A 144,179-nucleotide genomic window follows, 5' to 3' on the forward strand; every position below is an offset into this window, starting at 1 on the left:
TAGATAATTTCCATGTGTTGAATTTTTATCAAAATAAAACTGTTTGCTATCGCGGAATTCATAGCAATCTGACGTAGTCAGATTTGCGTGGTACAACGCAATCAACATTTGTGATACGTTGGCGTACATTATTTATATCCAAAGATATGGTTTTTCTCCAACCTCTTCCCTTTACTCGGGCATAATGAATTTATTGACCCGAGGAAGGTGATTGTAACAATTTAGGACAAATCTCCCAATGTCTAACATTGTAATGAAACATCCCGAATAGAAGTTATTCTTGATTAGAGTTTCGTTCCAAATAAAATTCATATTTCGTATAGGTGCCTATTGTAGATGAGATGGTAGCGTAATAGTCCATAATAGTCGAGTTTCATTAACTGCAACTATACAATTGTACCTCTATACTTTTGAACCCACAGATTTTTCAATTGCATACAGATCGAACCCGCAAACACATGGATGGATGTTAATTTGCACCCTCGGACATCTACACCTATGAATATTCTGGCGCTCGGGAAGTATTCATACCAAGATGACGCACAACCTCAACAACCCCAACCTGGTACACATACTATTTTCAGTCTGTGTGCTATTCTGGTACGAATACTTCGGTAGCGCCTGTGCTATTTTATTTCAATCCGTGTTTTCTTTTTCCTTAATCAAGCGTAACCGACAGGGCTGTTCTTCGCTCTCGTTTCGAGAACCCATGGCTCAGCCAAATTTCATTGTAAGTATTATAATGTGACGAGATTGGAACTTGCTCTTTTTTATTGTTTTATTTGTTTATATGGTCTTGGTGACTTATACAGGATTGTGCGAAGTCTAAGCCATGGTTTCGACTAATATATTTCCCAATGAGGCGTATTTGAATATTTTTGGTGACTCCGAGAACCACTGTCCACTCCGCCGTTTCAGCATGTCGTTCTCTCTTCTTCTTACTTTGAGATCGGACGCATTTTGGAATAGGCTACCACAGTTGGACATTCGCGTCCCTATATTTGAACTCTTTTGTGTATAACTAGTAATGAATATAAACTTGTGCTCGATTTATCTGGACTGGATGGCGGACGACGACTGTACCAAGTTCTACAAGCTTTCTAACAAATATTTGAAAGAAGTTGAAATACCGTTCTTAACACACGATCTTTGAATATAATGTACACCAATTTATCACAAATTTTGATTGCGTTGTAAACTTCAAAACTGACGACGTCAGATCGTTTTGAATTTCGCAATAAAAAAAGTTGATTTTGATAAAAATTCAACATACGGAAATTATCCTGCACTTTTTGAATATTGGAGAATTTAAACTAAACCGCAGGCTTGCTTTAAGTGTGAATTACCTTTTCGATAAAATCGCACTTATTGAAGAAAATTATAGCATGATTCTACGTACTAAACAGCTCTCAGAACGCAAAACAACTGGAGGAAAAGACACGCAAATCTAAAAAGTTTCAATTCAATAAGTGAGGAGGAAAGTTCTATGGTTCTGGAAAACCCACCTAAAGATTCATAACTACGTAGACGCGTACATATATTTTCATCGAGAGCAGAAAATCTCCCCAATAACAGAAGTTAAGCAACCTTGCGTGGTAGATAGGGATGTTTAATTTAGCAAGGTAAAAGTAGCACATTTTCAAGCTCCCAATTATGGTGTTTGTTCACCGTTTGAGTTTCATACAATAACCCTACATTAAAAGGCTTGCCAAGTCATGTGAAAAAGTCGCTATTCCAAGATTTCGAAAATTTTTGTTATCTTCACACTCATAATAATAATACCCACACTAACATCTTACAAATACAAACATTATCGACGTGCTTCCTAAACGTTCGTTTTGATAATCTGATTGGCATACTTGAACCGTATAAAGCCTGAAAGTTTGCGTAACCGCAAGCAAAGAGAGTAGAATTTGGTTACCGGTTATAGGATAGGCTGGCGGGATGTGGTCAAAGATGGGAGAGTAAGAGAGCGAAGGGGGCAAAGGGCGGCGGTTTAGGGAGATCGGGCTGTGGGGCGAGAATAGGATAGCTTGCGGAGGTTGGACAGTGGGCCGAGGATAGGAAGGATGATTGGGTAGGGCAGTCGGTCTAGAATAGGGGGAGATAGAGCAATAAATCGAAGCAGAAAGACTGAGGGGGTGGAGCATTGGGGCGGGTCCAATAAGTTTTCGTACGGAATGTTAAGTTAAAAAACACAGATACTATTATGTCCTCTTACCCCCGCCCGAATGCTTCATCCCCCGGGCTCTCTATCTTCGAATTGCTATATCTCCCGCCTAATCTCGACCGACTGCACCATCCTATCCTCGACCGACTGCCTGACCTCCCTGAGCTTTTCTATTCTCACCCGACAGCTTCACCACCCCCGCCCATGCCTCTTCGCTCCTAATATCCTCGACCCATTGTTCTATGCCTCACTATCCTTGACACCGCCCTGCGCCCATTCCCTCAGCCTATCCTATATTCAGTGATTAAAGATTTCGCTACAGGGCTACAACTTTTTATTTATTCCAAAATTTTCCATAAATCCTATAAGATCAGATATTTCATCTAAAATTTTGCTGTAATATTTTTTACTAATGGTAACACGGTTTTAAAAACTGAATCATGTAGCATAGATCAGCTTCACAGGACACGGGAAAGCGGAGACAATCCGCGTACCGTTACTGGTACCTTGCTGATATAGGTACTTGTAAGTTACTGTGGCTGTTCAGGTTCATTCAGGAAGCCATATGGTTTTCGGGGAATTGATGGTAAAACATTTCCTTAAAGATTTCGTGGCCATATATATGAACATAGCTCTCTTGTTTCGACTTATACTGGCGCAATCAAAGTCCAGCAACGACCAAGCCTCTTGCTCGATATTGTGCCAGAGTTGGCAAAAAAAACAAACAGTTGGCGACTGTTCGCAAGCTGCACAAAATGTGCACGCGAGATTTATTTGTACAACGCGTCAGGTTTTGGACTTATATATGTATATATATATAAACTTTGTATTACAAATATATCGTCAAGTCCTGCAAAAGCAATGATATATATATCAAGATCACATGTAACACGGTGACTTTTAAAAATAGTTATCACTTAATTCGTATTATAAAACAAGAAAATGTATTCCTAAACTTTTTAGGTGATTAAGTTGAACTTTTGAAATATTCCTTTTTTGCGATACAAATATTCTATAGTACAAAACTCTATTTGAAGTCCTTCCAATCGCTCCTAGTCTCACCCAAACAACGTTCAAATATATTTTATATTCGTAGGACGGTTCAACGTTTATTTTGATTTTTATGTCCATCTTTCTTTCCAACTTCTTTTACCAAATTCTTCAGAATTACGAGATGTTTCATCGCCCTTAAACACAAAATTGAATAACACAAGTGATATTGAGTAAGACAATTAAAAAGAACTATCATTCATTTAGAAGGGTTATTAGCTTGAGGTGAACGTAGCATTTCGACCTTCACTGAAAGTATGGTATGCGCTTATCTCCCTCTGAGGAAATTTACATAATTGACTGGTTGTATATTTCTAGAGATATTGCACGGTATGCTTCGTGTCCCAAATTTAAGATATTTTAATCTTCAAAAATACGCATTCTATTACTTACTTCTCTAGCGATTCGTATCCAGGAGCATCACTGTCTTCCTCTGAACTTTTTGCCTTGTTTTCTGAATATATAAAATGTAAATTTTTAACCATACACGGTGAGAAATCAAAATATAACTGTCTGCATTTATGATGTAATTGCCATTCATGCCTGGAATTTATGTATGCCTCTTGATACACATCTTTATGTTACGTTTTGGTTGTTAGTTTAATGAATGACGTAGTTTTTTAGTAAGATACAGGAAAATATTGTTTTACCTAATTCGTTTTTAGCTTCCTGCAAAGAGAACAGCATATTCTTAAGTGACTCTACAGTTCTCTGTCCTGCGTTTGAGTCCTCGCTCTGAGAAGGGTTCTGAAAACAAAAAAATTCTTAATCATTTATTGAACCTTTACTGACTGCTGATAGAAAATTTACAGATTCTTCTAAACATAATCTTAAAATTGTCGGTTAGGGCTATACTTCAGTTGTTCAAGAGTCGACACCCCGAAATATTCATTCTGTATGCTTTTTGTAGCCCAACACAATTGAATAATAAATCGGTCACCCCAGGAAAACACTCCCCCATAAATTCTCGAACACTTGCTGGTTTTCCTTCTAGCTGTAAAGATACTGTAATATGGCCTTCATCGTTTTCTTCCCTGAAAAATATATAAAATGCGAAAACTTTCATGATTATTATAATCCATGGGTGTGATCACTAAACACCATTGTGAACGCCTATTGAAAATATTGACGAGTATTAAAAATATTTCAATCGTTGTAGTGGCTAAACATTCTGGCCAATTTATCAACTCATCAATAATTTTTCGATGGTATTCTCAACATAATCTACGTGTTAATGAAGTGTGGCTTTGATGGTTTTAATCAAACAAGACTAAAAAGTAGGAATCTCCTCACCCATCACGTTGATATCGACAAATTTCTTCATCGGTAACATTTTCATCGACATGAAATTTTGGGTGATGCTCACCTTGAACATTAAGGAAAATCGTTTTCAAAAATACCAATAATATAACTATAGAGTATTACAAACCAAAAGGCAATTCCAAACATAATCCGAAAATCAATTGCAAAGGTAGTTTTTTTATAGTATTGGTTGAATTGTTCGACATGAAACAATTCAACGTTGTTCATTTTTTATTGCAGGATTCGATTTTCGTCCGAATTCGACTCGAACACTCAGGGGACCCAAGTTTTGAATAGGCACATTTATATTCGAAACTTTGGATGGGATTACTTCTTTATGAGAAGTCCTTACACATTCACTCCAAAATAACAAGAAGCCACTGATTCGCAAACTTCTTTATTTTTGGAAATACCGGAATCCTTTTAGTTAGACATTTGTCCTGCAATTCATTACAGTCCCATGTGAGGACACGGTCATGGTTTAAACTGAAATTTTTAACGTGCGACACCATCGCAGTTAATAGTAATACCACTAGGCCCACTTAAGTGGATATTCAATGCAAAGTTGCTCACAATTATTACCAGAATTTATCATGCTTAATTTTTTTTTCGGAAGATAATTCATTGAAACTGTTAGTTCTCCCTGAATGTCGTCTGAAGATATTCGAGACCTGTTAAAATATGTGAAATATCTGTCTTTAGGTGCTTTGCAGCAAATAGGTGCGTACATTTGTCTTACTGGCTTATACTAGTGAATTGTTCAATTTATGGAATTTTATAGCTTTGTATATATAAGTACTAATTAATGTTCATTGATTGTATTGTTTCATAATGTACTTCATGACTTTTAAACCTGAAATTTGTCATCTCTAGTGCTGTTGATATTTTACCTTGAATATTTTGTATTGTGAACGTTATTTGTTGACCAGTGTTGGTTGTCTGACTTTTCTTCGCGCTTTAGAAATTTTTGCAGGCCTTTCAGGTTTTGTTTAGAAACATCGCTTGCTGCCGGAGAAGACCCAGACCTGAAACGAAAAAATCATAAAATATTTAAAACATTCTTAAACTATCTGCAACAAACAACAATGACGCGAATACACCAGTATTAACATGATTGATCTAAGCTTAGCTATTTTTTGAGAATTTCAATTTCAATTTACCTCCTGTTGACTTGATGAAAAGACTTTTCGCGAGGTTCTTTATATTCGTTATGTAAATCAGAATATCTTAGATGTCCTGAATGATCAGCTTTCTACAAAAATAAAAACGTTCATTATTAATTTTAATTAAATATTATCTAGACAGGTAAGTGTTTCAAACTAGGGGTGGACTCGTCTAGTGGCGTTCTAATAAAGCATATTAGGAGAACTGAAGTTATGAGATATTTTTGCACGATCCGGTACCAATTGGAATCCCGATATAACAGCAACCAGTATAAGTTTTTCCCAATATAGGTTACTCATAGTAATTTTAGGTCTTTATTTAGTCACCGATTTCGGAAGACACTTGCAAAATTAGACTTAGAGCGTTATTTTTTTCGTTCGCATAATATTCTTCGGGGGTCGCCTTGCATTTGCCAATCTTACATAACGATAGTGCACAGAAGAAGTTCAGTTTCGAATCATTTACCTTAGGTGAAGATGTCCGAAAGCTTCGATTAAAAGAATGTTCCATCAATAATTCTTCTGTTGTTAGACTTACGTCATCAATGCTGAGATTTACAGATTCGCCTCCAAACAACTTTTTTGCTAAAGCGATTTCTTCGTCAAGAGCCGATAAGTCTTAAAAAAAAACAAGATTTGTTTTAAAATCTTTCTTCACTAAGTGCGCGAGTGCTAAGCTATTATTGCCCTGCTAAGCTATTACTGCCCTGATCACGCTGATATTGTCGGTTAAAGATTTCATCACCACGAAAAGAAAGAAACTGATACATTGAATAAGAATTACCTCGTGACTATTCCTCCGATTCTACGACTATAATACAAATTGTGATGTATAATCACCCTGGTTATACTACAGGGGATGCAGTAGCAAATATTATCGCAACTGACTGGCATCCAAGTGGCGTGCCATCGAGAAATTTTGCTATGGCTAATATAAATTAAAAAAATCGACAATTAGAATTCGACAATCAAATTCGCGGCATAATTATTGTAACATTGGTGGATTAAATATACTGAGCCTGCTGAACTGAAGAGAAAGTAAATATTTCTGAGTACAGATAACAACAACTGCACATCAGTAAATAGAGCAAAGTTATTTCAACCAGACTTCTTACCTTTCGTGAGTGACTCTGCATGCCTACTCATGTTAAGCCATGGTTTGCTACGTTCATAGGTCAACGATTTTGCCATTTCTCGTGTTCGCCTCATCTCATGATTACGAATATAGTTATCTAATGTTTCAGAAGCTGATCTACATAATCTGTCGTCCAGTTCAGTTTCAAAATAATAATCATCCATTTTGCTGTCCTTTAAAAAAGATAAAAAAAAAATCGATGATCTTTAAAATACTGCAATCATCTTAGGAAATAGAATATCTATAGATGGGATATATCGTCAATTTTGCGCCGTAATCCATAACTTAGAGCATAGGTTCTCAAAGTGCTCCGTACGGAGCCCCAGGGCTCCGCGAGAGAAGCCTAGGGGCTCCGCGAGCTATTTGATTACTTTTCAAAGAACTGACTTGGCTAATTTTGTGACTTTTCAAAGAAGCAATAACAGCTTTGATAAAATTTGACAACAGTATAGCCTCGAAATATGGCAAAGAGGCGGAATTCAAAAATGACAATATTTATAAGCAGGTGCGCAGCCAGGATTCTTAAGAGGGAGGGGGGATCAAAGTTGGAATCGGAATTGTTCGCGCAACATTCTTCGCGATTAAGAAAAAAACTTTTTCAGTTGATAACGAGATTTCTGTTGCGTAAAATATTCAATCCATGACTGATGCGAGCATTTAAAATGTCCTGTCATAATAATTTAATTGTGTTCATCGTTACTCACGGCATATTTAAAATGACTTGTTTATTGGGTTAATTGTGTTCAATGTAACTTGCGGTTTTGTGGACTCACAATAAATATCATTACTTCTCAAATTACCATGGCAATCCGCGGATATGAAATGAGAAACAATGAAACAAAGTTAAGTGAACGAAGTTCTTGTGGACTACGGTATATCCTGAACAACGCTGTTATAATGAGATATTAGAAACAAAGTCATATTGCCCACAAAAGAACATATATATCTATAGCGATTCTGTTACGATTTCTGTTACCACGATGAATAACCAAAGAAAACCTAACATAACACCAAATATTGCCATTTACAATGTCTAAAAAAGCGTTTTAAATCTGTCGTGAGTCTGCTGAAACAAAACTTATAGTGTTATCTTCCGTTTTGAGTTTTAGTTTTAATATTTCATAATGCCGCTTTTCAATCAAGAAATTTGAGTTGCGGATTCACCGCCGATTCTTTATTAATTATTTTTAGCATCTCGTCGCCGATGATTATATTTTTAATTAACTTGTTTTTTACATTGAACTCATAATTCCCCACGAGAACAAAAAAGCAATTATTGTCGTCATTGTGGAACAATACATGTATATGCCGAAGGAAATTTTTGATTTAGGGAGAATAAACACCGACGTAAAGATGTTTAAGGTTTGACGCTTCTCGCTGACGAAAACAGTCGGCGATTGTAACAAAATGCAACCCCGCAGCGACCTTTTAAGTCTTACAAAAATACCAAAAGGAAAAAGATTCGACCCCTAATTTATTAATATGTTTGGCAAGTGTCAAATTTACAGTCTTAATATATATGATTAATCTCTGAAATTTAGATTTATTTATGACTTGTATTAACCATATTAAAAAAGGGTAGCATTTAAATTAAGTAAAGTACTTTTAACTTACTCAGGAATATTAATCGGCAAGTAACAATTTTAAAATTTATTTTAGGGCTCCGTGAATAATAGTCAATTTCTTCACGGGCTCCGCAACACCAAAAGTTTGAGAACCCCTGACTTAGAGGACATCACTATCATTGCCATGTAAACGTCTGTCTTGGTGTATACATAGATTAGTCTGTATTGCTGACGCGAGAACGCTGTTTTCTGCATTGGAACATAATTTTTGGAGTGTACATTCACTTCTTGTCTATTTGTTCAGTGCGTAAGAATATGTGTACCCAATTTCCCCCAAATGTGCCTGCTTTGGCAGTATGCTTATGTCACTGCTGTTAGTATTTTTATACCAATCTTCGTAAAATAATATTAAAACTATATTACTACCTGAAGAAAAATTCCGATTGCTTTGTTAATCTATGCAGTCTCCACTGTGCTTTCTTCATTCCCACAAATCCCAAACTAAGTGTGGACAATCCCAAACTCATCTCGGTTTTGATTTGGTTACCAAAAGATAAACAGATTATCCTAATCACAACCAATATTCAAACATATACAATTTGTCGTCTGTAGCGCAGTATATCAGCAATCCAGCGTTCATAGTATCTTCTGTGCTTTTGTAGTTTATGTTGACATGCAAACAAGGCGGCCCTTTGTTTTAGCATTACGAGGTGGCGTACGACGAATGGGAAAATCTCGGCTCGACCGAATCGACAATCGTCTTCTAAATCTTCGCGGATATAATCATCATGTGGGCACTTTAGATCCATTGCTCATTGAAAGTTTATCAGAGCCACATATATTTAAGGCGCATTGAAATTAAAAACGTAAGACACCCAATAAATGGCTCGCGCAGAGGATTTTACTTGAGAAGATAAAAATAGGATTTTCTGGCTTTACATCATTTTCTTGTTATCTTTAAGTTATTTGTTATTATTTAATGAAATAATGTACCGGATAATTTTTGTCCCACTGAATCGCACTATAATATTGAGAGAGGATATCAATATCCGCTCCCCACGTGGCTATAACTGAGATTAAAAATGAGGCTAGCCATTTGGATTTTAGGAAAGACCAGAGTCTTGGTTATAATCTGATTACACCCTGGATGAAGAAGTAACTTAGACCTGTGGTTAGATCGAATATCCACAATCAGTTCGCAACTTCAAACTTCACAATTAAACTTTTTTTCGAATTTTGCTAACCATCGCCCAGAAAAAATAGAGCGCATTTGTTCTACATGCAGTAATTAAGGAAATGCACTGCATAAACCAGTATTGAGTTACTGGCAAAGTGTCGAGCAATAGTATAATAGCGGCTTGTAACCATTTTTCCATTTCAACCAACTCAAACTTGACTTATTTATTGACTTGCCGATCAGCCAATAAGTTGTCAAAAACGATTGTTGTCAAGAATGTTAAATGATAATTGACTCCAAATTATTGGTTTTAATTTATTCAAATGTCTTCAAAATCATTTTCCATATGGGTGTTAAAGCCAAGATACTTGGTAACATAGGACATGTTAAAGATAATTCAGGTTTGATCCACAATAACACGGCGTGTATCGCTGGTACCAACGTCACGAAAAATGGCTGCGGTTTCAAACTCGGTTTCATCGATTATGGATCGAGGCAGACTCGCTCTCGACGCGCCGAACACAGCTATTGACAAAGTTTTCATTTGTTCGCCGAATGTTGCTATTAGCAACAAGTGACGCTAATGTTCACTTTCTTTTTATCGACCGAAAAGAAAATATTACCGCATCGCTCAATTGTAGTGCGTTCGTGTATTTATAACCAATGGCCAAATAAGGCTAGATAATAAAGTGAAATTCCGAGGCTCGGAATATTACAGGCCATGCTCACTCGGAGAACGCGTTCTACCGGCGGGTTTTTACATTCATAACAGTGTGGAATTGCAGGTTAAATATCGAATACGGACAATATGGTATCAAGCAAGGCACAATTTTGAGGCGATAATATTTTATTCCCTGTATTACATTCTGTATAATATTATCCAAAGTGTTATAGTCACTTTGGTGGTAGCCTGAGTATGGTAGTCTTCGCGGCATCAGTCTCAACAGTTTGATGTATCACGGCCTTAAATGTGATTGTATTTACCGACATTACACAGACTACTCATGGAAAGGCAGTGGGGCGGTCATAAGAGACATGAAATTTTTAGAAATATGACGCTGTGTAAGACAAGAAGTTTGGTATTCAGGATTTGTTTATGGTTTATTCTTATGTGATAAATTACATGAAGTATATACTAATATGGCATGGGAAAATATGTATTGGTACACATAAAGCATTGTCCAGTTTGTAGGTGGAAAACAACTCTTTTTATAAGGAGTATTTCAGTGTTGAAGCAAATAGCCTTCGTGAAGGTTCGTAATAGGATTGAAATATTAATATGTGATATAGGTCTCGTAGCGCTTGAATAGGTTGTTGTTGCAGTATAAAATTTGTGCAATGTTAACCCTACGTAAAATTTAAGGTTTTTGTTATATTGGTTGTTTTATCGTATCTTCTACCGCTCTGGCTATAAGACGAAACATAAGCTCGAATATGAGGCGACAACAAAGCCACCAGACTCGATTGGTGACTTATGTTTACATTAGATCACTTATATCAGGAGTTAAGGGTCTTCTCAAACAAGTAACTCTTTGTGTTAGAATTGTTGAGTGTTAACCTTTGTAGCGAACAATTGGTAAGATAGATTTTAAGACAGGCAATGGACTGCGTAAAGTGCGTATATATATGATTGGTAGAGGAATTGAAAACGAATGTACCTCAACTAATGAACAAATAATTCCGAACTCTCAGTTTCGTTTTCACTTTAATTTTGAGACTGAATTTGAAGACGTCCATAGAAGGCTATTACTTAAATTCATTTCCATACTTTCTATGATTCCTGTGGGACCCGATTTTTTACCACAAATTTTGCTGCTTTTTATAATACATGAACATGCCTTTATATAGTTTTCATATATATACCAACACTTTTCTCACATCTTGTTGAACTTCCATTGACATTGCGGTGTTTATAATAGTCATTTAATTAATCTTTTCATATCAACATTTCAGCCACGGTTGTATTACTTGACAGTCAAGTCGTTAATTTAAAAATATTTATCAGCAAAATTATTTAAATTTACATTTGGTGAAAATTAATCAATTTGAACATGCTTGCAGCTTTTTCGAGTCCAGAGTTTTCTCGTCCCGTTTCTCTAAAAGAGAGAGAAAGACTTTTTGACGATCCCCGAGTACATTTCACCGCATTCTCTCCTCGTCCAGAAAGCAGCCTTGCCGTTCAGAAGCCTCCTCCGATGACTGATTCGAAAATCCAATTACGACACAAAGTACGAACGCCCGTGGAAGACACAACGATAATCTACCCTTTGCCAACTTACCAAACTTGGGTCGACGCAAGTGATTTAGAACCAATACCGGTTACAAAACCGGATCCAGAATACAATTCCAACATTTGGAGAAACTTTAGTAAAGATCATGGATTTAGTTGCAATGCAAACGGAAGAGCAACATCCGCATTAGTTGCTTCTATGTATCCAGTTCCTATTCCCCCTCCATCAAGGATGGGAAATTTTTCGTATGGACGTTTTATTCAATATGGGGATATTATGAAAAGTAAGGAAGCCAAAGCGAAGAAAATAGAAACGACTGAACGAGAATTAAATGAAATGAAACGATTGAAAGTAATGACGACCGCGCGTGTCCCACCAATCGACAACAGAGGAAGAATAATTGCACCTATGACACTGCGGCGACTACAGTCTCAGGGGCGTATTAAACACAGGCCATTGACAACAGACCCGTAAGTTTCAGTGCTCCGAACTTTGGCGATTCCCTTTATATTTTGCACCATCAACGAGTAGAGTTGCGTTCCGTTAGTATGATCGCCTTTTAAATCTAAAACTAAAACAAAATTTATTTCAGAGTCCCGGAAGATCGTCGAACGGGTTTACTTTTTGATCCCCAAGTTTCTGGTCCAGCATCGGTTGTATCAAGAACAAGTACAGTTATTCGTCAAAAAGGATTACTTTGGAAGTTTTCTTATAAAATGAATAATCCAGCATATGACAAGGTAAGTCAAACAGCGGCTTGCGGCTTACGACGGTCATCACATCGTCTGAGTTCGCGTTTTCGAATTGCGTAGATAATCATAGAGGCCATAATTTTAGGTACAGGTACTGCGGGAGTGACTTGACTAATCCTCGAACTCGTGATAGAACTAAAATAAGGAAATCGGAATAAAATAATGGCTTAACCCTGACCAGGTACAAATAATACATTCCGGTATCCGCCATCTTGGTATAAGCATACTTCAAATTTTGTTCAGAAGTACTTCGCTAAATTTGCTTCGCTACTATTAATATAGAAGAATTTGAATATTCTTTTATGGGGTGATTTTCTGCGTCACTGTCACTAAAATTGCTCCAGGTGAGGCTCGAACTCACAACCTCCGCATCACTCCGATACTGTCATATAAGTACGGCGCGCTAACCGATTGCGCCACTGGAGCGGGTGTTCTAATGAATTAGCGAATACTGATTAAACAATTTTATTTATTGATTAACATCACCCTGCAGTCAGATTTGCCTCGGGGCTTACTCCATTAAATGAATTTGCCTGTTGCTTTTTTTCGCTCAATTTGTACATTTCTAGGAAACAATTTTTCTTTGCAGATTTTGAATGAACAACGAGACATTCAAAGATGGAAAGATAATCATATCAAGATGAGAAAAATTAGAAGATCAAACATGACTCAACAATTTATCACATATTATTGAAGATACGAGCATTGCTTGCAATTCTAACTTATGAAAATTTTTCATTGCAGCGAGAGGTCGGTTGCGTCTTCGATCAAACTTATTTCGGACGATACATAGAAGAATTCTTTCACTTTTTGACCATTATGGAGATATTTTCTTTAACCGACAACCGCATATTTATTTTTCCATACTTTTTTGCAGTAGACTTTTTAGAAACATAGCTGTGTTTACCTACCTCTGTCCATACCAAATTTCAATCAAATGGTTTGTTTTTGTCATCCACACGGTTATACCATATCGGAGGATTAGTTTTTAATTCAGCTCAATGTACTAATTGTATGTTGAAACGAGCTCAAGTAGCATACTGATGTACTGTGAATCAAAACTATTTTAATAAAAAGGTTTATTAACATATTGGCACTTTTTATTAACATTTTTCTAGTTTCAATAGATATTAATAGTAAATTCACAGGTGTTTTCAACGCGATATAACCACACAAATGAATACCATTGATAGAAATGTTTGAAACGGGAAAATCGTAGAACAACGCAGTTCGGTTAAAATGTAGGGACAAAATGAATAGGAGTGATTTACCTTTGGTCATTGCGCTAAAAACCATAAATGAGGGCATCACTATTTCGTTCATCTCAGTTCCAGTCCGTTAGAAAATTTGGAAATATCATTAAATCCTTATCATTGGAATTGAGACAAAGACAGAAATTACAGAAGTAAGATTTAGGGAAACAGCGCAACTTTTCGGGCCATTTCATAATTCAATGCCGATCTTATTTCTAGCCCTGATTGTCCAATTTCATAGCTTATTTGTGATGTTTACTGCATAAAGTTGTGTTAGTTTTTCAGTGAAAATGCCAGCTTTTATTGTCGGTTCTATTTCATATATATATTGGCATGAATGTTTAGTTTTATCTTCAATGTTGATAAGGCAGTGGAATGAGTTGTAACGGGAAGCACTGCACGCTCAGTCAACATTTCTAAACGGAGAGGGTATTAGAGTATATTGCAAGACTTAAACCAAGCAGTACAATGAGCAATAATATTTATTAAATCATGATAATTTGTATCACAACTCCAAATATTGAATAAATCATGAATGTGAGGCGGAAAACAAAAGAATCTGGCGACATCGATGTTTTAGGACAGGGGTGTGCACTTGTGCAGCCCGCGGAAAAGTGCCAATTTTGAATGGTGTGCGGCCATCGAAATCGTGTAATTCCGTTTATAATCTGGCTCCCTTTGCGTTGCAAAGCTTGTATCCGAGTCCAATTTATTGTTTATTCCTATGATGTTACAGTGTCCTATATCTCCTAATATTATGAGATACAAATAGGCCGCGAGTCGAGGCCCTGAAAAACGCCTAGAAAGTGAGTTTCGTAGCGCACATCAGGTAACTACCTGAAAATGATTTTAAAATGTTCCTTAAAAATTTAGTAACAAATATTGCCTGGTTCCCACTTCCAAAAGTTGCACGTTTTACGGAAAAGCGTTTTACGGAAAAGACGCTTTTACTACAAGGAATATGTGCTACGATCTGTCCTATATTCTCTACATTTTCGGCAATGAACAACGACTTTTGCATGACGTAACAATCGAATCGTACCAGCTGTTAGCGAGCGGATGAATATTAGTTATTACTGCTCGACCTTGCGTTGAGTCGGGCAGCCTTTCCATAGCCCTGTTTAGGTATTATTAGTTAGGTTATGCTAAGACGTTGTTGAAAAATGTGAGTTATTAAACACTTGTAGATCCTTACCACGGATTTGGGCTGTGAGACGAAGCCTTGAAAACGCCCAGAAAATGAGTTTCGTAGAGCACATCTGGTAACTAAATAAATTCTTCAGTTTTGTGTGAAACTGAACATACTGAACGCATTACAACTTGTTCCCCAATCCTGATGCGAAATTGAATATAAGAGGTTCCCGGAAATTCAATTACCATAAGTTTACAACACATACATAAGAACTATGCAATTCGAGAGCCCTACAGCACACTAACACAAATGTATTTCTGTAATGTTTTGCCTGACCAAAATCGGACTTCCTCAGTCAATCATAATTTATAAGGTAGATTACAAAAAATATGGCATACATGTAACCAACAACAAAAAATACTTTAATTGTGTGACAGGAGACGCGAGTGACCTCGGAAGCAGCGACACCAACAACGCTAATTCACATTAGCGAATACATTTTATGTAATAATCACAAGCAGTTTACAACAAGAACAGCATAAAAAGCTACATCCATTTTATAGAAGCTATCAAACGTATTAATTTTTAAGCAATGAAGTCACAAATTAACATCGTGAGCACGAAAACACAAATAAATCAGTTATTTCTCCCTTAGAAATTTACCGGAAAAGTCAAGAAAATTAAATGAATGTACATAACATAGTGAACAGAAATATTACAATTAGTCTTTTTTTAATTTATGTGGTTATGAATTTGAACAAAGGCAATATTATTTCTAGAAACAGGACTACGACACTAACGAATGTCCGAAAACAAAACAAATAAATGATACTTATTAAATCAACTGCGATATCTAATTCACTTTCTTCTGAATTGTTTTCGAAATCCACTACCTCGAAAATCGACTTTTCCTCTATAAGTGTACTGTGATTTTTGCAGTCAATACAAAAACAAAAATCTGTGCAATTTAAGTTGATTTTAGCACACTTGCATAAATTATTTTGACTATTTTTCCTACACTTGCAGTTTGCCAAATCAAGAACTGATTGGAGGGCCACATGCTTCTTCAGTGAATCATTGTTGGGTGGAGAGTATAATCCTTATGTTTGTCAGTGTTAAATAGACGTGCCCTGGTATCATTTACATTCTTTATATCCTCTTCATACAGTGAACAAACAAATGCCCCAGATTTATTTAGTAATGCCTCGTTAACCTCAAAAGATCTTCATAGTTGAGAAAAAATGAATTGACAACCTCAATGAAGTCTACAACATGAGTTTGATGGGCAGTTCCAATTGCAGCAAAGTGCTAAAGTATTTCAATATGAATAGCCCATCTAAGCTGTTGATTTTAGGTACAGGTACTGCGGGAGTGACTTGGCTAATCCTCGGACTCGTGATAGAACTAAAATAAGGAAATCGGAATAAAATAATGGCTAACCATGACCAGGTACAAATAATACATTCCGGTATCCGCCATCTTGGTAAGCATTCTTCAAATTTTGTTCAGAAGTACTTCGCTAAATTTGCTTCGCTATTATTAATATAGAAGAATTTGAATATTCATTTTATGGGGTGATTTTTTGCGTCACTGTCTTTAAAATTGCACTAGATGAGGCTCGAACACACAACCTCCGCATCACTCCGTTACTGTCATATAAGTACGGCGCGCTAACCGATTGCGCCACTGGAGCGAACTAATTAAACAATTTTATTTATTGATTGACATCACCCTGCAGTCAGATTTGCCTCGGGGCTTACTCCATTAAATGAATTTGCCGACCGCATTTTTTCGCTCAATTTATACATTTCTAGGTAGCATATTTTTTTTGAGGGTTTTTAATAGAACAGCGGAAGGACGGTTGTGTATCTTAGATTTGAGTATGCTCATTTGGGTTTTCCTTCAATCGGCAACGCATATTGCGAAGATCAAATGAGATATTTATCTTTCCATGTTTCCATAAAAAATATAAAGTATATAAATATTTAAACAACTAACATGAAGGCATTACTATTCAAATCATTTCAGTGTCAGTGCGATAGATAATTTCGCATAATTATTAAACCGGTCGAAGTAAATATGAAATGAAATTAACACCTCGAAACAATGCAAAATTAAATGCCAATTTATTGAAAATAGCGTGAGACTTAACGCTCACAAAATTTTTTTTTTGCGATACACTTATTACGGAGTACATTAATTCAAATTTAGGTCAAAGCAGTAGGAATATAGTAAGGACGTTCTCGCGGAATTGATAAAACCCCCCCTCCCTAATTGTCAGAAGAGATAAATCAGGGGCGGTAAAGGGCAATTGTGAATTTTCGGAAAGTCAGAATTATTGCAAAACTTGTTTTGTTTGTTCATATGCAAACATAACATTCATCTCCCTGGCACTTCTGCTGGAAGAGGAGCATGGCGGCAGAGGTCGATTTCGCGATGATATGCTGTTTGTGTTACACGTTTTATATCAGCCGCGGACCGACTGACTGATCGTAGCAACTATTCATGTGAGTAATTAGAATAATTTACCGGAATTCAAGTTTGACGACGTGACAGAATATGCCTGAAGATTTGTTAGAAATGGAAGGGATTTACAACTTTTTCTGTGGATCGTTTATCCATAATTACAGGGGGCAAGTCACCGATAAAAGTCAGTAGGATTTGAGACGAATGCGATAATAATATAGGAAATGCTGTAGGAGGGCGTCGATACAAAAAGTTGAAGAACCAATGGTCAAGTCTAGTGTACGTGGACAATCTGATTTCGACCGCGATCGCCTAAAATCTTCAAAATAGCTCGCGATCGACAACTCGTTAAAAAGGTCGAAAACACACGAGTTCTGAATAGGCAGATAAACTGCATACACGCAAATAAAAATAAGCTCAGTTGTTTGGGCGCATTTCTAAAGAAGTTGGAATTTGTATTTTTTATATTCAATTTAATTTGTTAATTTGATTATGTGATTGTACCCGAAGTAAAGGTTTCAACATATATTTAAGATTCATCCAAATCGTACAATTCAAATCTCAGGCCTGAATAATTTTTTGTCGCAAGCTGGGCCGCAGCCTGGATTTTCAAAAGGGGGTTTCAAATTCAGAATAATGATCTTTTTTGCGCACGGTAAATTATACATACGGACTCATTTCAATTGTCTTCCTTATTAATTTAGTTGTGCCAATTTAACCCGCTGTTGTTTCGACAAAATAATAGCATTATTACTCTGGAATACTACTGCAATATGTGGACATAAAAGTGTGTCGTAAAGTGTCCGATCACGCTACTCTCGGAGTGAGACAATAACTTCAGCATACTGAAGAACTTTCTGTAGAATCGTTCGTCAGACAAGGCAAGCGGTATTCGGCACCTTCATTTATAAACCTTGACATCAGCAAATCTCGCATTTGTTACGTAACTCTGTCAGGATCTATCAAATACTGTATGAGTATGACGTATTTTGCGCATGTAGAGTACTATATTCTTTCTGTTTCGAAACACACAACAAGCGCTGCATGAGACTGATCCAAGGTGATTTTTTGGGGTATGTTATTAAATTTACCCGACATCAGACTAGATCGCCCAGATTGACTATTCGATAGGGTTCCATTACATTTGAACCCATGACAATTGCACCTGTATGCTATTGCACCTATGGAACTTTTTTTGTTTCACGGATAGTTAAACCCATACTAACCCTAACCCATGGGTTTTAGCACCCGCATATAGATTGAACCCGTGGATATACGCATGGGTTCAAATGTACGGTCACCATTCGATAGCGATCGACTGGCTGAACACCCCTGGTCTAGTCACCTAGTACAATGGTTCCCGACCAAGCGCCCGTGAGTGGAAGGGTTGCGAAAGTCCACGAATGCACTAGTAACGGGCGCAGCTACAACAGTAGGTTTCCGAGCAACAGAGATTAACAGACTTGTCCATAGCCATAGGACATATTTTTCTGACCCATTCCCATCCCATAACAACTAGGCCTGTCCTATCCCACGGGATTCCCATTGGAATAAAATTAAATAAAAGTTGCTAAATTTAGGTTTGGCGTCTATTAAATAGGACTACATATACGAAGAGACATGCAAAGCAACAAAATTTACGGACTTGGTCAACTTTATATTCATACTATTATATATACATGTGCCCATCAGCCCCTTCACGAAGTATATTGTTAATGCTGAGTATATTTTGCTCTTTATAATCAACAAGAGAGCTATGCTCAAATATATTGACACGAAATCCATAATGAAATGTTTTTTTTTGCGCTAAAGATTTGGTTTCTGCGAGACTAACTACTTATACTAATGTTTTACCATCATTTCCCCGAAAATCATACAATTTTCGTGTCCCACGTATCTCATGGGAAATACGGTGACCGTCCATCTGAACCCACGTACATTTGAACCCATGTGTATATCTGCGGGTGTAATCTATATGTGGGTGCTAAAACCCATGGGTTAGGGTTAGTAGGGGTTCAAATATCCACAAAACCCAAAAAAATTCCATAGTTGCAATAGTGAGCAGGTGCAATTGTCGTGGGTTCAAATGTACGGGAACCGGGAAATACAAATTTTGGGATCCCCCAAAACAGAAACTGCAGTTTCGATTCATCCGCTCTTGTAACTTGCGCACTGCGCATCGCACACACACACTCGGCGGGTCTCAAAATTCTCTCGCTTTACAAAAATCTAGATCACAATATCAATAATTGATTGATAACTCGCTAATTATACGACATAATTCGCCCAAAATCAATAGGATTCTGGTCCGAGATAAGATGAATGCACATGCAAAATCTGGAGCAGATTCAATCTTGCTTTCGCGTGCATCTAACAAACATACAGACAAATACCTATCAACATATTTACCGATTAAAAGCGATAAGTAATAATACACACAATTAGTCACCGACATTCGAAAATACTACACAATATATGAAAATCAATATTAAATCTTTTTCATGTCACATTTTTGTTTACGATGTTGATTTCATTGCAAGTCTAGTCAAAGTCAATCTGGCATAAAACACCAAATTTTTTTGTCACCGGGTCCTGATTGTTCATTCCGTTAGAATTTGATCCAGGTTGATAGACCGCGATGGCAACACCGGTATAATATCCGCCACTTCTAGGGTAGTTTTTCGCCCATTTCACGTAAGGTGCTTGTTCGGATCCGTTTGAGAGATAGACAATTCCACTCTGAATATATTATAAAAACAAGATTGTAGTGTATACAAAAACTAAGATTTTATTAAAACCCATCACAGCCGGATGGCATATATTTAGAAATTATAATTAGTAATTTATTTATTATCTTGAGAAAAAAAACATAATTAAAAAAAAAACAAATAGTATTATATCTGCGTGGATTATTTCCGCGTGGGAATTGGCCAGTTATATAAATAGGACGGGATTGAACTCGAGCGAGTCATATCGATTCATGCGTCATAATAGGAAAATGTGATGTCTTACATTTCATATACGGAAGCCCTACATGTATGAATGTCTACTCTGCTACATGTTTAAGAAGCATAAAATCGATGCGAATCGGATATGACGTGTTAATGTATCACTGATCCAAGACAGATCCTACTCTGATCCGTAAAAAAAAAAAAAAAAATAGGAAAATCTACCTTAATACAACCAAATACACAAAGAATATATACTATCACATTACGAAATGTGCTATGCAGTAGTAGGAAGATATACTATCACATTACGTCTCGTCAGCAGTCGCAGTTATTCGTTAGAGAGTGTCCTTTGGCAAATAGAGAACAAAAAATTTGTTCCTAGCCATTCAGATGCAAATGATTTAGTGGAATCGGACATTTCTTATGTCGCACAACCTGACGCGAAGACACGACCTACCCAAACATAACACGTCTTCACTATGCGACGGCGTAAGCTATAAGTCCTCTTACGGTCTCATTCTGTTGCTATAACAAATAGGAAATCAACCATACCAAACATGCGAGACTGCTATTATGATAAAAAATGACGCGATCGGCAGGAATTGAAAAAGGTTGATTGTTTATTTACAAACTGATGCTTACTCTCGCATAAGCGTGACGTCGTACGAATAATGGTCCAGGAGCGCCATCTAGCGTGTAGAAAACAAAACAAAGCTTCCAACGAGCCCTGACTGATGTATCAGGCGTTATTGGTTAACGAGAAATTATAAATTGAAAAAAAAATTGGGCTTAGATGTGTCGGCAGCGTTGGGTTAATGTCTACCTTTTGGTTTCTAGTTATTCCAGTCCAAACTTCGATAACCGTAGATGAGTCTCCTTTACTTGCAATCCAAGGTCGAAAATAATTTAATAAATTGTCCAAGTGAGATGCTTACTAAGAAGTGCTTAGTAACATGGACATTATTGACACTGTTATCGAATTTGTTTTGTCTACGGCAGAAATGTTTATGTTTAGAAATAATTACTTATTGTAATTGATTCAATTGTATAATTATATATTCGTAAATAGTGAAATATATCATAGTATAGTATTTTTAAATTTGAATTGATCAAAGGCGCAAAAGACCACTGAAGTTATAAGCGCCATAAAACATATAACAACAACAACATGTCTTAAAGATTTTCTTTTTCTTTAGAAAAGTTTCAGTTAATTTGCATACGGTAAAAATACGGCAATAAAATTAGCTGTTATCAATTTTACGTGGTGGTTGCTAAAGTAACAATCTCAAATTATTCATAAAATTTTTACATAGTTTCAGTGAAACACTAATTTAACCTTATGCATTGAAATTAACAAATGTACTTTATGGCCAATACGGAAAAGAATATTTGTATAGTAAACCCCTGCTGGAAACTACAAAGTCTGGCGATATGTTTGAAATCGTAAATTACATTTTTGAAAGCATAAGAAAAAACGTGGCTGGATCAGGATGGATGCTTTAAAACAATTCCGGGTTTGCTGCTCTCCGTCACGAACTTAGATCGGATCATGAGGGTTTATGTGTTATAATTTGATGCATTTTACATTTTGGTAATCAAACACTAGACTAGTGTCAAGTACTGTAAGCGTAACAAAACAACATTTTGAGGGTATCGGCCAGTTTTAACTAAATTATGGGTATGGAAATTTCTCCGAAGTAAATAATCACCGATTTGGTTTTGTAATGTGGTCGTGTAATGGAAGTTTCCCCGACCTTTGACTTTCATTGTTTTGATTTTGGTCGCTCTGACAAACATTGCAAATATTCAGACTTGTGTAGGGCGATAGACTGGTACGTTGCTCGTTTCAAAGGCCTTCGAATGGCATTTCACTGGTGATGGTGGTATTTTAGTGCTTCTAAAGTTATACCATATTGTCAAGTGATCTATTATTAACGTTATTCCGCCTTCACATTGCCGTTACCATACCTAACTTAGTCCCAAAAGCCTATTTAACATACAAAAATGGAATCACTCAGAGATGCTTTTTTATGACTTGGTTCTCCAAGAACTTTTCTTTCCACCAGCTGGAGAAGGATGCAAAACATTTCATTGAAAGGTGATATTTAAACATATATGGTTGAAGAATGTCAGGGGACTGGGAGACCTGCGTGACTACCCGTACCGTATCCCATGGTTCAAAGACTAATAGATAGCGACTAAGTTAAGACTAAAGTGGTGCGTTTAGTATAGAAACAAATGAAATGCAGGGGCAGTTTAAAAAGTCTTTTAAATACATTCTTGGAAACATTGCACAAACTACAGCAATCTGTGATTATGAACAGATAAATATTTTTTTCAGATACATTCATGATGGTTCAGTCGTCAATCTTGGTTCAACGCTAGATTTCAAAGCCAAGTGCTATAGATAAGTTCAGGAGTCTCTGCCACCACATCATCTACAAATAGTGGTGTCACTGGATAGCCACCAAGTCTCTGATACAATTTGTAAATTACATAAAATTACAAGACCAATGATGCTATAGTGATAAACATGGTCTAAAAATTGTTACATATTCATCAGAAATACTGGTATTTGTTGCCATATCGTTGGACTAACCAAGTCTATCCATCAGGGAAATAAAAGATTTGAGGGAGAGAGAAAAGATGAGAGGGAATAAAAGATTTTCCGCTGAGCCAAGCATGTACAAGCCTTCCCCAGCATTGGTAACAATCTATATGGAGGGAACAAAATGGATCAAACAGTTTTGTCGTCTGTAGTTGGTGCTAAGCCCACAAAGTTAGATCGAGCCAGAGTTCCAATCATACCGGTTCAACCGAAAACTGTCGGGTATCTGATAGGTTTTACAATATAGTTTATTCATTCAGTGTAGAAATAGAATATAACAGAATATAAAAAAATATATGATGAAGGAACAAGCAAGTAAATCCAAGAAAATTACTACAAATTATACAGTTTTCCAGATATTGTGTTGTATAGGATAAAAATACACACCAGATATATGCTTTTAGGCACAACAAACAAGAACCATGAAAGCAATGAAACGTCGAAATAATAGAATTAAATTCATTTCACAATTCCATTCACAGACATAATGTATCACAATGATTTTACTGTTGAGTTATTTTATTAAAGCTGCCTGGTTTCATCTCCTGATAATATGGAAGAATTGCGCTCACTGAGCACTACCTCATTGTTATATAGTCGGATGGGCAAACACCCACCACTTGGTTCGGTTCTAAGTTATCAGGTGATTATGAACAAGTTGTAATTTATATGACAGTGATAAATGCAAAACAACCTAACAAAATAAGGATATTTATCACACAAGACAGTTACTACCAAGTAAAGGGTCAACTTCTGGTATCAGGAGCAGCTTAGTTAGCAAATATGACACCAATGCTGGAAGAAGTATGTGTTTTCTCATTTTGAATTACGTTCAAAGTGTTGCCCGATTCTAAATCTCGTTAATTTTCTCGTGCCCTTATATTATTATTATTTCTTTTTCTAGTAGGTAGCCGCGTACTTTTTGAAATCTATTTTAAGTTATGCTCGACTTCCAGTTTTCTCTGCATTTTGTTTGTATGTTGACTTTTTGTGTTGTTTTATGAACCATAATAAAATGATGATGATGCTTGCTTACATTTTTCTGCTGTCTGACAAAGCGCTGTCATTTTCATCAGAAGCACTTAAGGTAGTTTCAACTAAAGAGTCTGGGGTCAGATCTGGTTGGATCCCTGATAATCCTTTCTCACTCCGCATGTCTCTGTATCAAAGGAAGTATCTGGTGACAGATTCTGTTAAATTAGGATTTAAAGTTAAATTATGGCACATAAGTAATCCTTACCTAACAATTTGACGGTGCTTTTTTGTTGGGCGACAAGAATGTGATATAGAGTCAAGGTATTCATCAGTTGGTCCATCGCCTCCATGAAAATGCATGATGGAACGCATTGCTTGTATGGAAATTTATTTCATATGAGAATTAACATATTGAATATATCATAGGTTTGAAAACAATATTTATGTTGGCCTACCTCGGTACACACATAGGTATTTCCGGTGATTTTTCCTAGATTGAATTGACTGTGAGGCCTGTTGCATTCCTTTATCCACCTTATTGCTTTTTGGCGGTCAATATGTGGCTTCGGAAAAGGTACAAAGCTTCCTCCATTTGAACGGTTGCGGTACCGTACAGGTTGTCAGACAGGCAAATACCATACCGGTAGGCGATATGCGCAGCGTTTTACACATAGTTAGCCTACCAAAAAGATTCACTAATAGATTCTGTTTGAAAAAGACAAAGATCTGCCTAAAACGCCAGCAACCTGTGCGAAACGCGTCTAAAGTTGTCTGAGCGACTCTTCAGCGAATAATGTTTGTTTACATCTGCTCGCTTGTGATTGGTTGAAAATACGGATGTTTTGATGTCGGGGAAAGGTCCTACAATGCTCTTTCCAAATTTCTGTTTTCACTATTCATGCCAGTTTTAAAATATTCGTGCAATTTTATAAACTCAAAGGCTTTGTATTTGATTGGATGCACTGATTTCCTGTCTAAAACTAAAAAAAGATATAGGTGATGATTCGAATATATATTTTCAATTTTTTCATTCACTAGCCCCAAACATACTTTGAATTTGAATGAACTAGTACTTGCCTGTTTATGCCTAGCCTCAATCTGGCAACATTAAATTTTTTAGCACGTCGCTCTCTTTTTTTGGCGGATGTAGGGGAAGGACGCCAGTGACATAGTTCTGGACTTTTCGATTCGTAAGTGATTATATTTCTATGTTTTATTTAGCCTTTATTTGGAGTGATAGTCATACAAATAGATCAAACTGTGAGTAACTGCAGAATAAACTGACCTTCTGATATCCATTACTAGAATAATAAGGTCTCGACAACAAGGGTTGAATTGGTCTGTTTAGAATCGGACTTTCCAAGTGTTTTTTGGCATTCCATGCACATCGAATCATACTATATCTCTCCATATTCGGTAGTTGGGTACATCGACAGCCTGGGTCCGTGACCTGAAAGAGTTGGGACCGCTGAACTAAGGCTGACTCGCGTTAGCGTTACACTGTTTCCCTATTATAAATCGCCATCGGCGTGCTCGCTCAATTATAGAAATTATAAACGACTTTTGATTTGAATATAAGGAAGATACACATGTAATATGTGCATATCGATACATTCAGATTCGTTCGCAATTCATGAATACGTACAGTAAGTACTGTACCTACGTGCAGGTTATAACCAATCTATGGTGGACCTTTTGGCCCACACGGCTCTGAAGTCTCATTTATTTTCGAAGTTGGAATATATCTCAAACGACTTCATGTAGTTGCAGATTGCGGTATGACAAATTTTGTATTGCTCCTGCAATCATAATATATATCGTTATTTTAGTTTTTGTGACAATAATAAAGGCATCTGAATATACAGAGAAAGATAATATAAGTTATATTTGAGTTTTTGCATTAAACAACCTATGTAAAAGTTTCAACACAGTTGTGTAAATTGATTCTTATATAAACTTTTCTGAAATCCACCAAGAAATATCATTTAGAAGAATTTACCAATGTCTGAACCATTCCTTGTCTACAATCACGCAAATCTTTTACTGCTCGGAAAACATCAACTTTATTCGCGTGGTTCAATCCTTCTATCATATTTGCGATTGCGCAAAATGCTCCAGTGCGTCCAGCTCCGTCTCTATAATAATAAAAAGCAAAAAATATATGTCTAATACAAATTTTTGAAATTTGTTTTTATCACGTGATAGTTATTACGATGGAAAATTACACAAATTAACTTACGTGCAGTGAATAAGACAAGCTGATCCCTGCACACTTCTTGTATTTCCATGCATCTCCCCTGTGATATCCAAAATAATGCTTCTATCTTCAGGGCATTGTTCATTGCTCCAGTCGGAATATTGTATTTGAGTAACATGAATATGAATTTAAAACTTGTTACTCATAAATATTGGTAGATTTGAACTGTCCTTTAAACTTCAACAAAAATTTTATAAAATATAACCACGAAGCATCTATTTGTATGTTTTTATAATATCGAATTCGATTTTCGTCATAAACAGATATCAGAATCGTATTTATATAACATAGAATAAAAAACTTAAATGTACAATTTGTGTGTAGTTCAACCTCCTGACTTTCTCTGAACACTTTAAAAATTCGATGAGATATCGATTCATTCATATTTTCTTTCATCAAAGTAACAGAAATGTTTTCCTTTAACGTAGCGCGGACATCATGTGGCCAATACTGAATACACTAGTGTGTAAGGAAGTAGTGCATCATCTTTTTTAGTATTAAAACCGTGTAGTAATAAGTATTAATCAGTTACATATGCATTATATGATGAAATGACGAAAAGGTTACTCGCTGACATCATTTGAACTGCCGCAATGTAGGCCATCATTATGAACCACAGGTCAAAGGTCACGGTTTTACGAAAAATAATAATAGGCAAGAAGTTGTATTTTGTTACACCGAGTCCGGGGTGGAAACTGATTAAAAGCCTATAACGTCTCATGTGCTCATGTTTTTTACTGAATATTTAGAAATCATATACTAACTCCTTCAAACTAGGTTTGTTGAAAAATATATTTACGAAAATTTACCTCCCTACATGCAAGCATGATAATAGTATTAACTCTGTTATCTAATACAGATCGCCAAAAGAATGGAATTCCTTCATTCAATGGTGCTTGTGCTGCAATCATACTTGTGATTTCGTCGTAAGTCTGAAATGAATATATATTTCATCAAAGATGTGAGTTATTACATAATTTAACATTGAATTATTTCAAACATGTGTATTCCATCTCAGTCCAAAAATTGTTTTAACAGCAATTAATTATTTGTCTTACCTCTATCCACGATGCATTTACATATGGCACACTTGCTTCATTGTTGCACATTGTCAAAACGACTGCATTATGATCGTCTGATAAAAATGCAGGAAGGACATATTTAATATAGCGCAATAAAATTATTGAATATATATAGTTCAACTCACATGGGATCACATCGTCTGATATATTGCATCTTCTATTTTCGTAACGTTTTCCCGTCAGTTTTGAACATTTCAAAGGTTCTAATATTGACAATTTCCCAAATTCAGCACAAAACTCTCTTCGTTTTTCATGGTTAAATTGAAATACATTTTATTGATATAAATACTAGTTTTACCTAGTTTTATAGATCTTTTACTCAGTTTGTTTTTGCTGTTATGAAAAAATCGCTTTTCTCGTTGCAAATGGGACCAGTTGCATTGTAATTTTCAGTAAAAAAAGATTGTACATTTCGCCAGATGGCTATTGCTTTATCTATTTCAAATTTTTCTGCGGGGTGTATGTGATTCGTTTTTGTTTTGTTTTCTGACGTCATCAAAATTAAAATTGCGCACCCTGTTCGCTTCGCGTTCGTTGCTATCTGAATGTTAGGTGAAGTCCTCGGTACGACCAGTAGTCTATTTTGTGTCCATATATATGAACTCTTATTTAAAATTCAATACCAGCTTTTTCTTATAGTTAATCTTATCTTGATATTTCTTGAAATTTGTATCTAATATCTTGTGCAATGTAATCAGTATTTTCGAACAATTAGTTTTCCAGAATCAACTCGTGTAGAAATATGTATTGGTCCTAAAGATACAAAGATTGCTCAAGTCCTAAAATCTTTTCCAAATGGCAATATCATCTCCGACTCAAATTACTGTAAACAACTGACAGTTGATGTTGGTAATCTGTTTCTTTTTATTGATTTTAATATTAGCTGAACGCTCACACAATTTTGTATCATGCCGACACGTTGGGATCTCATCTTCAACACGCATTGCAATACATCAACATTTCCTGTATCTCTTCCTTCTTCGAGCAAATAGTCGTATCCTATAAATGTTACCGTCCTACCAGCACCAGCACTAAAATAAATATTAATTTCACCCAATATTCGAAAATATTCTCTAATTTATGTTATCTTTCAATCAATCACTATCATTCTACTGCGTTAAATAATTCTCTTTAGTTTAACAGAAGAAAATATGGCAGTTACCTGTAATGCACGATCATCGGCGTATTATACCCAAACTCTTCTAGGCATTGAATCACAACTTTATGCATTCTCACAAGATTTGATGTTGTCAATGGTATACCATGGTCTGGCTAGTTAACATATTGGTATTGCAACACTTCCATTGCTATTTTCTGAAAGAGAGTTGTTTGAATCCCATTGCCATATTTACTTCCACATAACATATTTAAATATAAATTAGACTTTTATCAACCAGAAGGACTTAATAAACTCTTTGCCTGCTTATGAAATAAAATTATACATACCCCATCATTTGTTTCCACTTGAAATGTTCTTCGTACGAAGCCGGAATATTTTACTTCCTCTGAGTTGAAAACTTCAACCACTCCAAAACTTGAAATAATTCCATAATCTGGCCAGTACTTTTGACATTTTTTCTACAAATACAGAATAAAAAGTAGGCTTAATTAATTAAATCAAACAATATACAATATATATGTATGTGCTCATGCAGCAGGTTATTTATTCATTTATTCGCAGTCTTTATATATAAACATATATTATCTTTATATCAATTTTCTGTATTGCTAACGATTTTGCTTACTTTTCCCGCTTCAAAACATTTTGCCAGCAATTCAATGACTTTACATTCCTGATCAACTACCATCAGCCAAAAATCATTAACAGTTGTTGGTATAGGACCTTGAGTTGCGATGTATTTACGTGATTTAGCAGAACCCTGTTGGTGGATAAAATGTCAAATATGGAAAATTAGAAGAATGGTGTATTTAAGTAGATTATTGTATTTTAATATATAGTATTAAATAATATTTATTAAAAGTATGAATTCAGGAGTGTGAATGATAAGTTTTAAATCATAGCTGTCTTGCAAACACCACTTACATTAACGTAGCATGCAAAAATATATCTAGTGTCATTAGCTTTGATCCAAACACGAGTTTCGCCATCTGTGAGAAAGACCACAAACTTTGAGTGTTAATATCTGGATATTCCGATTTTATTTGACCCTCGTAATGTTATTTTGGAGACTTTTTTGGTATAATAATTCTTTTAAATATATTTATATCTGCAACAGTGTGGGGCGCGGTAGCTGAGTGACTGAAATTGTGATGGTATCGCAGGTGAAAACCATTGGTTCAAGTCACAGAACCTTCACACTTAGGGTGGGTAATAGCTAGAGTTACCATATTTTTTTGACTTCAAAGCGGGACGCCTCCTGTAACTTTACATTTTCCGATTTACTACATAGGCCTACATTTAAGCCATCCCGGCTGTCTTCATTGACCATATTGTCATCGAGAGTTCATGCGCATATTCTCTGTCTAAATATCGGGTTGAGGTTGAGATCGAAAAATATAAAGGAATTAAACGCTAACGATACAAATGATCCGAATTTAGATTTTTTTTATGAACAGCAAAAGGAATAAAGAATAATGAAATAGGGGGCCATTTTTAAGCATTGCGGATTTACTTATTCGCCCAAGCATGCTTTTCTGTAGACAACACCTTAAAAGAAACGTTGTTCAATGTTACATTCACGTGAACGTCCGAACAGGACCAATTAGAATTAATTTCACATGTGATACGTTCGCTAACAATGTTAGCGGGAAACAACGAATCAAACAAAATACCGCATTCACCTTCAGTAAGTACGCTAGCGGTGCGCTACACAGCAACAACAGTAACGCGAATATATATGTTCGTGTATTATGCTGGATGGCTGAACGCAAAAGCGGGACTTTGGGCTGACGTGTCGGGACGGCGGGACAAGACGCTAAAAAGCGGGACCGCCTAAAGCGGGACGTATGGTAAGCCTAGTAATAGCTAACCAGAAAGCACCTATAACTACTAGGGGTCGCTTGTGCAGACCCTTAGACAGTGTGTCATTAATAATCTTATTTAAAAATGAAAGTAACAGTATTACGTTTGTCACTAACATGGTAATATTCTTTTATAAATATTCTTCTTTTTTAATTCAGTCGCAGATGCGAAGGTGTTTGCAGACTGTATACATTATTGTAATTATTTCGTGTAAAAATGTTTACTTTTTACAAAGAAAGGTAAATTTGTTTAATCACCTGCAAAAGGTTTCTCAATCAGGAGCCCTTCACTAGCACCGAAAGAAACACTTTCTTTAGTTGGTGTAGGAATCTCAAGAAATACTCTGCAACATACAGCGATGACATGTAGGCATGCCATTTTTTAAATCACAATTCATACTGTTTATATTCAACTTTTTAAAAATAGTGTCAAAATTTTTTTTATCTTCAGCTGATATTCAGATATATATATATCCATTATCTAAATAACATACTTATGTATTTAATTAAATAATCTTGCAATGTAGAGGCGTTGTCTCCACTTGTTCCATTTATATTTAAAATACATTTAGTATAACGAACGGGGAACGTAGGACAAGAAAAGAGTACGTGGGACACGGCATTTAAGAAAACCCATACAAAAGCAATGAAGTTTACTATTGGAGAAACGAAAACTTTATTATCGTAACTGTAAGTTTCAGCGAGTGACAATCTCTTGTTATATATATGCAACATACGTATTTTTTGAATTATTCCCATTACCACTGTTGTTTTTAGCGCTAATGTCACACTTTGTTTTTACTTGATCTCCAAGAATCAGATCAATTTTCGATATATTCCGTGTACTGAAAATTTATTTTTAATAGTCGGTGTTCTACAGAATTTATTTAGTCAAATATATTTGATTAAATTGTATATAAAACAAATCCTCCAGAAGGATTGTGTTCAGTGTTTTGCAGGATATAATATCAAACTGCCATGTGTATTTGTTATGTTACGCCTACTCAAACATAATTTACTAAATTGAGGAGATTCTATGTTTTGGCAACAGAAGACATCCAACACAATAATTGCGCATAATTTTGACATAATATGATATCATGTTGCGAACGTTCAGGTATGAATCTTGCCTAGTTCTGTTCAAAACTATTGCAATATATTCATTCTCAATTTCCGAATTATTCAGTTTACCATACGCCCATTGTTGAAATCAGGCGAAGTCTTGCTCGTCTCGTTGACTTGAACGACGATAAAGTAACAACTAACAGTGTATAAGAACATGTTGATTAATAAACTAGTAGTATATGTGCATTTGTTTCATATCGTGTTACAACAAAGAAGCACGTTTAATATTATTTGTTGTATCACATTTCTTTGGGCCTGGACATGTGATATATATATCACGGATTGGGGTTACCCAAATCTCACAACTTTAATTTAAATTCTTGCATGACAGCATTATTTGTCAGTAGGCAAACTTAGGCCTCGCCAGATATTAAATTCAACTTATTTTATGTGTGCATCTCTATCCGGACCACTGAATGCATTTTACTATAGCGAAAAATATCAATTAGATAACCAAATCACCTTACAGGACCATTGGTTTCATCTGGAACGTTAATTGAAAATTCCAATATTCCAGAATTCGGTATTTCACCTCTAATGTTGCTTCACCTTTAATGTTGGATCGTGCTGTGAATTACAAACAAAAGTACAATTTTTATTCATTCTTTATAGGAGAGTGAGCAATCCGTTATTCGTTCGAATAAATCTATAATGTACTGGGCTACTTAAGTGTGGTATTTTAATTAATAAAGTAATCTACAATCTACATTTTTATAAAATCGAACCTGGCCCGCAATTGCAAGTTATTTCTTAGAGGAATGTATTAAACATTTATATTTAACTAAATAAGTTTCAAAAGAATAATTCATCAGTACAAGATTTTATATCATGTATATCGTTCATAATCGGAAATAATTTTACTTCATTGTGATATCAAATTACAAAAGCCTAAGACGGATTCGTAGAATAACTAAAGGAAAATCTGAATTAACACAAGTATCGGTGACACATTCTCCCATCGCCTCAGACTCTGGTCCAAACCCTGCACAAGTTTTAGCTTGAATAGAGACATTGTATTTTCTATTGAAAACGTTTGGAAGAACATAGGAGGTTTTCTCGGGTAGTAGAAATATTTCATTTTTTTCAAAGTCACCTTTGTAGTACGACGACACTATGGCTTTTGTTGATTTGATAACTGCTGAAATTGAATAATTTATAGTTATAGGTAATATATATATATATAATTTTTAGGTATAATTTTCATGTCACATGATGATATCCACGTTCAAATAGAAATTAATAAAAATCGCCTTGTCAAATACGCTAACTCATCCTCACCGTCCTCATCTCACCTTAACATTGGATATCTATTTCGGGTTCATTAATATAGACCAAAATACATTGTAAGACCCATCATAAGTCATCTCCAGACTTGGTTTTGTAACAGGGCCGGGTAGACCTCCAGTAGTTGCATTTCTGGTTGTGGCACTGAAGCAAGTTAACGGAGTAGTTAAGCATGGCCCAATCTAAAATAGAAGTTGAGAGTCGAGTTTTTTTAATTTTCATATATCTACAAACGTTTGCCGCAGATAGATTTTTGGGTGCTCCCGATGTATGCGAACCAAGATGGCGGACATCGGAACGTAACATGGGTAACAGGTTAGGGTTAGGCGATAATTTCTTTCCAATTTTCCTCATTTTAGTCCTATTATCAGTTCGAAGACTAGCCAAGAGCCTCCCGTAGTATTTATACCTAAAATTATGGCCTAACCCTAACCTAGTACACATATTACATTCCGATGTCCGCCATCTTGGTTCGCATACTTCGGGAGTCCCGATTTTTGTTTATTGAAAATTGCTGAATAATATATTCTGTCCAAGAGATCAGTAGTAATGCTTGTCAGTACAATATGTGGTTTTTGATTTGTAATCTTTCAATGATAGAGAGGGGCAATTAGAACTTGTTTTATTTAACCAGAGATTGTCAACTTTGCTGTAATGGCTTAAAGTCATGAACAGTTTAGTATATTTAAAAATAAACAGATTTAGTTTTATTTAGGCCAACATTCATTTTCGTTATTTACTTACTCAGAAGAATTTAAATGAGTCTTGATCAGAGCTATAGTGGTCGATGTCAATTTCTTAATCCGAGATTGAATATTTGCGATTTCTGTACGGGCTGTTTCATAAGGATGAAGTCCTAAACTTGCAGTCAGTCTGTATATTCCCGAGGAAATTGTAAAGGGAATCGCTATAACAAAATAAATTCTATAAAAAAAAGATTGTTGGTTGCTGTTTTGGTTTACAAAACTCCATCTATTTTCTAAACTTGTAATTTTCTTAAAGCGTTTACACGCCTCCAAAACCAGGGTGTCAAATTAAATTTACCCAAAATTGAGACAAACATTTTGCTACAGTGTAATATATTAAAAATGTGAATGTGGCGAAGAGTGGAAATTACTTGATAAGCTTTTAATAACACATATACATACGATTGAATTGCTGACCTTTCATGCATATAACTCCGTTACGGCATTTTGAACCAATGGCTGAGAAATGTGCGACATTGTCTGATCTAATGCATACTTGCCACATATTCCAATTAACAATACAAAAACGAATAAAAGTAATAAATTCCAATACCTGCGCTAGCTGTTGCAAGAAATGCAAACGAAACAAACCAGCAATTGCAACCAAGCATCTCAGTTGCCCCAAATTGTCATCATCAGGAAATATACGCTTCTATATAACAAAAAAGAACTGAAACTAAAATCGATCTATATAATTTAGTTGCTATGTAATAGGCTATTTACAAAAGAACCTTATATTAACATTGCAAAACTCGACTAGATTATAGTCATATGCTGCCACAATTATAGTACCAAACTCCAAACAATACACATTATAAGTATATGTTTCACACCCCACGCACTACGGATTTGACATCATTGAGAGGTTCCTGGTGATATATATACACATGACTTAGGACTAAGTAGATTAGCTCAATAATTAGCAATATGTTCGATGCTAAAAGGTCTATGCGAGTATTCCAATATGCTAGATAAGTGAAATATGAATATCGACATTAACCAACTATCAGTAAGAAATATGAGTAATCAATCTTAGTATGATTGATATGGGAAATTTGTATGATCAAATAGCGGAGATTTATTTTAAAATATCTATGCTTCAATACTTTGACTGGTGTTGAACCATAATTTATTTTCGTTCTAATAAGATTGTTTGACGCTGAACGTTATATTTTCTATCAGTCGCATAAGCTTGTCAAAAATAAGTAAAAAAAAAGTGTAAAATATATAAATAACAGTACAACCAAATGACCGTGGTATCGTCGTTAACATTGCCAGCTCACGTAAACAGGAGAAAAAATTACTCAGTTAACCAAACAGAGTTCTCTGAAAACTACAACAAACGATCATTAATGTGATAATTGTGGTTCCATATGAACATTTATCAACTCTATATTGATGTTAGGGAAAGACTATAGCAGCCTTCGAATCTTACATTCCCGAAACTAAGCAATAATAAATTACATGGAATGACTTTCTTCGATGGATCAAAAACATTCTAGACTACCTGAAGGTAAAGCATTAGGATATGACAATATTCATACCCAATTTTTGGAGGCGCCGATATAGCGGAACCTATACTCATATAAGTTATTTAAATGTTATTCCCCAATTGTTCAAAACACGCTAAAAGTTCACTTGTGTTCCAAACCTATACTCCCCACGATCTTCACATTTCAGTTCTTTTTATCATGACCATACTATTCGAAAAACTTTCACACACAAATAGGACATTCCTAACTCAATTCGTAGATCAATGCGAAATCCCGCAAGTCTCAAAACTCGGGCCAATTATTTTCATATTATTTTGTCTACGAATTTTCATCACGCCATTAAATTATTGGTCAAACTCTATGTGAATAGATTATTACGTATCGATCTTAGGATCGGTAAGTATGTTGATAGGTATTTGTCTGTTTGTCTGTCTGTCTGTTAGATGCACGCGATATCTCACGGAAGCGAGGTTAAATCTGCTCGCAATTGCATGTGCATTCATCATTGCTCGGACCAGAAGCCTATTGATTTTAGATGAATTATGTCGTGTAATTAGCGAGTTATTGATTAATTAGTGATGGGACACGCGGTGTCACTATAGGGTCAGAGTAAATGAATGGGGGCTCCCCTAACTTTCGATCGATAAGTCTTCGGTCTCCGACCGATATTCTCGTTTTTCTTTTGCCCAGTTATTTAGCCTAGGCAGCATGATATTGTAGCAAGCAGTTGCGCATACTCCACCCTCCTTCGTAGGCGGATAATGCATTCTTGCAATACAGAAATGATTAGGGCTGGGAGATTCAGGGAGAACACTTTAACCGCAGCGTGACGTTTTACGCAATAATTTATAATTTCAGCTTGTTACGTCAAAATGATTCCAAAGTATTTTCGCGTGATGTTATTCAGGTATCACTCAAAATTATTCACGAATCGAGGTAGTTTCATGATCGCTCTGCTATTAACCGTTTTGTATTGTGGAACTGAAATAATTAAACTTTACTATTTTCATAAATTTGAGATAGTGAAAGTTATGCGCCAGTATTTCGACGACAAACTGCCAAAGACATTTGCTAGGCAAACTAATGTCATTTCGTATTGCACACGATCTGCTACAAAAGGCAGATTTCCATGTCTCAAGAAACTCGTAATGTAAAACGCAAATATGCATTAAATCCATGGATGTAAATTTGTGAAATAATTTGCCAAGATTCATAAGATCACTGTCAAATCATGGTTTAAAACAGTGGTTCCCAAATTTTTTTTTTCGCGACTTCAATTTTCCTAAAATTAAAGCCTACAGATACTCGGGACCCCACAACTATAAACATTAGGCAACTTTAAAAATTAGTATATAAGTTCACTTCGATATGCCTGTATATCGACTGCAAGTGGACGTTGACGGTGAACATTGGCCCAAAAATATATATGAACGAGTCAGACAATGCGCAGGGAAAACAGGGAAACCTTAGAAGAGTTGATAACACATGGCTTCGTATGAAAACCGCGGTGCAAAAATCTCTCAAATCAGAATTATAACGGTTCTTTGAAGAAACATGGACGGAATTGATAAAATGTGGTAGATTGTAAGGAAGCGTACGATGATTCGGAAATAGTAAGATTGCCTCTAAATATACATAAATTCAAAATCTTATTTAGTATATTTTAAAAGTGTTTTTTTTATTTTCATTGCAATATACAATATGAGCATGAAAGGAAAATAGGAAAAAAGTGTACGGAATCACATCTTTTATGTGTCTTTTATTACGCTAGAACAGGGGTGGCTAACCAGTCAGAGACCAAGAGTTGCATTTCGTACTTTGATACCGCGAAGAGCCACATTATAAACAAGAACAAACATGAACATCAGATATACCTTTATTCAACTGTGCTAGAAGCTAGTTTGATGTAAATATCACTAACCAACATGATTATGACAGAAATTTACAGCCATTTATTATCATGTTTGCTACTCAGTGGTGGGAGTCGTTGTAGCCAATCGAAGCAGTTCGTTCACATGGGTGTCAGTCAGATCAGATCAATGCTTTGATTTCACGTCTTTTAGGGTAGAAAACACAGATTCGCGGACGTATGTTGACTCAAACATTGACAATACCCTGTGCGCAGGCGCCGCAGCTCATTTGACATTGGTGTATTTTTCGCATTTCAGTTGGTCTTTCTTATAGAGATCAGTTGCAGCCTCATCTGAGACTAGAGGAGATTTTAAGCTATCCGTTAAATCATAATAAATTATAAAGTATTGAAACTAAATCCAGAAAACATGTCTTCAATCTTATCGCATGCATGAAAAGTTTGTAATTGTAAATATATTTGTACTTCCAGTATATTTTAATTTTGCGAATTTTCACATGAACACGCAATGCTTGAATGGCTATATTAAACAGTATCATTCAAATAGGATTTTGCTTGTTTTTGTCTTCCAACAGAACATGAGCTCACTCACATCATAAATATTCATTATGAAATAGTTTCTACACAGTACTCTAAATTGTCGGGTTATAATATGATTCAACAAGAATGTAGAAATAAAAAAAAATAGTTATTCCCAGAATTGATATATTGCATTACATTGACTATTATAAAACAGTCTCATATTGGCCAACTGCTATTTCGTATGGATTCCATTCTGGAGGATCAGTGATGTCCTCGTAACCATGTGATGCTTCAGCAATCGTCTCATAAGTGTTGATTGACGTATTCAGATGATGTTGTGTATCTGTAGTACCTGTTTCAATATTTATTTGCATGAAGTTATCGGATACTCAAATATATACATATGTTATATCCTATTAATATTTTCCATTCTAATGCTATATCTATAAAAAAGAGTCCACAAGAAATTTTAAACAAATAAAGTAATAAACTTATCGCAACAACATCAATTTTCAACCACTGAAAATTCCAAAGCCATCGGTCCAGTGGTTAATGATAAAAAGATATTTTGAATACAACTCAAAATGACAAAACGATTCATAGGTACATCCCGTGTATTTAATATATGTCCTATATTGTGGGTGTCTACACAATAATAAAATTAAATTTAACAGAATAAAGTGTTGAGAAACAAGTTATGGAATTGAGCAATTTTCCTAACATATGGGTAAGAGTTATTCTTCATCAAAAGTCCTGTCGTACATGTGAACCAAATTGGGAGTTGTGATTTGAAACCATGCGATGTTCTTTCAAATAAATTACTCATTTTTTCTTTTATTCATATCAAATTTGTAAATACCTGGGGCCCCATTCACAAAGCTTCGTTACCGCTTAACGTGTTAGTTAAGCACCGACTTTCTCGTGAAAAGCAAAAATGGTATTCACAGAGCTTCATAAATATTCGAGAGAAATCATTCGAGAGAATTTTTTTGGCGCCAAATGAGACGTCTCGTAAAGTACCTTCTTCTCACATTTTACCAAGAATCGGTATTTACGAAAGTTCTTTAACGCGCTGAAGAGCTCGCTAGCTAACGAGGACAATCTTCGCCTCGTTAACAGTTCGGATTGCTCTCAGCAGTGATTCAAATTGAAATAGGCTCGTTGAGACGTTAGCATGCTTTGTAAAAATTGGCATAGTAGCAAACGTCCTTACCCGGGTAAGCGTGTATGTAGTCTAGTGCCGTTAACTTAACTGTGGGATATCTGCCGCATTTACAGATTAAACTAGGGTTGAGATTCAAAGATTGTTCAGTTGTTGAAGTCATTGTTTTTTTGTCTATTCTAGCATTGGCCTACAGTATTATAAACACAGATTCACAAATGGCTGCCGGTACCTATAGTGAATCTTGCAGAAGAAAAGCCCCAACAATCTTCCCATGTCGTATCCGAAAGAAAAAAATCCGTTAGATGTAAGTGAAAGGACCTTAATAGAGGACTGTAGACTCAATTAAAAATTAAAAATATGAAATCTTCACAAGCTTTGGCAACTCACTGATTTTATTGTCTGTTACACAAGTAGTTCACAATATGTAGTCTAAATTGTTTTGTGCCAATAAATCTCTCTCTCTGTAACTTCAGCATTTATTCCATGTAGCCTATCCGTCAGTCTATAGATTACGCCACTGCTATATGAACGAAATTTCAAAACGCAGGCTGCAAATGTGAAGCAGACTTCAGACAGACCGATTTTATTCGCTATTTGATTAAGGCAACCCTTCACTGGGTTAGGCCCTCGATAGCGAAGAAGCAAGAAGAGAAGAAAAGAAACGAAGATGAACTACTCCGCCGCCGCCGCATCGACTCCTGTGAACGAAGAAACTTCCGCTGCAAAAATGCGACCGAGAACCCTCTTCCTGGAGACGAACGAAGATCTCGACTTCCAAAGACTTATGAACATCTTGAGGAGCGACCCAAGTACGGAGGAATATTGCGGGGACATTCGAGGCCTATTCGAAGGGCAGAAAGGTACGTGAATTCTAACATTCGCTGCTTTGGACAGTCCTGAGGCAAGTTGTCGCGAGAGGTTCCTGAGATCAACTCGTGGGCAGATGCAAACATCCGGTACAACCATCACGGTATCTTTACCAAGCGACGCCCCGACCCGTATTTCCGTAAGAGACATCCCAGAGGAAACTACTTTCACGAATACAGTTTCAAAAATCAACCAACTTGGTTGTGGAGAGGTAAAGAATGCATCCAAGAACTGGTACCGCGGAGCAAACATATACAACGGTTATGTCTCTTCTCTAATAGAGAACTTCAAGAAGGAACGACTGCCAGATTACTTGACAATTGCGGGACAAAGATGCAAGACATATCTGCCTCGTGAGCTATACACTCCTACCTGCGGGAAATGCCTGCAAACGGGCCACACCTTCAAAGACTGTGTCAACGACCCTGTTTGCAGATACTGTAAAGAATCTGGACATCTTCAAAGACAATGTCCTCTAAAGCGAAGATAATTTCCAAGACTCTCTTGGAATACCCAAGAGGAAAACATGAAGGTAACATCGAAAAATGTCTTACAACCACCTTATCAAAGAGCGTCGCGATCAAAAGAACAACAACCAGCAGATCCAGTGGTACAGCTGAGGCAAGACGACGCACAAAGTGGAGAAGAAAATCTACCCGAAGGACAACTGACAAGCAACCAAAATGACTCACAACCTCCGAAAGATTCAAGAAACAACACATTCGACCTCACAGTCAAAAATAAGCAACCGGAAATAGAAAAGAACAAATTCGACTTCGATGTACACGAATTCTCCACCTCCAGCTTGGATTCAACAGATATCAAGGAAATAAGTGATTGGTCAGAATGCATAGATGAAAGTCTTGTTAGTCCACTGACTCCTCCATCGAACCAACTACAACTAAAAACGGCCAGACCACTGAAAGAGTCGTCGACGATTGGGAATACGTCATTTCGCCCTCCTGCAAAAGGTGGTGCATATGTGAAAGTATTAGTCCCCAACATTGAAGCTCGCGACACGGAAACACCCTCCGTATTTGACAGAACACCTGACGAAACTACATCCGCTCCAGTCAATTTGGAACAAAACAATGCTCAACAATTGCCAATGGATATACTCACATCAAAAGGAAACCTGGAAAATAAACGCAGCAGACAGGAAACTACTTCATCTGAATCGTCAACATCATTTGGAACTACCAAACCCACCAGAGGTAGAGGAAAGAAAAAAAATAATTTGAAAAATAACCTAAACTCCACAAGTACTAGCATAGTTTCCCGGGCTACAACAAGACAATAACTGGAGTAACAGGTATCCTCGCGCAAGTATCGCCCTATTGAAGGCGGAAAACTCAATACGATAATACCATCACAAAAGTAGCAGAAGTGATGAAAGGAAGTAAACCACAGTGAGTGGCAAGGTGATCTCTATTTTTGGAGAATGAACCATAGAACTTCCGTCGACACATGCTGGGCATGAAGGCCCAAAGGGCTGGATTCCATCTATGTCGTCCTGATCCGTGAAGCTAAAAAAAAAAAAAAAAAAATGAAGCAGAGAAAGCCGATAGGTTACCGCGAAGGCGAAACACACTCGACCGTAAGCGGCGACAACTGATACGGATGAGTGATCAGTCAGTGCATTTTGTTCAACTGCGACCGTGCGTAAGATTTCGAGAGAACTCTAGTGACCGTGCGTCAAGTGCTTACGAGGTCTTTGGTGAATCGCATTTAACAAGATTTCGCTATCACGATTCTGAGAGACACAGTTACGAGATCGTAAACCCGGCTTTTTACGAAGTTTAGCGGATGTCGCCCCTGATCTATGTACACAGAAACGACATCGTCATAAGTAAAGTCGGGATTCTTACCTGCTGGTACAGGTTCTATCTTTTCTTTTTTCGAAACGTTCAATGAAATGCTTGAAATAGTTCCATGGACGTCGTCTTTCCTTTTATTATTGCGATGTCTCACATAACACAGGCACACAAAAGCAGACAAAACAGCAAGCATTCCTCCAGCTACCACTGCCCAGGTGATATCTGTGTGAAAAGTAAAATATAGACGTTAAGTAGTCACATGAAATTTAGAGAATTGAGAGAAAATTTTAAAATAAATCCTCCATCTGTAACAAACTTCTATGTATTTTGTATATTACAATACCACACATTATATATTTAAACAAACTTTAACAATCATACCATAACCTCAAGTGGTCAAACCTTAATTACGTTTATTACGCTTATGCATAGAAACAGTTTTCATGATCAATCTATTGTGTCACAATTTGTGTTGCAATCTAATTAAGCTGAGTGTGTTAGTGTTAATAAGGAATGTATAAAACATTCAAATTGCAAATTTAATTTGATTGTTATCTGGAACAATCTTCCTGATTGAAAGCTTATTTAAAAACGCTCAGCTCACTAAAACGTTGAATAAATAAAATTTTGCATTTAAAGAATTATTTGGTTCGTTGTGTACATTGAAAAATTTGTTTTGTGCTTTTAAGGTTTGTGTGTCTGTGTCTAGATGTCTGAGGTTAGTCACATGGCTCGCCAGCAGGAATTATTTTTGTGGTGTTCGCAAGATATTCATTCTAATGTGAATTTTTAATTTCGGCGTAAAATTTTTCACTGTTGACAAAGAAACCGAAAGTAAAACTTTTTTTTTTTTTCAATCACCTGTAGGAGATTTGCCAATCAGAAGCCCTTCACTAGCACCAAATGAAACGCTTTCTCTCGTAGGTGTAGAAGTCACAAGAAATATTCTGCAACATACAACGGTGTCATGTAATTAGTTCAATAATAAAAGAATATATTGTTTATACTTAACTTTTTTATAGTTTTACTTTTTTTTTTATCTATAGCTGATATGCAAATAAATATCCGATAACTAATATAATCTATATATTCTTTTCATAATTGAATAGCACTAAAGTATTGCAAAAAAGAGCCGGTGTTTCAAAAAATGGTGCTTCCAACTCATTGTTCTATTATATATAATATATGTAAAACTAAAAGAACGAGGGGTAAGTAGGGCAAGTGAGACTCGGCATTTTTGTACATCCATACAGAAGCAATGAAGTGTAATATTTGTGAAACGAAAACTTTATTCTCGTACCTGTAACTGTCAGAGAGTGACAATCTATTGTTATATGCAACATACGTATTTTTTGAACTATACCCTTCACCACTGTTGTTATTTCCGCTAATGTCACACCTTGTTTTTTTTTGATCTCCAAGAATCAGACTTATTTTCAAACGGTTTTGCCCAACGCTTTAAAAGGAAAACGTTTATTACACAATGTTTTGGTAATGACGTAGCATGTTGTACAGCTATATATATATATATATATATATATATATATATATATGATTCTGTTTACTAAAAATATTTATAATAGTTTTAGACTTAATAAATGTAATTATTAAAAAAAATTATTTATTCTAATATATTTGATCAAGTTGCATAAAAAACAAACCCACTAGAAGGGTTGTGTTCAGAGTTTTGCAGGATATAATATCAAACTGGCATTATTTGTAATTGTTATGATACGCCTACATACACCTAATTTACACAAAATTCGAAACTGCAAATCAGGAAGAATATATGTTTTGGCAACATCCCACAAAATAATATAGCATAATCCTAACATGATGTTCTATCTTGCTCGAAACGTTCATACGTGAATCATACCTGGTTCTGTTCAAAGCTATTGCAATATATTCATATTCAATTTCTGATTTATTCAGTTTACTCATTCGTGCATAGTTAAAATCAGGCCGAGTGTTGCTTGTTTTGTTGACTTGTACGATGATAAAGTAACAACTAATAGTGTATAATAACATTGGTGATAAAAAAAAATTAGTAGCGTTCATGGATATTTATTACTATCTTTGAAATGTATTACATTGAAGAAGTATACCGTGATCTCATAACCAATGTTTCAAATCCCGTATGGCAGCGTAATTCGCCAAAGGCAAACTTGAAAAGCATCGTCAGACGTTTCATTTGACCTATTGCAAGCATCAATTTTCATCTCTTTTCGGGCCACTAAAACAACTTTTTACTTTGGCGAGAAACATCAATTAGATAACCAAATCACCTTATAGGACCATTAGTTTCATCTGGAACGTGAATTGAAAATTCCAATATTCCAGAAGTAGTTACTTCACCTCTGGTTGAAGGTGCTTGAATGTTGGATGGTGCTGAAAATTAAAAACAAAGTAAAATTTTTAATAATTTATCATAATAAAGTCAACCAATCCGTTATGCGTTCAAATAAAGCTATAATGTACTGGGCCACTTGAGTGTGGTATTTGTAGAACGTAATCTAAATTTTTATAAAATCGAACCTGACCCGCAATTGCAAGCAAAATCTTAGCGGTATTTTAATAAATATTTAAAAAAAAATTACAAGAGTCTAAAACAAATTGGAAGAGACTTAAAATTAATTCTGAATTACCATTGGTATCGGTAGCACATTCTCCAACAGCCTTTGACTCTGCTCCAAACCCTGCACAAGTTCTAGCTTGAATAGAGACATTGTATCTTCTATTGAAATTTTTTGGAAGAACATATGAGGTTATATGAGATGGTAGCAGCATTTCTTTCATTTTCACATCGTCTTTATAGTATGAGGACACTATGGCTTTTGTTGAGCTGATAACGAGCTGAAATGGAATGAATAGTTTCCGGGTATAAATATTTTTACAATTTTCGAAATATTATTATCTATTTTTAGCGTCTAATTCTAATATATAGTTTTCAAGATGGAGTTGAATTTTGAAGAGGTTTATCGATTAAACCAACTTGAACCACATCAAATTCTGAATCGACTGAAACAACTAACGTTTTTATATCACATGATAGTATCAAAACAGAAAGTGATTAAAATCGTCTTGTCATACACGCTAACTCATTCACGCATTAGTATTCTTATATTAAACTATACAATTCGTCCTGTCATATAATGAGCTTCAAGCCAAATTAAACAGTAAAAAGAATACAAACCTTGTAATCGGATACATATTCCGGATTCATTACTGTTGACCAAGATACATTGCAAGAACCGTCGTAAGTCATGTTCAGACTTGGTTTCGAAACAGGACCGGGGAGACCTCCAGTGGTTGCAAGTGTGGTTGTTGCATAATGACTGAAGCAAGTTGACGGGGTTGCTAAGCAGGGCTCAATCTAAAATAGAATTTTTTCCAATTTTCACTTTATATACGGCTATAGACGTTTGCACAAGAGAGATTTGTGCTCATTGAAATTTTATAATTTATATATTTCTCCATATAAATTACCTTAATATTATAGGATGTTGACGATTGAAGATCTGTCACATTGGATCTGATAGAGACATTATTCGGCGTTGTAAATGAATCTCTATAATTGCTGCTGTTAAGAGTATCCACAATTCGAAATCTATGATATATATTTTTAAATTGTTTATGAAATAAGAATGAGGAAGGAAAATAATGGAAAAAAAAACTAAACCTAGCGAACACTAGGATACCAAATTAATGGTATGGAATTTTAAAGCAAACCGATTAGTTGAATTTAATATTTTAATTATTAGTAGGTAACGAGTACTTAGTAATTATCGCTGTAGTAATTATTTAAGGTATGGTAAATTAGTTTAGCCGCAAACTTTGTATATAGTATGCCACGTTAATTGAAGTATCATCAGCTTCAGTCAGATTCATTTTTTTTCATTCCTTTATTGTAAGTTTACTTCTGGGTAATTTCATTGGGCCGTAATTTGTGACAAGATATTAACATCGGAATGCAGGTGATCAGTCAAATGCAGCTAGATACCTGTGTTTAATTCCAACTCCAAGAACATGTGGTTTCCAAGTGATCAATAAATTGGAATTACAAGGTGACGATGTAATGTTGATGATTGATGGTTGACTTGGAACTGAAAATATATTCAAACTTGTTTGTATATATATATTTACCAGAACTGTTATATATATGATTGTATATTCTTTGTCACATATCAACATTAAATATTACGCTGTGAAAAGATATTCGAGCAATAATCAATTTTGTAGTTATTAATCTTGCTCAATGAAGCCAATTTATTTTTTGTTATAAAATTGTGTTTATATATGTATGCATTTTATGTGAAACTTCATTGCTAACCTCACCTCGTATATTAAGGATACCTGAAACCGAATGAAGAATTTGTCCAACTGTATTTGATGCGAAACATTTGTATTGTCCTTCGTCTGCAATTGTCAATTGTTTTAGATCCAAAACTAATTTTTGCCCGTTTTTGATCTGATTATTTAATTTTGTTGAAGTAGGTACAATGTTTCCTTTCATCCATTTAACAGTCGGTGATGGATACCCAGATACCATGCACGTTATTTCTTTTTTGCCAGTATAGGAAGTTACAATGAAGTTAGTTTTTGATAACTGCATATCGTGCGGTCCAGCTGAAAATTTATATAGATGATACATTTATATATTTCAAATATTTAAACAAGACTCCGTGAAAAGGTAGGCTACAAGATGGAGTAAACTGCTAATTTAATGTAACGAATGTCATCTGCAATAAACCTTGATTGAAGTTTCAATAATTTGTTCTATTTTACCTTGTTCGCAAATGTAGTAATGCTTGTCAGTACAATATGTGGTTCTTGATGTGTAATCACTCAATGAAAATGAATAGCAAGTAGAACCTGTGTTTTCTAACCAAAGTTTATCAGCAGGTCTGAAATGACTAAAAATCGTGAATTTACAAAATTAAATATGTTTGTTTTCATTTAGCCCAATATTCATTTTCGATATTTACTTACTCGGAATTTAAATGGCCCTTGATGAGAGATCTCGTGGCCGATGTCAATTTCAAAATTCGAGATTGGAGTTTATAGCATTCTGTTCGAGCTGTTTCATAAGTAACTTTAGGGTGAGGACTTCCAATTGCAGTCAGTCTGTATATTCCCGAAGAAATTGTAAAGGGCATCGCTAGATCGAAACAGTATGAAAATGTAGGCACAAATGGTTGTTGGTTCATGTTTCGGTTTATAAAAAAAAAAAACACGTTCAAAATACTTTGGGCTCATTATTTTGTCCAAACGTTCATTATTTTGTTTATGTTTTGGTTTATAAAAAAACACAAAACGTTTAATAGTGTTTACTTCAGACTCAATATTTTTTTCGAACGCGTGAGTTTATTATAAATACATCTCGATAACTACTGTGCCAAAGTGAATTTAGGTAAAAATAAGCCGAACCTTTTGCTCCCATAAATCATTTTGATTTAATAAAAATTTATGGGCGTGAGGTGATTATATGATAATATATTATATAAAAGATCATGTAATCATTTAATAACAAATATTGTTATAAGCAATATATTCTACAAAGATATGTAAGTTCAATTTACCCCTGCCATTCTTTATATCAAGCTTCAATATAAAATCAAAATACATTCTTACCAATACTAATGCTGATATCCATACAATGAAGGCAATGGGAATGCCAGGCAACATAATAATAGTTATAAACTATTCATAAGTTGTAGAATTTTTCATTTGGCAACAATGTCATAGAAACATTAATATTTAAAGAGTTTCATTCAAATATTGCTCTTATGGCTGGATGATATTAAGTATTTTGATGAAAATAATAAGATTGTGAAAACCAATCGACCATTGACTGAGGAAAATCATATATATCAAATAAATTTTGTTTTATATATATATCGTGATAATTTTTGTTTAACGTTACAAACATTTATATATATGATTGGTTTGCTGACCTTCCATACATTTAACTCCTGATTGGTAGTTTGATCCAAAATCATAAAATTTTCCGTTCCTGTCAATGACGAGATAATTTTCATTCCTTCTTCCGTTTGGTTCTGCTGAATTCCTACAAAGTATCAAAACGTGCAATAACAAATTAAAGATTTTTTATGTTAAATTTTATATGGAACTTGCGCAAATATGAATATTCCTGCGTGAATGCCCTTTACCAATATGTGCAAATATGACCTTCATTATTTGAAAATATTTTATCTACAAATAAAATCTTGTACATTATCGTCAGGCTGATAACCAAATCACGTAAGTCACTCTTTGGCGGTTTTGAGTTTTATTTTTATACAAGAGTTATTTATGTAATGCTGCTCACCAGTCAGTGGATTCAAATTTTATACCAAGGATTCCCAAACGCATAAAAATGGAGATTAAGATGGCATGCACATTGTTGGCATTGTTATGGTTTACCACGAGACTATTGTGACGCCACAAAGACAAAACGAGAATATCAGTCAGAGACCGAAGACTTATCGAGTGAAATTTGGGGGATCCCCCAAAACAGCGCTCTTACTCCATAGTGACACCTTGTGTCCCATCACTAATTAAATATTAACTCGCTAGTTATACGACATAATTCGCCCAAAATCAATAGTAATAATAATAGCTTTTGTTTCGACAGACAGACAGACAAATACCTATCAACATACTTTACCGATTAAAATCGATAAGTAATAACATCGGTGGAGTATTTTTTGAGTTTTTGCATCGTAGATCCCAGCTTGTAAATTTGATTTCTAGTTTATAAATTCAAATTTACACTACAGCAGGCCTGTCCAACCTTTTTCATCTCGCGGGCCACTTTCACATGACGAAATTCGTTGCGGGCCGCAAACGTTTGTACCAAATTTTAATACCAGCCAAGTCATGATCTCGTTAGAATTTACTTAATATATATAAGGCAAGATTATTAACATAAAATCAAACAAGTTAATAATTATTTACTGGTTACTGATTAGTGCTGGCGAAATTTTAGAATATGAAGTCTAATATTAGAATAGCAGTTTAATATTCGAATATCTGGTAACCCAAGGCGTGGACATGACACTCGCGGGTCGCTGATTTGAAAAATCAATCATCAAACAACGCACTTGTGAATATCTGACGACCACACGAGAATTTGCAGAGTTTTCACTAACAAACAAAGACGTCAAAATTGAGTCTTATATTTGAGTCATAGTGTTTTTTATTTATTTATTTTCAGTGGCTATGACATTGTCTCAATGAGCTTAATGTGCACCAATGTCGCGGAAACATCAAGTTTTAGTGGGCCGTTTTGTAAAATTTGAAACATCAATACAAGTTTTTAATGAAAAAAAAAACATTACAATAACTTCTGGACGAATATATATACTAATTTGATATGTGGAATTGCCATTAAGTATATTTTATCAGAATTATTGATGAATACGCAGTGACGATATTCCCGACATTTTATTTGACGCAATTCTTATAATTGCGCTCTTCGTTCGTCGCCTGTGATTGCATAATATCTTTAGAGTTCGTCGAACAGAACGCACAGTTCTACGGGAAAGAAAAAAAAACATATACGTAAAACGTAAAACACATACGTAGAAGTAAGAATTGGCATCCGGAAGTAGATAGATAGCGGGAATAATCACACCAAAATCACGAAACATATTTAAGCCTATATATAACATAGTACAAATTTTTAAAAGTCTGCTTACAAAATTTATTGGGCGGGCCGCGGGTTCGGCACCCTTGCACTACAGCATAAAAAAGTGGGCACCTGTTATATACACTTTCTGAGTCAAATTCATGTTGTTGTATTTTATTTGAGATGCGTCGCTATTTCATTCTTTATATTTAATATTTATGTAAAGCTATTTTCGGTGGGTGTGCAGAGCCCGTTATATTGATCATAAATATCGTATAGTGTTATATTAAAAATATTGTTATTAAACAGATACGCTGTTTTGGGATTAGACATTGTAGATACTATAAATTACATACGTTTTTCTAATGTTTGGTTTTCAGGAACGATGGTGCGTATGTCCCCAATTCATAGACACATTTATGCGTAAGTCACAGTGCTCTATTATGACGTCACATTCCTGCGTCATACAAATTAATTTAAATCCGGCTACGACTAAAAAATTAAACCATGGGAAATTATTACCTCTCAATGGCGTAACAATATCATTAGGAAGTTATTTACGTTTTTCTAAAAACTGCTAAAAATGACTTACGCAATTTGGTTATTAGCGTGACGATATATTTGTAATAGTGAGTATTCAAAAAGTCATTACCAAGAAGTAATCGATGCTGAAGATCCATCTATCCATCTCCAATGTCCTTCGCTGGCTTCATCTGTTGCTCCAATCCAATAAGAAGTTAGTCCAGAACTACAACACATTTATTTCCTTACGATATGTATGTCATTGAAACCCATTGATAATAAAACGCCGAATGTAATAAAAGTTATATATATATTATAACGAATATTTAAAAAAAATGACTCTAAAATTATTTTCTATTAATTTCAAAGGATTTGAGACGAAAATATCCTTCACATATTGATGACAATAATTTAAAGTCATTTTTTTAAAATATTCGTTATAATATATATATAACTTTTATTACATTCGGCGTTTTATTATCAATGGGTTTCAATGACATACATATCGTAAGGTAATTAAATGTGTTGTAGTTCTGGACTAAAAGACTGGACTCTAAATATTCGTTATAGTATATATATAACTTTTATTGTGCATTTTTATTTAAGTGTCTCTAGTACATTCCCATTCTTGCTAAGCTTACAACTAAACATTTTCAATAAAGCATTAACAATTTTACCTATTCATTTTATTAGACACAACATAATTATTCTAATTATTGGACACGGAGTGGACATACAAATCGTTTTGTTATTATGCTGTTGTTGTTCTTGTTGTAATTAGTGTTTTTGTACTATTGGATCAATTGCTTTGAATGTTTAACTGATTAAAGATTGTATTTTCGCTAGAAGGCCATTACTTTTGTTTATTTCCGTACTACTCCATTTCCATGTATTTGAGCATCGCTCTCTTGATTATTGTATTATAGACTTATTTAAATCACCACAGAACACTGTCATAATTTAATCTCTATCTTGTCGGGAAGTTAGTTACGTGAACATTAATATAGGACTCTAATTTGAATGGACAACAAGAGATAATATATCATACGTCAACGTCTTATCTGTAAACATCTGTAGTAAAGATCCACAATAAATCGCTTTAGTATTGTCGGAAACTGTCAGAAGTATAAATAGCATCGATTTAAAAATGTTTAGTTAAATTTTGCGAAGAATTAATTACAACCAAACGTAAAATTAACGTAAAATTAATCGTAAATTTCATTGTAACGCCCCTCTTTGACTTGCTTACGATTTTTACGCATATTATCGCTGACAAAACTAACACTTGTTGCATTAGAACGCCTCCGTGCAGTGATAATTGGGTAATAATTAGGGTGTGACGTCATTAACTTGTCAAGTTTAGTGTTGAATTTGTAAATTACGTAAATACATTTATAATTTCTTCGTAACGATTTTAGCTAGAATAATGATTGTGGTGTTGTTTTGAAGGAAAATAACACAAGAAAACAATGGAACTAAAAATAATTAATTATATTCAACTACTCAACACAATAACAGTCAAGTTCAAGGTTATTTTCTACAAATGTTGAGGCATTAGGGCGCATATCCAAAGTAATATTTGGAGAAGCGCGTTCTAGCGACATCTCGCGTGCTAGAGCTCTGGCGTACGCATTTAAAAGACATGAGTCACGCTTTTGGGTCTAATGGTTAATGAGAAAAAGCTTTGAAAGTGGCCCTACAAAATGACCTCAGAAAGGTCGATTGGAATACTGCCAAACTTTACTAACGCTGTTGAAGCGACCAAAGGTAAAAGTAAACATTAAATAAATCATCACCCTCTGATTGTGCTAAGAACGTCATTTTTTATAGAGTTAACATCAAGTTGAACAAGACTTGATCCGCTTCCACACAAGGATTTTGCTCCTGACCAGGAATACTTAGTGTTGTAAAAAGTTAGTTTATAGAAAGGTCGGGTTACTGTCTTCCAAAGTCCTAAAAAATAACAATCATTCATCACAAATATTATCTGTGAATCACGGGAATTTATACGTTTTCGGAAATGATAAAGGTAACATTAGACGCTACATATTTCAGGTGAGATGATACCGAAAATAGTTACTACATAAAGCAATTTGCAAAAAATGGCTATGTCACTACCTAAAGCAAAACTACAAATACAAAAATATAACATGTCAGTTGTATTTGAACATAATTTACTGAATACTTAGTAAAATGTGACATTGCATAACGCATACAACTTATTGTTAAATATTATACCTATAAATATAAAAAAAAAAGATAAATTCATAATTTTAATACCTGCACTAGATGTTGCAAGAAATGTTAACAGAACCAACCAGCAATTGCACCCAAGCATTTTAGTTTCGTCAAATTGCCATCATTGAGAACAATACGTCATATCTGTAATGAATTTTCAAAATGGAAGTCACTCTATATAATTTAAATTTGCTATTTACATTAGAACCTTCTATCTGCATTATCAAAACTTGACCACAATATAGTTTTACGCTGCGACTATAAAAAATAAACTTTAAATATCCCTCTTCATACGTATATATATGTTTCATGCCCCACGCAACGGATTTGACAACACTGAGGTATTCCTTGCTAAGTTACACATTACTGCGTGAGTGTGCGTAGATTTACTTCAATAATATTTACTTCAATCATAACATTATTATGATTAATATAACAAGTTTGATATATGATATTTGATTGACCAAATGGTGGAGCATCGTGTTGTAATATTCACGTTGCACTAGTAATTACACTTATTAGGAAATTTCAGTCAATATAAAATAATATCATTTTTCAACATTCAACATTCATGTTTGAACAAGCATGTAAAGAAATTATTGTTGGCAGTAGGTCCAGCATAGGGTGCATAGCACATGATTACATTTACATTTACAGTTGTTATTTGTGGTTTTTCATAAACGTAGTCAAACATATTAAGGATAGAATGCATTAATAACTGCGAATTTAAAATTAAGTGATCGTGTTGTAATATTTACGTTGCACTAGTGATTACACTTATTAGGTAATTTCAGTCAACATAAAATAATATCATTTTCGACATTTAACATTCATGTTTGAACAAGCATGTAAAGAAATTATCGTTTGGTAGACTTCAAAAGCAGGAGGTCTAGCATAGGTAGCATACTACATGAATACATTTATTGAAATCGTTGTTTTTTTGTGTGTTTTTTTCATAAACATAGTCAAACATATTAGTGATAGAATTCATTAATAACTTTAAATTTCAAATGAAGTGAAATTTCAGAAATAATATTTAAATACACCACAATGAAACTGCTCTTATCACAACTGGTGGAATTGATAAAAGAACTGTAAAGTTATTCTATTGAACTTTTGTAATTGTCCAAGCCGGAAAATAGCAAACATGGAAAATATTCAGGTTTTGAGTGGTATAGAATATTATTTCAACTTCTTTATCTTGAGTGAGTCGGTGATGATATACAGGTGCATATGAAAGTAATGCGTACAAAACTCTTACAAATCCGGGAAAAAGCACACACTATAATTGTTCCAAATGATATTTAAAAAAACAATTTTTATTTCAATGCAAAAGTATTGATTTTGCTAAAATAATATAAACATTTCCTACAGATAGGGGGCTGCGCTTTAATGGCGCTGCATGGATATTGCTTTATTTTGGAAGTACCACAAGGTGTCGAGAAAAGTTTATAAATTCATCGTTACAGTTCCGACAATCTTGAAAGATATTATTGGATTGGTAAAGCTGACAACGCTATCAACGCATGCGGCCCGTGGACACATTCCGTGCGGCCCGCAGAACAATTTTAACGTATATTCGTATTCGAGTTTTTTTCAGCTATTCCAACTGGGGTTTAGATTCCGAGATTTGAACCTCATTTTTCTAATGCCGATGTCGGGAAGGATGTTTGTTAAATTACGGAATTTCAATGTTGTATCTACAAGCGTCATGGCGGTGCCAATATGGGGATGATGTCCGGTGATCGATACAAGGAGAATGAATTGTCTCGTGCAGAGAGGACCCAGCCGATGAGATGAATCGCACTTTTCATCTCAACTTCGCGTCTTAAGCTCGCGTCAGGCAACTCCTTATTTGGAGAGACGTTTTGTGCTGTTATTTTAGTGCAAACGCTGCTCTGTTATCGAGCGTGGGCCATGTGACAGCAGTGACAAAATGCAGGGATGACATAACGGCGCAGAAAATGCAGACTCGACATTTTTTTTAGCTAGGTCCCAAAATCCCAACTCAGATGGACTTGGTTGTTCCTTGGCTGCTCACGCTGCAAGTCATAATATTAGTTAAATATAGCAATTCATCATGAAATGAGTGTCATTGTAATGTGTAATATATTAATTGTGATGAGTGTCTGTTACTAAAAAATATAGTTTGAAACGACATTATATAACCATACACAAAAAAGATATGGAAAATACCAGAGTACTTCTCGGGAAGCAATTTTTAAAATAACTCTTATAACTTATGCTAACAGTGCTTTATAATTTTCTCGCAAATACGCCACCCACGCAACATAATAATAGGCTGATTAAAACGGTAAACTCTCATTCGCAGGTTCGAATCACATGCGGAGATAGTTATTTGCAAGAGAATTGCTGAACCCCACGCCGCCGTAGGTTGGTTCACGTAACCGCCGAGCGGTTACGGCTTTTTCCACCATCAAGTTCTTGTTTCCGAAAACAAATGTAACTGGCTAACTAATCCCATATCCGACATGGACTGGTAACCGGACAGGAAACCGTGATTCGCCATATGATCAAGCCGTCGTATCGGCTTTCCTCTCCCCAGAGAAAAATATGTGAATCCTATCCCATCCTTTAATATATTTGAGTAAACTCGCTGTATTTTGATCACTTTTGGGTTTACTCCAACTGCAGTCTGCGAGATCTCCTCAAAGTATTCTGCGACCTTTCAGCCTCGCAACCTTAGTACTATAGAATTGGCCGACTTATTTTTAAAATACATCTGCACTAGTATAAATATTGTTCCAAAAAGTCAATTTGTATATGTAAAAGACTTTGAAATTTCGAGTTCATACTATGTCCTTTCAAAGACATTAAAGCAAGATTGAATCTGCTCCAGAATTTGCATGTGCATTCATCATATGTCGGACCAGAAGCCTATTGATTTTGGATAAAATATGTCGTATAATTAGCGTGTAATTGATTAATTAGTGACGGGACACAAGGTGTCACTATAGAGTAAGAGCGCTGTTTTGGGGGGATCACCTAACTTTCGATCGATAAGTCTTCGGTCCCTGACCGATATTTTCGTATTTTTTTTTATTCCGAATAATTTTGTAACTTTATTATTAATAGATAACAGGAGCGACATTGTTACGAGTTATTTCGGCATTCTTACATGCTGATACATGTTCTATAGTTTATTTTATTTTTGTTATTGTTCCATTTTCTTTAATTTTTTTTCCATTATTGCGATGCCTCAAATAATATAATGACCCAACAATAGATGCTCCAACTAACGCCCCCAAGATTACAACTGTATAAAAAAGTGAAAAGTAGAAGTTTAATGTCAAAATAAAAATTTAAAAATATTTCTGAAGTCTGGTCTGGTATGCATATTAACATTAAAAAAACTAACTAACATACTAAAAAATAAATATTTAAAAAGACCCCACCAAAAATATCATAACCTCAATTGGCCTAATAGTAATTTATCGGTCACATAGTCATGCGGAAAAATATTCGCCATTGTCAATATATTGCGTCACATTTTGTGCTGTAATCTAATTACACCGAGTATGACGATGTGCGGAATAGATAAAACATTATACATTTCAAATTCACTTTTATTGGTATCTGCAACAATTTTCTCGATTGAAAGCTCATTGCTGACTTTGAACAGAATTGTATCTTTACTCGGAGTTGACGCTACAAGAAAAATCCAGCGAAATAGAATAAAGTTGAATATACAGGATGTCTCAAAAATAAGCATACACTTTCAAGTTTGCATAACAATCTATTGGTTTATTCAAATTTAATAAAAGTTTACAAAAATATTCTATAAACTACTAAGGAACAGATTATCATCTGAGTATCTCGTTGAATTTATTTATTGACAGGATATTAGATCTCAACGTGGGAACTTCAATTTTCAGACATTTTAGCCACCTTTTGATGATTCTTTTCCAACACTTTGCAATAAATCTTATGTAACTATTCCACATGTTGCTCTAATTTTTTTTTCAACTCTTCAAATTTTTTGAGGTCGTGTGGAGTAAACTTAACTTCCAAGCCCCCCCCCCCCCTCAAATGCATGGAGTTGTTCCTGTGACAATTGTGGTTCTTCTGGCATCATCACAAAAAATAACGTCCCATAATGTCTTTAGCGGAACTTGCGCACCACACAACAAGCTTCGGTGAATCACGCTCTTTCTTCTCGATACTTTAGGATTTTCTGTTACCCATATTTGAGTGTTGTGTCGGTTTACTCTTCTGGACAGATAAAAAACAGCTTCATCACTGAGCCAAATGTTGTCAAGAATGGATGGATAGTTTCTGTAGTGATGGAGCAACGTTTCACACATTTTGACCCTACGGTCATTATCGTCTTTCTAAAGTTTGTGTACAGTTTGCAAATATGTAGGGGAACGCTTCAATATCTTTGCGTAACATTCGTTGAATAGATAGTTGATCGGCTGATCTCCAGTTCGACTGCTGCACGACGTATGGATTTTCCTTGAATCAATGCATTCGCCTCTACTGAAATCTGAATGTTTTTCTCTGAGCGTCCGCTCCTTGGTCTTCCTGATCTTTGTGCATTAACTACAGATCCAGTTTCCCTAAATTTACGATGAATTGTATAAATTGTTCGTCGTGTAGGAGCCGCATTAATTCCAAATTCTCTGTTAATGAGGCGCTGAGTTTGCCTTACTGATTTATATGCTTCTTGCCAAACAGCAGTTTTACACCTCATTTCTTGGGTTAATCTCCTTGTCATTCTGTGGGTTGATAGAAATGTAACAATACCTAAACTTTACTTTTATCCATACTATGTTTTCTGAAGAAATGAACGCTCTATGATGAGTACATGGAAAGCAAATCAAAATTAAAAGTTTATACTTACTTTTGAGACACTCTGTATATTCATATGCACTGCTGACTGACTGCAAAATGAGTTGCGAAATTTTGTTCTAATGCTTATAAATGTCAAAACGAGAATATCGGGCAGAGACCGAAGACATATCGATCGAAAATTAGGGGATCCCCCAAAACAGCGCTCTTACTCCATAGTGACACCTTGTGTCTTATCACTAATTAAATAATAACTCGTTAATTATCAAAATCAATAGGCTTCTGGTCCGAGATATGATGAATGCACATGCAAAATCTGGAGCAGATTCATTCTCGCTTGCGTGAGATATCGTCTGCATTTAACGGCAGTCTCTGATCGCTATCTCGTTATTATTACCATTATGTTGTTGTTCTTATTGCTGTTGGTGTTCATTCCTTCTTTTTCCTATGAATAGATCGCCTTTGTCTTTAATTAATGCACTAATTGCTTTGAAACTCTCAGTGTTTGAAGGCCAATCTATTTAATTATTTCAAAAATTTCTGTAGGCCATATATGGAGTTCGTTTTTCGTGTTGCGTGACGTATTAAAAAAATTAGCGACTTGTGGCGGTTCTGGGTTGGTGTGGGTTAGTCACGAGGATTGCCTTACCGGTAGTCTACTGCGACAGATTGCATACCCGTACTACTTCGCTTTGACTTTTGTGTCCATATACTTGAGCATCGCTCTCTTGTTTTACAAACATTGAATACCGTCTTATTATAGCTTTCGGATTATGGATCTTATCAACAGTAGCAATTATAAAGTTTACTTCACAACACCAAAAAATGCCTCCATCAGGTTCAATGTCATAGGTCTTCAACCGTCAACATCTTATATTAATAAGGTAATTTCTAGGGCACGATATGTGGCTTTGTTAATTTCATTAGACACCAATCACTCTGCTGCGGACACCTGTTGCAATAAATTAGGTAATAACTTGAAAAATGTCAATTTGTCCCTTCAACTTGCTTCAGCAATTATGCAACAACCACAAATGCAACCACTGGAGGTCTATCTGGCACTGTTACAAAACCAAGCATGGAGATGACTTTTGACGATTCGTGCAATGTATATTGGGCAACAGTAATGAATCCGGAATATATATCCGGTGTCAAGGTTTGTATACTGTCTACTGTGAGCGTGTGAAACGTATTCGAACGTGAATACAATCACGAGACAATTCATCCAAGTTGTTTTATTTCAGTATAACTGTATCAGAATATACAATATATTGAACTCTATATTTAAGATTTGATAGAAACAAATGAGCCCGAAAGTTCTTATAGTAATATATTCTTAAGAATAAGATAACAATTTTTATCAATGAATGCTCCAAAACTTATCAATCAACATGATGTTATACACCATTAGCTGTTACTTTATCGTCGTTCAACGAGAAATCGAGAAAAGTAAAACATTACTTGATTTCAACCATGCACGTATGATTAATCTGAATAATTCAGAAGTTGAATATATTGCAATAGCTTTAAACAGAACCAGGTATGATTCAGACATAAACTTTTGCAAAAGAATATGATAATTATGTTCGAATTATGTATATATATATTCATTGTGTGGAATATGGCTTCTGTTGCCAAAACATATAATCTGATCTGCTGCTTCTTTTTTGTATGAAGATGGCGTCAGTAGGCGTACAAAACAATAACACAATAATGATAGTTTGGTATCATATTCTACATAAGTTGAAAACAAAAATTCTGGGTGGGTTTGTTTTATATACAATATGATGAAATGCATTTGACTAAATACATCGTATAAGATAATTCGAAAAATACGTATGTTGCGTTTACCAGGAAATTGTTACTTGCTGTAACTCACAGGTACGAGAACTCTGAAATACTACAATCTGCGTACATAAAAATACATTGTATACCGCCCGATTATTCATAGAGTTGATTCGAAATTTTGCGATTTTGGTAATTTGTTAAATTTGCGCCACTGAGGACTATTTTTAAGATACCGCCGTTAGCGAAATCTCAAGGTCGTCGACAAAATCCTATGCGTACAATTTACTACGATAAAGTCAAAGCATTACTACTACGAAATACTACAGCAAATACAAAATACGTAGATTATATTTAGATTTGATTCGTTTTTTGCTATTTTAGGAATTTGACACACTTGAGCTGTTCTTGCAACACTATTACTTATTATTATTTGTAATATATGGTCGTTGAAAAATACCAAATACGGCGATAAATTTCCAAATATTACAATTTATATTAGAATGATAAAAAAAAATTATTGAACATATTTTACTTACATTGATAAATCATATCTTAATCTGGGAAAGGAATCGAGTGCGACCCGGCGGTTATTTAATTAAGTATGGATAATGGAATGTATAAACTCCAGTGACTACGATATATAGTTTCCGAACGAAAGATCATTAATTTTTGCGATTTACAACGTCTAAAATAAAGTTGTTAATCTGTCGCGTTACTCCTGAGACAAAATTTATGGCGTTTGCCGTTATATTTTGTACACTGCTATTTAGATATAGTAGGACACTGCTTTTTAGTCCTAAAATTCACTTCCTTACTTTCAGTGGAAATTGGATTTGTGTATTCATTCCGTAGGTTGTATTTAGCGTTTTCTTCTCAGCTGATCGTTTAACAACGAGTTTGTCACACCTAACGACGAGGAAAAATTATTTATCAACGTCCTCGGTCATATGTCCATAAGAATACCTATGAAAAAGTAGAAATCGCGGAAATACAGTTTACCAACATAATGCCGTTCGTTGTTCATGGCCTAAATAACCACGACATGCTGAAAAAACGATCAGCGAGTATAACCAAATTTGATATTCCGATAATGCGCGATCGCCCCCTCGTCGCCTCATTGTATTTTTCGCAACCTATTTTTCTCTTTCGCCCTCCTGAAGGCGATATCGCCCACTTTGAGACACACTGTCCAAGAGGGTAAGTTAGAGGCAAGTTAGCGCTGTTAGCTTCCCCATTCAAATAATATATTTCAAGAATGTCGGAACCGTAACGATGAATTTATAAACTCTTCTCGACATCTAGAGGTATTTCCGAAATAGAGCAATATCCACGCGACCCAATTAAATTGAATTTTTTTTTTTAAACAATTGGATCAATTATAGTATGTGCCTATTCCCGGATTTAAAAAACATTTTACCGCATGAATTTCATATGCACCTGTATATTATTACCGACTCACTCAAGATAAAGAAGTTGCAATAATATCCTATACCACTCAAAACCTGAATATTCTCCATGTTTGCAAACTTTCCGGCTTAAACAATTACAAAAGTTCACAGGAATAACTTTACAGTTCTTTTATCAATTCCACGAGTTCAATAAAGGTAATCAGTTATCAGTAATTTATTTTTTCACCATGTTGAAAAATAAGAATTCTACATACACAATTTAAAAGAAATATATAAAAAAAATCGCTTTTCAGGGTGAAGGGGGACACCGAAAAACCAAAGCTGCTTATCGAGCGGCGACACCGTTGAGAAAGTCTAACAAAACGCGACAAATACAATAACGTAGTCGTGTTCTATGCTCCCTATGCTAGACCTACCTACTGCTTTTGAAGTCTACCAAACGATAATTTCTTTACATGCTTGTTCAAACATGAATGTTAAATGTCAAAAAATGATAAATGATATTATTTTATATTGACTGAAATTTCCCAATAAGTGTATATGTGCAATATGTGCAAAGTGAATATTACAACACGATGCTCCACCATTTGGCCATTCAAATATCATATATCTAACTTGTTACATTTTTCATAATAATGTTATGATTGAAGTAAATCTACGTACAATCACGCAGTAATATGTATACTTAGCAAGGAATACCCCAGTGTTGTCAAATCCGTTGCGTGGGGTTTGAAACATATACGTATAAAGAGCGATATTTAGAGTTTAGTATTATAAGTAGTCGTAGCATATACTTATATTGTAGTCAAGTTTTGCTAATGCCGATATCAGGTTCTAATGTTAATAGCAAATCTAAATTATATAGAGTGACTTCCATTTTGAAAAATTTATTACAAATATGACATATTGTTCTTATTGATGGCTGTGTGACACACTAAGATGCTTGGGTGCAATTGCTGGTTTGTTCTGTTAACATTCCTTGCAACATCTAGTGCAGGTATTGAAAATTATGAATTTTACCTTTTTTGTATTTATAGTTATAATATGTAACAATAAGTTGTCTGCATTAGGCAATGTCACATGTTACTAAGTATTCAGTAAATTAAGTTCAAATATAAATGACATGTTGTACTTTTGTATTTGTAGTTTTGCTTTAGGTAGTAACATAGCCATTTTTGCAATTTGATTCATGAAGTAATTATTTTCTGTATCATCTCACCCGTGATACCTAGCGTCTAAAGTTACCTTTATCATTCCCGAAAACTTATAAATTCCGTGATTCACAGATAATGTTTGAGATGAATGATTGTTATTTTTTAGAACTTTGGAAGACAGTAACCCGACCTTTTTATAAACTAACTTTTTACAACACTAAGCATTCCTGGTCAGGAGCAAAATCCTTGTGTGGGAGCCGATCAAGTCTTGTTCAACTTGATGTTGCCTCTGTAAAAAATGACGTTCTCAACACAATCAGAAGGTGATGATTTATTTGATGTTTACTCTTATCTTCGTTCGCTTCAACAGCGTTAGTAAAGTTTAGCAGTATTCCTACCGACCATCCTGAGGCCATTTTGTAGGGTCACTTCCAAACTTTTTCTCATCAACCATTAGGTCTTTAAACGTCACTCATGTCTTTTCAAATGCGTTCGCTATACATATAGTCCGCAAGATGTTGCTAGAGCGCGCTTTTCCAAATATCATTTTGGATATGCGACTGACCCAATGCCTCAAAATTTGTAAAGAATAAACTTAGACTTGAGTGTTGTTGTGTCTAGTAGTTTATACCAATTAAATATTATTAGTTCTATCGTTTTCTTATGGTATTTTCCAACAAAACAACACCACAATCATTATTATAGCTAAAATGTTACGGAGAAATTCACAGATGTATTTACGTAATTTACGAATTCAACACTGAACTTAACATGTTCATGACGTCACACCCTATTTATTACCCAATTATTACTGCACGAAGGCGTCATAATGCAACAAACTGTATTTTTTCAACGATAATATGCGTGAAAAGTCGTTACGAAGCTAAAACCGTTACCGAGAAATTCACAGTTGTATCTATGTAATTTACAAATTCAACACTGAACTTAACAAGTTCATGACGTCACATCCTAATTATTACTGCACGGAGGCGTCCTAATGCAACAAATGTCATTTTTTTCAACGATAATATGCGTAAAAAAGTCGTAAACAAGTCAATATGCGCCGTTACAATGAAATTCACAATTAATTTTAGGTTGCTTTTACGTTTGGTTGTTATTAATTCTTAGCAGGTTTTCAAAGCTCTGACTTTACATTTTTAAATCGGAGCTATTTATTTATATTTCGGACATTTTTTGACGATGCTAAAGCGTTTTATTGTGTATCTTTACAACAGACGTTTACAGATAAATCGTTGACGTATGAGACATTAACTCTTGTTGACCATTCAAATTAGAATCCTACATTAATGTACACATAACTAACCTCCCGCAAGATAGGGAATTTATGAATCAGGTCTCTGTGGCGATTTAGTCAAGTCTATAATACAATAAACAAGAAAGCGATGCTCAAATATATAGAAATGGAGTTGTACGGAAATACATAAAAGTAATAGCTTTGTAGCGAAAATAGAATCTTTATCTACTGGAAATTTAAAGCAATTGATCCAGCAGTACAAAAACACTAATTGCAACATGAACAACGACAAAGTAAGAACAAAACAATCCATATGTCCACCTCGTGTCTTAAAACTAAAATAATTATGTTGTGTCTATCAAAATGAATGAGTAAAATTGTTAATGCTTGAAAATGTTTAGTTGTGAGCTTAGCAGGAATGGGAATGTACTAGAGAAACTTAAATCAGAAAATTCAATATGTTGTAGTTCTGGATCCGCTTATTGGGTTGGAGCAACAGATGAAGCCAAAGAAGGCCATTGGAAATGGATGGATGGATCTTCAGCATCGATTACTCCTTGGTAAATAGTTTTTTTTATAAATTCTCACTATTACAAATTTATCGTCACGCCAATAACCGAATTGCGTAAGTCATTTTTAGCAGTTTTGAGAGAAACGTAAAAAACTTCCTAATAATATTGTTACGCCATTGAGAGTCAATAATTTGCCATGGTTCATTTTTTTAGTCGTAGCCGGATTTAAATAAATTTGTATGACGCAGGCATGTGACGTCATATTAGGGAACTGTGACTTACGCAGAAATGTGTCTATGACTTGGGGACATACGCACCATCAGTCCTAAAAACCAAACATTCAAAAAACGTATGTAATTTACAGTACCTACAATGTGTAATCCCAAAACAGCGTATCTGTTTCATAACATTATTTTTTAATATAACGCTATACGCTATATAATATTAATATAACGCGCTCTGCACACCCAACAAAAATAACTTTTCCCAAATATCAAATATAAAGAATAAAATAGCGATGCATCTCAAATAATAGACAGACAACATGAATTAGACTGGGAAAGTGGATATCCCAAGTGCCCACTTTTCTATGCTGTAGTGTAAATTCAAATTTATAAACAAGAATTTAAATTTTTAAGCTAGATTCTACGATGCAAAAGTTACTCCACCTATGTAATTTTGCCTGTTTGACGTCACAATAGTCGCAATGTGCATGTCACCTGAATCTCCATCTTATGCGTTTCGAAATCCTTGAGATAAAATCGGAGTTTACTGACAGATGAGCATCATAACATAAATAACTTTTGTATAAAAAAACTCAAAACTCAGAGTGACTTACGCAGTTACGTTATCAGCTTGACGATATTGTGCAAGATTTTATTTGTAGATAAAATATTTTCAAGTAATGGCGGTCGGTCATAGGTAGAAAGCACATACTTGTAACGGGAATTTACGCAGGAATAATAATTTTTTCGAAAATTCCATTCAAAATTTATTATAAAAAATACTTCAATTTGTTATTGCACGTTTTGATACTTTGTAGGAATCCAGGAGAGCCAAGTGGGGGAAGAAGTGAAAATTATCTCGTCATTGACAAGAAAGGACATTTTTATGATTTTGGATCAAACCACCAAACAGGAGTTATATGCATGGAAGGTCAGCAAACCAATAGTATATATAAATGTTTGTATCGCTATATAAAAATTATCACGATATATATATATATAAGTTTTAACAACCATTTTCGTTTCACTCTTTTTTAATTAGCAAATAAACAGGAATTTCTTCAATAACTTCATTGGATTATTTATTCCATCAAGAATTTGTGTGTTTTCTAATGGTCAATTGGCTTTCACAATCTTATAAGAGCAATACTTGAATGAAACTCTTTAAATATTGATGTTTCTATGAAATTGTTGCCAAATGAAAGTCCACAACTTATGAATAGTTTATAATTACTATTATGTTGCCTGGCATTTCCATTGCTTTCATTGCATGGATGGCGGCATTAGTAAGAATGTAGTTTGATTTTATATCAAAGCTTGATATAAAGAATGTCAGGGGTAAATTTAATTTACATATCTTTGTAGAATATATTGCTTATAATAATAATTGTGATTGAATAATTACATGATATTTTATATATTATATTATCATCTACGCCCATAAATTTTTAATAAATCAAAATAATTAATGGAAGCAAAAGGTTCGGCTCATTTTTGCGTGAATTCGTTTTGACACAGTGGTTATCGAGGTATATAATAAACTCACGCGTTTAAAAAAAAATAATGAGTCTAAACCAGTGCTCCTCAACCTTTTTTGGAATGGTACACCTTTTTAACCTTTTCTAAAAATCTGGTGCACCCCCCTCATTCTACATTTTCAATACGTAAAACACTCAATGTTTAGAAGTTATATATGTTTATGTCAACGCAATAGTTCGATATCTAGTTAATATGAACGTTGTTCCTGGATTCTATCAGCCAGCTGTGCAAAGCGAGGTAACAACCTTGTTTCCAGTGCTCATCTCATTATAGTATCTACAGTCTACGCCCCTTGACTAAGTTTTATTGATCAAATTTCATTGAGTGCAAAAAAGTCTTGTTTGGAAAGGTATGCTTCAAGCATTCGGACGAGAATGGTAACGGCATTTTGCGCAAGATTGGGATACCCTGGAAATTCTAGTAGTGCGGCCCTAAATTCGTCCTAGTTTTTATATTTTTTGAACTCTGCCTTTTGCATCAGATCTGGTCGTAATCAAAGATGTTCAACAGTTAGGTGGGCAATAGCAACCACTTCAATTGTGAATGGCTGAACGACCCATATTTATTAGACCACCAATATTCTAATATTCTACAGCCTGATAATAGGCTCCGAAGTTTAGCCGTAGCAAGATGCTCATGTAGCCTACAATTGATCTCATCTTGGTTTGCATGTTTGGGTTTCCATCTTCCCATTTAAAAGGATTAATGAGATAGTCCAGACATTCAAAATAGGAAACATTACAACTTGCTACATTATTTTGCCGCAACTTTAATTCGTTTTAAAACACGGAATTGTGCTATCCAGCTTCAAAAATGTCAAGTTCTTCACCTTGCATCGATAAATTTAGCTGATTTTCATAGCTTAGTTATTCGAGACATGAGGCTCTCAACATATGCACCGTTAACAAGATATCACATTGCTATAAAAAGGTATTATGACGTTAAATTATGACAAGCAGATAACAGAAAATTGCAGACATAAATTAGCCATAAGTTCACAATACATGTATAGGTCAGATATTGCATAGGCTACCATTGCCTATTTTTAGCGTATTTAATCAGAATATCGTGTGTTAGTATGTACCCTACAACATTCGGTACGGTACACCGCAGGTACACCCTATCGATTTGGTATTCATAGTTTTGGGTACACCCTGGAGTGTCTGAACTTTATTTTGTCCAAACGTTTTTTGTTTTTTTTTAAACCAAAACATGAGCAAAACAATAAACGTTTGGACAAAATAATGAGCCCAAGCTCTATACAACGTGTTGTGTTTTTTATAAACCAAAACCTGAACCAACAACTAATCTTGCTTACATTTTTATATTGTTTTGATTTAGTGATTCCCTTTACAATTTCTTCGGAAATATACAGACTGACCGCAATTGGAAGTCCTCACCCTAAAGTTATTTATGAAACAGCTCGAACAGCATGCGCAAAAATCCAATCTCGAAATTTGAAATTGACATCGGCCACAAAACCTCTTATTAAGGGCCATTTAAATTCTGAGTAAGTAAATATCGAAAATGAATATTGGGCTAAATGAAACAAAACAAAATTTAATTTTGTAAATTTATTATTTTTAGTCAATTCAGACCTGATGATAAACTCTGGTTAGAACACACAAGTTCTACTTGCTATTCATTTTCATTGAGTGATTACACATCAAGAACCACACATTGTACTGACAAGCATTACTACATTTGCGAACAAGGTAAAATAGGACAAAAATATTGAAACTTCAATCAAGATTTATTGCAAATGAAATTCGTTACATTAAATTAGCAGTTTACTCCATCTTGTAGCTTTTCACGGAGTCTTGTTTAAATATTTGAAATATATAAATGTATCATCTATATAAATTTTCAGCTGGAGCGCATGATATGCAGTTATCACAAACTAACTTCATTGTAACTTCATATACTGGCAAAAAAGAAATAACGTGCATGGCATCTGGGTTTCCACCACCGACTGTTAAATGGATGAGAGGAAAAACTGCAATTAAATCAACATCAATAAATCACCTAGCTAAAGTTGGACAAAAATTAGTTTTGGATCTAAAACAATTGACAATTGCAGACGAAGGACAATACAAATGTTTCGCATCAAATACAGTTGGACAAATTCTTTATTCGGTTTCAGGTATCCTTAATATACAAGGTGAGATTAGCAATGAAGTTTCACATAAAATGCATACATATATAAATACAATTTTATAACAAAAAATAAATTGGCTTCATTGAGCAGGATTAATAACTTCAAAATTGATTATTGCTTGACTATTTTTTCACAACGTAATATTTAATGTTGATATGTGTCAAAGAATATACAATCATATATATAACAGTTCTGGTAAATATATATATACATACAAGTTTGAATATATTTTCAGTTCCAAGTCAACCATCAATCATCAACATTACATCGTCACCTTGTAATTCCAATTTATTGATCACTTGGAAACCACATGTCTGTGGACTTGGAATAAAACACAGGTATTTAACTACATATGGATAATCACTTGCATTCCGGTGTTAATATCTTGCCACAAATTACGGCCCAGTGGAATTACCCAGAACTTACAATAAAAGAATGATAAAAATGAATCTGACTGAAGCTGATGATGCTTTACTTAACGTGGCATACTATATACAAAGTTTGCGGTTAAACTAACTTAGCATACTATAAATAATTACTAAAACGATAAACACTACAAACATATTACTAGAAAAAGAAGGACTTATTACTTACTAATAATTAAAATACTAAATTCAAATAATCGGTTTGCTTTAAAATTCCATACCATTAATTTGGTATCCTAGTGTTCACTAGGTTTAGTTTTTTTCCCATTAATTTTCTTCCTCATTCTTATTTCAAAAACAATTTGAATATACATATGTCATAGATTTCGGATTGTGGATACTCTTAACAGCAGCAATTATAGAATTTCATTTACAACGCCGAATAATGTCTCTATCACATCCAATGTGACAGATCTTCAACCGTCAACATCCTATATTATTAAGGTAATTTCCATGGAGGAATATATAAATTATAAAATTTCAATGAGCACAAATCTCTCTTGTGCAAACGCCTGTGGCCAAAAATAAAGTAAAAATTTGAAAAAATATTCTATTTTAGATTGAGCCATGCTTAACAACCCCGCCAACTTGCTTCAGCCATTATGCAACAACCACACATGCAACCACTGGAGGTCTCCTAGGTCCTGTTTTAAAACCAAGTCTGAAAATGAATTACGACGGTTCTTGCAATGTATCTTGGTCAACAGTAACAATAATGAATCCGAAATATATATACGATTACAAAGTTTGTATTCTTTTTACTGTTTAATTCGGCTTGTGGCTCATTATATGACAGGACGTATAGTTTAATATTGGAATACTAATGCTTGAATGAGTTAGCGTATATGACAAGACGATTTTTCTCACTTCCTGTTCAAACGTGGATACTATCATGTGACATAAACATATTGGTTGTTTCAGTCGATTTAGAATTTCATGTGGTTCAAGTTGGTTTAATTTAGTTTAATTGCTACAGCTCTTCGAAATTAAACTCCATCTTGAAAACTATATATTGACGCTAAAAATAGTTAATAAGATATCGCAAATTGTAAAAATATTTATACCCTAAAACTATTCATTCCATTTCAGCTCGTCATCAGCTCAGCAAAAGCCATAGTGTCCTCGTACTATAAAGATGATTTCAAAATGATTGAAATGCTGCTACCATCTCATATAACCTCATATGTTCTTCCAAAAAATTTCAATAGAAAATACAATGTCTCTATTCGAGCTAAAACTTGTGCAGGGTTTGGAGCAGAGTCAAAGGCTGTTGAAGAATGTGCTACCGATACCAATGGTAATTCAGAATTTATTTTTAGTTTTTATTCTAATTCGTTTTAGACTCCAATTATCAACAGTATACATTCTGAAGTCATGTGTTTACGAAATAATCGCTTTAAATGTATTTATTCAAACAAATATCTTTATTGCATTTCCGCTAAGATTTACCTTGCAATTGCGGGTCAGATTCGATTTTATAAAATTGTAGAATTTGTTGTAAAAACACGACAATCAAGTAGCCCAGAAAATTACAGCATTTATTTGAACGCATAACGGATATGCTCATTTTCTTAGGAAGAATAAATGAAATTTTTACATTTGTTTGTAATTTACAGCACCATCCAACATTCAGACACCAACAACCATAGATAAAATAAGTAAATCTGGAATATTGGGATTCTCAATTAACATTCCAGATGAAACAAATGGTCCTATAAGGTGATTTTATACTCGATGTTTCTCGGCAAGGTAAAAGTTGTTAAGAATTAAAATAACAGTTATGAGATCTGGGTAAACCCAATCCATGCTTTTTCATCCATCAGACTCAAACAAGTTTGCAGGGAATAGTAAGACTATTTTTCCATTGTAAAGATAGTGACAACTATCCATAAATGGTACTGATTTTTTTATAACCGATGTTATTATACACTAACAGTTGTTACTTTATCATCGTACAACTCAACGAAACAAGCAACACTTTGCCTGATTTCAACACTGTACGTATGAATAAACTGAATAATTCAGAAATTGAAGATGAATATATTGCAATAGCTTTAAACAGAACCAGGTATGATACTTGAACGTTTTCAACATGATGTCATATTATCTGAGAATTACGTATAATTATTGTGTGGGATTTCTTCTGTTGCCAAAACATACGTTCTTCCTGATTTGCTGCTTCTAATTTGTGTTAATTAGGTGTATGTAGGCGTAACATAACATTTACACATATATAATAACAGTTTGATATTATATCCTGAAAAACTCTAATTACAATCCATCTAGTGGGTTTGTTATATATACAATGTAATCAAATTTATTTGAATAGATAAACTTGTACATATTGACATTTATTAAAACCCAGACTAATAATTTTTTAGTAACAGAATCATGTATACATACATATACAATATGATATTTCCTTGCCAAAACAATGTGTGTTACATATTTTCCTTTTGAAGCATTGGGCATAACCGTCCGAAAATAAGTCTGATTCTTGGAGATCAAGTAAAAACAAGGTGTGACATCAGCGGAAATAACGACAGTGGTAATGGGAATAATTCAAAAAATACGTATGCTGCATATAACAAGAGATTGTCATCCGCTGAAACTTACAGGTACGATAATAAAGTTTTCGTTCCTCGAATATTACACTTCATTGCTTCTTTATAGGAGTCCAAAAACGCCATGTCCCACCCGACCTACTTGCAATGCACGATTATAGTTTTATTTATTGTATAAAGGGAATAAATAGATATGACTTTTGGGTAACGGATATAAATCTGCATATCACCTGCAGATAAAAAAGCCTTGATACTATTTTTTAAGTCAAAAATAAACAATATATATGTAATTTTTGACCTAACTACATGCCACCGTTTTATTTTGCAGAATATTTCTCGTGACTTCTACACCAACTAAAGAAGGAATTTCATTCGGTGTTAGTGACGCACTCGTGGTCGGGAAACAGCTTGCAGGTGATTGAAAAAAGAAACAAAATATAACTTTCGATTACTTTGTCAGAATGAATAAAAAAATAAACACTGAATGAATGAAAAAATAAACAAACTTTAACATCCGATTTCTATCAGAAAGTGAACATTTTTACACGAAAAAGAATTTCACGATAATGTATACAGTTCGCAAACACCGCAAAAAAAAGTTGCGCATGAGCTATAATATATTGAACGAGAATATCAGTCAGAGACCGAAGACTAGCGATCGAAAGTTAGGGGATCCCCCAAAACAGCGCTCTTACTCCATAGTGACACCTTGTGTCCCACTACTAATAAATTAATAACTCGCTAATTATACGACCTAATTCATCCAAAATCAATAGGCTTCTGGTACGACATATGATAAATGCACATGCAAAATCTGGAGCAGATTTAATCTTGCTTTCGTGAGATATCGCGTGCATCTAACAGACAGACAAAGAGACAAACAAACAGACAGACAAATACCTATCAACATACTTACCTAAAATCGATAAGTAATTAGGGTGGTCGAAACTGCGGCCCGCCAACACATTCCGTGCGGCCCGAAAACAATTTTGGCGTACACTACTAAACCATTGGCAAATTGTATTTATTAGCAAGAACAATTTTGATTTTTTTTAAACTTTTCCAACTGGTAGTAGTCCTTTTTCTGACCCCGATGTCGGGATTAAAGTTTGTAAAAATCACGGAATTTTATTGTTGTATCTCTAAAAAGGTCAAGACGGTGGCTATGTGGGAATGAAGTTCCGTGATCGATAAAAGGAGAATGAATTGTCTTGCGCATACACGACCTTTTCGTTTGAAGAGACGTTTTGTGCCTTTATTTCAGTCAAAACACAATATTTAAGCGTTGGCCACGTGATAGCAGTGACGAACCGCAGAGCCGTCTTGGCGCCGACATTACAAAACCAAACACGAGAAAAGATACCGAAAATACCACGATATGTCTTGGGAAGCAATTTGAAAATAACTGAAGGCTTATATAGTTCTCTTGGAAACTGATTAGAACGATAAACTCTGATTCCTAAATATATTTAAGTGAGATTTTCTCCGACTGCGCCCCGCGAGACCTCCCTCAAAGGTTTTTGCGTCCATTCAACCTCGCAACACTGGACCACCCTTTATTAAATAGTTCTACTAATCTATATAATAATATATTGTTGCAGATGAGTGGAAAACTTTTTTTATTATTGGATTGGCCGTGGTAGTTTGCATATTGCTAGCTGTTGTAATCTTTTTCACAGTCAGGTATTTAGCTTTTTACTACGATCAATAGGTTGGAATAATTAATTTTAAGACAAAAAAAATTGTTGAATAAGATTAGAACAATAATCCTTAACTGCTACCATTCGAATACTTCTTTAATTTTTTTGTAAACGTGGAGGTTGATTAAATTACCGAATTAAAAACATCATTGCGTAAATCATGGCGTATAATTTGATACGCAGCAGAAAACAGAAGTATGGCTGAAGTAAACTGGGTTATTCGATTCGAATGCAAATTGTGATCGACAAACTAAGTACCTTTTTTTCCTCCTTCTCATGTGTAACCAAAAGAATTTTTTACCTGCAATAGACAAAGAACAAAATCTAACAAGATAATCGATCAAATAGTTCAATATCGAAACAATGCACAAGGTAATGACAATCACGTTTCTGAATTTTTGATTATCAAAAGTTTCATTTATTCGAAGCGTATTAATATGCAGTAAATGAATATGATAAAACGTACAGATAACTTGTAATTAGAATAATTACTGCATTATTAAACGAGTATTTTTGTTACGCAGTTGAAGAAGAAGAAATACCAAGCACAAATGTTCCACTGAGTAATTTTGAAGATTATTACAGGAATCTATTTCATAATGAGAAAGCATTATTTCGCGAACAGTTCAAGGTAATCTGAATAAAAGTTGAGAAAATTGATTTTATTTATACAAAGTATGTTTGAATAATCATTTTAGCATGTGGTAAATACAAAAAGATTATAGCGTAATCCTGAATTTTGGATTGGTATCGTTTTTATTTGGAAATAACTTATTTTCAGAGAATAAAAATTGAATCAAAAGCAAATATGAAAAGTACAACGTTCGCATCTACTCCTGAATTGAAGAGGAAAAATAGATATAAAAACATATTACCATGTTAGTGCAAATTATTTCTTTTGAGTAAAGCATTTATGAGATGATCAAATTTTATGTGATATCATTATTTTATTTAAAAGTATACGATGTATTTATACTATTTGCACTCCGAACATAGCTCTTGGCCACAGGTTGGTAACTCTTTCCGTTCGGCATTATATACCCGATTCAACAAATAGTGACTGAGGTGGCTGACATATTGGTTAAACTTGAGATTTTAATCAGCGATATTAGTTAAGTCCAACACGTCAGCCACTCGGCTACCGCGCCCATGCAGTATTTAAAGTTTGAATATATGTTTAAATTTTGAACATTCATTTTTTCACAAAGGACTTAAAATAACACTGCGAGGACCAAAGAAAATATAAATATCCAAAGTTTGTTGTCTTTCTTATAGATGACGAAACTCGTGTTTGGATCAAAGCTAATGACACCGGATACATCAATGCATGCTACGTTAATGTAAGTGGTGTTTTAAAAACAACTATGATTTAAAATGGATAATTCACACCCTTGAATTCATATATATGGAAAATATATATTGAACTAGTCTTGTGATTGCTTTAGCATCATGATTTCGACCCTAGATTTTATGTGTGGCATACGTACCGTTTTAGGCGGGACAGTCCCACTTTTTAACATACTGACCTGCATCCCGACCGGTCAGCCAAAAGTCCCACTTTGGCGTTCAGCCAGCCAGCATAATACACAAACATTACCAATTAGCATGTTCTCGTTACTGTTGCTGCTGCGTAGCGTACCCGTAGCCTACCTATATTGAAGGGGAATTTTCAGTGATTCGTTAGCAGATAATTGGTGCAATATGTTACCTGTGAGGTTTGAACGTCAAGAGATTGTTGCTCAGTAGAACGTGAAAACCGTTATCAGATGTAAAATCAATACTAATACTCTGACATTTACAAAAAAGTAACACTGAACAACGTCTTTTTGAGAAATGTGTTATACACAGAAAAGTATTATTGGGTGAATAAGTAAATTCTTAATGCTTGAAAACGGAAGGATATTTTATTATTCTTTCTTACCTTTGCTGTACATAAAAAAATCAAAATTCGAATTATTTTGTATGGTAAATGTCAATTCCTTTCTGTTTTTCGAACTGAAACTGATATTTAGGCAGAAAACATGCGCATGAACACTCGATGACAATATGTTCAATGAAGACAGCCGGGATGGCTTCAAATGTAGGCCAATGTATTAAAATTGGAAAATGTAAATTTAAAAATCATGTAGATAAGGGGTCTTGGACATTGGAAGCGACTCGCTTTGAAGTCACAAATATATGGTTACCATATAATTTTGTATATATATATAACAATATATTATGTATAATACAATAATTTACTTCAAAAGTACTTTCCTTTTTTATTTACTTTACGTTCTTTAACCTTCCATATTGTCGACACTAACAGGGTTATGCTAAATCACGTAAATACATCGCAACTCAAGGTCCTTTGCCAACAACTGTTGATGATTTTTGGTTGATGGTCGTTGAGCAGGAATGTAAAGTCATTGTTATGCTGGCAAAATGTTTTGAAGCAGGAAAAGTAAGAAAAATCGTTAGCAATATAGAAATATTTGTATATAAAGACTGCAAATGACGTATACATAGTGAACAAATTAACTGCTAGAATATATATATATATATATATATTGTTTAATTTTTTTAATTAAGAATATTTTCATTCTGTATTTGTAGAAAAAATGTCAAAAGTACTGGCCAGATTATGGAATTACTTCTACTTTCGGAGTAGTTAAAGTTTTCAACTCAGAAGAAGTGAAATATTCCGGCTTTGTACGGAGAATATTTCAAGTAGAAACAAATGATGGGGTTTGTATGATATTGTTTTATAAGCAGCAGGCAAAAAGTTTATTAAGTCCTTCTGGTTAATAAAATTCTAATTTTCATTCAAATATGTTACGTGGCAATGAATTTGACAATGGGTTCAAACAATTCTCTTTCAGAATATAGCAATGGAAGTATTGCAATACCAATATGTTAACTGGCCCGACCATGACATACCATTCACAACATCGAATCTTGTTAGAATGCATAAAGTTGTGATTCAATGTTTAGAAGAATTTGCGGATGATACGCCAATGATTGTGCATTGCAGGTAACTGATGTATTTTCTTTTGCGAAATTAAAAAGTATTTCAGATATTTAACTCAGTATAATGACGATGATTGAAAGATAACACAAACTAGATTATATTCATAAAATTTGAATGAAATAATCTTCAATTTAGTGCTGGTGCTGGAAGGACGGGGACATTTATAGGATACGACTATTTGCTCGAAGAAGGAAGAGATACAGGAAATGTTGATGTATTACAATGCGTATTGAAGATGAGATCTCAACGTGTCGATATGATACAAAATAGCGTCAGTGCTTTATTTTATCTTTTTTGATCATCGATTTTTGAGAGTTCTGGTAACATAGAAATTAATAAAAATAGCAGCTTGCAACTTTCGACTGTCAGTTAGTTTGAGTAGAAGATATTGCTGTCAATGGAAAGAGATTTTTTAAAACTTAAACAATCGTTGCATCCTCAGGATCAATACATACTTCTACACAAGTTGATTCTGGAAAACTACCTGTTTAAGAATACTGATTATAATGCACAGGATATCTGGCACAAATTTCAAGAAATAACAGGGTAAGATTAACCACAAAGAGCGAGCGAGCTAGTATTGCATTTGAAACAAGGGAGCAGTGTTCACATGTATGGACACGAATTAGTACGGTTGTGCAATCTGTTATGGTAGATCACCGTAGTCCCGTAGACTTCATCTGACAACCAGATAGCGGCACAAGATGCGCAATTTTTAATTTCGATGACGTCATCGCACATAAAAATGAATCCTATACTATACAGCCAACGGAACGTTTTGAAATAAATAAAGTAATAGTTTTCGAGCAAAAAACACAATCTTCATCTATTGGAAAAGGTCCATTATTTAATTAGGACAGAGATTTTTCCATAGCAACAAGAATACAAAATGACAAAACGATCCATCGGTCCACGTCGTGTTCAAAACAAAGTAAGACTAGTATTTCTAATAATAAAATATATTTGCTGTTATTTGACTAAAGGGTTAGGGAAGGAAAGTGTAATTTTTCATATTCAATTTAGCCATGAAAAACGAAGAGAGTTTCGTGATGAATTTGAGAAATTGTCAATATTAGAACCTTTGAAATGTTCTAAACTGATTGGAAGACGTTATGAAAATAGAAGATACAATATATCAGACGATGTGATTCCTTGTAAGTTGAACTATATAATATAATATTTCACATTATTGCGTATTTGTATATATTTATATTCCCACTTTGTTTTTTTTTTTCTGATCGTATCAGACGATCATAATGCAGTTGTTTTGATAATGTGCAACAATGAAGCAAGTGTGCCATATGTAAATGCATCGTGGATAGAGGTAAGACAAATAAGTAACTGCTGTTGAAATATTTTTGAACATCACAGATTTTTATTAGCATTGATTTTGGTATGTCATGTAGCCTACGTGTTTAAAATAATTATCAAATGTTAACTTTTACCAAAGGTCATATCTTGATATAATGCATATTTATCACAGACTTACGATGAAAGCACAAGTATGATTGCAGCACAAGCACCGATGAACGAAGGAATTCCATTCTTTTGGAGATCTGTACTGGATAACAGAGTTAATACTATTATCATGCTAGCTTGTGTTGAGGTAAGTTTCCATAAATGCCAAATTTTTATTTAGCCAACTTGGTTTGGTTGAAATTAGTATAGGTTGTTTTCAAATCGACTATCCAGTAGAACAGTAAAAAGTATACCGCTCCAGTAATTATATCCCGATTTATGGGCTTTCAGTCAGTTAATACCCGGATTCCGTTAAACAAAAAGCAAATTCATGAAAACTAGTGGTATTTGAAGCAAACTGTATTGAAGAGTATATTAGCAAGATTGTTGCTCATCGTTATCGTAGTACTAAAACCTAAAACCTGAGATAATTTTTACTCATCACAATCTTTGCGATAATATTTTACCATAGTTATACACCATATTCACATAGTCAAGCATGCGAATTCAAATATTTATGAAGTGAAAACTGCAATTCTGCAAAACTACACTCGCACATGCAATTTTCTAATCCCAAAGATGATGTACTAATTTCCTACACAGGAGGGCATTCAGTATTGGCCACACGATGTTCGCGCTACGTTGAGCATGGAAAACGTTTCTGTTACCTTGATGGAAGAAAATATAAATGGATCAATATCTCGTAGAAATTTTAAAGTCTTCAGAGGAAGCCAACAGGTTAAACTACATAGAAATTATATATTATGTTTTTATACTAGAAAACGATACTGATAACTATTTATGATGAAAATCAATATTCGATATTATAAAGCTTACAAATATATGCTTCATGGCTTTCATTTTCAAAATCTTTGTCAAAGTATGAAGGACAGTGCAAATATGCGAATATCTAAGTGTGACAAGTTTTAAATTTAGACTCATGTTACTCAAATACAATATTCTGGCTGGAGCAATGAACAATGCCCAGAAGATGGAAGCATGGTTTTGAATATCATAGGGGAGATGCAGAGAAATGCAAGAAGTGTGCGGGGATCTGCTTGTCTTATCCACTGCACGTACGTAATATAGTATAAATTTACATACGTGTCAACTATATAGTGATGAAGAATTTCAAAAATTATTGAACATTTATTTTAATATATATATATTTATTTATATTAATATAGCGACGGAGCTGGACGCGCTGGAGCATTTTGCGCAATCGCGAATTTGATAGATAGATTGAAACACGAGAATAAAGTTGATGTTTTCCGAGCAGTAAAGGATTTGCGTGATTGCAGACAAGGAATGGTTCAGACTTTGGTAAATTCCTCTACATGATATTTCTAGTTGAATTTCATGACAAATTTATATGAAATTCTTATTACAAAACTGTTTTGGAACATTTACAGTAGTCGTTAAATGCAGAAACGCAAATATACAATCACATTTCGGTATTAATTCATTCTTTAAGCAACTAGGTTCCAGTTTTCTACGGCTTGTTTTTGTTCACTTCTATATACACGCCTATAAGCCTGATATTTCTCTTATCTGTGTATTTAGTTACTTTTACGTATTGTTGTCACGAAAACTTAAATAACGAAATATATTATGATTGCAGGAACAATACAAATTTTGTCACACTGCAATCTGCAACTACATGAAATCGTTTGAGATTTATTCCAACTTCGAAAACAAATGACTGAACAATATATATATGTATATTTAGCTGTATAATTCTTCTACTATTCAACATACTCTTGTATCTTATTTCATTATGATACTTCAGAATCGTGAGGGCAAAAGCCGGGAAATATTTGAAATGAAGAATAAATAATTAAAATTTAACCCTAAATCATTATATCAAATAAAGTTTGCGGTCCGCCTATACTATTACCAATTTCTGCGTTGTGCGCTTCTTACTTAGCGTTTACGGCTGCATTAATATAACACCCAATCAAACGCACTTTGCAAGTCTGAATCTATACTGTTGTCTTACGTGAAACGAGTATGTATTATACCGCTGATTTTGACGATCAAATTTGGATCTGGTGATATTTATCCAAATTTACAAAACGCCATTCCGTAAATATTTCCTTATTGGCTAGCAGTCAGGTTGCGTTAGTAGAAACGTGGATCTATGAAGCATTATTTTCTGATTGGGACTTTTATTCTCAATACTAAAAGTTCCCGTTTTTGTCTGTTTCATATATCCAATCACTACGTTTTTTCCTCAAGATATAGCTTTTACCATAAAGTAGATGATTATTGATATTCAATTTGATTCGATTTAGCAGGCTTTGGGTACTTTCTGAAACTAATTTGCCGAAACTCAATGAAAAACGCCACTGTTCAAACTTAATGAAACAACGGTTTGAGATATCACTGGTAAAAGTATATCCAATATATATAAGTATATCAAACCACAATGTTTTTCTTTAATATATAGCTTTCACTATATTTATATCTGTGTGTGTGCATATTAAAAATCATTCGCCAATCGTCATTACAGTCAATAATGTCAAATGTGTTTGTATGTCCTTTATTTAAGCATTGATTATTGAAAAACAAAGATATCATCAAGATCTTCAAATTAGTTCGATTGGATGCCAGGCTTTCGAGTATTTTTGAAACTTATTTGCCGATACTTATTGAAATAACGCACCTGTTCAAACTTAATCAAGCAACGGTTTAATTTAAACGGTTTGAGATATCACTGGTAAAAAGACATTCACTTCGAGTTTTTCTTGAGTTAATTAATGAATCTTAATCACTGATTTAGGTTTATTGAGTTTTTACTGATGGGTTCGGCAACGTGTCATACATATACAACCTATTTACTCCATCTGCATATATCTGTAGCGAATTCATATTAATGGTTACTGTGGATGTCAATAATTTTAGCCACTTAGTGCTGATGGCGCATACGATTTTCGCAAAACGACGTCGTAACATGATTCATTTCTCATGTGATTTGCGGTGACAGACTTTTTATGCAATCATTTTATGACATGTAATATGGGTTTCGCATTATTTTTCGTATTTTATTATGGTATTTATCACGTGTATTTGTATTAAGATTTAAGAGTAGATCTATTTAATTATCTGCTACTTGTAATATTTCAATTCGATTGTTCATCTCTACAATATATGTGTATTTAAAACATAAATATTGCGTGTTTGATAACCTCTGATGGTTGGGGTATTCCGCTAATTTTACTATTGGAACCGAAAAGTCGATTCGAAATGCCCAGTCCTATTCATTGCAATATTAGAAATGACTTAGCAAAGGCTCTTCAAATATTGGACTACTTGATCTTTCCGCGGAACTATACTTGTTACTTTAGCATAATTCCAAGCGAAATACCGAATAATAGGCTATTTCTTGACTTTTCTTATCCAATTGTAAACTATATGTGGGGTTTTTCCGCTTTTCTGATTCTATATTCAGTGCTTTTGTTAAATTATCGATCTATACCTTAATCTATAAATTAGCCAGCAATGCAATATATGATAGAAAATATGCAGTTGGTGGATACTCCAAAACTCAGTGATGGTCTGTCCTTATACGAAAAATGAAATACGAAACAAACAAACGTCATATTTGTTGAATTAACCGGTCTTGATCTTCTCCTTGGAAGTCCACGCAAATCCCTGCTCCATTCATTGTTTGGTGTCCGTGTTATTGATATTGCGTTGGTTCAGTTTCGTCAATTCATGCTAAAGATTTTCTGTATGTGCTGTCTCTGATATTTCACGATAGACCTTAATTTTAGGATAGTTTTGGTGATGGAGATAAAAATCCAGCGTGTTAGAACATCCAAACGTTTCTGTTATCCTTGAAATTCTGAAACTATATATGGAATCAAATTTATTGAAAAAAAAACGTGGTAATCCAAGCTTATCGCTCACAACATCAGGATTGTGCTGGTGACAACAACAATATTGGAATATCTCTTAGAAATACTATTGTTCGATCCGCAGTCGACGAGCTAATCAAATAAAAGTTTAGTGCAAACCATCATTACTTATTATACATAGTGTTTAATTTACAAAGCACAAGCAGAGTAATTTTTAGGGTGTGGCTGAGCTGGCGGACTGTTTATTCGTCTACAAAAACAAAATCAGTCAATCATTGGAATATGAGAAATGACTATTCATCAGTGCAAAATATATGTATTTCCTCGACCCAAAATATTTAATGTCAAGAATATATCGGTTTCGTTCAAGGTCATCTCTGCATGCTATTTGTGCGCAAAGATTCGTATGAAAAGAATATTTTCTATCAATAGCAGAATTATTGAACTAGTTTTCGTAGTTTGTTGCAAGCGCTATGGAAGAATATGTGGAAAATCTGTGCACGAACTTTGTGGTTTTTGCAAAAGTACACTATCTATGTTTGCTGTATTTGTGGCCGCTTTCAACATTCACTACCATATATTTCTACACAATCATCACACCTTTACGCTGCAATGGTCTTTGCGCAATACATGACATTTTGAATCATCATGGTTTTATATCAAATTGTAAAATTTCCTGTTTAACTTCAAATACCAGCATATTCCTCACGTTCAAAGAGATCAGCTGCTACAGCTAGAGGGCATTGTGACATCATATATTGATTATAATCTGCACGGACGTACAACTAACTACTGTACAGTACAGTATTATACGTATTTATGAATTGCGAATGAATCTGAATATATCGTAATGCGCATATTAAGCCTAAATGTTATAGTTTGAATGCACGTACGGTATTACCTACTACAATTGTGATAAGACAATTTTCATGCTTCAAACAATAGCTGTTTCATAGTAATTCATGAACTGTACACAGTGTAACGCAAGTAATGATCGTTTGCATTAGACCAGTCGTCCCTACTCCTTTCAGTCACGGACCCATTTCATACAAATATCAGGCTGCCAATGTACCCAACTACTATTATGGAGTGATATAGTTTGGTTCAATATATGGGGAATACCAGAAACACATAAAATGCCCGGTTCCCAACATCAAACCTTTGTTGCCGGGACCTTATAATTGCAGTAATAGATATCAGTGGGTCAGATTATTCCGCAGTTACTCACAATTTAATCTATCTATGACTATCAATCTAAACGAAGGCTAAATAAAGCATGAAAAATATTCACTTACGAATCAAAAAGTCCAAAACTCATTGACAGACCTTCGCTCCCCAACAATCGCAGAACAAAGAGAGTGAAGTGATGGAAAATTTATAGTTGCCAGAATAAGAATCGGCATAAACAACCAAGTCAGCTCAATTAAAGTATGTTTGGGCTACTATCGGTCCATCGAATCCAATACAAAGTTTCTGCGTTTCTATAATTGCAGAAATATTGCAAGACTGGCACGAATATAATATATATGTGTGTTTTCATAAAGAAATCTGTAATACATATTTCGGGATCAATTGTGTACTAATTTGTTGTATGTATACATTTTTACATTTACATTCAGTGCCGCGTTTTTTGTTTTTATAGAAATAATTTTAAAAATCAATAATCTTAGAAATATCTACATTTACTGAGTTTTACTTGATAATTGATAATCTGTGACATCTTTGTAGGTATCACTGCATGAAGGTCTTTTCATGTCATGTCCGTAACGACGTCTGTCATACAATTAAAGTATTTTATGTTGGGAAATAAAACATGATTGATTTTTTGTCACGAAAATGGTATAATTTCTTCCACATTACGTGCCTACATAAACGACAATGTTTGATAGCCTATTCGACTATTTACATATCCAGTGGCGGCGCGTGGTCATTTTGACAACCGGGGCAAGCTACTGCGGGACCAAGTCACCCCCATCTACGGGGACAGGATGAGCGCTGTAAGTTCTCCCATCATTTTATGAGTATAAAAACCATTCCATCGGTAACAACCAATCGGCAAAAGCGACAATTTTTAACGATAAGAAAGTGTCTTTAAAACCGGTCCAAGTCAGGTGATTAATAAATATAGACATAGTTTATTTTGAAACCTCTTTCAAAAGGAAAGGCAATATTTATCCAGATAAATACAATGACATATTAACAGAAACTTCGGGAAAGCAGACAAAACCTAAAATAAGGTTTAAAACGTTACTATGAAGAAAGGAAATTTAAATGCAAAGATAAGGACATGCGTCGCTCACTCATAGATATATATGCTGCTAGACTTCTACTGCTTGAACATATATGCAACACGCCGCGGTTTCTTGGAAGCAAAATGCTCAATAACGCGCTGATTAAAGTCATGCATCCCAGAAATAACGTCTCTGTGAATGGATAAAACAGCCAAGGAATTTAATCTATCTTGCTTCATTGTGTTTCTGAGATACGTTTTAATACGCTTCAGCGTGCTGAATGTTCGCTCTGCGTCGGCGGAAGAAATAGGCGTCGTCAAAATGATGTCAAGAAATTTTGCAGACGCCGCAAAGGTAGTTACTGGAGTGTTATCTATGAGAAACCCATAGAGCGCGCAAGTTGATGTGATGTTCAAAAAAGTTTGATTGGTGTATATACATCGCAATTCATTTTCCAATTTACCCACGTTTATCATGAGGTAAAATTTGGAGATAGTAGCCAACAAATGGATGGGAAATTGACGTGCAAATTTTGAAAAATTTTTGGGGTTCATCAAAGAGAACGCGGCAAGGTGTTCAGTGCGCAGACGATCGCCTATTTGATTCACCAGAATGCCACAGCATTCCTTTGCAGACAAAATAAAACGCTGCGTTGTTTGCCCGCAGCGTAAAGAAGCACTCCATGTGTCGTCGTATTTTATTGTTCCCCGGATACAAGATACAGCATCGCAGAAGTCTGAAATACACGACTGCACAGACGCTCCATCCATTAGCCTTGACTGCAATGCGCCGTATAATACATCCACGTGATAGAATATTGTGGAGAAAAAAGCGAGAAAAAATGAAAACTTACCATCTTCTAGCAGACGCTTTAGACCTGCCGCCTCCCTCACAGAGCGTTCGTCCCAAACCGGAGAGCTCTGAATGCCATTGAAACACTCAATGAGCTCAGACCTAATTTCGGACACGCCCTGCACCACGCGTGATTGGAAGTTCCAACGTGTTGGTGCACAAGCTGGGAGACGGCGGCTACATATCTGGCGAAGGAGGTCAGAGCGCTTCGGCGAAACGGAAAAAAAATGAAGAAAACCCCGAAACATTTGCAAAAAATATACGGACAAGAGGGGTATCAAGACACATATTTTTAATAACGAGGTTAAATTGGTGGGCATAACAATGTAAAAAATGCGCATGAGGAAAATCTTCTTTTATATAAACTTGAACACCATGTTTCGACTCACTCATGACTGCCGCGCCGTCATAAGTTTTAGCTATCAATTTTGACTTCGCGTTGTAAGGCTGTAACACTTCTTTCAGTACAGCGGATATCCCGCAAGCCAACGATTGGTACAAAGCTGTGAAATCTCTGGGTAGGTTTACCATCTTTCACAAACCGAAAAATCACAGCCAGTTGGGAAACGCACGTGATGTCAGTTGTCTCGTCAGACTGAATCGAAAGGAACTGGCAATTCTCACTTTCCAGAGCCAAATGTTGTAAATAAATTGTATACATTGAGTCGAGCAAATCATTTTGGATATCCTTAGATGTCCCTTTCGAAACAGTTGCAGCATCAAGATGATCTCTCAATTCTGTATCTAGGGATGCGGTGTATTCCACCATATCCAAAAATACCCCTCTATTAGAAGAGCCAGCCCGTTCATCGTGCCCACGGAGGGACAGCTCGTGACAACCAATGAACTTCAAAACATCTATCAATCGACCAAGAACATGGCGGTTTTTCTCGACGTTTTGGTTGTACCGACAAATAGGAACCGCGCGTCCTTCATCCAACTGTGCTGCAATATTAACATTTCCGAAGGTTCGGTATTTTACTGCATTGTCCAGATGCTCCATCGAAGATTGATGATCCCTGGCACGCTCGGAAAGATGTTTAAGATCTCTAAAACCAAATTTACACCAACGTGAGTCACGGGCGGTAGCAAAAAGTAGGCAATAAAAACAAAAAAGTGCATTTTTGTCCTCGCTGTAACACAACCATTCGTGTTTTTTATACCAAGTTTCTGCGCAGAATGTACGCCGACGCTTTCTTCCGTCATGGGATTGTTCCAGTGAACAATTTTTTGGTTGATCAGGCCCAAGACGTTGTACCTCTAATTTTTGTTCCAGCGGCAGCTGCGAAAACGGAGTGCGAAGTAGTGCATCAACCTTATTCATTACGAGGTCTAAGGCTAAGAAATGCGAAGCCGGAAAGAAGTAAGGAGCGCAAAAGGAATGTGGAAAATCGAAAGCAAATGGACTAAAGGTCTCTGACTGATTCAAATAGCGAAACAAGCGACAAAAACGAAGGCGAGGAAACCATCAACACTTCAAGCAACCAACGAACGAGAAGGAATGCGTGAATATGTCAACTCGTTGTTGTAAGAAACGTCGGCATTGTGTCGTCCTAATTTCGGGGCTAGCCCCGATCGGCCCCGATGATTTAGTAAAAGAAACAGAAAACAAACGAGAAAAACGCGGCGAGTGGAAGATAAAAGAGAGTATACGATATACAATGAGCAACCGGGGCAAAATCGGCGTCGCCCCGTCGACGTTCGGCGAAGGCTTTGCGAGCGAAAAATGAACCATGTCGGGAGAATATGGCTAGTGTAGACAGTCTGTGCAACCGATATTGAGGTATTTTTCGAATATTTTTTATTATACCGAAAAAACAACCGGGGCATTGCCCCGGTTGGCCCTATTGACGCGCCGCCACTGACATATACCAATATTCAACATGCATGGGCAGTTTATGATTTCGAAAATTCCGATTTGAAGTAATGGAATATCGACAAATCGACTTTTGGATAGTTGATAATAGTTCTCTTTGTGGTAATTACAATGGAGAAAATTGTGAGCTCGCTTCTCTATTGCACTAGTGGGAAATTATTTCTAATAGAATATGTAATATAAGTATATCAACCTATCAGAGAGAAGTGATTACACCAAGCTTCACAACATATTTTTCAACGATTTTATTTGGGTGGTCACGTGCATTTGGCATCAAGTAGTAAATTTTGTCAATGTCGCTTTGAATTGTCTTAATATTCTGTAAATCAGCGCACTGTTTTTAACATTTCTGAAAATGTATCCAATACCTAGAATTTGCATAACTTCCTAATATATGAAAGATTAGATTCCTTAAAATGTGTGTTTATAGTGTGTGTGTTTATAGTATTCCTATTGCCGTACTATTTTAACGTATTTTGCTGAATATCTTGTTATATTTTTCAGAATTGGATAAACAAACAATATTTGCCAATGTTCATCTATATTTTGTGCAGTTACACAGTCAAATTGCCATGAAATTTAAATCTTAATGAGAAAATATGAGAAATGAAAATTAAATCATTAGAATACTTAAGAACTGATGAAACAAGAAAGAACACGTCTTCAATATTATAACATGCATGAAACGCCTGTATGAATAGGTTGGTTATGTAACTTAGATTAAAATACATTTGTAATCGCTACATGCAATTTCCATTTTGCGAATTTTTCACATGATTTCACTAATGCTCAACTTTTCAGTATTCGATCGGTGAGCATGCGACTGTTACAGACCTAAAATGGCCATATGAAAAATTACCATATAAATCTGATTTACGGGCCTATTTCTCTTGACAGAACATGAAATGACATGAAATTTCTCTTGACAGAACTTATTTTATACATAATTTATCACAAAACAATTTCCACGCAATGTTGCTGATTTATTACTCGAAAGTTGTTAAATTTGAAGTTGGCTTATGATAATCATAAATCTCTCTACTTTTTTGTCAGATGTCAGTGGGGATTATAACAGGGGTGTGCAACATATGACTCGCCGGCCACAACCCTTTTCTGCTGAACTATTTATTGTGGCCCTTGTCAACACTAAGTTTTTTTTTCATCAAACATACAATCTTGATCGTACCGTTTATGTTTAGAAGATGCTCACATCGGTAAAAATACATAATGTTTTACCAGTCAGTTAATGGTTGCTACAACTTCTGTCAAAGCTGATGTTAACAACAACCACATAAGAACTCAAAATTTAGGGTGTCCACCTAAAATGCTAAATAAATAAAAGTGTGTAGTGGGAGCCCTTTTTCATTCGTTTGTGAATAAAAAAAAAATTTTTTTTTCAATGATCCAGATGTCTGAAGTTGGTTATGTAGTCAACCGGCAAAACTTGTTGCTAACCTTCATGGATACAATATAATTGATCAATAACGTCAGACTAAAATAATCATTTACATTTTTCTAAAACAAAGATAATTGATATATGCATCACATTCAATTATTTATAAAACATCTTCATATTGGCCAACTGCTATCTCGTATGGATTCCATTCTGGAGGATCGGTGATGTCCTCGTAACCATTTGATGCTTCAGCAATCGTTTCATAAGTGTTGATTGACGTATCCAAATGTTGTTGTGTATCTGTAGACGTAGTACTTGTTGTAATATGTATTTGCATCAAGGAATCGAAAAATCAAATATATATGTTATAAACCATTAATATGTTTCTCATTTTATTGTTTTATCGATAAACAAGAGTCAACAGAAAGTTTTGAAAAAATAAAGTAATAGCCTTATCGCAACAACATCAATTTTTAACCACTGAAAATTTCAAAGCAATCAGTACAGTTGTTAATGATAATAAGATTATTTGACAAAAATGCAAAATGACAAAACGATTCATAGGTGCACTCCGTGTATTTAATAATTGTGCAATATTGTGGGTGTCTACATAATAAGTAAATTAAATTTAACAGAATAAAGTGTTGAGAAACAAGTTACGTAATTGAGCGATTTTCCTAACATATGAGTAACAGTTACATATCGTTATCGAAAGTCTTGTCGTACATATGGAAGAACTTAAGAGTTTTGATTTGAAACCTTGCGATGTCCTTTCGAATATACGCATGTTTTCTTTTAATCATATCAAATTTGTAAATACTTGATCTATATAAACAAGAAACGACATCATTATAAGTGCCTTCGGCATTCTTACCTGCTGATACATGTTTTATCTTTTCCTTTTTCGAAAGGTTCAATGAAATGCTTGAAATAGTTCCATGGACTTCGTCTTTCCTTTTATTATTGCAATGTCTCACATAACATAGACACCGAAAAGCAGACAGAAAAGCAAGTATTCCTCCAGCTACCACTGCTAAGGTGATATCTGTATGAAAAGTAAAATATAGACGTAAAGTAGCCACATGGAATTTAACGAATTGAAAGTAATTTTTAAAGCTTTTGTAATAAATCCTCCATATGTAACAAACTTCTATGTATTTTGTATATTACAATAACACCTATTATATATTTAAACAATTTTAACAATAATATCATAACGTCAAGTGGTCAAACCTTATCTTTACGCTCATGCATACAAAGAAATAGTTTTCATGATCAATCTATTGTTTCACAATTTGTGTTGCAACCTAATTAAGCTGAGTATGATAAAACGGAATGTATTAAAAATTAAAACTCCAATTTACTTTGATTGTTATCTTGAACAATCTTCCCGATTGAAAGCATATTTTAAAAGCGATCAGCTCACTAAAACGCAAACTAAATAAAATTTCGCATTGTGAGAATTATTTGATTCGTTTTGTAGATTAAAATTTTTTTTGTGCTTTCAAGGTTTGTGTGTCTGTGTCTAGATGTCTGAGGTTAGTCACATGGATCATCGACAAAAAATATTTTTGTGGTATTTGCAAGATATTCATTCTAATGTGAATTTTTAATTTCTGCGTGAAATTTTTCACTTTTGACAAAGAACCCAAAAGGTAAATTTTGTTTCTTTTTTTCATCACCTGTAAAAGGTTTGACAATCAGGTGTCCTTCACTAGCACCAAATGAAACACTTTCTTTCGTAGGTGTGGAAGTCACAAGAAATATTCTGCAACATACAACGGTGTCATGTAACTTTTTCAATAGTTACATAATATATCGTTTATATTTAACTTTTTTTTTTTAAATATAGTTTTAAAATTTTTTTTATCTACAGCTAATATGCATATAAATATTCGTTATCTAAGATACATCTATATATTCTTTTCATAATTGAATAGCACTAAAATTTTGCAATACAGAAGCGGTGTTTCAAAAATGGCACGTCCAACTAATTGTTTCTTCATGCATAATATATTTAAAAGAACAAGGGCAAAGTAGGGCAAGTGCGGCACGGCATTTTTGGACATCCAAACAGAATCAATGAGGTGTAATATTCGAGAAACGAAAATTTTATTCTCGTACCTGTAACTCTCAGCGAGTGACAACCTCTTGTTATATGCAACATACGTATTTTTCGAATTATTCCCATTACCACTGTTGTTTTTTGCGCTAATGTCACAACTTGTTTTTACTTGATCTCCAAGAATCAGACTCATTTTAGGAAGGTTATGCCCAACGCTTCAAAAGGAAAACATGTATTCCAGAATGCTTGGCTTATGACGTAGCATGTTATATATATATATATATATATATATATATATAATTCTGTTTACTAAAAAATGTTTTTAATAATTTTAGTCCTAATGAATTTACTTATTGAAAAAAATTATTTAGTCAAACATATTTGATCAAATAGTATATAAAATAAACCCACTAGAAGGTTTGTGTCCAACTTTTGCAGGATATAATAACAGTCATTATGTGTAATTGTTATGTTACACCTACATATACCTAATTAACACAAATTCGAAACTGCAAATCAGGAAGAATGCATGTTTTGGCAACATCCCACAAAATAATATAGCATAATCCTAACAGAATGTTCTATCTCGATGAAAACGTTCATACGTGAATCATACCTGGTTCTGTTCAAAGCTATTGCAATATATTCATCTTCGATTTCTGATTTATTCAGTTTACTCATTCGTGCATTGTTAAAACCAGCACTAGTGTTGCTTGTTTTGTTCACTTGTACGATGATAAAGTAACAACTAATAGTGTATAATAACATGGTAATAAAAAAAAAATTAGTAGCGTTTTGGATATTTGTTACTATCTTTGAAATGTATTACATTGAAGAAGTACTATTTTTTGTTTATTTTCACTGCCAAATATTTTGAGTCTGATGGTTGATATAATATGGATTGGGGTTACCGTGATCTCATAACTAATATTTCAAATCCCGTATGGCAGCGTAAGTTGCCAAGAGGCAAACTTAAAAAGCATCGCCAGACATTTCATTTGACCAATTGCAAGCATCAATTTTCATCCCCTTTCGGGCCACTAAAACAACTTTTTACTTTGACGAGAGACAACAATTATAACCAAATCACCTTATAGGACCATTAGTTTCATCTGCAACGTGAATTAAAGTTTCCAATATTCCAGAATTAGTTATTTCACCTCTGGTTGAAGGTGCTTGAATGTTGGATGGTGCTGAAAATTATAAACAAAAGTAAAATTTTTATTAATTCATCATAAGAAAGTGAACAAATCTGTCATGCGTTCAAATGAAACGATTATGTACTGGGCCACTTGAGTGTGTTATTTTTAGAACGTAATCTGAATTTTTATAAAATCGAACCTGGCACGCAATTGCAAGTAAAATCTTAGCGAAATTGTAATAAAGATTTATATTTAACTAATTAATTTCTAAAATATTATTTCTCAAACACAGGACTGCAGAGTTGATGGTGTATACTGTTGATAATCGGAAATTTTTTTCTTTTGTGCGAAAAAAAAATTACAAGAGTCTAAAACGAATTAGAAAAAAGACTAAAAATAAATTCTGAATTACCATTGGTATCGGTAGCACATTCTCCAACAGCCTTTGACTCGGCTCCAAACCCTGCACAAGTTCTAGCTCGAATAGAGACATTGTATTTTCTATTGAAATTTTTTGGAAGAACATATGAGGTTATATGAGATGGTAGCAGCATAATATTCATTTTGACATTATCTTTATAGTATGACGACACTCTGGCTTTTGTTGAGCTGATAACGAGCTAAAATGGAATGATTAGTTTTTGGGTATAAATATGTTTACAACTTACGAAATATTATTATATATTTTTAGCGTCTAATTCTAATATATAGTTTTCAAGATGGAGTTTAATTTTGAAGAGCTTCAACAATTAAACCAACTTGAACCACATCAACTTCTGAATCGACTGAAACAAACGTTTTTATATCACATGATAGTATCAAAACAGAAAGTGATTAAAATCGTCTTGTTATATACGCTAACTAATTCACTCATTAGTATTCCAATATTAAACTATACAATTCGTCCTGTCATATAATGAGCCACAAGCCAAATTGAACAGTAAAAAGAATACAAACCTTGTAATCGGATATATATTCCGGATTCATTACTGTTAGTGTTGACCAAGATACATTGCAAGAACCGTCGTAAGTCATCTTCAGACTTGGTTTCGAAACACGACCTGGGAAACCTCCAGTGGTTGCATGTGTGGTTGTTGCATAATGGCTGAAGCAAGTTGGCGGGGTTGTTAAGCATGGTTCAATCTAAAATAGAATATTTTTTCAAAATTTTACTTTATATATAGCTATAGGCGTTTGCAAGAGAGATTTGTGCTCATTGAAATTTTATAATTTATATATTCCTCCATGGAAATTACCTTGATAATATAGGATGTTGACGGTTGAAGATCTGCTATATTGGATCTGATAGAGACATTATTCGGCGTTGTAAATGAATCTATATAATTGCTGCTGTGAAGAGTATCTACAATCCGTAATCTATGATATATATATTTTTGAATTGTTTATGAAATAAGAATGAGGAAGAAAATGAATAAAAAAAAAACCTATTAAACACTATGATACCAAATTATTGGTATGGAATTTCGAAAAAAAAATCGATCAGCTGAATGTAGTTTTTCAATTATTAGTATGTAATAAGTACTTTTTTGTATTATGATATTTGTAGTAATTATCGTTGTAATAATTAATCGAAGCACGGTAAATTAATTTAACCACAAACTTTGGATATAGCCATTTATGCCACGCTAATTGGAGCGTCATCAGCTTCAGTTTTTTATTCCTTCATTGTAAGTTTAATCCTGGGTAATTCCATTGGGCCGTAATTTGTAGCAATATATTAACATCGGAATACAAGTGATCAGTCATATGCAGTTAGATACCTGTGTTTAATTCCAACTCCACGAACATGTGGTTTCCAAGTGATCAGTAAATTGGAATTGCAAGGTGAAGAAGTTTTGTTGATGATTGATGGTTGACTTGGAACTGAAAATATATTCAAACTTGTTTGTATATATTTACCAGAACTGTCATATATAAGATTGTATATTGTTTGACAAGGTGATCGTATATTTGAACCCAGGTACATTTGAACCCGTGTGTATATCCGCGGGTTCAATCTATATGCGGGTGCTAAAACCCATGGGTTACGGTTAGCTACCACTAACTTCTTTGGTGCAATAGTATGTAGGTTTGTCGTGGGTTCAAATGTACGTGGGTTCAAATGTAATGGAACCCCCTTGAAACATATCAACATTAAATATTACGTTGTGAAAAGATAGTCGAGCAATAATGAATTTTGTAGTTGTTAATCCTGCTCAATAAAGCAAATTTATTTGTTTGTTATAAAATTGTATTTATGTATGTATGCATTTATGCGATACTTCATTGCTAATCTCACCTTTTACATTGAGGGTTCGTGAAAACTCGTAATAAGTTTGTCCAACTGTATTTGATGCGAAACATTTGTATTGTCCTTCGTCTACAATTGTCAACTGTTTTAGATCCAAAACTAATTTTTGTCCTATCTTGAGATGGTAGTTCAATAGTGTTGAAGTTAGTACAATGTTTCTTTTCTTCCATTTAATATTCGGCCGTGGAAACCCAGATACCATGCACGTTATTTCCATTTTGCCAGTATAGGAACTTACAATGAAGTTAGTTTGTGATAACTGCATATCGTGCGGTCCAGCTGAAAACACATATAGATGATACATTTATATATTTCAAATATTTAAACAAGACTCCATGAAAAGCTACAAGATGGAGTAAACTGCTAATTTAATATAACGAATTTCATCTGCAATAACTATTGATTGAAGTTTCACTAATTTGTTCTATTTTACCTTGTTCGCAAATGTAGTAATGCTTGTCAGTACAATAAGTGGTTCTTGATGTGTAATCACTCAATGAAAATGAATAGCAAGTAGAACCTGTGTTTTCTAACCAGAGTTTATCATCAGGTCTGAAATGACTAAAAATAATAAATTTACAAAATTAAATATGTTTTGCTTCATTTAGCCCAATATTCATTTTCGATATTTACTTACTCAGAATTTAAATGGCCCTTGATAAGAGATTTTGTGGCCAATGTCAATTTCAAAATTCGAGATTGGATTTTTGCGCATTCTGTTCGAGCTGTTTCATAATGAACTTTAGGGTGAGGACTTCCAATTGCAGTCAGTCTGTATACTCCCGAAGAAATTGTAATGGAAATCACTAAATCGAAACAGTATGAAAATGTAGACAAGGATGGTTGTTGGTTTTTGTTTTGGTTTGTGAAAAACACAACACGTTGTATATAGTTTAGGCTCATTATTTTGACCAAACGTTCATTATATTTTGTCCATGTTTTGGATTATGAGAAACACAAAACGTTCTATGGAGCCAAACATTCTGCCTCCATAAAATATTTTGATTTATCAAACATTTATGGTTGTAATGGTGAGTGAATATATGATAATATTTTATATATAAAAAATCATGTAATCTTTATCAACATTTATTATAAAATCAAACTACATTCTTACTAATACTAATGCTGGTATTCATACAATGAAGGTAATGGGAATGCCAGGCAACATAATAGTAATTAGAATCTATTCATAAGTTATGAAATTTCATTTGACAACAATTTCATAGAAACTTGAATATTGAAAGAGTTTATCCAAATATTGCTCGTATGGATAGATGTTACCTTATTTAAATTAGGTATTTTGGTAAAAATAATAAAATTGTGAAACAAATTGATTATTGTGAAAAATAAATTCTTGATGGGATAAATACTCCAATGAAATTATTGAAGATATTCCGGTTTATTTGCAAATTAAACAAAAGTAAAACAAAAATGATTTTTAAAACTTTTATATATATATCATGATAAATTTTGTTCAACGTTACAAACATTTATATATATATGATTGATTTTCTGACCTTCCATGCATATAACTCCTTTTTGGCGGTATGATTCATCATCATAAAATTGTCCGTTCTTGTCAATGCCGAGATAATTTTCAGTCCTACCCCCATTTGGCTCTCCTGGATTCCTACAAAGTATCAAAACGTGCAATAACAAATTGAAGTATTTTTTATAATAAATTTTAAGTTGTACTTTGGCAAAAATTAGTATTCCTGTGTGAATGCCCTTCGCAAATATGTGCTTTCTACCTATGACCGACCTTCATTACAAATAAAATCTTGCTCAATATCGTCAGGCTAATACCCGAATTGTGCAACTCACTCTTTGGCGGTTTAGAGTTTTTTTACAAGAGTTATTCATGTAATGCTGCTCACCTGTTAGTTGACTCAGATTTTATCCCAAGGATTCCAAAACGAATAAAAATGGAGATTTAGATGACATGCACAATATTGCAATGCCATTATTATTTACCATGCAACTTTTGTGATGTCACAAAGAAAAAACAACATCGGTTGAGTACTTTTTGGGATTTTGCATCGTAGATTCTAGCTTAGAAATTTGAATTCTAGCTTATAAATTTGAATTTACTCTAAAGCTTAGAAAAGTGGGCCCTTACGATATTCACTCCAAGTCCAATTCATGTTCTTTGTCTTTTATTCATGATGCATCGATATTTTATTCTCTATATTCAATATTTATGTAAAGTTATTCTAGGTGGGTGTGCAGAGCGTGTTATATAGATAACATATATTTATAGCGTATAGCGTTATATTAAAAAAAATAATGTTATTAAACAGATACGCTGTTTTGGCATTAGACATTGTATATATTTTAAATTACATACGTTTTTCGAATGTTTGGTTTTCAGGACTGATGGTGCGTATGTCCGCCCCCAAGTCATGGGCACATTTCTGCTTAAGTCACAGTGCGCTATTATGACCTCACAAAGCTGCGTCATACAACTTATTTTAAATACGGCTACGACTAAAAAATTGAAACATGGGAAACTATTGTCTCAATGGCATAACAATATCATTGAAAAGTTTTTTTTATGTTTTTCTCAAAACTGCTAAAAATTACTTACGCTATTTGGTTATTAGCGTGACGATATAATTGTAATAGTAAGTATTTATGAAATAAAACTATTTACCAAGAAGTAATCGATGCTGTAGATCCATCCAACCATTTCCATTGTCCTTCGGAGGCTTCATCTGTTGCTCCAACCCAATAAGCAGATCCAAAACTATAACATATTGAATTTGCTCACTATATATATGCATGTCATTGAAACCCGATGATAATAAAACGCCGAATGTAATAAAAATTATATATTTTTTACGAATAGTTAAAAAAATTTCAATTTTCAATTTCAAAGGATCCTTTACAGGTTGATGACAATAGTTCAAATATGGACATATTCATCTTTATTTAGGTTTCTCTAGTACATTCCCATTTTTGCTAAGCTTACAACTAAATATTTTCAATAAAGCATTAGAAATTTCACTTATTCCTTTTAATAGACACAACATAAATATTTTAATTATTGAACACGAAATGGACACATTGGCTCGTTTTGTTATTATGCTGTTGCTCTTGTTGTAAGTAATAAGTATTTTTGTACTACTGGATCAATTACTTCAAAATTTTCGGTGGTTAAAGACTGTATAAAGAAGGCGTTTTTGTACTACTCAATTTTCATAAATTTGAGCACGCTCTCATGTTTATTGTATTATAGACTTGACTAAATCACCGCAAAGAGCTGATTCATAAATGCCCTATCTTGCTGGAAAGTTAGTTATGAACTTATGTGTACATTGATATAGGATTCTAATTTGAATGTTCAACAAGAGTTATTATCTCATACGTCAACGTCTTTTCTGTACACGTCTGTAGTAAAAATACACGATAAAACGCTTTAGAATCGTCAGAAACTGTCCGAAGTATAAATAGCATCGATTTAAAATTGGTGGGTCAGAGCTTTGCCAAGAATTAATTACAACCAAAACGTAAAATTAATCGTGAATTTTTTTTTAACGCCAAATATTGACTTGTTTACGACATTTTACGTATATTATCGGTGAAAAAATAACAGTTGTTACATTAGGACGCCTCCGTACAGTAATAATTGGCTAATAATTAGGGTGTGATGTCATCAACTTGTCAAGTCCAGTGTTAAATTTGTAAATTATCTAAATACATTTGTGAATTTCTCCGTAACATTTTTACCTAAAATAATGATTGTTTTGTTGGAAAATAACACAAGAAAACAATAGAACTAAAATAGTTCAATATATTTAATTACTAGACACAATACCACTCAAGTTCAAGGTTATTTTCTATAAAGTTTGAGGCATTAGGTCGGTCGCATATCCAAAGTGCTGTTTGAAAAAGCGCCCTCTAACGACGTCTCGAGGACTACAGCTCTAGCATTCGCATTTTTAAAGCATTGACCGACTTTTTAGGACCTAATGGTTGACGAGAAAAAACAATTGTCAGTGAACCTACAAAATGATCTCAGAATGGTCGATAGGAATACTGCCAAACTAACGCTGTTAAAACGAACGAAGGTAAGAGTAAACATTAAATATATCATCACCTTCTGATTGTGTTAAGAACGTCATTTTTTACAGAGCTAACATCAAGTTGAACAAGACTTGATCCGCTTCCACACAAGGATTTTGCTCCTGACCAGGAATACGCAGTGTTGTAAAAAGTTAGTTTATAGAAAGGTCGAGTTACTGTCTTCCAAAGTCCTAAAAAATAACAATCATTCATCACAAACACTATCTGTAAATTGTGATTTATAAGTTTTCGGGAATCATATAGGATAGGTAACATTAGACGCTACGTATTTCAGGTGAGATGATACCGAAAATAATTGCTTCATAAACCAAATTGTAAAAATGGCTATGTTACTACCAAAAGCAAAACTACAAATTCAAAAGTATAACATGTCAGTGATATTTTGACATGATTTACTGAATACTTAGTAAAATGAGCCATTGCATAATGCATACAACTTATTGTTACATATTATAACTATAAATACAAAAAAAGGTAAAAATAATAATTTCTAATACCTGCACTAGATGTTGCAAGGAATGTTAACAGAACAAACCAGCAATTACACCCGAACATCTTACTTGGGTCAAATAGCCATAATTAAGAAAAATACGTCATAGCTGAAATAAATTTTTTAAAATGGAAGTCACTCTATATAATTTCAATTTGCTATTAACGTTAACACATACAATCTACATTAGAAAATCGTGACTACAATATAATTATATGCTGCGACTACATATAATACTGAACACTAAATATCCCTCATTATACGTATATGTTTCACACCCCACGCAACGGATTTGACAACACTAAGGTATTCCTTGCGAAGTATGAATATTACTGCGTGAGTGTACGTAGATTTACATCAATATTAGCTATTTCAATCATAACATTATTATAAATAATATAAAAAGTTAGATGTATATAGGATATTTGAATGGCCAAATTGTGGAGCATCGTGTTTTGTAATATTTACGTTGCACTAGCGATTACACTTAATAGGAAATTTCAGTCAATTTAATATAATATCATTTATCATTTTTCGACATTTAAAATTCATGTTTGAACAATAGAGCTGAGAATGGTTAACCGGGTAATCGATTAACCGATTTTAGATGGATAACGGTTACAATTTATTTTAACCGTTAACTGACATCTCAGGTACAAATCATCTTTATAATGTACAATTCTTTCAAAAATGATTAGGTCATCGCAAATTTATCTACTGCGGCGTTTAATTCAAAGGAATATCGCTAACTTTGTGGGTAAGGACCCAATAAATGTGAAAAATAAATAGTACCAAGTACCAAGATTGCTAATTATAAAAATTTGACAATAAATAAGTATGAATCATTTTTCGGTCGAAATATGTTTTTCACGATTTTATTTCAAAATCTTATATTCAATGTCAACCAACAAGTGCGTAGTTGATGCTTTTTTTCTTGATATATCTCAAAGTAAATTTTGCACATCTAACACTAAAAATTTGTCACATAAATGACATTAAATAACGGAATCGGGGTTTACTAAAATGCAGTGGCGGCGCGTGATCATTTTGACAACCGGGGCAAGCTACCGCGGGACCAAGTCACCCCCATCTACGGGGACAGGATGAGCGCTGTAAGTTCTCCCATCATTTTATGAGTATAAAAACCATTCCATCGGTAACAACCAATCGGCAAAAGCGACAATTTTTAACGATAAGAAAGTGTCTTTAAAATCGGTCCAAGTCAAGGGATTAATAAATATAGACATAGTTTATTTTGAAACCTCTTTCAAAAGGAAAGGCAATATTTACCCAGATAAATACAATAACATATTAACAGAAACTTCGGGAAAGCAGACAAAACCCAAAATAAGGTTTAAAACGTTACTATGAAAAAAGGAAAGTTATGCAAAGATAAGGACATGCGTCGCTCACTCATAGATATATATGCTGCTAGACTTCTACTGCTCGAACATATATGCAACACGCCGCGGTTTCTTGGAAGCAAAATGCTCAATAACGCGCTGACAAAAGTCATGCATCCCAGAAATAACGTCTCTGTGAATGGATAAAACAGCCAAGGAATTTAATCTATCTTGCTTCATTGTGTTTCTGAGATACGTTTTAATACGCTTCAGCGTGCTGAATGTTCGCTCTGCGTCGGCGGAAGAAATATGCGTCGTCAAAATGATGTCCAGAAATTTTGCAGACGCCGCAAAGGTAGTTACTAGAGTGTTATCTATGAGGAACCCATAGAGCGCGCAAGTTGATGTGGTGTTCAAAAAAGTTTGATTGGTGTATATACATCGCAATTCATTTTCCAATTTACCCACGTTTATCATAGGGTAAAATTTGGAGACAGTAGCCAACAAATGGATGGGAAATTGATGTGCAAATTTTGAAAAATTTTTGGGGTTCATCAAAGAGAACGCGGCAAGGTGTTCAGTGCGCAGACGATCGCCTATTTGATTCACCAGAATGTCACAGCATTCCTTTGCAGACAAAATCAAACGCTGCGTTGTTTGCCCGCGGCGTAAAGAAGCACTCCATGTGTCGTCGTATTTTATTGTTTCCCGGATACGAGATACAGCATCGCAGAAGTCTGAAATACACGACTGCACAGACGTTCCATCCATTAGCCTTGATTGCAATGCGCCGTATAATACATCCACGTGATAGAATATTGTGGAGAAAAAAAAACGAAAACTCACCATCTTCTAGCAGACGCTTTAGACCTTCCGCCTCCCTCACAGAGCGTTCGTCCCAAACCGGAGAGCTCTGAATGCCATTGAAACACTCAATGAGCTCAGACCTAATTTCGGACACGCCCTGCACCACGCGTGATTGGAAGTTCCAACGTGTTGGTGCACAAGCTGGGAAACGGCGGCCACATATCTGGCGAAGGAGGTCAGAGCGCTTCGGCGAAACGGAAAAAAAATGAAGAAAACCCCGAAACATTTGTAAAAAATATACGGATGAGAGGGGTATCAAGACACATATTTTTAATAACGAGGTTAAATTGGTGTGCATAACAATGTAAAAAATGCGCATGAGGAAAATCTTCTTTTATATAAACTTGAACACCATGTTTCGACCCACTCATGACTGCCGCGCCGTCATAAGTTTGAGCTATCAATTTTGACTTCGCGTTGTAAGGCTGTAACACTTCTTTCAGTACAGCCGATATCCCGCAAGCCGTGCGATCAACGATTGGTACAAAGCTGTGAAATCTCTCGGTAGGTTTACCATCTTTCACAAACCGAAAAATCACAGCCAGTTGGGAAACGCACGTGATGCCAGTTGTCTCGTCAGACTGAATCGAAAGGAACTGGCAATTCTCAATTTTCAAAGCCAAATGTTGTAAATAAATTTTATACATTGAGTCGAGCAAATAAATCATTTTGGATATCCTTAGATGTCCCTTTCGAAACAGTTGCGGCATCAAGATGATCTCTCAATACTGTATCTAGGGATGCGGTGTATTCCACCATATCCAAAAATACCCCTCTATTAGAAGAGCCAGCCCGTTCATCGTGCCCACGGAGGGACAGCTCGTGACAACCAATGAACTTCAAAACATCTATCAATCGACCGAGAACATGGCGGTTTTCCTCGACGTTTTGGTTGTGCCGACGAATAGAAACCGCGCGTCCTTCATCCAACTGTGCTGCAATATTAACATTTCCGAATGTTCGGTATTTTACTGCATTGTCCAGATGTTCCATAGAAGATTGATGATCCCTGGCACGCTCGGAAAGATGTTTAAGATCTCTAAAACTAAATTTACACCAACGTGAGTCACGGGCGGTAGCAAAAAGTAGGCAATAAAAACAAAAAAGTGCATTTTTGTCCTCGCTGTAACACAACCATTCGTGTTTTTTATACCAAGTTTCTGCACAGAATGTACGCCGACGCTTTCCTCCGTCATGGGATTGTTCCAGTGAACAATTTGTTGGTTGATAAGGCCCAAGACGTTGTACCTCTAATTTTTGTTCCAGCGGCAGCTGCAAAAACGGAGTGCGAAGTAGTGCATCAACCTTATTCATTGTGAGGTCTAAGGCTAAGAAATGCGAAGCCGGAAAGAAGTGAGGAGCTCAAAAGGAATGTGGAAAATCGAAAGCAAATGGACTAAAGGTCTCTAACTGATTCAAATAGCGAAACAAGCGACAAAAACGAAGGCGAGGAAACTATCAACTCTTCGAGCAACCAACGAACGAGGAGGAATGTGTGAATATGTCAACACGTTGTTGTAAGAAACGTCGGCATTGTGTCGTCATAATTTCGGGGCTAGCCCCGATCGGCCCCGATGATTTAGTAAAAGAAACAGAAAACAAACGAGACAAACGCAGCGAGTGGAAGATAAAAGAGAGAATACGATATACAATGAGCAACCGGGGCAAAATCGGCGTCGCCCCGTCGACGTTCGGCGAAGGCTTTGCGAGCGAAAAATGAACCATGTCGGGAGAATATGGCTAGTGTAGACAGTCTGTGCAACCGATATTGAGGTATTTTTCGAATATTTTTTATTATACCGAAAAAAAAACCGGGGCATTGCCCCGGTTGGCCCTATTGACGCGCCGCCACTGCTAAAATGCATCCATATTTCCTAATAACGCTGCATATCTCCTGCAGCAGAGCGATCATGTAACTATCTCGATTCGTGAACAATTTTGAGCGATATCGGGATAAGGTCCCGCAAAATTGCTTTGTTACCATTGTGACGTAACAAGTTAAAATTGTAAATTATTATGTGAAACGTCACGCTGCGGTTAACCGGTTAACAGTTAAAGTGTTTTCCATGGAATTACCAGCCCTATTGAACTAGCATGTAAAGAAATTATAGTTTGGTAGACTAGAGCAGTAGGTCTAGCACAGGGTGCCTAGTACAAGGCTACATTTATTGAAATCGTTGTTTTTTGTGTTTCCTTCATGAACATAGTCAAACATATTGGTGATAGAATGCATTGATAACTTTGAATTAAAAATAATGTGCCATTTGATGAAACTGCTCTTATCAAAACTGGTGGAATTGATATAAGCATTGTAAACTTATTCGAAATTTTTAAAGTTGAAAATTGCAAACACGGAGAATAAACAGCTTTCGAGTGAAATAGAATAGTATTGCAATTTCTCTTGAGTAAGTCGGTAATGTTATACAGGTGCACATAAAATTCATGCGTCAAGATTTTCTTTAAGTTTGGGAATAAACACGTACTATAATTGTTTCAAACGAACTCTAAAAAACTAATTTTTATTCCAATGCAAGAGAATTGATTTTACTAAAGTGATATAAACATTACTGTAGTATTTCAGAGTAGTAAGTACTGTATTAGTATTTCAGAGTAGTAATTTTTGACTTTATTTTAATAAATTGTACCCATAGGACTTCGTCGCTGATCTCGAGATTTTGTTAACGACGATATCTTAAAATTGTCTTCAGCGGCTCAAAATTAAAAAATTACCAAGATTGCAAAACTCCAATTATAATCGGGCATAAAAATTTTGCTGTTTTATGTACGCAGATTCTAGTATGTTTGAGAAGGGATACTTTCATTTGTCGGGTACGTCAGCAATTTCAACGATAGGCGTATTCGCGACGACTGTTTCAAACCGAATTTACGTTTTTTAATACAAAATAAAATTGAATGAAAATATAGTGTGGTGAAAGTCATTTGGCATTTTTGACGAAGTAGCATTGTTGATTCTTTCATTTCTAACATCTTATTTCGTAGGAGGGAATCATAAAATCAAACAATGTGATTTAAATTTGTACCGGAGTAAGATGTCTTCAAATATTAAAAAGTCTTGTTGAAATTCATGCATCTTATAAAAAACATCATGCGTTATGATTAGTCCACTCCGTTTGTTCAATTATTTGATTTCAATAAATTTGTTTCTAACCTCATGCTTTACTGTAATGCTAGGGTGCGATGATAAGGTAAAAAGTACTGCAAGGGGGCTATGGTACAAAAAAGTTTGAGAACCCTAGATATCTCAATGGATGACTTGAAATCAATATAATGAAGATTAATATAACCATTGACGCCTCTAAGAACAACCACGCTCATTTGCCCGAAGGATTCAACTAATTACTTATGCCTTATGGCAATGTTCATATGTAAGGTCTGTTTATAATTTCGATAAGTTGAAATGTAGGAATATGGTATTTATTTCAACACTTATAGATGACCTAAAATAGTAAATTGTTTAGTTTTTCTATGACAACATTCGTGATCTCGACTCTCCAGTGTTGGAAATTATTTCTAATGGATAAAATGATAAGTATATTAATGTATAGAAAAAATAAAGCCACCAAGCCCCACAAGATATTCTTAAAGGTCTTATGTTGGGTGTTCACACGTGTATCAAGAATTAATTTTGACAAGGTCGATTCGAAACTTTATAATATTCTACAAATCATTGTTTTCATCATTGATAGGAAAATTTTCAACATCACCTTGAATTTGCTAAACTACTCAGTAGTTCATTGTAGGGAAGATATGGCCCTCTTTTGCCTGTTGTTATCACCGTACTATCTAAACGTATTCAGCGGAATATTTCCGACTTTACATTCTTCAGAGTTCCATAAACACCTAATATCTGCCAATGCCTATATATTGTAAGTTGCACAATAGATTTGAATAGTTTCACTCAACAGATAATGTAATTAAAGTTAAGTTTTAATTAAGTATTGATGCAAGTATGCAGAGGGAAAATCAAATCAGCACTCCTTAAAAAGTATTTAAAAAAACAGGGAACACGTCTTCAGTTTTATCGCATGCAACAAAACGCTTGCATGAAAAAGATGTATCTAACATAGGAAATAGATTTGCACTCGAAATATCTTTGTCCATGTTCACATGTTGAACTGTTCAAGTCTTCATCCCTTCGATCGGATCTCAGTAAACACACAACATTTGTCAATATCGATACATTGTAATGTTGCTCAATAAAATGGAACAGTTTCAAGTAATTAATGATGAAATTGAATTTAAATCATAAAGCAAATATACAAAAACTTAAGATCAAGTTAATATTATAAAAGTCAGGAAACAAGTCTGCAATATAACTGCATACATGAAACGCTTGCAAGAATCGTTGTAACTATAACTGACATAAGAAATATATATTCGTACTCAGTAAAGTTAAATTTTGCCAATATTCACACGATCAAATGAATGTTCAATTGCTGACGTTTTCGTCATTTGAGTCGTTAACTATACAATTGTTCCAGACAATTAACCGTTAACCATACAATTGTAGCTTGGGCCTCTCAAAAGAATTTGAACACACTCATATTATACATATTTATTATAAAACAATATCTACTTAAAATAGCCAAATTCGAAAGTGTATGAGTAATCTTGTAATGATAATAAAATACTATGTTTTTACACTTTATTTCAGAATATTTGGTATTTCCCAAAATGCGCACTGCTTTTTTTGTCCGGTGTTATTAGGGGTTATATTAATATTGATAAACAACATGGAACTGAAATATTTATTGAATTTTCTCTAAATAGAACTGATATATTGCATTACATCAAAACGTTATTGAAACAGTTATAAAACAAACAATAATTATTGAATTTTTTTCTAAATAGAACTGATATATTGCATTAAATTAAAACATTTATAAAACATTCTCATATTGATCAACTGCTATCTCGTATGGATTCCATTCTGGACGATCGGTGATGTCCTCGTAACCATTTGATGCTTCAGCAATCGTTTCATAAGTGTTGATCGACGAACCCAGATGATGTTGTGTTTCTGTAGTATACCTTGTAATATAATTGAATTTTCAAACTTGTTATTTCCATCAATAATCTAATATTTTCATTTAAATGTTTTATTTATAAATAACTTGTTAATTGTCCTATAATAAGATTAATTTAACAGAAAAAAGTGAAAAAAACATTATAGAATTGGACAACTTATTTTTATAATATACATCTGCACTAGTATTAATATTGGTTCAAACAGTCTAGCTGGATTAATTACGCATTCTTACCTGCTGATCACGGCTGGGCATTTCGAATCAAATATTGAATTATTTAAATCAGTTCAAAGCAAAATTTCAAATCGCTGCCATCTAGTTTTTTTCATTTCAGCCAAAGGTCGAGGTGGATTCCTCATTTTTTTTTATTGGAGCCAAATTTCTTCAACGCAATTCAGACATGGTTGTTTTCTGTATTGAATTATTGATAAAAGATGTTCCTTATTGCGAGTGAACGCTCAGCAATCTGTTTGAGTGATGTATTCCATGTTTTCAGTAATTCATTTGTTGACAGGGCCAATTACAATAACAAAGTCGCATACAATTAGATATCTCCCAAGTATTTGAGATTCAGTTCAAAAAAAAAATATTCGATTCGATTCTGAATTTATCAGGTATTTGAAAATGCCCAGACCTAATGCTGAGACATATTATATATTTTCTTTTTTCAAAACATTAGGCGAAATGCTTGGTTTTGTTTCATACTTTTCTTTTCTTTTCATTATTGCGATGCCTCAAATAATGTACTGACCCAACAACAGATAGTAATGCACCAGCTAACGCCCCTGGGAATATAACTGTATAAAAAAGTAGCCGTTGAATGTCAAAACAAAAACCTAAAAATATTTCCGAAGCTTAAAAATAAATCTTCTGTTATGCATAATTACCATTAAAAAAATAATAAACCAAATAAATAAATATCGAAAGAGACTTTACCAAAAATATCATAACCTCAATTTCACCTAACAGTAACTTATCGGTTATATAGGCATGCGGAGAAATATTGACCATTTTCAATTGATTGCGTCACATTTTGTCCTTTTATCAAATTACACATCTAATTACATTAGTGCGTCGATGCGTGGGATAGATAAAACATTAAAAATTTCAAATTTACTTTTATTGGTATCTGCAACAAATTTTCGATTGAAAGCGTATCGCTGACTTTAAACAGAATTGTATCTTTACTCGGAGTTGACGCTGCAAGAAATATCCTGAGAAAACAAAATGAAGATATGTGGTTACAGAATGAGTTATAAACTGACAGCATTTTCAATATACAAGGTGGCTCAAAAACAAGTATATATACACTTTTAAATTCGCATAACAATCTAATGGCTTATTCAAAGTTTTCAAAAACATTCTATAAACTACTAGAAACAGATTATCATCTTAATATCTGGTTGACTTTATTTATTGGCAGAATATTAGACCTCAACGTGGGAACTCCAACTTCGAGACATATTAACCACCTTTCGACCTTTGGGTAAAAAAAATGACTTGCCTGGCGTAATGTGTAGGAGCTTCGTCTTGCTAAAAGTAACAGTTTTTAACCGAAGCATAATTTCTCAGTTATTCCTTAAGAAAAAGTTTTGGAGCATTTCCAGATAGTTTTTTTCCTGTGAGAAAACTGTGGTTCTTCTGGTATCATCACGAAAATAATTGAGGAACGTCGTTGTTTACGTCAAGTTGATGTAGCGGACATGTGACAAATTGGAGAACATTGATAAAATTGTTTATACAATCTTACGGATGCATCATAGATTCAATCCAATGGTCCATTCGAAAGCTATCTTTGACTTCTCAGGGTCTAAAGACTTTCTCGGGAAAGCCAGAATACCGCTTTTCGCAGAGTTAAATATATTTTCAGTTCCAAGCCAACCATCAATCACAAACATTACATCGTCACCTTGCAATTCAAATTTATTAATCACTTGGAAGCCACATGTTCGTGGAGTTGGACTTCAACACAGGTATCTTTCTTTCAATTTGTTAATATCTTGTCACAAAATACGAGCTTATGTTCGTATACCCAGAAGTAAACACTTGTCACGTACACTCACAATCGTGGAAAACAAAAAACTGGAGCTGCATTATGTTTTAATTAACTTGACATTTTATATACTAAATTGTATTTGCGGCTTCCAAAATGAACTAATTTCCAGTGATTTGAATAATTACTATAACGATAATTACTAAGAACATCAAAATAGTAAAAATGAAATACTAAATACTCACTACAATGCTACATGCTAATAATTGGAAGGAATAATTTAATCAATCGGTTTTTATACCATTATTTTCGTATCGTCGTGTTTATTAGGTTATTGCTTTCCGTTGGTTGTACGTTGTATCAGATCGTTTTGTTATTAATTATCGATCTCGATCTGATAGGTATTTGTATGTTTGTTTGTTTGTCTACTAGACACTTTCGTATGTTACGCGATATCTCTCGAAAGCGAGGTTGAATCTGCTCCAAAGTTTGCATGTGCATTCATCATATTATGTCGTATAAATAGCGAGTTATGAATTATTTAGTGATGGGACACGCGGTGTCGCTATTGAGTCAAAGCGAAAAATCGAAACCACGGTTTCTGTTTTAGGAGATCCCTTAACTGAACATGCGGTAGATCGATATTCGGCGGTCTCTGATCGCAATCTTGTTAATAATATCATTATGTTGATGTTCTTATTCCAGTTGGTGTTCATTTCTTCTTTTTCTTAAGAATAGATGGCCTTTGTCTTTAATTACTGCACCAATTGCTTTGGAACTTTCAGTGTTTGAAGGCCAATCTATTTAATTATTTCAAAAATGTCTGTAGGCCATATATGGGCTTCGTTTTTCGTGTTGCATGACGTCATAAAAAATTAAGCAACTTGTGGCGGTTCTGGGTTGGTGTGGGTTAGTCACGAGTATTGCCGTACCGGTATTCTACTGCGACAGATTGAAATCCCGTACTAGTTGGCTTAGACCTTCGTGTCCATATACTTGAACATCGCTCCTTTGTTTTACAAACAATTGAATACCTTTCTACCATAGCTTTTGGATTATGGATCCTATCAACAGCAGCGATTACAAAGTTTACTTCACAACACCAAATAATGCCTCCATCAGGTTCAATGTCATAGGTCTTCAACCGTCAACGTCTTATATTAATAAGCTAATTTCTAGGGCACAATATGTGGCTTTGCTAATTTCATTAGACACCAATCACTCTGCTGCGGACACCTGTTGCAATAAATTAGGTAAAAACTTGAAAAATGTCAATTTGTCCCTTCACCTTGCTTCAGCAATTATGCAACAACCACAAATGCAACCACTGGAGGTCTATCTGGCCCTGTTACAAAACCAAGCATGGAGATGACTTTTGACTGTTCGTGCAATGTATCTTGGGCAACAGTAAAGAATCCGGAATATATATCCGGTGTCAAGGTTTGTATACTGTCTACTGTGAGCGTGTGAAACGTATTCGAACGTGAATACAATCACGAGACAATTCGTCCAAGTTGTTTCATTTCAGTATAATTGTATCAGAATATACAATATATTGAACTCTATATTTAAGATTTGGTAGAAACAAATGAGCCTGAAAGTTCTTTCTTATTGTAATATATTCTTAAGAATAAGATAGAATTTTTTTTCAACGAATGCTCCAAAACTTATCAATCAACATGTTGTTATACACTATTAGTTGTTACTTTATCGTCGTTCAACGAGAAATCGAGAACAGTAAAACATTGCTTGATTTCAACTATGCACGTATGATTAATCTGAATAATTCAGAAGTTGAATATATTGCAATAGCTTTAAACAGAACCAGGTATGATTCAGACATAAACTTTTGCAAAAGAATATGATAATTATGTTCGAATTATGTATATATATATTCATTGTGTGGAATATGGATTATGTTGCCAAAACATATAATCTGATCTGCTGCTTCTTTTTTGTATGAAGATGGCGTCAGTAGGCGTACAAAACAATAACACAATAATGATAGTTTGGTATCATATACTACATAAGTTAAAAACAAAAATTCTGGGTGGGTTTGTTTTATATACAATATGATGAAATGCATTTGTCTAAATACATCGTATAAGATAATTCGAAAAATGCGTATGTTGCGTTTACCAAGAAATTGTTATTTGCTGTAACTCACAGGTTCGAGAACCCTGAAATACTACAATCTGCGTACATAAAAACACATGGGATACCGCCCGATTATTCATAGAGTTGATTCGAAATTTTGCGATTTTGGTAATTTGTTAAATTTGAGCAGCTGAGGACTATTTTTAAGATACCGCCGTTAGCGAAATCTCAAGGTCGACGACATCATCCTATGCTTACAATTTACTACGATAAAGTCAAAGCATTACTACTACGAAACTCTACAGCAAAATACAAAATACGTAGCTTATATCAAGATTTGATTCGTTTTTTGCAATCTTAGGAATTTGACAAACTTGAGCTGTTCTTGCAACACTTTTACTTATTATTATTTGTAAGATATGGCCGTTAGAAAAATACCAAATACGGTGATAAATTTCCAAATATTACAATTTATATTAGAATGATAAAAAGATTATTGAACCTATTTTTTTACATTGATAAATTATATGATTATCATAATCTGAGAAAGGAGTCGAGTGCGACCTGGCGGAAATTTAATTAGATGTGGATAATTGAATGTATCAACTTCAGTGACTACGATATATAGTTTCCGAACAAAAATTCAGGAATTTTTTCGATTTACCACGTCTAAAATAAAGTTGTTAATCTGTCGCGTTACTCCTGAATCAAATCTTATAGCATTTTCCGTTATATTTTATACACTGCTATATGTATATATAGTATGACACCGCTTTTTTTTCCCGAATATTCACATTCCGACCTTAAGTTGTATTCAGCGTTTCGTCTCAGATGATCGTATAACAACGAGTTTTTCACACCTAACGACGAGAAAAAATTCTTTATCAACGTGCTCCAATCATATCTGTAGGAATATTCATGAAAGAGGGAGAAATCGCGGAAATATAGTTTATCAGCATAATAACGTTGTTCATAGACTAAATAACCACGTCATGCTGAAAAAAAAAGATCGGCGATTATGACCAAATTTGATATTTCGAGAATGCGCGATCGCCGCTTGTGATTGTTTGTCCCTTCGTATTTTTCGCCTCCCGTTTTTCTCTTTGGCCCCCGGAGGCAATATCGCCCACTTTGAGAAACACTGTCCTAGAGGGTAAGTTAGAGGCAACTTAGCATTGTCAGCTTTACCAATCAAATAAAATCTTTCAAGAATATCGGAACCGTAACGATGAATTTATAAACCCCTCTCGGCATCTAGTGGTATTTTCGAAATAAAGCAATATCCATGCAGCCCAATTAAAGCGCAGTTTCATATGCACCTGTATATTATCACCGACTTATTCAAGATAAAGAATTTGCAATGATATTCTTTATCACTCGAAACCTGATTAAGCTTCATGGTTGCAAATTTCCGCTTTAAAAAATTACAAAAGCTCATAGGAATAACTTCACAGTTCTTTTATCAACTCCGCCAGCTCTGATAAGAGCAGTTTCATCGCGGTGTATTTAAATATTATTTCTGAAATGGCACTTTATTTTAAATTCGAAGTTATCAGTGCATTCTATCATTAAGAGGTTTGATTATGTTTAGGAAAAAAACGCAAAAAACAACGATTTCGAAAAATGTAGTCACGTACTATGCACCCTATTCTAGACCTGCCTTTGAAGTCTACCAAACGATAATTTCTATACATGCTTGTTCAAACATGAATGTTAATTGTCGAAAAATGATATTATTTTATATTGACTGAAATTTCCTAACAAGTGTAATTACTAGTGCAACGCAAATATTATAACACAATGCTCCACCATTTGGCCATTCAGAAATCATATATCTAACTTGTTATATCAATTATATTAATGTTATGATTAAAGTAACTATTATTGAAGTAAATTTACGTACACTCACAGCGGTGATGTGTATACTCCGCAAAGTATACCCCAGTGTTGTCAAATCCGTTGCGTGGGGTGTGAAACATATACGTGTGAAGTGGGATATTTAGCGTTTAGTATTATAAGTAGTCGCAGCATTTAATTATATTGTAGTCAAGTTTTGCTGATGCAGATATCAGGTTCTAATGTTAACTAAATTATATAGAGTGACTTTTATTTTGAAAAATTTATTACAAATATGACAGATATATCTTAATGATGACTATTTGACGAAACTGAAATGTTTGGGTGCAATTTCTGGTTGGTTCTGTTAACATTTCTTGCAACATCTAGTACAGGTAATAAAAATGCATTTGTTGTATGCATTATGCAATGTCACATTTTACTAAGTATTCAGTAAATTATGTTCTAATACAACTGACATGTTAACATACTTTTGTATTTTTAGTTTTGCTTTAGGTAGTCCCATAGCCATTTTTTGCAATTTGGTTTATAAAGTAACTATTTTCGGTATCATCTCACCTGAAATATGTAGCGTCTAATGTTACCTTTATCATTCCCGAAAACCTATAAATCCCCGTGATTCATAGATAATGTTTGTGATGAATGATTGTTATTTTTTAGGACTTTGGAAGACAGTAACCCGACCTTCCTATAAACTCAATTTTTACAATACTGCGTATTCCTGGTCAGGAGCAAAATCCTTGTGTGGAAGCGGATCAAGTCTTGTTCAACTTGATGTTACCTCTGTAAAAAATGACGTTCTTAGCACAATCAGAGGGTGATGATTTTTTTAATGTTTACTCGTACCTTCGTTTGCTTCAACAACGTTAGCAAAGTTTGGCAGTTTTCCTATCGACCATTTTGAGGTCATTTTGTAGGTTCACTTATAATTGTTTTTTCTCGTCAGCCATTAGGCCCTTGAACGTCACTCATGGCTTTTTAAATGCGAATGCTAGAGCTCTAGTCCGCGAGATGTCGTTAAAGCGCGCTTTTCCAAACAGCACTTTGGACATGAGTATGGTGGCCCATCGTTGTCACGCTTAAAATTGAAAAAATAAAATAAAAAATAAAATAAAAAACTTAAAATAAAAGTAAAATAAAAAAATAGTTGTAAAAAAACATTAAAAAAAAAAAAAAATGAAAAAAAATAATAAAAATAAAATGCAAAAAAAAATTAAATATAAAATAGAAAAAAATAAAAAAATTATAAAAAAAAATTAAAAAAAAAAACGTAAATAAAAAAAAAAACCAAGGGTTGACAACGATGGGCCGCCTCTTCACCGCAGCTTCCCACTGCTCATCATGTTTCCACTCGTCAGACATTTTTAGATATGATCTCAAATGTACCGGTACCGGTATATGTGTAAGTCTTTTAAATAAACAATCAACATGGTATTAAAGTAGTATATTCACTCTTGATATGAAACCATTAGGCCTTGGACGTTGCCATAAGACATGCAGACATTAACACAAGAGTGAGTTTGTTGGTTAATTTGAATATTGATGTTCAAACATTGAAATATTACGGTACTTGAAATTATTTAGTCTCACGCACGGTAGGTAGTCTATCTGTCTATACCAACATCTAACTTATAATTTATTTATCCCCCAAAATTCTTTTTTGAAGTTAGGTGTAAGGAGCACCATTATCAGCAAAAAAGTTTGACGCGCCATTGGCTGTACCCTCATGACAACCGGTACCATGCTGGTAATTAATATTACGCACAACCTGTAACTGGCTGCGCTCAGTCCATCACTCGATATAAGAATATAGTTTGATTTTATATTAAAGCTTGATAGAAAGAATGACAGGGATAAATTGAACTTACATATCTTTGTAGAATATAATGCTTATAATAATAATTGTGAATAAATAATTACATGATCTTTTATATAATATATTATCATATAATTAACATACGCCCATAAATTTTTATTAAATTAAAATAATTTATGGAAGCAAAAGGTTTGGCTCATTTTTTCCTGAATTCATTTTGACACAGTGAATATCGATGTGTGTAATAAAACCACGGGTTTGAAAAAAAAAATAATGAGTCTAAATTTTTAAACTTTATAGAACATTAAAGATTTGGTTTTTGCGAGACTAACTACTTATCCTTCTTCTATGCTTTTGTGCCGGCAGATCCGTATGCATTCAAGAGTAAAGATAACTATCCTAAGTGATTCAAGAGTCTTGCTGCACACTAACATAAATACATTTGTGTTAGTGTGCAGCAAGACTCTATAGAACGTTTTGTGTTTTTTATGAAAACATGAACCAACCAACATTCTTGCCTACATTTTTATATTGTTTTGATTTAGCGATTTCCTTTACAATTTCTTTGGGAATATACAAACTGACTGCAATTGGAAGTCCTCACCCTAAAGTTATTTATGAAACAGCTCGAACAGAATGCGCAAAAACGCAATCTCGAATTTTGAAATTGACGTCGGCCACGAAATCTCTTATCAAGGGCCATTTAAATTCTGAGTAAGTAAATATCGAAAATGAATATTGGTCTAAATGAAAGAAAATATATTTAATTTTGTAAATTTATTATTTTTAGTCATTTCGGACCTGATGATAAACTCTGGTTAGCAAACACAGGTTCTACTTGCTATTCATTTTCATTGAGTGATTTCACATCAAGAACCACATACTGCACTGACAAGCATTACTACATTTGCGAACAAGGTAAAATAGAACAAAATATTGAAACTTCAATCAAGATTTATTGCAGATGAAATTCGTTATATTAAATTAGCAGTTACCTCCATCTTGTAGCTTTTCACGGAGTCTTGTTTAAATATTTGAAATATATAAATGTATCAACTATATAAATTTTTAGCTGGACCGCACGATATGCAGTTATCACAAACTAACTTCATTGTAACTTCCTATACTGGCAAAAAAGAAATAACGTGCATGGTATCTGGGTTCCCACCACCGACTGTTAAATGGATGAAAGGAAATATTGTACTTACTTCGACACCATTAAATAATCAGTTCAAAAACGGGCAAAAATTAGTTTTGGGTCTAAAACAATTGACAATTGCAGACGAAGGACAATACAGATGTTTTGCATCAAATACAGTTGGACAAAATCCTCATTCGGTTTCAGGTATCCTTAATATACAAGGTGAGATTAGCAATGAAGTTTCACATAAAATGCATTCATATATAAATACAATTTTATAACAAAAAATAAATTGGCTCGATTGAGCAGGATTACCAACTACAAAATTGATTATTGCTCGACTATCTTTTCACAGCGTAATATTTAATGTTGATATGTGTCAAAGAATATACAATCATATATATAACAGTTCTGGTAAATATATATATATACAAACAAGTTTGAATATATTTTCAGTTCCAAGTCAACCATCAATCATCAACATTACATCGTCACCTTGTAATTCCAATTTATTGGTCAATTGGAAACCACATGTTCTTGGAATTGGTATTGAACACAGGTATCTAACTACATATGACTGATCATTTGCATTCCGAGGTTAATATCTTGCCACAAATTACGGCCCAGTGGAAATACCCAGAAGTAAACTTACAATAAAGGAATGAAAAAAATGAATCTGACTGAAGCTGATGATGCTTCAATTAACGTGGCATACTATATACAAAGTTTGCGGGTAAACTAATTTACCGTACCTTAAATAATTACTACAACGATATTTACTACAAACATCATAATACAAAAGTACTTATTACATACTAATAATTAAAATACTAAATTCAACTAATCGGTTTGCTTTAAAATTCCATACTAATAATTTGGTATCCTAGTGTTCACTAGGTTTAGTTTTTTTTCTATTATTTTTCTTCCTCATTCTTATTTCATAAACAATTTAAAAATATATATTATAGATTTCGGATTGTGGATACTCTTAACAGCAGCAATTATAGAGATTCATTTACAACGCCGAATAATGTCTCTATCGGATCCAATGTGGCAGATCTTCAACCGTCAACATCGTATATTATTAAGGTAATTTCCATGGAAGAATATATAAATTATAAAATTTCAATGATCACAAATCTCTCTTGTGCAAACGCTTATAGCCGTATATAAAGTAAAAAAATGAAAAATAATTCTATTTTAGATTGAGCCATGCTTAACAACCCCGCCAACTTGCTTCAGCCATTATGCAACAACCACACATGCAACCACTGGAGGTCTCCCCGGTCGTGTTTCGAAACCAAGTCTGAAGATGACTTTTGATGGGTCTTGCAATGTATCTTGGTCGATAGTAATGAACCCGAAATATATATCCGATTACAAGGTCTGTATTCTTTTACTGTTTAATTTGGCTTGAGGCTCATTATGTGAGAGGACGAATTGTATAGTTTAATATTGGAATACTAATGAGTGATTTAGTTAGCGTATATGATTTTAAGACGATTTATTCACCTTCTGTTTTGATACTATCATGTGATATAAAAACGTTAATTGATTCAGTCGATTCAGAATTTGATGTGGTTCAAGTTGGTTTAATTGTTAAAGCTCTTCGAAATTAAACTCCGTCTTGAAAACTATGTATTAGAATTAGACGCTAAAAATAGATAATAATATTTCGTAAGTTGTACAAATAGTTATAACCTGAAACTATTTATCCCATTTCAGCTCGTTATCAGCTCAACAAAAGCCATAGTGTCTTCATACTATAAAGATGATGTGAAAATGAATGAAATGCTGCTACCATCTCATATAACCTCATATGTTCTTCCGAAAAATTTCAATAGAAAATACAATGTCTCTATTCAAGCTAAAACTTGTGCAGGGTTTGGACCAAAGTCAAAGGCTGTTGGAGAATGTGCTACCGATACCAATGGTAATTCGGAATTTATTTTTAGTTTTTATTCCAATTCGTTTTAGACTCCGATTAACAACAGTATACATTCTGAAGTCATGTGTTTACGAAATAATCGCTTTAAAAATATTTTTTAAATAAATATCTTTATTGCATTTCCGCTAAGATTTACCTTGCAATTGCGGGTCAGATTCGATTTTATATAATAGTAGAATACGTTGTAAAAATACGACACTCAAGTAGCCCAGAAAATTACAGCATTATTTGAACGCATAACGGATATGCTCATTTTCTTAGGAAGAATGAATCAAAATTTTACTTTTGTTTGGGATTTACAGCACCATCCAACATTCAGACACCAACAACCATAGATAAAATGAGTAATTCTGGAATATTGGGATTCTCAATTAACATTCCAGATGAAACAAATGGTCCTATAAGGTGATTTAATTGTGTACTTATGTCTCTCGCCAAAGTTAAAAGTTGTTTCAGTGGCCCGAATAGAGATGCGAATTGACGCTCACAATAGAACAAATGTAATGCCTGGTGATACCTTCTAATTTTGCTCTGGGGTGAATGATGCTGCTATACAGAATATCAGTTATGAGAACAGGGTAAACCCAATCCATGCTTCATTGAGTCCTTCAGACTCAAAATATTTGGCGAGAAAATAAGCAAAAATAGTACTTCTACATTGTAAAGATTGTTATAACTATTCAAAAATGCTACTAATTTTTTTCTATCACCATGTCATTATACACTATTAGTTGTTACTTTATCATCGTACAACTCAACGAAACAAGCGAGACTTTGCCTGATTTCAACAATGTACGTATGAGTAAACTGAATAATTCAGAAATTGAAGATGAATATATTGCAATAGCTTTGAACAGAACCAGGTATGATACTTGGACGTTTTCAACATGATATCATATTATGTGAGAATTACGCATAATTATTGTGTGGGATTTCTTCTGTTGCCAAAACATACGTTCTTCCTGATTTGCTGCTTCTAATTTGTGATAATAACAATTACACATATATAATAACAGTTTGATATTATATCCTGAAAAACTCTAGTGGGTTTGTTATATATACAATGTAATCAAATTTATTTGAATAGATAAATTTGTACATAATGACATCTATTAAAACCCAGACTAATAATTTTTCAGTAACAGAATCATGTATGTATACATATACAATATGATATTTCCTTGCCAAAACATTGTGTAATACATATTTTCCATTTAAAGCGTTGGGCATAACCGTCCGAAAATAAGTCTGATTCTTGGAGATCAAGTAAAAACAAGGTGTGACATTAGCGGAAATAACAACAGTGGTAATGGGAATAATTCAAAAAATACGTATGCTGCATATAACAAGAGATTGTCACTAGATGAAACTCACAGGTACGATACTAAAGTTTTTCGTTTCTCGAATATTAAACTTCATTGCTTCTTTATAGGAGCCCAAAGCGTCATGTCCCAACCGACCTACTTGCAATGCACGATTATAGTTTTATTTGATGTATGAACGGAATAAATAGATATGAATTTTGGGTAACGGATATAAATCTGCATATCACCTGCAGATAAAAAAGCCTTGAAACATTTTTTTATAAGTCAAAAATAAACAATATATATGTGATTTTTGACCTAACTACGAGCCACCGTTGTATATTGCAGAATATTTCTTGTGACTTCTACACCAACTAAAGAAGGTGTTTCATTCGGTGTTAGTGACGCACTCGTGGTTGGGAAACAGCTTGCAGGTGATTAAAAAAAGAAACGAAATATAACTTTCGATTACTTTGTCAGAATGAATGAGAAAATAAAGACTGAATGAATGAAAAAATAAACAAACTTTAACATCTGATTTCTATCAGTTCGCAAACACCGCAAAAAAAGTTGCGCATAAGCTATAATATATTAAACGAGAATATCGGTCAGAGACCGAAGAGTTATCGATCGAAAGTTAGGCGGTCCCCCAAAACAGCGCTCTTACTCCATAGTGACACCTTGTGTCCCATCACTAATTAATTAATACCTCGCTTATTATACGACATAATTCATCCAAATAGGCTTTTGGTACGACATATGATGAATGCATATGCAAAATCTGGAGCAGATTCAATCTTGCTTTCGTGAGATATCGCGTGCTTCTAACAGACAGACAAAGAGACAAACAGACAGACAAATACCTATCAACATACTTACCGATTAAAATCGATAAGTAATTAGGGTGGTCAAAACTGCGGCCCGCCAACACATTCCGTGCGCCCGAAAACAATTTTGGCGTACACTACTAAACCATTTGCAAATTGTATTTATTAGCACGAACAATTTTGATTTATTTTCTAACTTTTCCAACTGGTAGTAGTCCTTTTCTGACCCCGATGTCGGGATTAATGTTTGTTAAAATCACGGAATTTCATTGTTGTATCTCTGAAAAGGTCAAGACGATGGCTATATGGGAATGACGTTCCGTGATCAATAAAAGGAGAATGAATTGTCTTGCGCATACACGACCTTTTCGTTTGAATAGACGTTTTGTGCCTTTATTTCAGTCAAAACACAATTTTTAAGCGTTGGCCACGCGATAGCAGTCGATGTTTTGAGCACTTCTGGGTTTTCACCGACTGCGGCCCGCGAGACCTCCCTCAGAGGTTTTTGCGTCCATTCAAACTCGCAACACTGGACCACCCTGTCTTGAATAGTTCTACTAATCTATATAATAATATATTGTTGCAGATGAGTGGAAAACTTTTCTTATTATTGGATTGACCGTGGTTGTTTTCATATTGCTAGCTGTTGTAATCTTTTTCACAGTCAGGTATTTAGCTTTTTACTACGATCGATAGGTTGGAATAATTAATTTTAGGACAAATAAAATTGTTGAATAAGATTAGAACAATAATCCTTAACTGCTACCCTTGGAATACTACTTTAATTTTTTTGTAAACGTGGAAGTTGATTAAATTACCGAATTAAATATTTCATGGCGTAAATCATGGCGTATAATTTGATACGCAGCAGAAAACAGAAGTATGGCTGAAGTAAACTGGGTTATTCGATTCGAATGCAAATTGTGATCGACACATAAAACTAAGTACCGTTTTTTCCTCCTTCTCTGGTGTAACCAAAAGATTTTGTTTAACTGCAATAGACAAAGAACAAAATCTAACAAGAAAATCGATCAAATAGTTCAATATCGAAACAATGAACAAGGTAATGACAATCACGTTCCTGAATTTTTGATTATCAGAAGTTTTATTTATTCGAAACGTATTAATATGCAGTAAATGAATATGATAAAACCTACAGATAACTTGTAATTAGATTAACTGTACAGTTTCACTGCATTATTGAACGAGTATTTTTATTAAGCAGTTGAAGAAGAAGAAATACCAAGCACAAATGTTCCACTGAGTAATTTTGAAGATTATTACAGAAATCTATTTCATAATGAGAAAGCATTGTTTCGCGAACAGTTCAAGGTAATCTGAATCAAAGTTGAGAAAATTGATTTTATTTATACAAAGTATGTTTGAATAATTATTTTAGCATGTGGTAAATACAAAAAGATTATAGCGTAATCATGAATTTTGGATTGGTATCGTTTTTATCTAGATATAACTTTTTTTTAGAGAATAAAAATTGAATCAAAAGCAAATATGAAAAGTACAACGTTCGCATCTGCTCCTGAATTGAAGAGGAAAAATAGATATAGAAACATATTACCATGTTAGTGCAAATTATTTCTTTTGAGTAGTGCATTTATGAGATGATCAAATTTTATGTAATATCATCATTTTCTTTAAAAGTATACGATGTATTTATACTATTTGCACTTTGAACAGAGCTCTTGGCCACAGTTTGGTAACACTTTCCGTTTGGCATTATATACCCGATTCAGCAAATAGTGACTGAGGTGGCTGACATATTATTTAAACTTGAGATTTCAATCAGCGATATTAGTTTAGTCCAACACGTCAGCCACTCGGTTACCGCGCCCTTACAGTATTTAAAGTTTGAATATATGTTCAAATTTTAAACATCATTTTTTCACAAATGATTTAAAATAACATTGCCAGAACCAAAGAACATCTAAATATCTAAAGTTTGTTGTCTTTCTTATAGATGACGAAACTCGTGTTTGGATCAAAGCTAATGACACTGGATACATCAATGCATGCTACGTTAATGTAAGTGGTGTTTTAAATACAACTATGATTTAAACTTGATAATTCACACTCTTGAATTCATATTGAAAATAGATATTGAACTAGTGTTGGGGTTGCTTTAGCATCATTATTTTGGCCTCAGATTTTATGTGTGGTATATAACGTTAAGTATAAAAATGCAAGGTATGTATTACAAAATTTTACTTCACAGCATTATATGTAAGTATGCATAAAACTGTGATTACCATACGTACCGTGTTAGGCGAGACAGTCCCATTTTTTAACATACTGACCCGCATCCCGACCGGTCAGCCAAAAGTTCCACTTTGGCGTTCAGCCAGCCAGCATAATAAACAAACATTACCAATTAGCATGTTCTCGTTACTGTTGTTGCTGCGTAGCGTACCCGTAGCCTACCTACTGAAGGGGAATTTTCAGTGTTTCGTTAGCAGATAATTGGTGCAATATGTTACCTGTGAGGTTTGAACGTCAAGAGAGTGTTGCTCAGTAGAACGTGAAAGCCGTTATCGGATGTAAAATCAATACTAATACTCTGACTTTTACGAAAAAGTAACATTGAACAACGTCGTTTTGAGAAATGTGTTATACACAGAAAAGTATTATTGGGTGAATAAGTAAACTCCTAATGCTTGAAAAATGAAAGCTATTTTATTATTCTTTCTTACTTTTGCTGTACATAAAAATATCCAAAATCGAATTATTTTGTATTGTTAATGTCAATTCCTTTCTATTTTTCGAACTGAAACTGATATTTAGGCAGAAAACATGCGCATGAACTCTCGATGACAATATGTTCAATGAAGACAGCCGGGATGGCTTCAAATGTAGGCCAATGTATTAAAATTGGAAAATGTAAATTTAAAAATCACATAGATAAGGGGTCTTGGACATTGGAAGCGTCTCGCTTTGAAGTCCCAAATATATGGTTACCATATTTTTGTATATATATATAAAAATATATTATGTATAATACAATAATTTACTTCGAAAGTACTTTCCTTTTCTTATTTACTTTACGTTCTTTAACCTTCCATATTTTCGACATTAACAGGGTTATGCTAAATCACGTAAATACATCGCAACTCAAGGTCCTTTACCAACAACTGTTGATGATTTTTGGTTGATGGTCGTTGAGCAGGAATGTAAAGTCATTGTTATGCTGGCAAAATGTTTTGAAGCAGGAAAAGTAAGCAAAATCGTTAGCAATACAGAAATTTATATTAAGATAATATATGTTTATATATAAAGACTGCAAATGACGTATACATAGTGAATGAATTAACTGCTAGAATATATATTTATATATATATATATATATATATTGTTTAATCTATTTTATTAGGAAATATTTTTTATTCTGTATTTGTAGAAAAAATGTCAAAAGTACTGGCCAGATTATGGAATTACTTCTAGTTTCGGAGTAGTTAAAGTTTTCAACTCAGAAGAAGTGAAGTATTCCGGCTTTGTACGGAGAATATTTCAAGTAGAAACAAATGATGGGGTTTGTTTGATATTGTTTTATAAGCAGCAGGCAAAGAGTTTATTAAGTCCCTCTAGTTAATAAAATTCCAATTTCTTTTCAAATATGTTACGTGGCAATAAATTTGACAATGGGTTCAAACAATTCTCTTCCAGAATATAGCAATGGAAGTATTACAATACCAATATGTGAACTGGCCCGACCATGACATCCCATTCACAACATCGAATCTTGTTAGAATGCATAAACTTGTGATTCAATGTTCAGAAGAATTTGGGGATGATACGCCAATGATTGTGCATTGCAGGTAACTGCTATATTTTTTTGCGAAACTAAAAAGTATCTCAGATATTTAACGCAGTACAAAGATGATGATTGAAAGATAACACGAACTAGAATACATTCATAAAATTTGAGTGTAACTAATATTCAATTTAGCGCTGGTGCTGGAAGGACGGGAACATTTATAGGATACGACTATTTGCTCGAAGAAGGAAGAGATACAGGAAATGTTGATGTATTGCAATGCGTATTGAAGATGAGATCCCAACGTGTCGACATGATACAAAACAGCGTCAGTGCTTTATTCTATCTTTTCTGATAATCGATTTTTGAGAGTTCTGGTAACATAGAAATTAATAAAAAATAGCAGGTTGCCAATTTCGACTGTCAGTTAGTTTGAGTAGAAGATAATGCTGTCAATGGAAAGAGATTTTTTAAAACTTAAACTATCGTTGCATCTTTAGGATCAATACATACTTCTACACAAGTTGATTCTGGAAAATTACCTGTTTAAGAATACTGATTATAATGCACAGGATATTGGGCACAAATTTCAAGAAATAACAAGGTAAGATTAACCACAAAGAGCGAGCGAGCTAGTATTGCATTTGAAACAAGAGAGCAGTGCTCACATATATGGACACGAATTAGTACGGTTATGCAATCTGTCATGGTAAATCACCGTAGTACCGTAGACTTCATCTGACAACCAGATAGCGGAAAAAATGCGCAATTTTTTAATTTCGATGACGACATCGCACATAAAAACGAATCCTATACTATACAGCCCACGGAACGTTTTGAAATAAATAAAGTAATAGTTTTCTAGCAAAAAACACAATCTTCATCTATTGGAAAATGTCCATAATTTAATTAGGACAGGGATTTTTTCATAGCAGCAAGAATACAAAATGACAAAACGATCCATCGGTCCACATTGTGTCCAAAACAAAATAAAACTAGTATTTCTAATAGTAAAATATATTTGCTGTTATTTGACTAAAGGGTTAGGGAAGGAAAATGTAATTTTTCATATTCAATTTAGCCATGAAAAACGAAGAGAGTTTCGTGATGAATTTGAGAAATTGTCAATATTAGAACCTTTGAAATGTTCTAAACTAATTGGAAGACGTTATGAAAATAGAAGATACAATATATCAGACGATGTGATTCCTTGTAAGTTGAACTATATAATATAATAATTCACATTATTGCGTCTTTGTATATATATATATATTTCCACTTTCTTTATTTTTATCAGACGATCATAATGCAGTTGTTTTGATAATGTGCAACAATGAAGCACGTGTGCCATATGTAAATGCATCGTGGATAGAGGTAAGACAAATAAGTAATTGCTGTTGAAATATTTTTGAACATCACAGATCTTTATTAGCATTGATTTTGGTATGTCATGTAGCCTACGTGTTTAAAATATTTATCAATTGTTAACTTTTACCATAAGTCACATCTTGATATAACGCATATTTATCACAGACTTACGACGAAAGCACAAGTATGATTGCAGCACAAGCACCGATGAACGAAGGAATTCCATTCTTTTGGAGATCTGTACTGGATAACAGAGTTAATACTATTATTATGCTAGCTTGTGTTGAGGTAAGTTTCCATAAATGCCAAATTTTTATTTAGTCAACTTGGTTTGGTTAAAATTAGTATAGGTTGTTTTCAAATCGCCTATCCAGTAAAACAGTAATAAGTATACCGCTCCAGTAATTATATCCCGATTTATGGGCTTTCAGAAAGTTAATACCCCGTTTTCCGTTTAACGGAAGGCAAATCCGTGAAAACAAGTGGTATTCGAAGCGAAGATTGTTGATTTCAGCAAGATTGTTGCCCATCGTTCCCGTAGTACTAAAACCTAAAACGATTCACGATTACTGCGGTTTTTATCCGGGATAATTTTTACTTATCGCAACTTTAAGATAATTATCGCAAGATAATATTTTACCATAGTTATACACCATATTCACAAAGTTGAGCATGCGAATTCAAATATTTATGAAGTGAAAAATGCAATTCTCCAAAACATACACTCGCATATGCAATTTTCTAATCCCAAAGATGATGTACTACTTTCTTACACAGGAGTGCATTCAGTATTGGCCACACGATGTTCGCGCTACGTTGAGCATGGAAAACGTTTCTGTTACTTTGATGGAAGAAAATATAAATGGATCAATATCTCGTAGAAATTTTAAAGTGTTCAGAGGAAACCAACAGGTTAAAATACAAAGAAATTATATATTACTAGGGCTGGGAATTTCGGGGAGAACACTTTAACCGTTAACCGGGTAAAATTAACCGGTTAACCGCCGCGTGACGTTTGACGTAATAATGTAGAATTTCAGATTGTTACGTCACAACGCTTATAAGGCAATTTCGCGTGTTCTTATTCCGGTATCGCTCAAAATTATTCACGAATCGAGATAGTTTCATGATTGCTCTGCTGCAAGAGATAGGCAGCGTGGTTCGAGCGGCGTGTGGAAGTATTTTAGAAGACCTGATTCCGTTGTTAAACGTCATTTATGTGACAAAATATTCGTGTTCGATATGCAAATTCTACTTCGAGATATATATTATAAAGAAAAACGGCATCAACTGCGCACTTGTTGTATGCCATTGAATATCCTATTTTGCAATGAAATCGTGAACAATATATTTCGAAATCGACCGAAAACTGATTCTGAATTCATCATTGTCAAATTTCCATAATCAGCAATCTTCCCCTATTTTTCACATTTATTGAGTCCTTACCCACACAGTTAGTAATATTCTTTTGAAATAAACGCCACAAGAGATAAATTTGCGATGACGTAATCATATTTGAAGAAATTGTAAGGTATGAAGATGATTTGTACCTGAGATGTCAGTTAACGGTTAAAATAAATCGTAACCGTTAACCATCTGAAATCGGTTAACCGGTTAACCATTCCCAGCCCTATATATTACGTTTTTACATTATAAAACGATACTGATAACTATTTATGATGAAAATCAATATTCGATATTATAAAGCTTACAAATATATGCTTCATGGTTTCCATTTTCGAAATCTTTGTTAAAGTATGAATGACAGTGCAAATATACAAATATTTAAGTGTGACAAGTTTTAAATTTAGACTCATGTTACTCAAATACAATATTCTGGCTGGAGCAATGAACAATGCCCAGAAGATGGAAGCATTGTACTGGATATTATTGGGGAGATGCAGAGAAATACAAGAAGTTTGCAGGGATCAGCTTGTCTTATCCACTGCACGTACGTAATTTAGTATAAATTTCCATACGTGTCAACTATATATTGATAATGAATTTCAAAAATCATGGACATTATTTTTTGTTTATTGTTGAAGCGACGGAGCTGGACGCACTGGAGCATTTTGCGCAATTGCAAATTTGATAGAAAGATTGAAACACGAGAATAAAGTTGATGTTTTCCGAGCAGTAAAAGATTTGCGTGATTGTAAACAAGGAATGGTTCAGACTTTGGTAAATTCTTCTAAATGATATTTCTAGATTGATTTCAGAAATTTTTTATGTGAGAATCCAAATACACGACTGCGTTGGAACTTTTACATTGATTGTTCATTATACATTGTTCAATGCAATTACTCAAATATACAACCTTAATTCTGGTATTAATTTAGTCTTTAATCAACAAGGCTCTCATTTTTTACGGCTTGTTGTTATTCAATTCTATATACACACCTGTAAGCCCAATATTGCCTATCTCTGTATCTTCAGTTGCTTTTAAGTATTGTTGTCACGAAAACTAAAATATTGAAATATATTATGATTGCAGGAACAATACAAATTTTGTCACACTGCAATCTGCAACTACATGAAATCGTTTGAGATTTATTCCAACTTCGAAAATAAATGACTGAACAATGTATATATGTATATTTAGCTGTATAATTCTTCTACTATTCAACATACTCTTGTATCTTATTTCATTATGAGACTTCAGAATCGTGGGGGCCAAAGCCGGCAAATATTTGAAATGAAGAATACCCAATTAAAATTTAACCCTAAACCAGTATATCAAATAAAGTTTGCAGTCCGCCTATACTATTACCAATTTCTGCGTTGTGCGCCTTTTACCTAGCGTTTACGGCTGCATTATTATAACACCCAATCAAACCCACTTTGCGAGTCTGAATCTATACTGTTGTCTTACGTGAAACGAGTGTGTATTATACCGCTGATTTTGACGATCAAACTTGGATCTGGTGATATTTATCCAAATTTACAAAAACGCCATTCTGTAAATATCCCCTTATTGGCTAGCAGTCAGGTTACGTTAGTAGAAACGTGGATCTATTTTGTAAAGCATTATTTTCCGATTTGAACTTTTATTTTTAATGCAAACAGCATGGTCATCTAGGAAAAGATGACTGACTGATTTTATTGGTCTTTCGTCAATACAAGTTCGATACATTCGCGTATTTTTTTGTGTGTTTATTTCTGGCCCAAGAAAAGCTTAACGATGTTTGTGTTTTTTGTGAGTGTGTGCTGGTGAGCGGCATATGAATATTGTCCTGATTTGAACTTTTCAAAGGTTTTGCTTGCTCTCCAAAATTCTCCATTTTCAAATTGGGTGTATAATGGAGTTTTTTTAAATAAACTAACTGTTCTCAATACTGAGAGTTCCCTTCTTTCTGATTGTTTCATGTATCCAATCACTACGTTTTTTCTTCAAAGTATATAGCGTTTACTATATATATATATTAACATTCCTCATTACAGTCAATAATGTCTATCTGTTTCTATGTTTGTTTATTTAAGCATTGATTATTAAAAAGTAGATGATTATTGATCTCCAATTTAGTTCGACTTAGCAGGCTTTGGGTATTTTCTGAAACTAATTTGCCGAACCTCAAAGAAAAATGCCACTGTTCAAAGTTAATCAAACAACGGTTTGAGATATCATTGGTGAAAGCATATCCAATCACCACGTTTTTCTTCAACACATAGCTTTTACTAAAGGTACGGTATATATATATTTAGGCATATCCAATCACAACGTTTTTCTCAATATAATGTCAAATGTGTTTGTATGTTTGTTTGTTTAAGCATTGATTATTGAAAAGTAGAGATATCATCAAGATCTTCAATTTGGTTCGATTGGATACCAGGCTTTTGAGTATTTTCTGAAACTTATTTGCCGATACTTATTGAAATAGCGCCACTGTTCAAACTTAAATCAAGCAACGGTTTAAAGTTAATTAATGAATCTAAACCACTGATTTACAATGGCCTTCATAGGTTTTCACTGATAGGGCTTGCAACACACAGCCCATTTGCTCTATATGCATATATTAGTAGCGACTTCATATTGTTGGTTATTGTGGATGTGAATAATTTTAGCCACTTACTGCTGATAGCGCATGCTATCATACAAAACAACGTCGTGACCTGATTTATTTGCTATGTGATTTACGGTGACAGACTTTTTATGCAATCATTTTATGACATGCAATATGGGTTTCGCGTTGTTTTTCGTATTTATAATTTGGTATTTATCACGTGTATTTGTATTAAGATTTAAGAGTAGATCTATTCAATTATCTGCTACTTGTAATATTTTAATTTGATTGTTCATCTCTACAATATATTTGCATTTAAAACATAAATATTGCGTGTTTGATAACCTCTGATGGTCGGGGTATTCCGCTAAGTTTACTATTGGAACCGAAAAGTCGATTCAAAATGCCCAGTCCTATTCATTGCAATATTAGAAATGACTTAGCAAAGGCTCTTCAAATATTGGCCTACTTGATTTTTCCGCGGAACTACAGGCTATACTTGTTACTTTAGCATAATTCCAAGCGAAATACCGAATAGTAGGCTATTTCTTGACTTTCCCTATCCAATTGGAAACTATATATGGGGTTTTTCCGCTTTTCTGATTCTATAATCAGTGCTTTTGTTGAATTATCGATATATAACTTATTAGAGTTAGCCAGCAATGCAATATATGATAGAAGATATGCAGTTGGTGGTTACTCCAAAACTCAGTGATGGTCTGTCCTTATACGAATTCACTAAAAATGAAATACGAAACAAACAAACGTCATATTAGTTGAATTAACCGGTCTTGATCTTCTCCATGGAAGTCCACGCAAATTCCTGCTCCATTCATTATTTGGTGTCCGTGTTATTGATATTGCGTTGGTTCAGTTTCGTCAATTCATGCTAAAGATTTTCTGTATGTGCTGTCTCTGAAAATTCACGATAGACCTTGATTTTAGGATAGTTTTGGTGATGAAGATAAAAATCCAGCGTGTTAGAACATCCAAACGTTTCTGTTATCCTTGAAATTCTGAAACTATATATGAAATCAAATTTATTGAAAAAAAAACGTGGTAATCCAAGCTTATCGCTCACAACATCAGGATTGTGCTGGTGACAACAGCAATATTGGAATATCTCTTAGAAATACTATTGTTCGATCCGCAGTCGACGAGCTATTCAAATAAAAGTTTAGTTCAAACCATCATTTTATACCTATTATACATAGTGTTTAATTTACAAAGCATAAGCAGAGTAATTTTTAGGGTTTGGCTGAGCTGGCGGACTGTTTATTCGTCTACAAAAACAAAATCAGTCAATCATTGGAATATGAGAAATGACTATTCACCAGTGCAAAATATATGTATTTCCTCGACCCAAAATATTTAATGTCAAGAATATATCGGTTTCATTCAAGGTCATCTCTGCATGCTATTTGTGCGCAAAAATCGTATGAAAAGATTATTTTTTACCAATAGCAGAATTATTGAACTAGTTTTCGTAGTTTGTTGCAAGCGCTATGGAAGAATATGGGGAAAATCTGTGCACGAACTTTGTGCTTTTTGCAAAAGTACACCATCTATGTTTGCTGTATTTGTGGCCGCTTTCAACATTTACTACCATATATTTCTACACAATTATCACACCTTTAGTTGCAATGGTCTTTGCGCAATACATGACATTTTGTGTCATCATTGTTTTATATCAAATTGTAAAATTTCCTGTTTAACTTCAAATACCAGCATATTCCTCACAGTCAAAGAGATCAGCTGCTACAGCTAAAGGGCATTGTGACATCATAAATTGATTATAATCTGCACGGACGTACAACAACTGTATTATACGTATTTATGAATTGCGAATGAATCTGAATATATCGTAATGCGCATATTAAGCCTAAATGTTATAGCTTGAATGCACGTATTACCTACTACAATTGTGATAAGACAATTTTCATACTTCAAACAATAGCTGTTTTATAGTGATTCATGAACTGTACACAGTGTAACGCAAGTAATGATCGTTTGCATTAGACCAGTCGTCCCTACTTCTTTCAGTCACGGACCCATTTCATACAAATATCAGGCTGCCAATGTACCCAACTACTATTATGGAGTGATATAGTATGGTTCAATATATGGGGAATACCAGAAACACATAAAAAGCCCGGTTCCCAACATCAAACCTTTGTTGCCGGGACCTTATAATTGCAGTAATAGATATCAGTGGGTCAGATTATTCCGCAGTTACGCACAATTTAATCTATCTATGACTATGAATCTAAACGAAGGCTAAATAAAGAATGAAAAATATTCACTTACGAATCAAAAAGTCCAAAACTCATTGACAGACGTTCGCTCCCCAACAACCGCAGAACAAAGAGAGTCAAGTGATGGAGAATTTATAGTTGCCAGATTAAGAATCGGCATAAACAACCAAGTCAGCTCATTTAAAGTATGTTTGGGCTACTATCTGTCCATCGAATCCAATACAAAGTTTCTGCGTTTATATAATTGCAGAAATATTGCAAGACTGGCACGAATATAATATATATGTGTGTTTTCATGAAAAAATCTGTAATACATATTTCGGGATCAATTGTGTACTAATTTGTTGTATGTATACATTTTTACATTTACATTCAGTGCCGCGTTTTTTGTTTTCATAGAAATAATTTTAAAAATCAATAATCTTGGAAATATTTGCATTTACTGAGTTTTACTTGATAATTGATAATCTGTGACATCTTTGTAGGTATCACTGCATGAAGGTCTTTTCATGTCATGTCCCTAACGACGTCTGTCACACAATTAAAGTATTTTATGTTGGGAAATAAAACATGATTGATTTTTTGTCACGAAAATGGTATAATTTCTTTCACATTACGTGCCTACATAAACGACAATGTTTAATAGTCTATTCGACTATTTACATATACCAATATTCAACATGCATGGGTAGTTTATGATTTCGAAAATTCCGATTTGAAATAATGGAATATCGACAAATCGACATTTGGATGGTTGATAATAGTTCTCTTTGTGGTAATTTCAATGGAGAAAATTGTGAGCTCGCTTCTCTATTGCACTAGTGGGAAATTATTTTTAATAGAATATATAATATAAGTATATCAACCTATCAGAGAGAAGTGATTACACCAAGCTTCACAACATGTTTTTCAACGACTTTATTTGGGCGGTCACGTGTATTTGGCATCAAGTAGTAAATTTTGACAATGTCGCTTAGAATTGTATTAATATTCTGTAAATCAGCGCACTATTTTTAACATTTCTGAAAATGTATCCAATACCTAGAATTTGCAGAACTTCCTAATATATGAAAGATTAGATTCTTTAAAATGTGTGTTTATAGTGTGTGTGTTTATAGTATTCCTATTGCCGTACTATTTTAACGTATTTTGCGGAATATCTTGTTATATTTTTCAGAATTGGATAAACACACAATATTTGCCAATGTTCATCTATATTTTGTACAGTTGCACAGTCAAAATGCCATGAAATTTAAATCCTAATGAGAAGTGAAAATTAAATCATTAGAATACTTAAGAACTGATGAAACAAGAAAGAACACGTCTTCAAAATTATAACATGCATGAAAAGCCTGTATGAAAAGGTTGGTTATGTAACTTAGATTAAAATACATTTGTAATCGCTACATGCAATTTCCATTTTTCGAATTTTCACATGATCTCACCAATGCTCAACTTTTCAGCATTCGATCGGTGAGCATGCGACTGTTACAGACCTAAAATGGCCATATGAAAAATTACCATATAAATCTGATTTACGGGCTTATTTCTCTTGACAGAACATGAAATCACTTATTTTATACAAAATTTGTCACAAAACATTTTTCACGAAATGTTGCTGATTTTGATTGAAAGTTGCTAAATTTGAAGTTGGCTTATGATAATCATAAATCTCTCTACTTTTTTGTCAGATGTTAGTGGGGGTTATAACAGGGGTGTGCAACAGATGGCCCGCGGGCCACAACCCCTTTCCGCTGAACCATTTTTTTTTTGGCCCTTGTCAACACTAAGTTTTTTTCCCATCAAACATACAATCTTGATCGTACCGTATATGTATAGAAAATGCTCACAACAATAAAAATACCTAATGTTTTACCAGTCAGTTAATGGTTGCTACAACTTCTGTCAAAGCTGATGTTAACAACAACTACATAAAAACTCAAAATTTTAATTGTTCAACTAAAATGTTAAATAAATAAAACTGTGCAGTGTGAGGACTTTTTAATTCGTTTGTAAATAAAATAAAAAACTATTTTTTGAATGATCCAGATGTCTGAAGTTGGTTATATAGTCAACCGACAAAACATGTTGCTAACCCGCAGGGTACAATATAATTGATCAATAACGTAGGACTAAAATAATCATTTACATTTTTCTAAAACAAATAGAATTGATATATGCCTTACATTCAATTATTTATAAAATATCTTCATATTGGCAAACTGCTATTTCGTATGGATTCCATTCTGGAGGATCGGTGATGTCCTCGTAACCATTTGATGCTTCAGCAATCGTTTCATAGGTGTTGATTGACGTATCCAGATGTTGTTGTGTATCTGTAGTACCTGTTTTAATATTTATTTGCATGAAGTTATCGGATACTCAAATATAGGAATGTGTTATATCTCAATAATATTTTCCATTATAATGCTTTATCGATAAACAAGAGTCCACAAGCAATTTTGAACAAATAAAGTAAAAAACTTATCGCAACAACATCAATTTTCAACCACTAAAAATTCCAAAGCCATCGGTCCAGTGGTTAATGATAAAAAGATTTTTTTAATAAAATTCAAAATGACAAAACGATTCATAGGCACATCCCGTGTATTTAATATATGTCCTATATTGTGGGTGTCTACATGATAATAAAATTAAATGTATCAGAATAAAGTGTTGAGAAACAAGTTATGGAATTGAGCAATTTTCCTAACATATGGGTAACAGTTATCGTCATCAAAAGTCCTGTCGTAATGTGAATCAAATTGGGAGTTGTGATTTGAAACCATGCGATGTTCTTTCAAATAAATTACGCATTTTTTCTTTTATTCATATTAAATTTATAAATACCTGATATATGTACACAGAAAGGACATCGTGATAAGTAAAGTCGGGATTCTTACCTGCTGATACAGGTTCTATCTTTTCTTTTTTCGAAACGTTCAATGAAATGCTTGAAATAGTTCCATGGACTTTGTCTTTCTTTTTAATATTGCGATGTCTCACATAGCACAGACACACAATAGCAGACAAAACAGCAAGTATTCCTCCAGCTACCACTGCCCAGGTGATATCTATATGAAAAGTAAAATATGGACGTTGAGTAGTCACCTGAAATTTAGAGAATTCAGAGAAATTTTCAATGTTTTTAAAATAAATCGTCCATCTGTTACAAACTTCTATGTAATTTGTATATTACAATTCCACCTATTATATATCTAAACAAACTTTAACAATAATATCATAACCTTGAGTGGTCAAATCTTAATTACGTTTATTACGCTTATGCATACATAGAAATAGTTTTCATTATCAATCTATTTTGTCACAATTTGTGTTGCAATCTAATTAAGCTGAGTGTGTTAGTGTTAATAAGGAATGTATAAAACATAAAAATCGCAAATTTACTTTGATTGTTATCTGGAACAATCTTTCTGATTGGAAGCTCATTTAAAAACGCTCAGCTCACTAAAACGTTGCATTCAAAGAATTATTTGGTTCGTTGTGTACATTGAAAAATGTTTTTTGTGTTTCTAAGGTTTGTGTGTCTCTGTCTAGACCAGTGGTTCTCAAACTTTTTTAGTCCCAGAGCCGCATTTCAAACCTCAAAGGTATGAAGAGCCGCACACAAACAATGCAAGGTAAAATAGCAACAAACCTTTAAGCGCGTAAATCAAATACTAAGTCACCGTAACAACAACACACGTAACAACTAGGGCTGGGCAAAATTTTCGAATAATAAAATATCCGAATGGCATTTAACGATTCGAATATCCGGTACCACGTGACCTGCGCCGCTCTGCTTGGACACCGAACTCGAGCGTCTCCAACTCAATCGTGAATTGTGCGAGATTTCCCAACGGCGCTCGATATCAGAAAAAAAGAAAAATTAGAAAAGTCGTCTTTGCGTTATGGTGTTATAGGCTTATTTTTGCACTTAACGTATCCTTTCAATTCATCATTTTGCAAAAAAAAAAAAACGTACCGACTGTTCCGTAAATTTAAAAACGGTATTTAAAATAAATTTCCCAATTTTAAACTCGGCATGCTTGGTGACATGTCATTAGCCATTTCTTGCATTACCAAACATAAAGTTGCTTAAAATTAAATGTTAAAATGACTTTTCGGCGTTTCATTGTGAAAAAGGCGATTTTAGGTCGTTAAAACACTCTAGTTATGTAAATAGCATGGATTTAAAAATGACCAAAAGTTTTTCCAAAAGCTGGTATGAGTTACTTGTATGGAAAACACTCATTAAGTTGTAACCAGATAAGAAATGTCATGTCCTACTCCCTTTAAAGCACTTTGTATTAGCTCTTTAGTGATCCCTTCCATCCTTGCCAAGTAATGTTTCGAATATGTAAACATTTTACTCGACCCTGCATGACCCTGCACCCGTTAAGCCAAGAGTAAAACGTAAAATCAATCGTGAATTTGGTTGTAACTATGCACACTGACTCGTTCACGAATTGTTGCGTCTATTATCATTGAAAATGATTACAATTGTTAAATTTTGAAGCATTTGGGCAGTAATAATTAAGCCTCAAGGCATGACATAATCAAAATCATTAGGTGAAGTACTTTAATTTGCAAATTCCGTAAAGAAAAATTGAGCATTACTCAATACGTATTTTAGCTATAATAACCATCGGGGTGTTGTTTTGTTGAAGAAAAAAAAACGTTAAAACTTGAAGGAATTAGGTATAGTTAGAGTTTGACCCTCTATTAGGCACAAAGGTCTAGAAATGCCTTTATTGCCAATTTATTTGATCGCTATTTTAAAACGACATTCAGGATTCACGCAATCATAAATTTGCTAGGTTTATCTATCTAATACAAAAATAACACGGACACCATAGAAGAGCATGAGAAACTTAAATATAATTATAATAAATATCTGCATCTCGGTTACCGTTCACTTTAATCATGTACGGTTAATTTACAAGCGGTGATACTTAAGATCGAATCCAAGGCAGAGGATAACCTTAGATAATAATTAATTTGGTTTTGAAATCAGTCCTTAAATGTATTCAACAGATGTCGCTGATGTGAACGCAAGGGTATATTAGAAATATGAAATTTCGATATTCGGCGACCGCTTATTCTTGCAAAAACGAGAAAGGGCGGAAATATAGAATATCAACTTTAGGATATCGCCGCCAAAACGATCGCGGTGACAAAGACAATTAGCAATTATGATAAAATTAACCATTAAAAAACGCTATATTGCCGACTTTTTAATGTTTCTATTAATTTCCAAATGGAGTATCGACCTCCGACGTTCTGGATCCCTGTTATGTATAAAAAAAGCATTCAAATTATCCGATTCAAAAAAAGATTCAATTTTGCCCACCCTACCCTAACAGCTTTTTAATTAGGCTTTGATTTCTAATATGTTTGTCAAAGCGGATCGTAATCGTTGAGGATGCAAGCTGCAGTAGCTGCTTGAGACGATCGCCAGATTTTTCGGGACTATTTTCGATTACTGGAACAAAATTGAAATGCTATAGAAATTAAAATAATCATCGAGTTATTTGATTTATACATGAGATCTGGAAATGCGACAAAAACTGAAAATCCACGAAAGCAAGCCAATGATTACAGCCATGTCTAAAATCTTTCCAAGTGAAAAGTGTCCGATTGGCCGCGAAAACGCTCACTGTCGCGTCACTATTGCATCTTATAGGTTAGTCAACGCTACGCAAATAAACACGGGGGAATCCATTCGACTAACTAATAGACTTCAGCATTTTAATTTTGAGTCAATGATTAGTTTTCAATGAAAAATTTTCTTTGAAAATAATTAATTTTTAAAACATTAACGGGAGCCGCAGGAAAGGTTGTTGAGAGCCGCATCAAACCCTAGTTTGAGAATCACTGGTCTAGACTCTAGATGTCTGAGGTTAGTCACATGGATCACCGGCAGGAAATCTTATTGTGGTGTATTCATTCTAATAAAAAAATTTAATTCCTGCGTAAAAATTTTTCACTTTTGACAAAGAAACCGGGAGATTAATTTTGTTTCATTTTTTAATCACCTGTAAAAGATTTGCCAATCACGAGTGCGTCACTAGCACCGAATGAAACACCTTCATTAGTTTGTGCAGAAATCACAAGAAATATTCTGCAATATACAACGTTAGATCAAAAATTACAAAAAATAATGTTTATATTTGACGTTTTTTTTAAATATAGTTTTATAGTTTTATAGATTTTGTTATCTGCAGCTGATATGCATATAAATATTCGTTATCTAAGATACCTCAATGTATTCTTTTCATAATTGAATAGCACTAAAATCTTGCAATACAGAGGCGGTGTTTCAAAATGGCGCGTCTAACTTATTGTTCTCTATATATATAATATATTTAAAAGGACCAGGGTAAAGTAGGGCAAGTGGGACTCGGCATTTATGTACATCCATACAGAAGCAATGAAGTTTAATATTCGAGAAACGAAAACTTTATTCTCGTACCTGTATGTTTCAGAGAGTGACAATCTCTTGTTATATGCAGCATAAGTATTTTTCGAATTATTTCCATTACCACTGTTGTTTTTTCCGCTAATGTCACACCTTGTTTTTACTTGATCTCCAAGAATCAGACTCATTTTCGGACGGTTATGCCCAACTCTTCAAAAGGAAAATATGTATTACACAATGTTTTGGTAAGGCCGCAGCATGTTGTATATATATATGAATCTGTATACTGAAATTTATTTTAGTGGTTGGGCTTTTAATAAAATTACCAAATTTATTTATTTAACAAATTCGATTACATTGTAAATAAAACGAACCCACCAGAAAGATTGTGTTTATAGTTTCGCAAAATATCAAACTTGCATTATGTGTAATTGTTATGTTACACCTACATACACATAATTAACACAAATTAGAAGCAGCAAATCAGGAAGAAGGAGCAATATCCCACCAAATTATTTTGCATAATTCTAACATAATATAATATCTTGTTGAAACCGTTCATACGTGAATCATACCTGGGTCTGTTCAAAGCTATTGCAATATATTCATCTTCAATTTCTGATTTATTCAGTTTACTCATTCGTGCATTGTTAAAATCAGGTAAAGTGTTGCTTGTTTTTTTGACTTGTACGATGATAAAGTAACAACTAATAGTGTATAATAACATGGTGATAAAAAAATTAGTAGAATTTATAGATAGTTATTGCTGTCTTTACAATGTATTACAATGGAGAAGTACTATTTTTTGCTTATTTTCCCTGCCAAATATTTTGTGTCTGATGGTTGATTGGGCTTGTAACTGATATTTCAAATCCTGTATGGCAGCATAATTCAACCAAAGGCAGATTTAGAAGGCATAGCCAGACATTACATTTGACTTATAGTAAGCGTTAATTTACATCTTTATTCTGGCCAGTAAAACAACTTTTTACTTTGGCGAGAGACATCAAGTATATAATTAAATCACCTTATTGGACCATTTGTTTCATCTGGAATGGTAATTGAAAATTCCATTATTCCGTAATTAGTTATTTCATCTCTGGTTGTTGGTACCGGAATGTTGGATGGTGCTGTAAATTACAAACAACAGTTAAAAATTTATCTCTCTTTCTATTTTTATTTACCATTACGCATATGCTATATGCAATTGAATAAAGTATTAAACTCGGTTTCTTGAGTGCAGTATTTTTAATAGCTGTACTCTAAATTTTTATAGAATAAGACCTAATCCGCAATTGCAACAATAGAATAAAAGCGTTAAACAGTCCGTCAAATAGCTCAAAAACATGCCAATGACACAATAGTCTGAAAACAAGAGGGATATTCGGTAATAAATATATTCATTGTGATATCAAATGACAAGAGCATAAAACGAATCCGTAGAGTAACTAAGGAAAAATCTGAATTACCATAAGTATCGGTAACACATTCCCCCACCGCCTCTGACCCTGGTCCAAACCCTGCACAAGTTTTAGCTTGAATAGAGACATTGTATTTTCTATTGAAAATCTTTGGAAGAACATATGAGGTTTTTTCAGATGGCAGAAATATTCCATTTATTTTGAAACCATCTTTATAGTATGACGACGCTTTTGTTGAGTTGATAACAAGCTAAAATGAAATGATTAGTGTTTAGGTATAATTGTTTTTACAATTTACGGAATATTATTCTCTATTTTTGGGCATCGAACATAGTCTTAAAGATCGAACATAGTCTTAAAGAAAGAGTCCAGTTTCAAAGAGTTTTATTTGCTGAAACAATTAAGCTAAACTAAATCAACTTGAACCACTTGAAATTCTAAAACAAATGACGTTTTCGTGTCGCATGATTTAAACACAAAGTGATAAAAAATCGTCTTGTCAAAACTCTGAATCATTCACATCGTCTGTAGACAGTATACAAACCTTGAGACCGTAGATATATTCCTGGTTTATTACTGTCGACCAAGAAACATTGCAGGAACCATCATCAGTCATCCCAAGACTTGGTTTTGTAAAGGGACCGGGTAAACCCCCTGTGGTTGCAATTGTGGTTGTTGCATATTGGCTGAGGCAAGTTGACGTAGTTGTTAAGCATGGCTCAATCTAAAAGTTTAGAGTCAGGTAATTTCAAATTGATAATTTGTCATACGGCCATAGATTTTGCAACAGACAGATTATCGTTCATTTAAGATTTGCAAATCCTATATTACAAAAAATACCTTGATAATATAAGATGTTGACGGTTGCAGACTTGTCACGTTGGACGTCATGGAGACATTATTCGGCGTCGTTAAGAAAACTTTATAATTGTTGAAGTTGATAGAATTCATAATCTGAAATCTATGATATAACGGTATTCGATTGTTTATAAAACAAGCCGGTAGACGACTGGGATCTCCGCTGACACATGAAGCGGCCCGCGTATCAGCAAACCGTTACCAATCACGCAATTTTGCACTCATAACGACAGCGTACTTTGCAACGACAGTGAACGGGATACCAAAACTGCCAATTCATTTTAGATCTGCGCGTCTATCATGTATTCTTGGGTGAGCGGTGTACCGCGGCTAATATTAAATCATGTTCACTAAAAGGCTTCCCCAGTTCATGAATTAACGAGACGAACTATGCCTTGTTCGAATAGGTATTTACTTCTGCGGGGGTTAGCAATCTCCGAATTTTAATTTTCGAGATAGTTTACGAAATAATAGCAACAACCTAAAAAAAATTTATTATTTCTCAACGATCGACACATTTTTCATTGATGCCATGAAAACGAAACAACAAACCGGTTGGTGAAACGCACATTAGTAGGATAACAGCAAAACTCTTATTGGAGATTTAAACCATAAGGCTCCATAGAGCGGAGATCTAATAAGCATGGATGATTTGAAACAAACTGACAACAACTGAATGTATTAAACTTACTTACAAGCACAAGTAAAACGGTTAGATAATTCAGTATTTTGAATACTGTAATATTCACTGTTGAATGTTTCGTTTTTTGCTATTATGATATTTTATTGGTAGCATTCTTTTAAAAGTAAATTTATTATAAAATATACCGTAAATTTTTGCATTTAACATGTCAGCCTATTTAAAACATTATTCGGCTTCAGTTTCTTCCTTTTTAATCGTGAGTTTACGTGGGATGTGTTTATTTCCGATTGAGAACATCGGGTCGTATTTTGTGCCGCTAGATACCTGTGTTGGATTCCAACTCCACGAACATGTGGCCTCCAAGTGACCAATAAATGGGAATTGCAAGGTGATGATGTAATGTTTGTGATTGATGGTTGACTTGGAACTGAAAATATGTTTAAACCTGCATTCACCAGAAATCTTACATGTTTGTATATTCTTTAACACATATATAGTAGCATTACAGATTATATTATAAAAGCGTTGTTGAGCAATAACAAACAAATAATTTGTTCCTACTGCTCAATAAAACAAACGTATTTGATTATAAAAATTTAAGATCCACACACAACATCTTTCCTATATTCCCACTATTTATATAAACTTTGTCGATGGCTATCCTACTACATAGAGGCAATTTATTGGTGTATTATTAAATTTTATTTAAGTGCATTATGTGTTTGGCCTCTCACCTTTTACATTGAGAATTCGTGTTAACTCATGAAAGGTTTGTCCGACTGTATTTGATGCGAAACATTTGTATTGTCCTTCGTCTGCAATTGTCAATTGTTTCAAATAGAAAACTATTTTTTGTCCTACTTTGGATTGGTAATTTATTTGTGTTGAAGTGAGTACAATGTTTCCTCTCATCCATTTAAAAGTCGGTGGTGGAAACCCAGATGCCATGCATGTTATTTCTTTTCTGCCAGTATATGAATCCGCAATGAAGTTAGTGTTTGATAACTGTATATCGTGCGTTCCAGCTGAAAAGTTATATAGATGATACATTTTTATATTTTAAATATTTAAACAAGACTCCATAAATATCTAAGATGGAGTAAACTGCTAATTTAATGTAACGAATTCCATCTGCAATGAATCTTGATTAAAGTTTCAATAATTTGTCCTATTTTACCTTGTTCGCAAATGTAGTAATGCTTGTCAGTACAATATGTGATTCTCGATGTGTAATCACTCAATGAAAATGAATAGCAAGTAGAACCTGTGTTTTCTAACCAGAGTTTATCATCAGGTCTGAAATGACTAAAAATCATAAATTTGAAAAATTAAATATGTTTTGTTACATTTGATCCAATATTTATTTTTGATATTTACTAACTTGGAGTTCAAATAGGTCTTGATCAGACCTTTCGTTGTCGATGTCAATTTCAAAATTCGAGATTGGAGTTTATAATAGCATTCTGTTCGAGCTGTTTCATAAGTAACCTTAGGATGAGGACTTCCAATTGCAGTCAGTTTGTATATTCCCGAAGAAATTGTAAAGGGAGTCGCTAAATCGAAACAATATAAAAATGTAAGCATGAATGGTTGTTGGTTCATGTTTTGGTTTATAAAAAACACAAAACGTTCCATAGAGTTTTATTTTAGACTCATTATTTTTTTGAACGCTTGGGTTTATTATACACCTCGATAACCACTCTGTCAAAATGAATTTGCGCAAAAATGAGCCAAACCTTTTGCTTCCATAACTTATTTTGATTTGTTAAAAATTAATGGCGTATGGTGATTATATGATCATATATTATATAGAAGATCATGTAATTATTTAATCATAATTATTATTGTAAGCAATATATTTTATAAAGATATGTAAGTTCAATTTACCACTGCCATTCATTACATCAAGCTTTAATATGAGATCAAACTACATTCCTACTAATACTAATACATACAATGAAAGCAATGTGAATGCCAGGCAACATAATAGTAATTATAAACTATTCATAAGTCGTGGAGTTTCATTTGGTCACAATTTCATAGGAACATAAATATTTAAAGAGTTTCATTCGAATATTGCTCTTATGACTGGATGATAGACTTTATTAGATTATGTATTTTGGTAAAAATAACAAGATTGTGAAAACCGATCGACCATTGAGTGAGGAAAATCATATATATATCATAATGATTTTTGTTTTATATATATATCGTGATAAATTTTGTTTGGCGTTACAAACATTTATATACGGTATATATGATTGGTTTGCTGACCTTCTATGCATATAACTCCTTTTTGCTGGTTTGATCCATAATCATAAAATTGTCCGTTCTTGTCAATGACGAGATAATTTTCACTCCTTCCCCCATTTGGTTCTCCTGAATTCCTACAAAGTATCAAAACGTGCAATAACAAATTGAAGTATTATTTATAATAAATTTTGAATAGAACTTTCGCAAAAATTAATATTCCTGCGTAAATGCCTGTTACAAATATGTGCTTTCTACCTATGACCGACCTTCATTACATGAAAATATTTTATTTACAAATAAAATCTTGCTATCGTTAGGCTGATAACCGAATGCGTAAGTCACTCTTTGACAGTTTTGAGTTTTTTTACAAGAGTTATTTATTTAATGCTGCTCACCTGTCAGTTGACTCAGATTGTATCCCAAGTTTAAGAAGTTTTCTACGTTTTTCTCAAAACTGCTAAAAGCTACTTACGATTTGAATATTAGATATTTGTAATAGTGAGTGATTTATGTGATTTATGAAACAAAACTATTTACCAAGAAGTAATCGATGCTGAAGATCCATCTATCCATTTCCAATGTCCTTCAGAAGCTTCATCTGTTGCTCCAATCCAATATGAAGTGGTTCCAGAACTACAACATATTTAATTTCCTTATGATATGCCATTGAAACCCATTGATATTAAAACGCCGAATGTAATAAAAATTATATTTTATAACGAATATTTAAAAAAATGACTAATTACTTTCTATTAATTTCAAAGGATTTTAGTCGAGAAGATCCTTTACATATTTATGACAATAATTCAAACATAAAATTTTGCATATTTATTTAAGTGTCTCTAGTACATTCCCATTATTTCTAAGCTTACAACTAAACATTTTCAATAAAGCATTAACAATTTTATACGTGGATCGTTTTCTTATTACGTTGTCGTCTTGTTGTAATTAGTATTTTTGTACCATTGGATCGATTGCTTTGAAATTTTTAGTAGTTAAAGATTGTATTTTTCGCTAGTAGGCTATTACTTTTGTTTATTTTCGTACTACATTTTCATGTATTTGAGCAACGCACTCTTGTTTATCGTATTATAGGCTTGACTATGGTGGTCCATCGTTGTCACGCTTAAATTCGAAAAAAAAATTTAAAAATAAAATAAAAAACTGAAAATTAAAGTAAAATAAAAAAATAGTGGTGAAAAAACATAAAAAAATAAAACAAAAATGAAAAAAAAACAAAAATGTAAAAAACAAAATTAAAAATAAGAGCGAAATAAAAAAAAAAAAAAGTAAAAAAAAAAAAATTTAACTAAAAAATAAATAAAAAGGTTGACAACGATGGTCCGCCTCGTGGCCCATCGTTGTCACGCGTTCTTATTTTGAGAAAATTTGCTGCTGCTTGGGACCAACGTTGTCATGAAAAATCCTACGCGCACAAACGGGGTTCCATGGGGTTCTAACTCACTTCGAATTTCTTTGAGCAATATTCAATATGAAAATCTTTTATAAATTCTCCATGCTACAAGTTTAACTACAAGTAATATAAATATAATAATGATAAGAGAATATAGATTTGGATACGAAAATTCGGAAAATTTGTTTTTAATTGTAGAAGGTAATTGAATTGGATTATGCTGCTTAACTGTTAGGTTGTCCGGACACACGTGCGATGCCGGTACTGTCTGACCAAAGGTGTTATAGTCGCTTTGCGCCTGACCGTATCGGTGAAACGAATGGGAGATACGGATAGTCTAGTAGAATATAGACTACTGAAACACTCTCTGCGCCTGCCCCATATCGTACAGCCATAACATACCGATCCAGACCAATGATCCATCCCTTGATATACTATATTCTACAAGACTATCCTTATCTCCCATTCGTTTCATGAGTGATTGCATGGGTACCGTTACGCTCAGACGCAAAGCGACTATAACCACTTTGGTCAGATGGTAGCGGCATCGCACGAGTGTTCGGACAACTGAGCAGTTAAGCAGCATTCTTTAATTCAATTACCTTCAACAACCTTCCGAATTTTCGTATTCAATTCTATATTTTTTTAACATTATTATAAATGTATTACTTGTGGTTGAACTTGTAGCATGGAAAATTTATAAAACATTTTCATATTTAATTTATTGATTATTCCTGAAAACGTTGGTCCCAAGCAGCAGCAAATTTTCTCAAATTGAAAACGCGTGACAACGATGGGCCACGAGGCGTTGTCAACTTTTTTTATTTTATTTTTATCCGAGTTTTTTTTTTCAATTTTTTTTTTTTTTTACATTTTTTTATTTCGTTTTTATTTTATTTTCGTTTTTATTTTTCATTTTTTTTTTCATTTTTTTTTTTTATTTTTGTTTTCAATTTTTTTTTTCATATTTTTTCACCTCTATTTTTTTTATTTTGCTTTTATTTTCAGTGTTTTTTTTATTTATTTTCCATTTTTTTTTTCAATTTTACGCGTGACAACGATGGGCCACCATACTTGACTAAATCGTCACAGAGAGCTGATTCATAAATTCCTTAACCTCACGGGAGGTTAGTTAGTTCTTATGTGTACATTAGGATGAAATTCTAATTTGAATGGTCATTGAATGGAATTTAATTGTAACGGAACATATTGACTTGCTTACGAATTTTTACGCCTATTATCGTTGGAGACGAAAATACATTAGTGGCATTAGGACGCCTCCGTGCAGTAATAATTAGGGTATGACGTCATCAACTTGTTAAGTTCAGCGTTGAATTTGTAAATTACTTAAATACATTTGTGAATTTCTCCGTAACGATCTTAGCTATAACACAAGAAAACGATAGAACTAAAAATAATCAATTATAATTAACTAGTAGACTCAATAACACTCACGTTCAAGGTTATTTTATACTACATTTGGGGCATTAGGTCGAATATCCAAAGTGATATTTGCAAAAGCGCTTTTGCGACATTTCGCGGGCTAGAGCTTTGGCGTACGCATTTGAAAAGCCATGAGTGACGTTTTAAGGCCTAATGGTTGACGACGAAAAAAATTGGAAGTGACCCCACAAAATGACCCCAGGATGGTCGATAGGAATACTGCCAAATTTCACTAACACTGTTAAATCGAACGAAGATAAGAGTAAAGATTAAATAAATCATCACCTTCTGATTGTGTTAAGAACGTCCTTTTTTACAGAGCTAACATCAAGTTGAACAAGACTTGATCCGCTTCCACACAAGAATTTTGCTCCTGACCAAGAATACTTAGTGTTGTAAAAAGTTAGTTTATAAAAAGGTCGGTTCACTGTCTTCCAAAGCCCTAAAAAATTAGAACTATTCTTCACAAATATTATTTGTTAATCACGGAAATAATAAGTTTTGCAAATAATTGAATATACCATTGGAAGACAAGGATCTCAAGTGATATAATATCGAGGGTAATTGTAAACCGATAATCCAAGTTACAATAAATTACTAGCCCACTTCCGAAGAGAAAACTATAACATATAGGTTGCCGTTGCACATAATTCGAATTACTGATTAATATGCGACATTGCCTAATACATACACAATTCATTGCTACATATAATAACTAACAATAGGCAAACAAATAAAAATAATAATTTTCAGTACCTGCACTAGATGTCGCAAGAAATGTTAACAAAACAAACCAGCAATTGAAACCAAGCATTCCAGTTGCCCCAAACTGCTATGATTAAGAAAAAATACGTCTAAACTTCATGAATTTTTCATAACTGAAATTGAGCTATATAATATAGTTATGCTGTTTATAATATAGCCTCATATCAGCATTGAAAAACCCGACTAGATTATAGTCATAGGCTGCCACAATAATAATACTTAACTCTAAATATTGCACATTGTGTGTATATGTTTCACACCCCTCGCACCGCGGATTGGACAACATTGAGAGGTTCCTGGTTATGTATACACATTACTATATCAGTCTACGTAGATTACCTCAATAATAAGAAATATGTATGATATGTAAGATCATATTCCAGCGTTCCAATATGTTAGATAAGTGAAATTCAAATACAGACATTAACCAGCTATTATTAAAAAAATATCAGTAAACAACATTCATATGATCGATATGAGAAATGTGTATAACGAAATAGCGGAGCTTTATCTTAAAATATTCATGCTTCAATACGCTGACTGGTGTTGAACTATAATTTATTTTTGTTTTACTAAGATAGATTGTTTGACACTAAATCTTGTCATACAACCCAAACAATTGTGGTATCGCTGTTAACATTATTAACCAAACTGCCATCTCACGTAAACAGGACTCAACAAGAGTAAAACTTAAATTTAGATAATAGCGAAAAAGAGAAATAGTATGGAAAAAAATATTAAGAATGGGCAATGAGTCAAAAGTATGTGATCCAGTTTGCATCGTCAACTACTTCAACAATCATTTTCGCTTTACAAGCCCACAACTGTCTGGAAATGTTCCACATTCTAATAAATCTATATTGACTTATCTTATTTAAGGATCCATGGAAAGGATTCTCCTTACTAAAATATAAACATTCAAATCTACCTGGTGGTGAAGCAGTGAGAACAGACCTTCCAAATTTTTAATAGGCAACCGATATAGTGTCTACTATACTTTTAGAGTTAATTTGACGTCATTTCATTCCCTAACTGTTTGAAAAGTACTACACCCATATTATATTAACCGGAGACAAAGAATATACATCAAACTTTCTCCCCATTTCAGTTCTTCCTATCATGACCATAGTATTCGAAAAACTTTCTACACGAAAATGACAAGACTAACTTATTTTTATCGATCAATGCGCCATCACACAAGACTCAAAAATTGGGCCAATTATGTTCATATTATTTTTCAACGATTTTGCTCACCCCATCAAATTATCCTTTTATTTACCTAATCAGTATTAATTAGCTCAAGTATAAATGAAACAAATATTCATTCTAATCAGGTTATAACTAAGGACATTTAACTGAACGTCAAATTTTTACAAACAATCAGGCATACGCACTAACATTCAGCTATGTAATAACTATATAATTGGCAAGCTATGTAAAACTGCAGGAATATTATACAAACTTAAAATTTCTCGTCACC

The 144,179-nt window shown here is 34.0% G+C and overlaps 10 protein-coding genes, 1 long non-coding RNA gene and 1 other non-coding gene across 16 annotated transcripts; 4 read left to right on the plus strand and 8 right to left on the minus strand.

Annotated features, from left to right (window-relative positions):
* Window positions 1-2,543: 2,543 nt before the first annotated feature.
* Window positions 2,544-8,906, minus strand: LOC120343353 (uncharacterized). 2 transcript variants are annotated; one of them, XM_078111148.1, is made up of 11 exons: window positions 8,812-8,906; window positions 6,801-6,993; window positions 6,152-6,303; window positions 5,683-5,774; window positions 5,413-5,547; window positions 5,096-5,193; window positions 4,514-4,586; window positions 4,161-4,254; window positions 3,871-3,967; window positions 3,614-3,674; window positions 2,544-3,357 (listed from the first exon to the last, which is right to left on the minus strand). In XM_078111148.1, exons 2-11 carry the CDS (start codon window positions 6,982-6,984, stop codon window positions 3,273-3,275), a joined length of 1,071 nt encoding a protein of 356 aa, XP_077967274.1. In that variant the 5' UTR covers window positions 6,985-6,993; window positions 8,812-8,906; the 3' UTR covers window positions 2,544-3,272. The 2 variants fall into 2 exon arrangements, with proteins under 2 accessions (XP_077967274.1, XP_077967275.1); XM_078111149.1 differs by having other exon boundaries at window positions 2,546-3,357; window positions 5,105-5,193.
* A 2,610-nt stretch (window positions 8,907-11,516) lies between these two features.
* Window positions 11,517-13,729, plus strand: LOC120342679 (testis-expressed protein 52-like). 2 transcript variants are annotated; one of them, XM_039411615.2, is made up of 3 exons: window positions 11,517-12,263; window positions 12,386-12,533; window positions 13,290-13,729. In XM_039411615.2, the coding sequence occupies exons 1-3, from the start codon at window positions 11,614-11,616 to the stop codon at window positions 13,440-13,442; spliced, it is 951 nt and encodes a 316-aa protein (XP_039267549.2). In that variant the 5' UTR covers window positions 11,517-11,613; the 3' UTR covers window positions 13,443-13,729. The 2 variants fall into 2 exon arrangements, with proteins under 2 accessions (XP_039267549.2, XP_039267548.2); XM_039411614.2 differs by having other exon boundaries at window positions 13,135-13,427.
* Window positions 12,882-12,971, minus strand: Trnai-uau (transfer RNA isoleucine (anticodon UAU)). Its single transcript is given in 2 exon segments — window positions 12,882-12,917; window positions 12,934-12,971. It is a non-coding gene; the product is annotated as a tRNA-Ile (tRNA).
* Window positions 13,730-22,404: 8,675 nt separating the features above from the next.
* LOC144420980 (receptor-type tyrosine-protein phosphatase epsilon-like) lies at window positions 22,405-26,805 on the minus strand. 3 transcript variants are annotated; one of them, XR_013474836.1, is made up of 4 exons: window positions 26,170-26,805; window positions 25,930-26,065; window positions 25,594-25,729; window positions 22,405-25,380 (listed from the first exon to the last, which is right to left on the minus strand). XR_013474836.1 is itself a non-coding variant. In XM_078110950.1 (3 exons), the coding sequence occupies exons 1-3, from the start codon at window positions 26,220-26,222 to the stop codon at window positions 25,649-25,651; spliced, it is 270 nt and encodes an 89-aa protein (XP_077967076.1). In that variant the 5' UTR covers window positions 26,223-26,805; the 3' UTR covers window positions 22,405-25,648. The 3 variants fall into 3 exon arrangements, 1 of the variants encoding a protein (XP_077967076.1); XR_013474835.1 differs by having other exon boundaries at window positions 25,590-25,729; XM_078110950.1 differs by having other exon boundaries at window positions 22,405-25,729.
* On the minus strand, window positions 26,326-27,526 carry LOC144420896 (receptor-type tyrosine-protein phosphatase epsilon-like). The gene is made up of 4 exons (XM_078110729.1): window positions 27,395-27,526; window positions 27,246-27,322; window positions 26,997-27,119; window positions 26,326-26,364 (listed from the first exon to the last, which is right to left on the minus strand). Exons 2-4 carry the CDS (start codon window positions 27,294-27,296, stop codon window positions 26,326-26,328), a joined length of 213 nt encoding a protein of 70 aa, XP_077966855.1. The 5' UTR covers window positions 27,297-27,322; window positions 27,395-27,526.
* A 5,171-nt stretch (window positions 27,527-32,697) lies between these two features.
* LOC144420940 (uncharacterized) lies at window positions 32,698-34,089 on the minus strand. Its single transcript, XR_013474793.1, has 3 exons — window positions 33,960-34,089; window positions 33,405-33,567; window positions 32,698-32,842 (listed from the first exon to the last, which is right to left on the minus strand). It is a non-coding gene; the product is annotated as an uncharacterized LOC144420940 (long non-coding RNA).
* Window positions 34,090-36,629: 2,540 nt separating this feature from the next.
* LOC120342431 (uncharacterized) lies at window positions 36,630-44,460 on the minus strand. Its single transcript, XM_078111241.1, has 7 exons — window positions 44,334-44,460; window positions 43,786-43,993; window positions 43,426-43,528; window positions 42,441-42,596; window positions 42,002-42,087; window positions 41,192-41,362; window positions 36,630-37,643 (listed from the first exon to the last, which is right to left on the minus strand). Exons 1-7 carry the CDS (start codon window positions 44,403-44,405, stop codon window positions 37,495-37,497), a joined length of 945 nt encoding a protein of 314 aa, XP_077967367.1. The 5' UTR covers window positions 44,406-44,460; the 3' UTR covers window positions 36,630-37,494.
* Window positions 44,461-44,537: 77 nt separating this feature from the next.
* On the minus strand, window positions 44,538-51,676 carry LOC120343334 (neural cell adhesion molecule 1-B-like). Its single transcript, XM_078110730.1, has 10 exons — window positions 51,573-51,676; window positions 51,089-51,245; window positions 49,423-49,518; window positions 47,095-47,207; window positions 46,130-46,298; window positions 45,926-46,053; window positions 45,476-45,766; window positions 45,141-45,243; window positions 44,627-44,747; window positions 44,538-44,552 (listed from the first exon to the last, which is right to left on the minus strand). Exons 1-10 carry the CDS (start codon window positions 51,628-51,630, stop codon window positions 44,538-44,540), a joined length of 1,251 nt encoding a protein of 416 aa, XP_077966856.1. The 5' UTR covers window positions 51,631-51,676.
* Window positions 51,677-60,379: 8,703 nt separating this feature from the next.
* LOC144421112 (uncharacterized) lies at window positions 60,380-68,911 on the plus strand. The gene is made up of 13 exons (XM_078111344.1): window positions 60,380-60,536; window positions 60,860-61,016; window positions 62,416-62,508; window positions 63,503-63,615; window positions 65,565-65,733; window positions 65,811-65,938; window positions 66,094-66,384; window positions 66,617-66,719; window positions 67,130-67,250; window positions 67,366-67,551; window positions 67,896-68,103; window positions 68,423-68,525; window positions 68,743-68,911. The coding sequence occupies exons 1-13, from the start codon at window positions 60,479-60,481 to the stop codon at window positions 68,885-68,887; spliced, it is 1,875 nt and encodes a 624-aa protein (XP_077967470.1). The 5' UTR covers window positions 60,380-60,478; the 3' UTR covers window positions 68,888-68,911.
* A 384-nt stretch (window positions 68,912-69,295) lies between these two features.
* Window positions 69,296-77,260, plus strand: LOC120343342 (receptor-type tyrosine-protein phosphatase alpha-like). Its single transcript, XM_078111248.1, has 19 exons — window positions 69,296-69,424; window positions 69,699-69,784; window positions 70,972-71,053; window positions 71,381-71,442; window positions 71,595-71,701; window positions 71,852-71,948; window positions 72,346-72,410; window positions 73,379-73,513; window positions 73,666-73,797; window positions 73,932-74,083; window positions 74,216-74,351; window positions 74,523-74,626; window positions 75,104-75,234; window positions 75,328-75,404; window positions 75,564-75,686; window positions 76,142-76,276; window positions 76,475-76,614; window positions 76,726-76,861; window positions 77,160-77,260. Exons 6-19 carry the CDS (start codon window positions 71,879-71,881, stop codon window positions 77,238-77,240), a joined length of 1,617 nt encoding a protein of 538 aa, XP_077967374.1. The 5' UTR covers window positions 69,296-69,424; window positions 69,699-69,784; window positions 70,972-71,053; window positions 71,381-71,442; window positions 71,595-71,701; window positions 71,852-71,878; the 3' UTR covers window positions 77,241-77,260.
* Window positions 77,261-87,349: 10,089 nt separating this feature from the next.
* LOC144420897 (uncharacterized) lies at window positions 87,350-94,230 on the minus strand. Its single transcript, XM_078110731.1, has 14 exons — window positions 94,223-94,230; window positions 93,928-94,020; window positions 92,792-92,904; window positions 91,909-92,077; window positions 91,705-91,832; window positions 91,260-91,550; window positions 90,742-90,844; window positions 90,217-90,337; window positions 89,918-90,103; window positions 89,373-89,580; window positions 88,909-89,011; window positions 88,435-88,566; window positions 87,878-88,033; window positions 87,350-87,521 (listed from the first exon to the last, which is right to left on the minus strand). Exons 1-14 carry the CDS (start codon window positions 94,228-94,230, stop codon window positions 87,350-87,352), a joined length of 1,983 nt encoding a protein of 660 aa, XP_077966857.1.
* A 15,061-nt stretch (window positions 94,231-109,291) lies between these two features.
* LOC120342430 (uncharacterized) lies at window positions 109,292-125,537 on the plus strand. The gene is made up of 30 exons (XM_078111247.1): window positions 109,292-109,429; window positions 109,716-109,872; window positions 111,417-111,585; window positions 111,662-111,789; window positions 111,944-112,234; window positions 112,469-112,571; window positions 112,981-113,101; window positions 113,217-113,396; window positions 113,738-113,945; window positions 114,263-114,365; window positions 114,692-114,823; window positions 115,181-115,336; window positions 115,613-115,698; window positions 116,678-116,759; window positions 117,093-117,154; window positions 117,317-117,423; window positions 117,574-117,670; window positions 118,067-118,131; window positions 119,183-119,317; window positions 119,501-119,632; window positions 119,767-119,918; window positions 120,050-120,185; window positions 120,358-120,461; window positions 120,939-121,069; window positions 121,155-121,231; window positions 121,391-121,513; window positions 122,003-122,137; window positions 123,037-123,176; window positions 123,271-123,406; window positions 123,720-125,537. The coding sequence occupies exons 2-30, from the start codon at window positions 109,848-109,850 to the stop codon at window positions 123,798-123,800; spliced, it is 3,597 nt and encodes a 1,198-aa protein (XP_077967373.1). The 5' UTR covers window positions 109,292-109,429; window positions 109,716-109,847; the 3' UTR covers window positions 123,801-125,537.
* The last annotated feature ends 18,642 nt before the right edge of the window (window positions 125,538-144,179 follow it).

This window comes from Styela clava, chromosome 3 (assembly GCF_964204865.1).
Source record: "Styela clava chromosome 3, kaStyClav1.hap1.2, whole genome shotgun sequence".
NCBI classification, from domain to species: Eukaryota; Metazoa; Chordata; class Ascidiacea; order Stolidobranchia; family Styelidae; genus Styela; species Styela clava.

Excerpts from the sequence above, each read along its gene's own strand:
- LOC120343353 (XM_078111148.1), bottom strand. The coding sequence starts at position 6,984 with ATGGATGATTATTATTTTGAAACTGAACTGGACGACAGATTATGTAGA. Across the intron at positions 3,968-4,160 it reads TGGGGGAGTGTTTTCCTGGG|AACCCTTCTCAGAGCGAGGA; the intron begins GTGACCGATTTA and ends TTTTGTTTTCAG. Across the intron at positions 3,358-3,613 it reads GGATACGAATCGCTAGAGAA|GGCGATGAAACATCTCGTAA; the intron begins GTAAGTAATAGA and ends TTTGTGTTTAAG.
- LOC120342679 (XM_039411615.2), top strand. The coding sequence starts at position 11,614 with ATGCTTGCAGCTTTTTCGAGTCCAGAGTTTTCTCGTCCCGTTTCTCTA. Across the intron at positions 12,264-12,385 it reads AGGCCATTGACAACAGACCC|AGTCCCGGAAGATCGTCGAA; the intron begins GTAAGTTTCAGT and ends AATTTATTTCAG. Across the intron at positions 12,534-13,289 it reads ATAATCCAGCATATGACAAG|CGAGAGGTCGGTTGCGTCTT; the intron begins GTAAGTCAAACA and ends TTTTCATTGCAG.
- LOC144420980 (XM_078110950.1), bottom strand. The coding sequence starts at position 26,222 with ATGCATGGAAATACAAGAAGTGTGCAGGGATCAGCTTGTCTTATTCAC. Across the intron at positions 26,066-26,169 it reads GCTTGTCTTATTCACTGCAC|AGACGGAGCTGGACGCACTG; the intron begins GTAAGTTAATTT and ends TTATTATTATAG. Across the intron at positions 25,730-25,929 it reads AAGGAATGGTTCAGACATTG|GAGCAATACAAAATTTGTCA; the intron begins GTAAATTCTTCT and ends TTATGATTGCAG.
- LOC144420896 (XM_078110729.1), bottom strand. The coding sequence starts at position 27,296 with ATGTGCAACAATGAAGCAAGTGTGCCATATGTAAATGCATCGTGGATA. Across the intron at positions 27,120-27,245 it reads TAAATGCATCGTGGATAGAG|ACTTACGACGAAATCACAAG; the intron begins GTAAGACAAATA and ends TATTCATTTCAG. Across the intron at positions 26,365-26,996 it reads TCATGCTTGCATGTAGGGAG|TTTAAAGGACAGTTCAAATC; the intron begins GTAAATTTTCGT and ends TTTTTGTTGAAG.
- LOC120342431 (XM_078111241.1), bottom strand. The coding sequence starts at position 44,405 with ATGACTTACGACGGTTCTTGCAATGTATCTTGGTCAACAGTAATGAAT. Across the intron at positions 43,994-44,333 it reads AATATGTATCCGATTACAAG|CTCGTTATCAGCTCAACAAA; the intron begins GTTTGTATTCTT and ends ATTCCATTTCAG. Across the intron at positions 37,644-41,191 it reads GATAGAACCTGTACCAGCAG|GTACTACAGATACACAACAT; the intron begins GTAAGAATCCCG and ends ATATTGAAACAG.
- LOC120343334 (XM_078110730.1), bottom strand. The coding sequence starts at position 51,630 with ATGCTTGGGTGCAATTGCTGGTTGGTTCTGTTAACATTTCTTGCAACA. Across the intron at positions 46,054-46,129 it reads AAGGGCCATTTAAATTCCGA|TCATTTCAGACCTGCTGATA; the intron begins GTAAGTAAATAT and ends CACGATTTTTAG. Across the intron at positions 44,748-45,140 it reads GGAGTTGGAATTAAACACAG|ATTTCGAATTGTGGATACTC; the intron begins GTATCTAGCTGC and ends TATATATCATAG.
- LOC144421112 (XM_078111344.1), top strand. The coding sequence starts at position 60,479 with ATGCTTGGGTGCAATTGCTGGTTTGTTCTGTTAACATTCCTTGCAACA. Across the intron at positions 60,537-60,859 it reads CCTTGCAACATCTAGTGCAG|AACTTTGGAAGACAGTAACC; the intron begins GTATTGAAAATT and ends GTTATTTTTTAG. Across the intron at positions 62,509-63,502 it reads TCAGCATCGATTACTCCTTG|GAATCCAGGAGAGCCAAGTG; the intron begins GTAAATAGTTTT and ends GATACTTTGTAG.
- LOC120343342 (XM_078111248.1), top strand. The coding sequence starts at position 71,879 with ATGAAAAGTACAACGTTCGCATCTACTCCTGAATTGAAGAGGAAAAAT. Across the intron at positions 71,949-72,345 it reads ATATAAAAACATATTACCAT|ATGACGAAACTCGTGTTTGG; the intron begins GTTAGTGCAAAT and ends TCTTTCTTATAG. Across the intron at positions 75,235-75,327 it reads ATCAGACGATGTGATTCCTT|ACGATCATAATGCAGTTGTT; the intron begins GTAAGTTGAACT and ends TGATCGTATCAG.
- LOC144420897 (XM_078110731.1), bottom strand. Across the intron at positions 92,905-93,927 it reads ACAGCATCGATTACTTCTTG|GAATCCAGGAGAGCCAAATG; the intron begins GTAAATAGTTTT and ends GATACTTTGTAG. Across the intron at positions 88,567-88,908 it reads GAAACTAATGGTCCTATAAG|TTGTTACTTTATCATCGTAC; the intron begins GTGATTTGGTTA and ends ATACACTATTAG.
- LOC120342430 (XM_078111247.1), top strand. The coding sequence starts at position 109,848 with ATGACGTTCTTAGCACAATCAGAGG. Across the intron at positions 117,155-117,316 it reads ATATCGAAACAATGAACAAG|TTGAAGAAGAAGAAATACCA; the intron begins GTAATGACAATC and ends TTTATTAAGCAG. Across the intron at positions 119,919-120,049 it reads CCAATGATTGTGCATTGCAG|CGCTGGTGCTGGAAGGACGG; the intron begins GTAACTGCTATA and ends TATTCAATTTAG.